Source organism: Cyprinus carpio, chromosome B4 (genome assembly GCF_018340385.1).
Source record: "Cyprinus carpio isolate SPL01 chromosome B4, ASM1834038v1, whole genome shotgun sequence".
NCBI classification, from domain to species: domain Eukaryota; kingdom Metazoa; phylum Chordata; class Actinopteri; order Cypriniformes; family Cyprinidae; genus Cyprinus; species Cyprinus carpio.
Window position 1 is genome coordinate 1,902,233 of NC_056600.1, and position 116,847 is coordinate 2,019,079.

The window sequence follows — 116,847 nt, forward strand, 5'->3', positions numbered from 1 at the left end:
TTTTAAAATATAAATATTTTGTAATAACAATATACACTACTGGTCAGTAATTTGGGGTCAGTAATTTTTTTTTCTTTCTTTTTTTTTAAATAAAATCAATACTTTTATTCAACAAGGATGTGTTAAAAATTGATAAAAAGTGATAGTAAAGAAAATATATTATTAGAATATATATTATAATTTCTTTTTTATTTTGAATAAATGCAGTTCTTTTTAACCTTTTATTCATCAAATATATTAGACAGCAGAACTGTTTCCAACACTCATAATAAATCTGAATATTAGAATGATTTCTAAATGATCATGTGATAGACTGGATGTTACATGTGACACTGAAGGCTGGAGTAATGATGCTGAAAATTCAGCTTTGCATCACAGGAATAAATTATTTTTTTTAAGTATATTCAAATAGAAAACTATTATTTTAAGTTGTAATAATATTTCACAATATTACTGTTTTTTTTCTGTATTTTTGATCAAATAAATGCAGGCTTGATGAGCAGAAGAGACTTCTTTCAAAAACATTAAAAATAGTAATGTTTCCAAACTTTTGACCTGTACTGTATTTATATGTATATATACGTGTGTGTATACTATTTGTAATTTGTCTCAAGAGGATCAACCACCTATATTTACCAAGCATGCTAATATTAAAAGCTGCACCTCAATCGAAGATTAACAAGGCTTCCTAGTTTTTAATCGCTCTAAAACAATGAATCATTTGCGGTCACCTTGTCACCCAACCATTTCCTTCGCAAAGACCACTTTCGGTCCAACCGTGTATGTGCGTGAAGTTACAAAATCATCAAGTGCACATGCTGAAAAGATTTATGTTCTGTTAAGTCACTGTGTGTAACTACCTTACTGAAAGTGAAAATGAATCATTACCTGTGAGTGGACGGATGTACACAGAGCTGTTTAAATATGAGACGTGTTCACACAGCCGTAGGGCTGATTTGACTTGTGCAGAGTATTTGGAAACCACCAGCTTAGTTAAAACAAGCTATTTTACACCTCGTCATTGGCTTTGAGTGTGTAGTAAAACGTGATAAGGCTCAGATTATCACCCATGGTCTGGTTTGCCCCTAATCTTGTTCTGTTAATGTTAATCACCATTTTTCATTAGCGTTCTTCTTTGAAATTTAAGACTTCGAATATTTTACACACCATTCCATGCCACTGCAGGACAAATCAGTATAGGGGAAAAATTTCAAAAACATTTAAGAGAGATTAGTAATGAATCCAGCGGCACCGAGGAGGTCTGACACTCATCTTTCTGTGGTTTTAAAGACTCAGTGCTGTCCTACAGCCGCGTGTGTTCAAATATAATCATGCTCAGGAAAGAAAAGCGTCATGCCAACTATTTGAGAAAAGTGGCTGAGATCAGAGTGGAACAGCCAGGATATTCCCATCCATAACCGAAGGGGGAAAAGCAGTTTGATTAATGAACAAATCAGGAGTCAGACATGCATGGCGCATTACCGGCACCTCTGCAGAATCATTTCAAGAGGAACCCCAATCTAAAGTCCTGAGCCAGTGACCCGATAAACTAAGAGACCCCAAACAGCATGCTGCAATGCTCACTTCCTTTATTTGATGAGATAAATGTCCATTTTCTTTACAAAATGCAGAATATTCTGTGTATTTTTTTTTTTTTTTCAAGCAATAATCAAGCTATTCATTTCCATAATTTCAAATCAAGAAAAGAGCTAGTTTAGAGCAAAGAGCCTTAAAATTACTCTTCCAAGAGAACTGGTTTAATTAGTGCATAACAACTTAATACATGTTGGCTTTTTTTACAAAAACTTAACAATAGTCCTTCTTTAATGCTCAAGGGTTGCTCTTTCATAACTCTGGACTTTACATTTTAAGTAGCATGATTTTGTCAGATGTTTCTTCCATAATTCCTTAGAAGATATTGTTGACATACAGTACAAGAACAGAGCTATAAAGTAACTGTGGATGGCATTGCTGTTTGATTCCATATTAAAATCTCTGACTTTCTGGTATCTCTACAACCTCTGTGTATTTTGTGGGGTTCACAGTGAGCCGTGTGAAGTGTCCCTCAGTATGTCACCCCGTTGTAAATGATGAATGACGGAGCAGGAGCGGGGAAATCTGCCCACAAGCTCCACACCGCAGACCAAAATGACAGAGGTCCTAACATGCCTCAGTGTCAGGAAAGAAGACTTATGGCTTGGCCATGGGTTATAAATATAGCATGAAGGGAATCACTTAGACTCATGGCTCTCTTAAAGTCAGAACTATATTTGGAAAGGTATGTGTGCTCTTTTAGAACGACTCTCCTGAAATAGACAGAGGAAGTGAACCTTTACGCAGCTGGAAAGATGTGATGGAGGGTGTACGAAGCTCACTAGACCTCTAAAATCGTAATAGAGGATATAACGCAGGAAAAGCCACTGGCGGTTGCTTTAAGACGGTGTGAAGTACCCACAGATTGAATTCTTTGTGATGGTTAATAAGTCATCCAACAACCGTTATACAAGTTCTGATATTAACTAACCAACTCATAAGTAGCAGTCTGTTTTGAAAAGGTGTAGTTTTGCGAATTCCTAAACACATGTTGGAACTAAACGATAAAAATGACACACGATCCCTTTCGTTCCACTTCCTAGATCCCTATGACGTTAATCAGAGAACTGCAAACACAAATTTGTCCCTTTATCCAGTAAACATGAGTCGTAGTTACGTACAACAAGGTTGGATATTAGAGTATGGCTGGTATTAAATAACAACATTGCTGTATAACATGCCATGTTCTGTTTATCGTACATCTTCATAGTCACTTAAAAGTACAGTGGCATTTTAATATCTTGGAGACTGGAGACATAACGACATTCCATTAAGTGAATATAGTGTGGATATTTTTATGGGAAATTCTGTGGAGCGAATGTTTCGGTGCACTGGATTGAGCCACGCAGAACTATAATGCATTATTTTGCTGATGCAGTGACATGTCTACCTGTGCACCAGGTGTGTTCCTCTCATGTCATACTGTAGTAGCCTCTGTAGCTGTGAATGCATGGATGTGTGTGGCATCTGTGAAGGCGCCTCGCTCTGGTTCCGCAGTGATCTGGATTTGGCTTTACTTCTGACTGCCTCCCCTAACTATTGGCCTAATTAATCACTTGCAAGATATATTACACAACGAGCAGGAGGAGAGGGAGCGCAGACATTGACACACTTGTTCATTTGTCCTGTTCTTAGCTTCGCCAAAAATATAAAACCTTGCGCTTCTGAGACGAGGGTCCTGAGAAAAGCCTCCGCGTGACTGCTGCCATCACCCACCTGGGGCCCTTTGGTTGGCACCCACCAGTAATTGGCAATTACTGCGCTTAAAATTAAAGCAAACAAGAATAATTGGCAGGCATTGCACTAGGTAGAACAAGACAGGGAGTCTGTGTGAGAGAGAGAGACCTCCCTAAAAATGAGAATCAGAGGAACCGAGCCAAAGGCAGTAAGACTTGTGGCCGTCTCAGCGGTTCTGTGGCCTCGCTGTCTGCAGTCATTTCCACTTAAAATCAAATATAAAGTGTACAACCATAGCAACTGCAACACAACTAAAGAAATCTCTTGACAGTTAAGCAGTTATTTGAAAACTAGGACGGATTAATTAGTCAAAACACAGAGCATTTGTACAGAAAAATCTGCATTTAATGCTACTGGTGTATCCAGTACAGAACATAATAAAAAACATACCAGTATATTATTTATGCATTATATAATATGTATATTTAGCATAATTTGCTGGGTACTGTATCCCACAATGCAGTAGGAGACAGTTTACCCAAAAGGAAAACCACTGTTTACTCATTAAGATGGTGTTGTAAAATGTCTAAGCTGGTTGATTTGGACCCCATGGACTTTTCTTGTATTTGCAAAAACAGCTGAAACACACTTCAAAATGTCTTATTTTGTGTTTCACAGAAGAAAACCATACGGGTTTGGAACAACATAAAGGTGAACAGTGTTGGGGTAAGTTTTAAAAGTAATGCATTTCAATATTGCATTATTCTATAAAAAGGTAACTAATTGCGTTACTTACAGTAGTTACTTTTATGGAAAGTAATGCATTACATTACTTTTGTGTTACTATTATTACCTGGGTTGGGCTTGATTAATTGTTTTTTTAATAACAACAACAACAACAACAACAACAAAAAAAGTTATATTTCACCAAAACTGAAATGAAAAAGCCTCATGCTGAAGGAAGTTTCTCTGCAGCTCACTCCCAGTTTCATTCAACATGAGGACAGGAGAGACATAGAGAAAATATGTATCTGGTGCTATTATTTGATATTTGTGACCCTGGACCACAAAACCAGTCTTAAGTGTAAATTTTTCGAAATTGAGATCTATACATCATCTGAAAGCTGAATAAATAATCTTTCCATTGATGCATTGTTAGGATCAGACAATATTTGTCCGAGATACAACTATTTGAAAATCTGGAATCTGAGGGTGCAAAAAAATCTAAATATTGAAAAAAACCTCTAAAGTTGTCCAAATGAAGATCTTAGCAATGCATATTACTAATCAAAAATTAAGTTTTGATATATTTACGGTAGGAAATTGACAAAATATCTTCATGGAACATGATCTTTACTTAATATCCTAATGATTTTTGGCATAAAAGAAAAATCGATAATTTTGACCCATACAATGTTTTTTAGGCTATTGCTACAAATATAGCTGTGCTACTTAAGACTGGTTTTGTGCTCCAGGGACACAGTTAGTTGTGAATTTAGCGGTCTATAAAGTTATGTGTTACTTGAAAATTGTCAGCATTTTTGAGTTTTTGAGTTTGAATAATATCTGTGATATTTATTTATTTATTTTGCTTTTTGGTGGATTCAAAATGCAAAATAACCATTTTATTTCTGAAATAATTGCCCACCAGTTGCTGAATTAAGCCTAAGGTGCATAGAGAAGTCATGATTTAGAATATTACATTTTATACATTTACATTGCACACAGTTCCACATAATTTGTAAAATGTATATATATATATATATATATATATATATATATGTACAATTGTATACATTGTACACTGCACTGTAAGGAGTGCACTATTATTACTGTAACTTCAAGCGAGGAACATGTGGTCTATTGTTCTGTCTCTGTCTGATAAAATCATAACTCATACACTTTATCAGCCAATAAAGTTGAGCTCGAGGACACTTGAGCTGACTGTGACACCAGGCCAGAATGTTACGGGAAAACCATCACTTGATTATCATGAATTACACATCGGAGACTGTTGGGAATTGTAGCAAAAGACAATCTGTTTGGTCACATCCAGAGCTGGAACCAGCATGCATGTAACATGCAAACACAATCATATATGCACACAGTTCTAGCCATTCAGAAAGCGACAGGCTCTCTGTGTGGTCTAGAGTGTGTTTTCAGTAAAATCACATTTACACAGAGCAACAGGAACTCACTTGAGTCACCGATTGGTGTCAGAATGTGCGTACAGTAACTGGTAGAGACGCTGCAGTTAAGGAGATGGGTTAGACGAGTAAAATGAAGCTTATTTTTAGAGGAGCTTCAGGGTGGTACCGCTCAGCAGGATTCCTGTAGGATGACTGACTAATAACCCACATCAGACTCGGTGCCACAGACACAACTCAACCCACGGCGTAGACCGTGCAGCCGTGTTTACAGAGATGAAGAGAGAACGGTCTTCTCCAGCAGTGACAACACTCGGTGCTGGAATTCCCCGGCATACCACAGCCTGACCACAGTCTTACGGCCTGCACATCGACACACAGACCATGAACATGCGTGTGCTGAACGCTCGTCTAGCCTTCTGTACCACAGACGGGGTCATTAATGCTAATCCAATCCAAAAAACTTTCTCACTGTCTCCGGTCTGTTTGTGTAAACAAGCGTCACACCTATACAGGCAAGCTGTGTGGTTTCAATAACGTGTAGGAGAAGCCGTTAAAATCGGTCCACCCGAGCTATTCCCTTTTGGTGGCCTTTATGAGGGCGCTAAAGAACTAACAAAGCTCTAACAGAGCGATGTTTGCAGTATCTGTCTCCGAGCCAGAGCTTGATGATCAGTCCGAGCAGTTCAGCTCAGGTTTACACTTTAACGGATGCCTACGTACTTTGGAGGAAGGCTTCAGATTTACTATGAATGTGTTATTTATTCCCTTTTCCCTTTTTTTTGTTAAATCTGTGGGTGTGGGTATTTTTCTTTGCTCCGTGAGGCATCTTCTTTTGCAAGGTTTGAGAAACTTAAGCCTACCGCAGAGCTCACGGAGAAAAACATTGATGTGTTCGCATGAAAACAAGCTTAAGTGGGTCTCTGGTTCATTTTGGATCGCATGTAATCAAGTTATGTAATCATATTACTTTTTCAAGTAACTAGTGAATTAACACATTACTTTTAAATCTACTTTTTTAAATATGTAACGCAAGTTAGTTTGTTTTACCGTTTATTGACTGACGCCTCTCCTGTGCCCGTGTTGAGAGAAACTGGGAGGCATGAGGCTTAGCTATTTCACTTTTGGTGTGAATTGGCCTTTACCGTTGCCAAAAAAAAATAACTTTTTGCCCAGGTGACAAAAAGTAACACAAAAGTAACGTAATGCATTACATTCCATAAAAAATACACTCTTAGAAATAAAGGTGCTTCAAAAGTTTCTTCAAGCGATGCCATATTTTTGATTCCACAAAGAAGCATTCAGTCAAAGGTTCTTTAGAGAACCATCCCTTTCTTACCTTTTTAGAATCTGATGAACCTTCTTTCACCACAAAGAAGCTTCTTTGAAACAGAAAGGTTCTTCAGATCTTAAAGGTTCTTTATGGAACAATTTAGACAAAAAGTTTCTTCTATGGCATCGTGAAGCACCTTTATTTTTAAGAGTGTAACTCTGTAATGCAATTAGCTCCTTTTTTTATAAAGTAACATAATATTGTAATGCATTACTTTTAAAAGTAACTTTCCCCATGCAACACTGACTGGAAGATACTCCACTTTCTTCCCTAATCACAAAGAAAGAAAGGGTTATTTATATTAAGAAAATCTGAGTTTCTTGAATGTGTCTGCAAATTCCACCTCATTCTTCTTGTAGTGACCTTCATAATCACACATGACATCATCCTTCGTCATTTCCTGACTATAAACAATCTCAGGAAGAACACCAGACAAAAATCTGCACGCAGTCATTAGCTACTGATCGTACAACCCTTCCCTTTATGCTCTGCTTCATTGCCTTTGCATTGAATTACGCTTTCAGAGTCAGCGACGATAAACAGATGGACGAAGATCTGAGGATTCAGTGGTTCCTTTTACAGAGCTAACAGAGTGTGGAGCTTCTTTCCATGCTGGAGAAATGAATGCACATCCTCACAGACAGGAATTCCAGGTAGCACTATTGTGCACTATTATCTTAGTCTTAGCGTCCATGTGTACAGAATGATTGTTAGCGTTTCTACAGGATGCCTGCTGGGCCTTGAACTTTCCAAACATTCCTCAGCTCACCTTCAGATCATTTCCGCTCGTACTGGCTTCAGACGGAACTTCTAAAGCATTAATGCTCTTTACAAGCACCGTTAACGGCTTCTTCTGCTCCCGCCTGCTGTTCAGGAGGAAATACACAGCAGAGAGAGACAAAATGACAAAGCTTTCTCACAAATCCAGGTGTTCTCCTGCAACCGAGCTGCTTCTTAAAGTTAAAATTAACATTTTTTGAAATAGCAGTTTGGATGTTTGCTTGGACTATATGAATTAGCTTTCAGCTATTTAGAAAAAAAAATCCATTCTGAAAAATTCCACAGATTTCCCTCCAAAATGGACATGGAAACTGGCCTGCAAATTCTGTTTAGACATGCACATCATTTACATCACAAATGTGTTCCAGCAATTCTTAATTCAAACTCCAAACTGGACTCAGCGACGATCCCGGTGAAATAAAATCATTATTTCCACGTATAAATGTCCCTGCATTTCCCTTTCGTCCATGGAACTGATTTGTCTTTGAAAACAATGAGCTCACATCGGCTGGCTTCTGTGCTGATGAAGAGGTGCAGGAAACTGTGCCAGTGAGCTTCTGCACACAGAGGTGCTTCTCAAAGAAAGATTTGTGTACAGAACTTCATTACAAATCCCATGATTTCATCTTTAGGGTCGGCTATCAGGTTGCTTAACTCTTTTTTTCCCTTCTGAAGCAACCAGCTGGCATACAGCACTCATTTTCTGTGACTCAAGATTATCTGAATAGATTTGTGTGCATTTTTTTGCTGGAATCATTCTGTGGCATCAGCAATAGATTATTGTGCATTCGTGCATATTGTGCATTATTGTGCATATGCTTACAGTGCCTCATGGGAAAAGGGAAAGATTAAAACAACTAGAGACAGAAAGAACTCAGTGATTGGAGGACAAATGCAGTGAAATATGTTATGAAGTATTTAAGGAGGACTTCATCTGTCTATGAATTATGACCACGATTCCACAGGCATATCCTTTCCACAAACAGCTACTGCTGCAATTGCTTGTTGAATTTTCTTCTCTTCATTTTTCTGGTTAAACCCAAAACAATTTGTACTACAAAATAGATGTGGGTGTGTACAGGCTTCCATTTTATGAGACTGGAGTCATTAGTCTGCATTGTTTTGTCTTCGGAGGTTTATGTATTTCATTTCAGTCTCTCTGTAGGCAGCATTTGGCCATTTTATGCTTGCTTTCTCTTAATGTACTTCAATAAAGTACATGCTACTAACAAAAAACTAACTAACGGGCCAAGATCTATGGAAGCCCATTTCCACCACAGAATTTGTATTTTTTTTTTTTAAGTAATTTTTTCTCGCATTTCTGACTTTTTTTCTCAGAATTGCATGATAAATGTGAGTTATAAAGTAGAAAATGGTCTTTTCCCCCTCAGAATTGGACTTTATTAAAAAATAAATAAATAAATAAAATGGCAAAAAAACTGTCAAAATTGCGAGATATAAACTTGCAATTGAGAAAAAAAAATGTCAGAACTGTGAGAAAAAAAGTTGCGATTACCTTTATTTTACCCTTTTATTTTATATTCAGTGGCGAAAACAGGGTTCCATGAACATCTTCATCTTCTATGTAAATATAAGATTATGAAATTCACTTACAGTAAACAGAGAAGTTTTACATGGCACAGAAATGCATATTTATTTGGGTGAAAACATCAAATATATTAATGAACAGATAATTTACTGTCAACAAAACGAATAAAACTTAAAATAAATAAATACTGTATATATATATATATATATATATATATATATATATATATATATATATATATATATATATATATATATATATAAAAAAGAAAGTCGTACAAGTTTGGACCGACATGAGGGTGAGTAAATGATGACACAATGCTTGATTTTGACTAAACTATCCCTTAAAGTTAGTAACATTGCTACTTTTAGTGACTCTCCAACACTGAATTGGTAGTGTGATCGGAATTAGAATCTAGACCACGGTAAAATATGTCTTTGACGTCAGTGTAGTAAACTATAAAAAGAAAAAAATGTTGAATGAAAAACATATTATGCTGTCCAGCTTAACCAGTGACCACTAAAGAGTCCCTTTGCTTGCTGGTGAAATCCCAGGCCAAAGCCGTTTAGTAAAGAGACAGAAAGTGAGAGAAAGTAGCTTGTAGTGAAGTGCGTCACCTTGTGGGCCGGGCCACACCCTTCTGTAGGGATGGTTGCATCATCACAGTTTACTGCATCATCAAAGCGGTGCGTCTCCACTCAGTAGCATAAGCGTGGGAGTATCCACAGTATGAATGAAGAAAACAAGCACCATCCGCAGTCATATCATCAGAACAAAGCCCCGGTGGCCACAAACACAGCTTTACCTTCCATATTTACACTAGGGCCAGCAGTTTACGCATGTTTTAGTCTAAGGAGAAAAATACATGGTGTGTATTTGGGTCGCTGGATTTTATATTTCGCAACCGATGCACAGCTTGTGACTTTTTTGCAGTAGCAAAACAAACCATGTGTTTCCGTAACATACGAACAGACATCAGTCTCCAGCAGCTAAAATGCATTTGGGACTCGCAACCGGAATTGAATAACGAGAGAAATGCAGTCAGTACGGATCAGTCGATGGAAAGTCTGCAGTTTTTGGGTGGTGCCGGTTGCACGGTGGCTCCAGCAGAGCTGGCGCTGGTCTCCTTTCATAAGTCCCGTTACTCCCAATATCACTGCAGCCAATTTCCATGTATCCCTCTGGAATCACAACTGCTAAAGTGCCTCCGCTTCTCTCTGTAAATGTAGACCTGTTTTTTTGGGGTCCTACATCAAAGGGTTTTGCAATATCAAAGTGTTACGGCATGCTCTTTAGACCCGTTCCAACAGTTTTTCAGTAAACGAGTGTTATCCGGCAAGCAGTACAGATTGCTCTCTACAGTGTTGGGAAAAGTTACTCTTAATGCATTACGATATTGTGTAACTCTGTATAAAACTCTGAAATTAAAAGCACTACATTTTTATGTAAAGTGGTGCATTATGTTACTTTTACATTACTTTTTGTACACCTTGGCTGGGCTTGTTTATTTGTTTTTTAATAACAAAAAACTCACAAGTTATATATTTGGCAACTGTTAGGGTCCTTTCACACCAAAAAGCCTCATGCTGAAGGAAGTGCATTTGCATGTCACTCTCAGTTTCTCTCAACACAGACACAGCAGAGCTGTCTGTCAATAAATGGGAAAACAAAGCAACTTGCATTACTTATTTGAAAAAGTAACCTTTGTTGTAAATTTACTTAAAAAAGGTAACTCATGCCAATAAACATCTCGTCATGGTTAACGTGGACGTCTCCGGGGGCTGATCAAACACAGTAGAGAGGGGTACAACTCAATAAAGCTGCTCTAGAACCAGCCTGTTCTTTTATTTGTTGTCTCAATTTGTTTTGGGGCTGCTTCACCATGTCTTCTGGTTGGCCTCAGCAGGGCTGTTAACACACAGCACATTTTACATGCTGCCATTAAAAGCCGCACTCTTTAAATCCCAGGCTTATTTTTAGCTTGTCTCTGTTCTGGGAAGAAGAAAAAAAAACAGGGAAAGTGGTTTGAATGCAGACTGGAGTTCATCTCCTCCAACCGTCCCGCGCCAGCTTAAATAACGCCTGTAAAAGCTCCGACTGAATCATACAAATTTGAGACATTTGGTGTCTGAAAAAGGCTGTTTGATAGAGTGCTTTTCGGTTAACGTTTCTAATGCCTGTAAGAACATGCAAGCAGCAAATACTCAATGAATCATGTTGACGTCAGAACAACGCTGTGCTAATATCCTGCTAACCCTACAACAGCACATATTATTCCAACATCACTCCGTGGGAGGTCAATCAAAGCCATTACGACATTACATGACACACATGTAGAGCATTATAAGATTGAGCTTTGTCAAGTGTTTTCTGTGTCATAATGAAAAGCAGAATTAAAGAGAAATGACAGACGAAGCCCATTGATGTCAGTTTGGTTGGTGTGAAAGCAGTTCTTCAGAGTTCTTCTTAAAAGGTGGTCTGGGGTATAATTTGTGTAAACTCTATAGGCCTATATCGTAAGTCTTAGGACAAAAGCTTCATGTGATGTAAATACAAATGTATTAATGATGCTTTGAAAGACAAATATAGTAAATACACCGTGCATATGAAAATTATTTACTTTCTTAGAGGTTATTGTTTTGTAACTCTGAACCACAGAGACTTTTTGACAGTGTTCAACAGAAAAAATATACTGTTTCATGCCAAAGTGAAGAAAAAAATATACAGTTTGGTCACAGGTATTAAACAAAACAATCATTTGTGTAGAACAATGGTAAAAAAACACGCCTAATTTAAAGTGCTTGTGATTCACTGCTGTGGAGCAACAGAACATGGAAAAGGAGGTGAACACTTTTATCGGCACTGTATTTTAGAGCTGATTTATAGCTGCTCGACCCTGGGGCTGAGCTGGAGTCGGTTACGGTACTATTAACTGAGGAAACTAAATAAAACTCTGCAGTTGTTTCCAGTAGTGAATTCATTTGGCTGAGCTCAGATCAATCTGTGAATAAGATAAACTAAACATATAACCCAGCTATGCTGTGAGCTCCGCACTTCAAGGCCCGCTCATCTATGGAAGCCTGCTTCTGCCACAATAAAAAATAAAAGAAACTTTTTTTCTTGCAATTGCGAGTTTATATCTCGTAATTCAGAATTTGTTCTCGCAATTTCAAGTTTATGTCTTGCAATTCTGACTTCTGTCGCCAAATTCTGAATTCTGAAATAGAGATTGCAAGTTAGAAAAATCCCAATTCTTTTAACTTATAAAGTCCAAGTTTATATCCAATAATTCAGACTTTATTTCTCAGAATTGCAAGCTTAAATCTTGCAATTCTAACTTTTTTCTTGCAATTGAGAAAAAAGTCAGAATTGTGATGTAAACTTTAAATTGCGAGAAAAAAAGTCAGAATCGAGAAAAAAAATTGCAATTATTTTTATTCAAAGTGGCATAAATGGGCTTCCACAGAATTTGTGCAATATTTGTGCATTGTGACAATAGATGTGTTTTTGTTCCTGTCCATTTTTGTAATATCTGTTCTTTAATTTGTCACTGTTCACTGACTTAATGAACTGTAAAATGTTCTGTAAGGCATATTTGATGGACAACAGTTGAAGGTTTGAAATATTTACACACACTATAATGTGTCTATTTCGCATATCTCAACATTTTTCAGGAAATAATGTATTGAACTACTTCCTAATACACAATAATACAAATGGCTCTAGTCGCTACTAGTTACAGTGGCCATAACAATCCCGAAAGAACAATATAATAATAGTTAATATTGTATTTTGCCATTTGCAATAGGTTATTAAGGGTGGCTGGCCATTATACTTTAAGAAGAGGCATCAGTATATATACAGTAGTCCACCTAAGTCTCTGCACAGATTTCTCATTTCTGAGAAACACTATCTTAAATCAGAAAAGCCAGGGGACAAGGAGCACGGGAGCCCGTTTGAAACCAGGAGAAGTTTTGGCCGCCCGCTGCTCTAGAAATTGAGAGGAAAGGATTACGAGATTAGTACTAACAGGATGCAGTAAATTCTCATTATGCTATTTGGAGAGAAAAGGGCAGAAAATGTCAGACAGCTCTTGAGTAGTCAAGAGAGAATACCAAATATTTACACACACACACACGCCAACACACACACAAACACTGTTGGACAGGCAAGCATAGAATATGTCAGGCCATTCTGGAGGGGCGTTTTTTGGGAAAGTGTATGTGAAAGCTGCAGTGTTGGGGCTTTGGTCTTCAAGTGCATGAGAGAGAAACTCATCTGGATTTGGCCTGCATTGGGAAGAAGTAAAGTTTTAGTGCACTTTAAAAAATATGCATGCTGTACCTGAAGGATACAGAAAAATGACTTATAAAATGCTTTTTTTTTTTTCAAAACAGTTTGCATGAATGCCGTTTACTGTTTGCTTATAATAATTGACAACCTCTTAGACTCTTAACAATCAATCTTTTCCACAAAGACATTTTAAAACAATTTACAGCCACAGAGAGTCACAACAAGGAAGCTTGTAGCTGCAGCCGAGGATCTCTTTCACCACACGGAGGATGGTATTGTCATTAAAACAGTACTTGAGCCTGCCTTCTCAAACTGAAATATCTCACAGGTGGATCTTCAAGCACTTTAAACTCTCTCTCTTAATTCTTTTGTCAGGCATCTCATCGGGCTCACAGTCAGCACGGATCCCGGCGGCTTCATTAAGGCAAATCAGCTGTTCTTGAAGCCACGGCAGCTGCATGCATTTTCCTTCAAATACGCCTTGCGCATGCCCAACGTGCTACTGCATCTAGTGGCTTGATAGATATACCATAATCCTTGTAAAATGATATGAGATGGAAAGTTTTCCGAAATTTGCGCTCCAAACGAAATCAAGAAAATGTCAAAAAAATAGCCGTTGCGTAAATCACCTCCTCCCCTGAAAAACGAATGCGACTCGCTGGAGAGAATTTACAGTAGGAAACATCAGGGAAACTAATATCTGGCTGTCAAACAGATTTAACATTCAAAAACAAAACATCAATTGTCCACTGAAAGTAGAGACGGCTTTCTTTCTGGATTTCCATGGACGTGGACTAACCGGACGGCCGCTGACCGCTGGACTTTGGACCCGGTTGGCCTTTAGAGCGCTGAGGCTTTCACCAGATCTTCAGCTGAAAACTACACTGTCAGAAAGAAATGAGCAAAAATTGTACCTTTAGGAGTCCAACAGCTTGACACTGGGGCAGTGCCCTTACTGGGACACTTTTGTACTGTCTTTAGTCATAAAGGGTTCATAATAGTACCATTAGAGTACATACTACCAGTGTTGGGGGTAACGTGAGTTACGTAATCAGATTACTTTTTCAAGTAACTAGTAAAGTAATGCATTACTTTTAAATTTACAGCAAAATATCTGAGATACTTTTTCAAGTATGTAGCACAAGTAAGCCCAGCCCAGCTAACAAAAAGTAATGCATTATGTGTTACAAAGTAACACAATTAGTTATTTTTTTATGGAGTGACGCAATATTGCAATGCATTACTTTAAAAGTAACTTTCCCCAACACTGCTTAAGTGCACATATTATACTCTAAGGTACTGTTATGAATCCTTTAGTCGTAAAGAAGGTACAAAGGCGTCCCTTTGAGGCAGTGACAAGCTCTCGTACCCCATTTTTGCACAGTCTAGAGTTGGTCTACAGAAAGGTTCCCCAGTTTGTTTTAAAAGCAGTTTTACCATGTAAGGCATATGCATGGTCTTCATTTTTCAGGCTGAACACAAATACCAGAGAGAAAAAATGCTGAAGCACATCACACAAACACTGATCAGCTACACAGCTTTCAGGAAACGGCAAGAAAGCAGATCTTAACGGCAGTCGTGGTAGTTTTACAGTGACCACACAGACTGCAAAAGCACACTGAATCAAATATATACAGACAGAGAGCCGTATGAGGGGGGCGTGCATATATTTCGCTCGCATTGCTGAATGGATTTATTTCCTTGGCCTGACTTCTATGATTCAGCAGACAGAAATGTGGCATTTCAACAGCTACACACATACACCTTTTCATATTAACCTGCTGGTAAAGACATTGCGCCGTTAGAAGTGCTCTTAATGTTTTCTATGAACTGCTTCCAGAGGGTAAAATAATCATGCCATCACATGTTCACATTAAAGTGCACTTAAAGAAGTAGAGCAAAACCAGATTTGCCTTATTGAGCTCAGAGAGGTCTCTGATGGAGAGTTATCCTTTAGCATTGCCATTTATCTCAAAGGCTATTGCTCGTCCGGACCAAGCAAGAGTCTGAAATCTTTGCTCATGCTGCTCAGGTGTGAGAATTGTTAGGTAGAGATGAAAAAGACGACCAGACTCTTTTCCCTCCTGTTTGTGTGTGGCAGAAGTCATCGTTTGAAGATGGTAATCGAATACAAGGCAGAATGTGTTCGTTTATGCCAGTCCAGTCAATCCCATCAGTCTCATTCCAGTGTAAAGAAGAATAAAGCCCTGCACTGTGGTGGTAACCGTTTCTTAACTGTTGGGGAAACGCTTCATCAATGCCGCAGCAATTAAAGTTCTTCCATATGGAAAGGCCGTTTAGCTAATTAAATAAGCTGAGTGAGTGAGTGGTTGAGTGCATCAAGGTTTATATGACCTCTTGGCTTCTGAGCCGGAGAGGTTTTTCTGCAATGCAGCCAAAGAAAGCCAACGACAACCAGTCGGCTTTTGACTTGAATGACAACACAAACCCAAGCAAGAACAACACTCGCCGGGTCAGCGACTGCTAGGAAAACATTGACTCCATGCAAGCGATTTTTCAGCTCCTCAAGGGATGCTGGGATACAGGAGACGGCTCTGAAAGCCAGAGTCACAGCAGGAACCTGCGGCTCTCTTCAGGAGTCTTTACCGGGCTCTCAAACGCACAGACGTGTCCATGTCTCCTCATTACTATCTTCTCACTCACTCACTCGTCCATTTGCTGACATTTATTCCAGGTCTTTCTCACTGCACCCAGTCAGCAAGGCATGTTGTTTAAAAATAATATTTCTTACTTGTGTATAATGTAGAGTAAATACTCAGCTTCAGCTAATAGCTTCTTTGCACTGCAAAAAGTCCTTATTCAAATTATGGAATGCGAATGTGATAGAGACCCGAAACGGTCACAAGGAGCATCGTAAATATGGGAGTGAAGTATGGGAGTTTCAAAAAAATGTGTTTATTTGGAGCAAATGTGCAAAAAGGCTGATGAAATTCAGTCTAAAACTAGAACAATTAGGTACTAAAACAGTACCAATTCCCTTCTAAACAAATGAGGCCATTTAAAATACACATCTTTCCCACTGTTACAAACTGTAATGTACCGTTTTTTATATAATAAAACTCTTGCCTTATACTATGATTAATATATGATAATTAAGAAGAAGAGTTAAATAGGTAAATGCAACAGAAGGATGGATAAAACAAAACCTATTTGCACAAACATTTCCAAAAATTTGCTAAAATGAGCGTTTCCCCAAATCTTTGCGTTTCTTAATGCCACGCCCACTCAGCTAAAACAGGAAAGATAAACAAGCAATTAAATGCACATCTTTCCTGCGCTTACAAATTGGAATGTATCATTTAAAATAATAATAATAATAATAATAAACTCTTTTCTTACAATTTGATGAATGCATGAGAATTAAGAACAAGAATTACAAAAAAAGAAAAAGAAAAAACACACTGGATAAAACCAAACCTATTTACACAAACATTTCCAAAAATAAGCTAAACTGGGTGCTTCCCCACAAATTTGTTTCTTAATGCCACTCCCATAAACCAGCAAGCCCCACGTACATATTATAAAATTAACAGAAGCAGTAAGAACACAGTAAAACTGTGATGGAAGACAAATGAAAGGTCATTGATTTCAAGAAATGTTTCAAAAGCTGCACTTCGTGGTCTTTTTTTCTCCCTCAGTCTCATACCACACATAAAATGGATATTTTTAGCAGGGGCGGATTTAGTGAATTGGGGGCCCCAGGCAAATATAGGAATGGGGCCCTATACATTTGCAAACATTTACCTAGATCAACCCTCGAGGTCCTTTTTTGTCGTGATGCTTGCTGCTGCACAATGGTGCCACATTGTTGTGTCCAATGTTTCTACATTTTTTATGTACATGTTCTAATGGGATTCTTTAATTTACATTTATTCATTTAGCCGATACTTTTATTATTTCATGTTGTAGACCACGAAATAGCAATTGATTTACCGTTTTTTTTTTAGTTTTAACATAAAACAAAATAAATTATAAAATGATAAACCTCACGACTGAAACTTTATATTTCTGGGATGAGTCAGAAGTATAAATTATTATATTATTTAAAACAGATTTATGTGAGTGAATATTCGCATTGGTCTGAACAAAAACTGCAGACTGGATTATTGAAAATGCACATTCATTCTCTGCCAGTAGGAGGTGCTTTTGGAGTCAGAAATATAGTGATTTCCCCGGTAACAGCTCTAAACAAAACAGCTCAGCTCATAAATGGTACTTTATCAGGTAAAATGAAAATGTGAGTTACCAGCATAAGCCTACATTTTATTTTAGTCATTTTAACTTGCTGTCAATCAATTAAAATATATAATCACGATTAATGGCATGATTGTCATGAGTTAACTTGTGAATAATCGCAACTTAATCGCACATTTTTATCTGTTCTAAATGTACCTTAAATGAATATTTCCCCCATGGTTTCACAGACAAGGCTTAAGCTAGTCCCAGACTAAAATGCATGTTTGAGGTGTCTCAACTGAAAATATCTTGCTCTGACATATCTTAAAACGCATTGTTCTGTGTCAATATGCACACCTGTAACACTTTCTTTTAAGGCATTTTTGTAAAATTTGCTTAAATATCTTAAGTCCTGGCTTAAGATAAGCCCTGTTTGTGAAACCGGGCCTTCAAGTTTTTAATCCAATCAACATGGGCATGGACAAATATAGATGCTTTATGCAATATGTGTTTATTATTAGTGAAACCATAGTTAACAGAGCATGAAGAGTAGACATGTTTCATAGGTCATAGATGTTTTTCAAAGAACTTGTTCATGTCTATTAGACACATGAAAAAAAAAAAAAAAAAAAAAAAACAGAAATACTAGCTTCCTATTACTTCTCTTTCTTTGCACTGAGCCCTTTACACAAACCTGTTTGCATTTTCGCACGACAGGGCAGCTCACTTCTTCTGAACATGCAAAATGTACATTTATTATTTATTATTACATTTGTTTGCCTCTCTGTGCCACACACTGTATTTTGATGCAGCAAAATCCTCAAAACTGTTTTCATTGATACATTTGACTTTGTTGTCAGACAACCGGATGAATATGAAATAGTGACTGAAACGCGACCCATTAAGACTAACCAGCTCTCCCTTCCGAGAAGTTAATCTGCACAAAAAATGATTACATTTTATAATGTGATTTATAATCCTGCCGTCGTCTGATAAAAATCAAATAGGCTACAGAATAGCTTGAAGACAATAGCTGTGCTGTGATTTCAGCTATACTTATATGTAAAATTAGAGAAGCAACATATCAGTTTTAACTGAAAGCGCAGCTCCTTTCAGCCGCGCGCTGAACGCAGAGAGAGAAGTGTGCGCGCGCTTGGAAAGAGGGACCTCGCGCTCGTGCGGCAGTCAGCTTTAGATGCATAAAATTTTATTTTGCTACAAGCTGGATACACAAGAAGCACGTTCAACTCGGACGCGCAGACGATTGTCGTGCATAAACACCGTAAACAGCAACCGTTCGCGTGTCCGCGCTTAATGCGCATCTCCTATATGAAAAGCATTAGGGGGCCCTTGGCTTTTGGGGGCCCAAGGCAGTCGCCTACCTTTGCCTAATGGGTAAGTCCGCCCCTGATTTTTAGATTCAATACCAGCAAATGTACTCATGTTGTTAGTGGTTTGTGCAGTTGGCTACTGGATTGCACCGGTCTGCCGCAAGTTTTCTCCTCACCACGGGCCAGCAGTGTCTTGGACTGAGTTATTTTGTGCTGTAACCGTTGTGTTTGTAATGTTTGAGGTCCAATTGTTGTCCTTGCTTTATATCATAGCTTCACTTTATGTGACCCTGGAGCACAAAACCAGTCATAAAGGTAAATTTTTTAAAATTGAGATGTATACATATATACACCATTGATGTATTTGTTAGGATAGGACAATATTTGGCGGAGATACAACTATTATAAAGGGGTCATATGATGCAGTTTCTCTTTGGAGTGTTACAAGCTCTTGGTGAATAAAGAAGATCTGTGAAGTTGCAAAGACTAAAGTCTCAAATCCAAAGAGATATTCTTTATAAAAGTTGAGACTTGTCCACGCCCCCCGAAACGGCTTGTTCTAACACACCCCACATCTCTACGTCAGTATGTGGGAAGATTTGTATAACGCTGCATAGATGTTCACGCAAAGAAAGAAGGCGTACCTTTTATTCTCGTTGTAGTATTGTTGTTGCCGCCACTGCCATGTCGTATAGACGCTGTGTGTTTCACTGTGAAAGAGAAACTACTTTGTTTGGCCTTCCAAAAGAGGACCATATCCGCTTCATCATGCCTTGCGTAATATTTCCGTCTCACGCATGAGGCATTCGGCCAATCACAACGCGCTGGATAGCTGGCCAATCACAGCACACCTTGCTTTTCAGAGAGATAAGCATTGTAAAAATCGACACGTTTCAGAAGGCGGGGCATAGAGGAGAAACAATAATGTACAGTATGTGGAAAATAATGTGTTTCTTAACCGCATAAACACATTTCATTACACCAAATACACAAAATAATGTTCTTTTTAGCAACGTCATATGACCCCTTTAAAATCTGGAATCTGAGGGAGCAAAAAAATCTAAATATTGAGAAAATCATCTTTAAAGTTGTTCAAATGAAGTTCTTAGCAATGCATATTACTAATCAAAAATTAAGTTTTGATATATTTACGGTAGAAAATTTACAAAATATCTTCACGGAACATGATCTTTACTTAATATCCTAATGATTTTTGGCACAAAAGAAAAATCTATAATTTTGACCCATACAATGTATTGTTGGCTATTGCTACAAATATACCTGTGCTACTGATGACTGCTTTTGTGCTCCAGGCTCACATATAATCTCATGTGAGTCTTTTTACTAATATTGGTCAACAATACAAATCATTTCTAATACATCAATGAAGAAAATGATTAAGTGCACCTTTAACATTTCAAGGCAGGTAATAAAGGTCAGCCACAGGCGAGAGTGAATGTTGAATCAGGATTTGCGGTGGGATCTGTCTCCTGGCGTTCATCGATCTGCAGCGGTTTCTCCTTACAACAGCCTCAACTGCAGCCATTATGGATGGAGGACTTGTTGAATAATGAATCATATTTTCCATGGTGGGGACCGGTCTGCTGTTCTGACCACAGAGATGGTGGATGAAGCTTCAGGTATCCAGCAGCACTGTTCTCATCAGGAGACGTCTGACGGGCCCTTCAGAGCCGCGGGCACCTAACAGGATTCCTCTGACTGTCTTTTATTGTGCACTCGAGTAACTCCAACCTTTCCCGAGGAGCTAAACTGTTTTCAAGAAGACAAGGTAAAGTTCTATATGTGACAGCTATTTGAAAATCTGGAATCTGATGGTGCAAAAAAAATCTAAATATTGAGAAAATCATCTTTAAAGTTGTCCAAATAAAGATCTTAGCAATGTATAATACTAATCAAAAATGAAGGTTTGATATTTTTACAGTAGGAAATTTACCAAATATCTTCATAAAACATGATCTTTACTTAATATCCTAATGATTTTTGCCAAAAAAAAAAAAAATCTATAATTTTGTCCCATACAGTATTTGGTTGGCTATTGCTACAAATTAACAAATTATATTTTAAGAATTATTATATTATAAGAAAACTCTATTGCAGTCTTTCTACTTCAAAATGTAATGCCACTTGCCATTTTTTGGGGGGTGGGGTATTCACTAGCAATTTCTAAGTGAAAATTGCTTCAATATAAATCGTACACCAACTTTTTTTCCGTCTAGGTTTGCTTTGGACACTAGCCGTGATGTAGTAAACCGACCTCGTTCACTTAAACAGAGAAAATCCATATTAGTCAGAAGTGTGAAAAACTGACATGTATGTGCATAAATGTTGTCTTTACTTTCCCTGTCGCAAACACAGTTATTACTGAATAAAAACATTGTTCACGTTTACCACTGTATATACAACATCAATATAAGGTTGAACCCTAACAAGCTACATTAACAAATACAAAGAGGGCTATTAATCGCCCACGGCTCTGCTCTCGGGAGCTCTGTGGGACGCAGACACCGCCCCTGGTTAACCAAACTTTCCAGCGGCCACACTGACTAAACCACAGGCCTAGAGGAGTGACCCCATGATGCTGTGCGTAAAACTGTCACACTGACTTTAACTCGCCCACAAGACTCTCCTTCGCCCTCAGTGGCAATGGAGACTAATGCTGTGTGAAGTCTCCGCTGAATTTTGTTAAACACCCTGTTGATGTGATTTCTTAGAAGTTTTTGGGCTACTTTAAATTGTAAACAAAATTGGACCCTACTGACATTCATTATAATTCAATATATATATATATATATATATATATATATATAAAAATATAGAAATTAAGGTATCTGTAGTTCAACCCCCACCCCCAAAACAAAACAAAACAAAACAAAAAACAAAAATAAACAAAAACAAATATACTTTTAAATATATGTAAAGTGAATATATACAAAATTGGTTAAAAGAGATTTGCTAAAATATATTTACATTAATATATTTTCTACTAATATATTTTTGTCCATTTTTTAAAAATACATTTTCAAAATAGAAACATATATTTTAAAAGCAATTGAAAATGTGTTTCGCCGTCTATATATTTTCAATCCAAGAAAATATACAAACAATCCAAGAAAATGTATGTATTAAAATGTAATGTATTAAAAAAAAACATTAATGAAATCATTGTAATATAATATAATATAATATAATATAATATAATATAATATAATATAATATAATATAATATAATATAATATAATATAATATAAATCTAGTTTTTATGTCTACTGGCTATTCCATCCACATTTGCATTTAGACTAAATGTAGGCTATTGTAAGATTGAAAAAATATTTCAAAATACATTTTAGTTTATATGAAGGTTGAAAGTAAATATATTTTCAGTTTCAACAATACATTATTATTTTAACTTCATTGTTTGCAACATAAATTTAAAATATATTTTGGCTGTAAAAATTATTGTTTTTTAATTAATTATTATTGTTATTATTTTTATTTAGGGTTTTTTTTTTTTTTTTTTTTTTTTTTTGCCATATGGGCATGAAGAACCTTTAACATCCATGGAACCTATCAATTGCACAGAAGGAAAAAGGTTGTTCACACAAATTAAAATGCTTCTTTTAAGAACTGATCACTGAAAGGTTCTTTTTGGAACCCAAAATAGCTCTTCTATGACATTGCTGCAAAAACCCTATTTTGGAACCTTTATTTTTTAAAGTGTTGCTGCAGTTCTTGCACTTCACATTTGTTTGCAGCCTCTCTCTCTCTCTCTCTCTCTCTCTTTCTCTCTCTCTCTCTCCCTCTCTCTCTCTCTCTCTCTCTCTCTCTCTCTCTGCCCCACTGGAGTGATTTTACTGCTCTGCACTGTGTCCCTCTCCATAAGGGCCCACACAGTCACAGCGAATGACACTTTTACACTCTCATTGGCCAAAAAGAACAAGACACAGTACTACACTAAGCTTTCCTTTTTGGGGGAGGTAGCGGCGTGCAAAAAAGAGACGAGCGTAGACTTTTTTAATTGAAAAGTGCATGCATTTTTCTGAGGTGGACAAGCGTTTTGAGGAATTTGCAGACATTTATTTGACATGTCACATCATGCGGTCCCTCTGTTTGAACTCACTGCCATTTCCACACTGCACTTATTCATTTGTGAAATAATTGCTACGACCTTCAAGGGTTTTCTTTGGCCCACCTGGAAATATGTTGTTTTTTCACCTGATCTTGGTTCTAATTAACAAGCCTGTAAGGGCTTTGCAAGCTTTTTTTTTTTTTTGTACGACATACTTATTTAATAGAGTTCTGTCATAATGGCTCCGTGTGAGGTTTGGTGCTCTGTCCTGTGTATGTGTGTGTTGTGATGAGGAGTTTCTGTGTGTTAGCCATCACAGAACGCTCCGGTTCACCCCCTAAAGTAAAGATGAATATGTTATCCGTGATTTCTATTTTTGGCGTTGAAAAAATAACTACACAAAAGGCTATTTACAGTACACACAGTATTTGGTTTAAGTTTGTTTAGACTCTGTGTGCTTCCAGCCAAAGTGCAGAGTACACGAATGCATGACTGCGGCAGACAGATGCATGTGTTCAGCTCACCGGCTCTGTTTATTTACCCCTCAGCTGTTTTAAATGGACAGTATTCAGCACAGAGAGGCTGCAGAAGGGTGAATCTCACCTGAATCAAGACTGTCCAGGTCATACTTTACACCAAAGTTAAAGTAAAAAAAATAAAAACAACAATACATTTTAATAATATAATTATAACATTTGCATAAAGAGATGAAGCCTTTTTAGGACCATTGTTGGCATCAATGTATCTAGACATATATAAACTTTATGTAATTGTATAATATACATATATTTTATTATATAATTGTTTTAAATTATTTTTACTGAAAGTCAAAAGAAAAAACAATAATAAATTTCAATAATAAATTACTACAATTTGCATAAAGAGAATGAAGCCTGTTTTTAGGATAAATTTGTATTCAATTATTTTCTTTATTGTAATGCAGTGTTGACAAGAAATATATATGTATTTGAATAATAATTGTTTCTTATTTAAAATAGTTTTTTTCTTTTAAGTAATGCAGTATTACAGTTATGATATATATATATATATATATATATATATATATATATATATATATATATATATACATACACACACACACACACACACACACACACAATTTTTCAATTAAATGTTAAAATCAGTGCAGTACATTACCATACCTTGTATTTGGAAACTGTGACTAACTGTCATCAGTATATTGCAATTTAAACAAATCTTAATGGTGCTTAAAAAGGCTCCACTGGCACAAATTACCGTCTGGACTTTTCTTTTGGATTTGAGCTGAAATGTAATCTGAAAGTGTTCTTGACAGGTTTGATGAGATTCATCCATGACCTCTGACCCCAGCGAGTACAAGCTGGATTGTGAGAGCTGGCGTGAACGGCAGGAGTCGAGCAGAGATGCCATAAAGCATACAAAGCATAAAGCAAGAGAGTAGACACTGCAGATAGATTATCCGACCCATGATTCCCATAAAGCTGAGCCCAGTGACTGCAGACGGCCGTCTCCGAGCTGGAGGAATGGGTTAGGACTGCCAGTAGACGTCAATGTAAAAACGACCCAATTGGAGGTCATATAATGTGAGCTTTGTCCATTAAACCCTGGCCTCATAAATACTTCCATGTCCACACGTTGTGAAAAACACTCAATGGAGTCTAGACAAAAGGCAATCAGTGCAGTCGGAGCCTGATCCGCACTAATGGAATCTCCATAGAGAACAGCTGTGCCCTGCACACTTAAACAACGTCTGTGCCATGCACTTATGGTCCATCTGATGGAAATTAAAAGCACAATATCTTCATTTGTCTCTCTGACACAGCAATGAGAAAAAAAGACATTTCAGTAAATTTGAATGATTCACATACCCTCACATTGTTTCAAACCTGTATGGCTTCCGGTCCTTGATTCTGATTGGCTGAGCTGCATTCAAAGCTATTGTAAATTACTCTACAAAGTAACATTCACCTTTGTTTACGTTTGTGTGTTGCTTGGCAACCACATTTTTGGAACCACAACTGTTTCTGAGGAACTACATTGTTTGGTGGAAGAATACGGTTTTTATTAATATCATTACACTTTATTTGCTCTGTTTTATTTTGTGGAACCTTACTAAATATATGGAATAACCCTCTTATAAAAGCAATAATCCCCATGAAGCTGTGGTTTACAGTGAATTGATAACAGCTGAGGGGGTTTTAGTCACTTTGTGTCATGCCTAACAACGCCCCGTAGCTGTTGTAAGTTCACTGTAAACCACGACTTCACGGGGGTTATTGCTTTAATAACAGCACAGAGGAACGATTTCATTGGATTCTCTTTCAGAGCGATTTTTTTTTACAGGTGATTACTAATTAAAACATTCACTTGAGCTCTATTTAAAGTAACAGATGGCAAAACTGATGCATTTGCTTTATAATAAACAGAAGGTTATAGTGCACTGATATAGATGCTAATGTAGTTGTCATTAAAGTTACCATTTTTTGTGTGTGAATGGCCTTTTCTCTAATTTGTGGAATATTGCACAACATTTTTAACAGAATATTCACGCATCTCATTTTCATACATGACAATCGTCCTTATCCACCCTATTTTTCAATGCATACTGTATATTAAGACTTGATTCATATATTTATAAATGCAAATAGCATTATTTAGTATATTTGTCTTGTTTTCCAGTAGAAATATCTAAACATTCTTAACTCAAGATACAAGTAAAATGACAGACAAAAGATATTAAGTCTTATTTTCTGAAAAACATTATGCATAAAACAAGAACTGTTCTGCCAATGTGCTCAGAAAGATAAAGTTGGTTCAAATAGAAAGCAAGATTATTTTTCTGACCCCTCTGTCAGATATTTGTTCTTGTTTTAAGCATAAACCCTCTTCATTTTGATAGATTTTTCAGAAAACAAGACTTAATGTCTTAAGTCATTTGGTTGATGTTTGTACTGGAAAAATGCTGAGTAAGAAAATATTTTTTTACAGTGTGTAAATAAACATGACATGTCAAGACTGAAAACACACAAATGAGATTTGACAGCTTTAGTGTAGTGTAAGATAAACTCAAAACACAAAACTATCATTTAGAAGACTTTTATGTGGTCAGCAATCTCACACGTCTCCTTTATAGTATAAGACACCAAAGTCACATTCTTTAGTATTTCCCATCAGATTTTAAACTGACCCGATTCAATTGTTGGTATTTATTTCTTCCACAGAATTTTAGGAGACACATCTGAGACAAACTTGATATCTGACACCATGAAATAGCAACCGCTAAGACATAAAATGCACAACTGGCCACAGTAAAGGTGAGTGTGTGCATGACGTAATGGGAAAGTTTCCAGCATTAGGGTGTGTGTGCGCTTGTGTGCGCTTGTGTGCTCGTGCTCAGGTGTGTTTAATGATGTCAGAGCAGGTGTGGCATGTGCTGAGATACGGCTCATTTCCACCGCATTCATCAGTCATGCACATTCACAGAGAGAGAGAGACGCCACAGAGGGTCTTTCAGTGGCGCAGGGCATAGCAAGGTAAACACGGTGAAGAGTGTAAACATCTTTCAGCTGTAATTGCTGGTCTACCACTCAGACCTCACACAAGCACACACACACAAACATGGGCACAAACGCTCTGTGTGTGGTTTGCGTGTTGTACGCAGCATAATCCATTAACAGATACACACACACCTGCTGCCAGCTGCTGAGTGGGCAATACGTGGGCAATCTGTACCTGTTTGTGTGTGTGTGTGTGTGTGTGTGTGTGTGGTCAGAATCTGAACAGCTTGTGATTAAGCCGTCAGTGCTGATGAGCACAGGGTCAAAATAAGACTGAATTCCTTCAGTGTGAAAACCCACCAAACTCCTGCATTTCCCAAAATAGTTTCTTCGTTTCACTATTAAAAGTAAAGGTGCTTCAAAAGGTTCTTCAAGCGATGCCATAGAAGAACCATTTTTGGTTCCACAAAGAAGCATTCAGTCAAAGGTTCTTTAAAGAAGCATCTCTTTCTTACCTTTTTGTAATCTGAAGAACCTTTCGTCACAAAGAAGCTTTTGTGAAACAGAAAGGTTCTTCAGATCTTAAAGGTTTTTTATGAAACCATTTAGACAAAAAAGGTTCTTCTATGGCATCGTGAAGCACCTTTATTTTTTTAAGCGTGTACCAGAAATGCATTACAAGTAACGCAAGTTATGTGCTGTAATCAGATTACTTTTCCCAAGTCTCTGTGAAAAATCCAACTCTAAAGGTAAAGAAGTAGCCTGAATAAAGATGTTTTTAGTAGGAGAAGTCAGTTGAATTTTTTTGTGTGAACTGAACAAAAATACTCTAAACATGTTTTGTTTACCATACTTAGATACTCAAGTATTTGCTCACAGCATATCCAAACGTTCTCCCAACTTTTCAAATTGAGTCATCCGAACAAACTATTTTACACTGAACAACATTGCAAGCATGCATTCCAGCTTGAAAACATTTTATGTTAATTAGTATTAATTTACCCTGCTGATGTCATGTGAATCAGAGTTAATATTTTTACTGATTTAAAATGTATTGTTCCTCACCATGCTTGAGAATCGTGTGCTCAGGTATGTGTATCACATTGCAACTTGTTTAATACATATGTCTATCAACATAAATGTTTGCCTTTAGATTTAAGAGGCAAATACTACCCATATTATGTAGAAGGCTTTGAAAGTAAACATAAATCTAAAAGAAAGAGGACTGTTAAAAAGATTTGCATTGCTAAATGCTAAAAACTCTTTGGTTGCTCTGAAGTATTTTTTAACACTCAGTAGACTGACTTTTATTCATTAGATGAACTAAAGTTTTTGAGTTGTCGGTTGCTATTGAGTTAACTTAACAAGTTGTGTGTGATAGGTTGCCTTTTTTAAATGTTATATTCAGTGTCGAGAACAGGTTTCCTTATGTTCTAAACTGTGTCAGTTTTACTGGTCAGTGAAAAGTCTGCAGCAGATTCAGCTTGGTTTTAGCGCATGATGGAGGGGAAATACTTTAACTGTATCCAATCAAACACTCTGGCCAATCCAATTATGTAGTTACGGAGACAGCTCAGGTGCGGCTCTCAGCCCTGGTGTAAGCCGGAGAAAATAAACCAGCTCCTGCTTTGTGGTTTCCATGTGCGCACGAGGAAGAGGAGCCCCACGCTCTTGCTGCAAGCAGAAAAATGGTTGAGAAGATCACAAGAAAACCCTCCGTCAATAAACAGCAGAGACCAGGCCACAGAAACAACCCCCAGAGGCCATGAACAGATCCGTTCACCAAAGCCACGGGCCTCCGTCTCACCTGGAGCTTTCTGAAGCTTTTAGAAAAGCGGCCCCCATATATGCTATAATATGAAATAAAGCCACGCTCTCAGAGAGTTCTCCAAGGTTGTCCACGTCTAGCTCGGTAGATCTGCGTCAGAAATGGGTTTATGCCCGAGATCAGATCTGGGCGGTTTTCCAGAAACAAATGAAGACCTTGGCTAAAAGATTGAGTTGCTGCTTACAAAGCCTTTCTAGTTATCACTAAATTATGTCCAGTCCTCCTGCGAAAACAGCCAGACCTTGTCCAGATTGTCAAATCATCTCACTGAAGGAGTTTTGAAAGCCACAATTATTACCAGCAGGTGTCTTGCCTATTGTGAAATCTAAATGAACCATTATTTACTTTATTAATACTTACGGTATGGTTGTTCTTCATAATCTTTCACCAAAGTGTACTAACCTCAGAAAGGACTTCTCTATTCAGCTCACGCCAATTACTGACAACAATTCCTCACGACAGAGTGACTAAACACCAAAATAAATAAAAAAACACAATTGCAAAAACCAATACAGAATACAAGCTTTAGGATATAGTAGACTAGATGTTCTTTAGGGTGAAATTGATCTTAAAAATGAGAGCGCTATAGACATTAACATCGAACATTTTAGTAAAATATATTAGGCTAATGATGCAACTTTTCAAAACTTTTTGCACAACTGTAAAATGCAATAGATTTGCAAATGAAAAACAAACTGAAACATACATGTAGATGCGCTGGAGGGTGAATTTGACTCTAAAAATAGGATGACAATCCTTTATCTTATTCCTGGTCAAAAATGACCAGCCTTAAAAATTGCTTGTAAATCTCTCATCATGTGATATTATCACCAAATCTGGCAAACTGAATCCTAATCTTGGTTTTAATCTTTTAATCAACTTGGCATACATTTTAATTCTTTTTGAAATTCATTGATCTTACAGTACATCAGAAATGATCTGAGCTTACGCACCTTAGTTTTTGCATTATTTATGGATAATTTTGCCAATAAAAAAAAATTGCATGAGAAAAAAGGTGCACGAGGCCTGAGATCAGTAAGTTCCAAAAAGAAACACAAAACTTGTGCTAGTTGAAAGAAAACGAGGTGACAAAAAGACAGAATCCTAGATTTGGTGATAATATAGCATAACGAGAAATTTGGAATAAATGCCTGGTCATTTTTGATCAGCAACACCACAAGTGTAACACGGTGGGGGAAAAATCCCCCAAAAAAGTACAAAAAATCATCCAGTTTTTAGGGGGAAGTAGTGAGCAGAGTCAGTAAGTTTTAGTTCATTTTGATAACATTAACTGGCATTTTTGGAAAAAATCCAATTCTTTCCAGGTAAGAAATACCAGAACACAACACGAGGGTTAATTTCAGTAAAATATCTCAATCAAATACATTTCATTTATACATTTATTGTTCTCAAAGTCATACAAAAAAGACACTTCAGACAGTCTCAAGAGCTTCAGAAGTTTGAATCATTGCTACGCAATGCTCATGACATCTGCTTTAATCACAGAACAATCCCCATATTCTATGAAGATCCATGACTTCTTTCTTAAGGAAATGTAGGTTACTCTAAAGCACAAACAGATTTTTTGGGAAGCGGAGAGCCTGTAATGGTGTCTAGATGAGCTCGCTGGTAGGCGGCTCTGGGTAAACAGCTCTGTCTGGCCTGGGTGAGACTGAGCAGTGTTGCCCTCGCTCAGCACTCGTTTAGCTAATTAAAGCAGTGCCCGTCTGCCAGCAGGACAAACAGTATCAGCCTGTACTGCGCAGGAGAGACTTCACAAGGTGCTTGAGAACATCACTGGCTGGATGTGGAGTGTGTGTTGTAGTGTGCGTGATATGCCAGGAATATCGAGATTATACGTGGTTTGCAACAGAACGAAGCTTGGTTCATTGTAAGTGGATAAGACTGTGGGTGCATCCCTATTTGTGTACTTTTACACTATTCTGTGCCATTTTGTAGACTCGTATCATGTTTAATTGAAAAATGACCATATAAAATTCATGCAGTAGATGGTGGAGTACATAGTGCATAGTATAAATGCATCAAATGTGTATAGTGCATCATTTAGGACACAACTTCACTCTTAAAAATAAAGGTTTAGAACCATTTTGGTTCTCCAATAATTGCATCCTGATTAAAGAATGTTTAGATATTTGTACTGGAAGACATTTATTTTATTATTTATTTATTTATTTACTTGCAGTGTAGAGGATATCCAGGTGCATTTAAGGTATATAGGGTACATCAGAAGTATGTAGGTGTCTTTAGGAGTGTGTAGAGCACAATAGAAGTATATACTGTAGGGTGAAATGAAAAATGTGTAGAATTCATCTGGAAATGTTTGAACAGGAGATCGGTCCAGGATAAGGTCGGTTGCCATTGCGATGCTTTTCAGGTCTTGTATCCCAATCTGTTTGTGTGGACTGTTTTCTAGAACTTCAAGAGAAAGTCTCACAGTTATAGGCTTTCAGTTCGAACACTTGGAAAACTTTTTAGGTTAAAGGTTGTGAAGGTGTGTAATCGCTCTTCTCTCACCGAGGGAAAAGCGTTGTGTCCTTTCTCTGTTATCTGTCACTGGCAAAGATTCTTTCATTTCCTCTCAAAAGTCTCCGTTTACACAGCAGCAGGAACAAATAAATCTTTCGGAGAGCGCATACACCAAAAGCACATTTTAAAACACTAACATTTATTTCTAAAAGTTATAATTTATCCTCAAAAATACACGGCCGGTCCAAAAACATCAGAGAATTCAAATTAATTCGGTGCTCCAAAAGTAATGTTCTCTGTCCAGTGTAGATCCGCTCTGCCAGGCGTAAAAGAAAAAGCTGATTACAAGAAAGCCTGGAATGAGAGCGTTTTTGCTTTTGTTGCCAATAGCATTTCCTCAGTTAATGGATCTGTATGCACATCCAATGTGGGGACAAAGTACATGCTAATTTATTATTATTGCATGGCGAAATTATATTTAGTCTCAGAACATCCCCAAGAAAATGATTTGTTTTAGTAAATGCCCCTTTGCTGCTGTGCTATTAAGAGCAATCTCTGGGGCGTTTTAATCTAAAACAATTACACAATGTAATGATCTTTATGAATGCTGGGAAGTGCTTGGCCTGACTCTGCACATGATTTTCAGCACATCATCATCCCGGGGTTGATTTTGGACGCCGCTCACTTCTATCGCAGTTCGTGCTTGCGCTTTCGCTGATTTACGTGGATGTCTGGAGTGGAGCGAAACCTAAACAATGGTTGACGCTTCAATAATGTTGACTCAGAGAGTAACCCAAGCATGAGATAAATATACCAGCTGGATGAGTTCATTATGTTTAATTTCTGTGTAGAGAAAGGTGAAATTTACCAGGTGAGAGAAAAGCAGCATCATTGTCTCAGAGAGAGAAACTGAATTATAGGATCAAGATAATGTCTGAGAACTACACGCAGAGCATTTCGCTGGTTTACAGTAGATGGCTGTGGGAAAACAGTCATTTTCAGGCAAAGACGTGGGAACGAAACGCTGGCAGAATCTGAGGCAACGTCGTTCAGAAGCCTGAAGTGTTGAAAGCTGGAAACGACAGTGGTTTGGACGTTTGTTTGAATAAGATAAAGCCATCTTAACTGTAGACAGATTGTCTGCTGTGAATATCAATGCACGACCTTTAGGTGTTTCTCATAGTAGTTATTAAATCTTGGCTTATAACTTGTCCTGCACTATTTGTGCATTGCACATGAATGATGCCTCTTGTTTTACGGCCTTTTGTACTGTTTAGGGAACAGTATCTTCATCATCACGTGTGCAACGCTCTAATAGCATGGCGATGAGTTTTGCACGGGCAAGTACCACTTAAATGGTCATTTTCAACACAAAAAGCTTCTAAGATCAAGAGCTTGCAAAGTCAAAGGTGAAATACGAGGACAGGTGAAGAAAAGTCAATCCGTGGCTAAAAAAGCAATAGTGATCACAACTGATGTAGTGAAACGCTGATACTCTGAAAAGTATGAAGGCGCTGGGCCATTTAGTGCTTTGAAAACAAATAAAGAACTGTAAAACCAATCCTGGTTATGAGACTGGAAGCCAAAGCTAGTGTAATGTGCTTGCTCTGACTGGCTTTTGTTAATAACCTGGCTGCAGTTTCGCACAAGCTGCACTCTGTCTGTTTTTTCGGGCAGTTACATAAAAAGTGCATTACAGAAGTCAAAGTGAGAAAAGACAAAGGCATATGTCTGCTTTTTTTGCATGTTGCACTGGGTCTGTTGCAGAAGTTTCCCTTCTAGAGGAAGGTTTTTGAGAAATGACGACAAGAAATTATATTTTTCCCCTTTTTTCCCTTTTATTTAGTCTATATCTGTTACATGGAATAAGGCGGCAAGCAATGCCAAGATCATAGGTTCGATTCCCAAAGAATGCATGACCTGATAAAATGCAATGCAAGAGGATAAAAGCGTCTGCCAAATGCATAAATATAAATGAAAATGTGTTACCTTTGCTATAGAAATCCAGAGGGATGTCCTGTGATATGCTTTAATTTAAATTGTACTTTGACGAATCATTATGGGTTTTTATGACCCTTGCATTAATTGTGAGACTGCATAGAAAATCTGAGACAAAGTATAGATTGCAATACAATGACCAAACATGTATAAATACTGTCAGACCGTCAAACAGACCAATTGAAAGTAATTCTAGGCCTCCTAAAAGACCCCAAAATATTCTTATTTGTAATTGAATAAGTGTTTGATTTATAAATATGACAGTGTACCAAGTGCTCTGTTCATTTTAACTTAGCATGTCAAAGGAATAAGACATGACCTGTGAGTGGTGAGCGTCAGTGCGTTTTAGATGCATGCAAGTGCATGAATACAGATTCAGTCACATTCAAATATTCCTGGAAATCCTGCGGACGGAGAGCTTCACTCCGCTGCACGATGAGGAGTGCCGAGTTGGATGCTCTCGGAGGGACTGGAAGCGATATCCAGGAGAGAAGTCAGTGGCATGGATCATTTCTCTCTCTGCTAATGATCTTGACAAGTGACTTGCTCATTTGTTTTCTGCCTTGTCTTTGGATTTGAAACTGCTGGTGGAAAAGTGAAGGCTGAACTCTGAATTGGCTAGATGTACAGTAGCTGGACAGCTTGCGTTTTTCCAGGGTTTAGTGCGAACAGAAGCAGTGTTCTCAGGGTAGCACAAGGGCCTTGCTATGATTTTGAAAGAAAAATGCATCAAAAGTTTCATTTAAAATAATGAGTAGAAATCCTTTTCATCTACAGTGTACATGCAAACACTTCCAGCTATGCAACTTTGATTTCATGCTTTGCATTTGTTTCACTGTATCTGGCAACACAAGTTGCAATCTCAGCTTTAAGAGAAGCATTAGCTCACATTCACTTACGACTTCTCTTTCAGGGCACCTTCTGTCAAAACAGAGAAACAGTTTGAAGATCTTGCTGAGCAGGTGAGTTCAATTTGATGTTTATAGGAGCTGCTTGAATTACATATCTTGTTTAATTTGAACGGTTAAATGAAACTCGTGAACCACTAACACAACGTGCTTACAAAGCCTTTCGAGTTCCTGGCCTTGTGCATGATTATAAATGGATTTAAAAAGGTTAAATTCCTGTTTAAAGCTTATGATTGGACTTGGGTTTGCTGACGTCGGTTTTTTTCACTGTAAACTGATGTCTGAAAGTCAAAACTTTAAAGTGATAGTTCACCCAAAAATAAAAATTAGCTGGTAATTTACCCTCAGGCCATCTGAGATGTATGTGACATTGTTCTTGAGTAGAACAGTAAAGATGATTTTTAGCTGAAAGCGTGGTCCTTGACGATTCATGCAATGCAAGTCAATGGGTACCGGCACTTTGAAAGTAAAAAAAGCACATGCAGAGCCTCAGGCAAACGGTCCGGAGTGACGTCTGTAGACAATATCTCTGTTTGCCTTGAACTTTCAGTGTCATAACTTTGCAGATATTGTTTATGCTCAAACAGCAACATTACACACTATTAAAAAAGTGAAATCACTATCAACCACCCCTTTACGGGTAAACTATTCCTTTAAGCATCATTTTAGTTGCAGAAAACATTCTGACGCTGGCTAAATTACGCTTGACCGCAGACACTGAGGTTTGAGTTACTGTAGACTAATGGCTTCATTGTTTTGAAGGCACTTGGGCAAATTGATATGTGATTCTTGATGCCTTATAAACTGTATGGAAGCCTTCATTATGGGTACAAGTAACGCTTTCAGCATGTTAATTTGTGCAGAACTGGTAATTAAAGAATGTTAAAAAATAATAAACTTGTGAAATTAGATTTTAAATGTATTTGTTTGCTTTGCAGACACATCAGCGCAGTAAAAAACCCAAAGTGGCGAGGGAGAGGTTGACTGAAGTTGTATTTTATGGCACTTTTTTTCTGCGTGTTTTATGATGTGGTTTTCTCAGGGCCATGTTTCCTCCACACAGCCACTCAAACGGAGGCAAAAATAATGAGTACAACTGCACATCGAGTGGGTAACACGGAGAAAAAACCCCAGCACAATTAGGTGAATTAAGTTGGGCTGCGTTCTGTTCAAGCTGAGTCTGATTTCCTCCATTAAGTCGAGCAGGGGAAGCACTTTATAGAGCAGCACCGTCCCAGTGAATATCCCTGGCGTCAAAATAGCTGCCCTGTCGCCTAGCGCACAACTCTATTTAAACAACTTGATTAAGCTGAAATAAGCGCCCCACCCGAGAGGCAGTGAGTTATTCCTGCAAAGAACAGACGGCTTTACACCCCGCTGGCAAAGAAAACCCCTGAACGCCACTCTGCTTTACGCTGGACTTTTCTCGAGTTTTAGTGCTCACATCAGTAATTGTCATAAAAACTAGAAAGAGACTGCTGATGTGTTTCTGAATTCTGTTTGATAGTCTGTTTTTTATTTGTTTGTTTTTCAGGGTGAATAGAAGACAGAAGAGAATCAAGTCACTGTTATAATTTTGATTCATATTTGTAGTTTGTAATGTCTGTTTTCATTTTAATCAAAGTTTTAGTATTTTTTTTATATATATGTACATATATTTGAAAATTTGAACATACTGTAAGTTTTTATCTCAGTTTTAGTTATTTTAGCACATCAAATTGAACTGAGAAAAATCGCATTGTCTCTCTTTCTTCACTTGCAAAGAAATTACGTTTTTTGAGGAAAACGTTCCAGAATTTTTCTCCATATAATGGACTTCAAAGGTAGCCAACGATTTGAATGTCCAAAATTGTATTCCTCTACACGATCCCAGCTGAGGAATAAAGGTCTTTTAAAGTGAAACGATGGGCCATTTTCTGAAAAAAATGTATATTTATCCACTTTATGGCTGGGATCGTGTAGAGCTCTTTGAAGCTGCATTGAAACTGTATTTTGGACGTTCAAATCATTGGCTACCATTGAAGTCCACTATATGGAGAAAAACCCTGGAACGTTTTCCTCATAAAACTTAATTTCTTTGCGACTGAAGAAAGAAAGACATGAACATCTTGGATGACACGGGTTGCCAGATATGTGACATCTGTTTCAGCGGCGCTGGTTCCAGCGAATGACAAATTAAAGACGATGAAGAAATATAAAACTAGTCATTTAAAGTTGTTGATTTGTATAGAAGCATTATGTTTTAGGTTTATTGTAATATATGCGTATATCTATTAATATTTAAGTGTTTTGAAAGTGTAGCAAGACGATTCAATTATATAATTTGCGGTGCTTCGTGCGAGCGGGTGGAGCTTAGTGTTCATTGCAACTCTCTGATTGGTGGATTTCTGCACAGCATTATGGGTAATGTAGTTTTTCTTTGAGTGACTTCTTCAGTGCTTATAAATGTAATAGCACTATGTCCATAGTACAAATTGTACCGGACAAAATATGTCCCAAATCCAGTCTCCACACCCCTCCCCCCAAACCCCTAACCTCAAGTAATAGTGATGCATGACTTAGCAAACTCCACTAATAATTAATATGAAGTGGCTGCTCTGTGTGTGTGTGGGAGAGACAGGCAGTCTGTTGACACTGGGCGTCTCCGCGGAAAAACAGATCGTCTTGCTGACGCTTCGTCAGACCATCAGCGCCCCCCACCCTCCCTCCATCCGCTGCAATTGAACGCAGCTGTGTGTGTCTGATATCTGTTCAGAGAGCATGTGTGTGTGCTGAAGAGACCCTCAAAGACTGCAGTACACACTACATCACACACTCTGCTGCATTATGCCGTCATTGTGATGTGGAGTGGGTGTATTTTATTTGGCACCAGACGTTTTAAATTTCCCAGTCAACACAACAAATAACAAACGACACACAACAAATGAAAGCAGCTTCTCTGAATCACACTGTGATACTTGGTACAATTATTATATTATAGTAAGGGATTAAATTATTATGTTTTATTATATTACAGTAATTATATTAAGGGACAATTCTTAATCATTATGAAAATAAATTTGCAATGATAAAAACATCTCAATTATGGAAATAAAATGAGCAATCTATTAACTTCTAAATACAATATTATAAAATACTATACAATTATAAAAAAATATTTTTTATATTATTAAACCTGTTAATAGTATCTATCTAGCAGGCTCTATTAAAATAAAATATATTAAATAAATTAAATTATATTATATTATATTATATTATATTATATTAATATGCAATTAATTGTAATTTAATTTAGAATAATTATTATATCATGTAATTAATTCAATAAAAAAATTATAATGGAAATTAAGGTGACATTTGGGTAATTTGTGATTAAAAGTAGTTAAAGAATTTTATACACTACACTACAGACTCACACCTGACCCTGAATGAATCCATATTTCGTCTGTACCAGAGAGAGGGAGAAAGTTGATATATTAATATGTTTTTCCTCTGCGGTGTCATAAAAATGAAATCTATTGGTTTCAAACCATCACCACAGTCATGACACCCAAACAAACACAAACACACACACACACTCAAAACAAATACCCCCCCACACACACATAAATAAACACACCCACACACAGTCATTTTTACTGAAAACATGAGCCATAAACTGTGAAAATGTGAACATGAAGTCATTTCAAAAATCATTTGACAATACCAATTATGGAAATAAAGAATGGAAGTACTTTTTAACTTCTTGTTCATTTCCACTCTTTATTATGTATTTTCAATGTCACAATATTGTCTAAAGTCAATAGGGGGATTTTTCCTCAGCAAATATTGATATACAATTCAATTGTGACTCATATTGTGCAATTAATAATAATAATAAAAAAGTTATGTTAGTGGAATTTTAATTGAAATTTGGCTTATTTGAAATAATAAATAAATAAATAAATAAATAAATAAATAAATAAATATTACATTACATTACATTACATTACATTACATTAATAAGTATTTTCTAGAAATTAATTAATTCATTATTTAGAACCCAACAATTAAAAAAAAAATTCAGTCACACTTTTATTGTTGGAATTTCTTCCAAAAATTGTCTTGCAAAACACCTTTTCAGTTAAATACAGTTACAGTTCAATTAAACACCAATAACACTAAGAACAGATATAATAAATACATAACTGGCAGTAATGCATCAAAGTAAAAATGTCCCTTTTTTCTGATAAGCATGAGGCCTACTTCGCCCCCAAATCTGATTTAATAATTTATCTGTATATGTATAACATAAAAAAGACAATGTTATTTTTTTATACAAATTATTTCTGTATTTAGTTTTGGGATGGTATGACCTAGACATGTCTGGATGAGATTCCCCCTGATATTCTTGGTTGTTATAGAGGGCAGACGTCTGAAAGAGACGGCAGATGATGTGTTTCCAGTGTTAGAATCAGTGTGAGCCACAAGAGCCCACATTTATCCACACAGCTTTCAGCACGGCTCCCAAACATGTATAAGCGTCCCGTTTTTAGCCCGTGGCTCCCCCGCGCCGGTCCATCAGAGGTCTGAGCCGGGTCCAAACGCGTGCCCATGACATCAGCGCGGGATCCCGCCCTCGTCAGCGCGCTTACAGTAGAGCAGGCTGACAGAGCTGCAGCCTGTGTGTGTTGGCAGAGCGCTGGGCGTTTGTGGTGATGGCTGAGGTTTAGTGTAATCACGGCCTGCAGCATTAGACAGACACACAGACAGAGCGAGAGAGACAGATGAGAGTGGGGTACGCTTTGACACTCTAAGGGCTGCGTGACCCTCATGAGTCCATGCTGAAATCCATATAGTGCAATCGTAAAGTTTGCATCTATTGTATTTTTTTTTTTTTTGACAACTGCCTAATTTAGCTAATTTGATGATGCATTTACATGTGTGCATGAATTTAATAGATAAAATCTCAATAATATCAAAAATATCAATAAAATGTATATTTATATATATATATATATATATATATATATATATATATATATATATATATATATATATATATATATATATTGCATTTACATGTGTGCATGAATTTAATAGAATCATCATAATAGAAGGGTGATTAAACTGACTTGGCATTACCTGTGCATTAAACGGTTTTAATGCATACCTGCCAGCCAATCAGAATCAAGTATTCAGATAGCCCATGATATAAATCATTATTTATATATATATATATATATATATATATATATATATATATATACATATATATATATATATATATATATATATATATATATATATATATTCATTTTGATTGTGTATAAACCAAGATTTAATTTACATGTAATTATTTTTTTATTTGTTTTTTGATGCATTATTACTTAGACATGACATAAAATTATATCAAAATAAGAAAAGCAGTCAAACGCAGTAAAAGTTTTGGTTTTGAGTGGACAACTCATATCATGAAATCTGAATTAGGCATAAAATAATGCCGTGCATGTGAGAACGGGCTAAGAATTGACAATCTGGCTCAGATTCAGGCAGGAATCATGTGTTTGGGGAGTTTTTCTGCTGATTAAGTGGAAATTCAAGAGTGATTCTGATTCTCTAAAGCAAAATGCACATATTTAGTGAGAAAGGGTGACGCGCTCCAGCAGAATCAGACACTGCTTTAGGAATCAGCAGCCCAGAATTAGTACTGGATTTCATTCAGAACCTATGATGCAGGGCGGTGTGAATACAATTACACATTAAAGCACATGAATGATTGTATTGTGTATCAGGTACACAGACTTCACTCGCTGTTTCTCCTGATGTGAATACAGGCCGCTGCACTGAGACGCTCCGTCCAATAGAAGCTGGAAATTAGTCTCAGGTGTCGAGTATGTCCAAACGCATGTCTGCACGCTGCTGTTAGAGGCCATTTTTCACCTCATTTATTCTAATAGATGTGACAGATGAACTTTTGGAGGCCAGTTAGTGGAAGAGATCCTGTTCTCTCAGCATAAAATGATTAATGGAAGTTTGTGCCCTGAGAAGAAGACTTTTATGTACTTCATTGAGTATCTGATTCACACTTCTCTCTTGTGTTTCATAACTAGTTCACATAACTAAAATATTAACGATACAGAGCAACGATATCGTTAGAATCACTTTATTTCCCCAGCTGATGAATTATAAAAACTTTGAGCCAATCAGAATCTACTGATTCGAATTTAATAAGCTCGAGCATTTAAAACAAAAAAACTGCAGCGTGCGCTTATAATAAACATAACACAATAGTTATAGTTAGTTCTTGGTCAACGGGCTTTAAATCTAGTTATTTTCCAAAGATTACACACATTTTTCTAAACTGAATAAAAAATAAGTATGGACTATTAAAACGTACTCAAACTACACTGAAATTTTTCAAATATATATATATATTGTTGCTTGAAATGAAATGTGAAATACAATTTGAAAAACTTAAACTTGTCTAGTTGCCAAAGTGATTTTTTTTAATTTTCATTTATAACCCATAAAATAACCCAAACTAAAACTAGAATTGAAATACCGTCTGAAATGCTTGGGCTTTTACGTCTGTATTTGCGTAAAGTGTGTTTCTAGCGCTACAGGTCCAGCTCAAAGTCTCTGTGGATTTGTTGTGACCCATGATCACTTCTATTGAATTAAGTCAGTTTAAATGCCACGGACCCAAATTTAACATTTTTTGTCATAAAGAATTGCGGAGGCGTGAGTGACTCATCTTGATAAAGGCTTTACTCTATTTCAGACAGATGTGACATTTACAGCTCACTCCTCTCCTCGGGAGCGACGGGGGGAAAGATGGCATGCGTCAGTGATGGCGGTGGAAACGCTGGCCAGAGAAAGACTCAGAGCTGTGAAACAGCGACCACAGCAGCCACACGCACACACACACACACACACACAAACACAGCACTGTTCCCTGTCATTACAGCATTATCCAGCACAGTCTGTCTGGCCTGTGCACCTACAGAGCATCTACATGCTAACATCTCGGCCTACGTCTCGAAGAAAGAGGAAAATCTTATTGCTCAGAGGGTTTTCTTTTATACATCTGCACTGTAAAAAAAGAATTGTTTCAAATTAAAATAATTTGTTACCAAACTGACTAAAAATTGTACGTTTAGTCAACTAAAATATCCAAGTTGTCACTTAACATTAAGTAACGTAGAATTTCAAGTTGACTAAGCTTAACTTTTTTTAGTAGTAAAAGTTTTTTTTTTTTTTTTTTTTTTTACAGTGTGGGTTATATTTCACAAACCTGTTCTTCCTAAAGCTGAGTTTTTATCTAACAACTCCCCTTTTTTGGCAATGCAAAGAAAAAAAATAGAACTGTCATAAAAAAACAAAGAAAAGAAAAGCAAGAAAAAAACTCAGAATTATGAGATAGGCAATTCCAAACTCAGGGAATTATGAGAATAAACTGGCAATTTTATAAAAAAAGAATTATGAGATATAAAAAGTCACAAAGTTTGAGAAAAAAGTTTATGAGAAAAAACAAGTCATAAAGTCAGAATTTTTATCAGAGTTCAATGTAAAGTTAAAAGTTGCGATATGTAAAGTAAGAGTTGTGAGATATAAAGCCAGAATCGCATTATTTAAACTCAGAATTGCGAGATATAAAGATATAAAGCCAGAATCGCATTATTTAAACTCAGAATTGCGAGATATAAAGTCAGAATTGTGTTATTTACACTGTAAATATATTGTGCCCGTTTTACTCTATAAAATTGAGGTAACTATTTGCATCAGCTTTTTAAGTATTTTGAACTCATTTTATTCTTGTTTGTTCTGTTAGACTTTACATGTTTCCAACTTTAACTCTTAAGTAATGGCAACTCAATTTTTTTAAGTTTACAAACTATAGTTTTAAGTTCATCAAACATAAACCTTGTTGTTCTTAAAGTAATATTTACCAATTTATCCTTATAAGCCACATTTTTTATTATAAAAATGTATTCGTTCTGTATTTAAATATTTCTAAATTTTTCTACAATAATGTAATGAAACAGTAAACAGGCATCCCAAAACAAAACATTTATTCACTTTACAATGTTACAACAATGCAGTGCAGACTATCATAATATAAAGTCAAAAATCATGAATACGTTTTAGATTTTTGTAGCCATGTAATGACACGTTCTGCACCAACACGTTCTCATACCGTTAATCTCATTCTGCTTTCATACAGAGCACATTACTGCTAATTTATTTGTAATGTTATAGTAATTTACAGTAATTTACCGTTAAAGACTGCATGTGTGAAAGCAGCTATTGAATAATTTGTCAAAGCAATTGGTACAAATAATTCAGCTCAGATAATTCGATGAACTCATATTGAGATATCTGACGTTTGTTTTTAGACTTTTAATCTGAGAACAGTACAAAACTTTGTTGAGATCTCTCCTGCGGTCATTTTCTCAGGAGAAACATCTCTTTCAGCATCACTTTCTCTCTATTTAATCCTCGTTTCTGTTTATAGGCAATAAGTGAGATATTTAGGAGGCCTCATTTGTGAGTTTTCTTTCCTGTGGGAAGCTTCATGCAAAACATTTTAAAAGTGGGCCACACAGAGAGCGTCTCATCACTGTGTTCTGGAACTAAACCACGTCATTGTTCTGTTTTCCTCCCACGAAGCTCTGGAAAGCTCACAGTGAAGAACGAGGCCTGTGACATTTTCAGCGAATGCATTAATAATCCCGCAGTTCTGCCAGATCAGTTAAAGTCATTTTCTCAATTTGTTCATTTTCTGAAAATTATGTGGGTGCCACTTTGTATTTTTTGCTGTCCAATACAGTTGTCAATATAAAAAAAAATAATAATATCTGCCATTGTGGTCAGAAAAATACATTTAATTCAAAGGGAAAACAAGTTTGGCAATATAAATATAACATAAATATATAAATATTGTTCTGCCAAAAACTCACAAAACAACCTAATACCTGATGAAATGAAAAACATTTTTAAACCAACATACGTTTATCATTTCACAAATCTTTTCCACAAATAATGATGGGTGATTTAACATACTGTATGCAAGTATACACATATACTTACACAAGCTCAGTTTTGTGCATTTTTATATTCAAGAAGAGATATATTGGTGTAAATGTCTGTTTACAACATCGTATTTTCTTTTCCAGGTCATCTACTGCCATTGCAAAGCAACAGTTTAAAGAGGATCTTGGTAAGTGAGTTAAAGTCAATATGTGTATAACAAATTGCAGAAATAATAACACATCTGCTTTAATGTCAGAAATACATTGAATTATATTACACCATCAAGTAATGAGGTTTGTTACTACCAAGTCAGCATAAATGAAAATTCACCTTTTTTTTTTGCATGTTATTGTGAAACAATTCATAATGCATGTTTAATTTTTTTAAACATGCATAATTTTTTAATGAAAACAGACTCCGCCGCTGTAGTCTAGTGTTCATCTGCCTCTGCTTTTGAGTGCCATGCCCACATTTCAACATCCAGTCATCATCAGTCTTTGCATAGAAGCAGGTGCCGCTCTACATGTTTTCTTTTTCGTGTGTAGTTCCCAACACCAGAAACAGAGATCTGCCGTGGCTCTGCGTTCGCATATTTAAGATTTGAGTTTTAAGTAAAATTTTAAGTATCTTAAGCCTTAGAATAAAGGGTTTGCTCAAATCTCTAAACTTTAACAATCACAATGCATTCAAGTCCGTTTTGACCTGGAAAAGACCTAAAAAGATTCTAGAAAATTGATAGTTTTTAGTAAGGGAATTAAACTTTCTTATTTTTTTTTAAACAAAAAATACACATAATTTATATATATATATATATATATAAAAACATACATAACATTTAAAACTCAGGTATGTATGGACAATTATACTTATATTTTACAATAATCTTTTAACAGATATAACCATTTAAAACATCCGTGACATTTTAAACTCAGGTATGTATGGATGATTATATGTCAAAAATACTTTTTGTAAAATTATCTGAGACAAAAAAATATATTTAGCTGTTTCCCCAGATCTCACACACTTTTGGGACTGAATTTTATTGATGAACATAAATGTGATTGCCAATTGATGAACCATTGTGGCAAGAATCATGCACATAAAATTAAAATTTAACCTTTAAGAACAAAAAAAATATTCATACTCTCACAAATTAATATTAATATGCAATTTTAATTGTTGTTGAGCAATCATGAGTTATAAATTCAAAGTAATTTATTCAAATAGATTTATTCCAGTGAGGTTAATACTGGTAAGGTTATATGTTAATTGCATACAATAAACTGTTCAAATAAAATTTCTCATACATATGTATATGTACATACATATATATCATGTATATAATAAGTATAATATATATAAAATAGCAATTCTTCCTGATAATAGCACACAGATTTTGAATGCATATGATGGCTAATATAAGCAATAGTGATGCTTGACTTGGCAAACAAAACGAGCTCTTCAAGCGATATTTACAGTGTTTGTGAAATTCATGCTGACATGCGGCAAACAATGCACAATAAATGCACTATTACATTATCCATGAGACGAGCCAGAGACGAGCAGTATGGAGAGAGAGAAAGTGTTGCTGAATGCCTGGCTCTACATGAGAAGCTCAGTCCTGGATGGCTTTCCGCTGTCGACTCGCTTCCACACACAAATCAGACACATCTCGCCGCTATTAATAGCAAGAGCGAACATTGAACATTAATTAATTACAGGCATCAGCGTATGCGTGTAAGACAGCTCCATGCGTGGAGGTTTAGAAGCGCTGCAGACTGTATCTGGGTCGAGTGGAAAGGACTGCAGATTCAGGAGGGATTTGAGATTCTTGGAAGTGGTTGCAAACCATGAAATTTCAAAATAAGATTTGTTCCTGTACGTTTGGCTGCAAGAAGGGTTTTTCTACAGAAAAATTAAAGGGGTAGTTCACAGAAAAATGAACATTCTGTCATTAGTTATTCATCTTCATGCCATTCCAGGCCTGTTTGACTTTTTTAATGTGGAACATAAAAAACACTCAGAAGAAAGTTCACGGAGTGCATTTACATGCAAAGTAAGTATGCTGTAAACAAGTGCCATAAAATAAGTCCATTTGACTCCTGTTATACTAGCATGTCTTTATACGCCAAAATGTAGGTCTTTATTCACTTAAAATCTCATGCATCAAATTCAGTGATTATATTTGGTGCTGTTAACATCATTGTATCATGTCTATATGATGATGGTCATTGAGGCCCCAATGTTGTTTTGGACCCCATGACCTTAGATAGCTAAAAAGCTTAAACCGTCAAATATACTTTTAACACCACTATTTTTCCACTAGACTGTTATTTGTTTTTTATTACAGCGATTAAAGTACATCTAAAGTGACAACTTCCTCTTTGTAGTGGGCGAGAAGTAATCAGGAGCATCTTGGGCTAATTCAATTAGCACAGACTGGTCTTAATTACGGCCCTTCAAAGAGGCTTCTTATTGTCGTTCGCTAAAATGCGTTCCATATCTGTCTATTTCAGCTCTGTCTCCACAACAAACTGTGAATGCACACATGTGGAAGCATTTTAACTGTACGCTTCGGCTCAATGCTGCTGTAATAAAGCAGAGAGTCTGTTAAATGTGCAACATATTGCATCTTCCTTCAGCTATTTGCAACGCTTTGATGCGCAATATCAAATCTCGCTAATTAATTTTTCCAGTCCAGTGTTACTTTGCATGTGTTATACGTTTATGAAAGAGTTTTCCTGGAGTTTTTTGGAGTTTTCCAATGGAATCTTCAAATTACATTGCCTTTCAAAAATTTGTGTTAGGTAAGATTTTTAATGTTTTTAAAGAGGTTTCTTGTACTCATCAAGATTTGTGATCACAAATACAGAAAAAGCTGTAATATTGTGAAATATTATTGCAATTTAAAATAACAGGTTTGTATTTTGACATCCTATAAAATATAATTTATTTTTGTGATGCGCAGCTGTATTTTCAGCATCATTTCTGATTATTATCAATGTTGAAAACAGTTGTGCTGCTTCATATTTTTTTGGAACATGTGAACATTTTTCAGAATTCTTTGATAAATAAAAATTTATTATGCACAGCATTTATTTAAAACATTAAAGATTTCTATCACTGCTAAATAAAAGTATTATTTTATAAAAAAAAAAAAAAAAAAAAAGAAAGAAAAAAGAAAAAATGAACCGACCCCAAACCTTCGAACATCGGGTTTTTTTTTCTGTTTCTGGGAAAAATGGGAATTAATGTGGTGTTAAAGGAACAGTTCACCCCAAAATTAAAATTCCTGTCATTATTTTGAAAATGTTTTTGCAATACAATGAAAGTCAATGGGGTCCAATGTTGTTTGTACCTTAAATCTGTGAATATTTGTTGAGATTTTTGTCTTTGTCGGTCTAAAAGAGAGTCTGCTTGACTTTCTCATGCCAGCCAACAGGAAAACGAACTCATTCACTTTCCCTGCGAGTGTTTGATTATTAAAGTATCCATCGTTTCTGTTGGACTTGAGAGCAGAGGAACATGTGATGGAAGGCCCTGGACTGACCCATTAACATCCATCTTCTTTTTCGTGCCTTCAAAGAGACGGATGTGTTTGAAGCGAGATGCCTGCTATGGGTATAAAATACCTGCCTTCCACAGAAACCACAGCCATTTACCTCCGAAGAGGAAAAAGGGCTGAGGAATTCAGCTGACCTCCGGGTCAGAATCGCTCTTAAGTGTTTCGTCTGGAAAGAAAGTGGAACAGCGCTGTATGTACATACATACAAAATCCTACCGTCCCGGCCAGGTGGATGTATTTCCAGTCACATCCTGAGGAAGAAGCAGGTATGAAAGTTTCAGATCAAAGTGTGAAGTGTTTGAGAAGTGTTTCGCTGGCACTCGAGACGGACCACACAGCACCAGCACTGCACCTCACGAAATCTCCTGATTCGGGCCATGCCTGCTCCTTCAACAGTCCAAATGTACTTGTTACAATAACTTTGAGTCCTGAACATATCATAATAACAGAGTCCCGTGCCAGAAATAGTTCACCCAAAAATCAATCACAATTCTTGGCCCTGTCAAACTCCAACAAAAAACGAAAGCACAGCAACAATCAGACTTGTGCACAAAATCCATACAGTAGTATTAATGATTTATTTGATTTATCGATCATTGTTTGCGAGTTTTCATAATTCATTTGCACTTTTGAAAACCCATGCTTTAATACAAAAGAAGCTATTTTGAAGAATATTGGTAACCAAACAGTTGCCGGTGGCCATTGACTTCCATGTTTTGTTTTGTTTTTCCATGCTGCAGAAGTCTGTGTCTACCGTCAACTGTTTGTTTCTCTGCAGTTGCATCTTCAGATGAGAGAAACTCTTTGCATGGTCTCAGCAAATGCAACCAAATTATGTAGAACTGCTTGTCCTCTGGATGTCTGATCCATTTAGCAGTGAAAGGCAGAATCCTAGAATCCAAGTTTTGGTTTCCCAGAACCAATTAGTTTATAGATTAACCATAATAGAGCATGTTCTGTTTAAGTTCTCATAATCACAAACTGTAGGACCTTAAAAGCTAGTTCATAGAACATTAAGAATTTGTTCGAAAACAACAAAACAAAACAAGAACCATGTGCAAACCTTAGGGGGACATTCCATGTTTGTACGTTCTCATTGGGTTGTCATGAAAAACCTCCCATGCACATTCTAGGAAGGTTAGATTATGATCATAAAAATAAAACCTAAAAATAACATTTAGGCAATGTTCTGTATGTGTTCTTTTTAGGTTGCCTCCTTGCAATGTTCCTTAATGGTTACAAACAATAGAGCCTTTACAGAACATTCCTAGAACATTATAAATTCTGAGCCTAGAGCACAAAAGCAGTCATCAGTAGCACAGGTATATTTGTAGCAATAGCCAACAATACATTGTATGGGTCAAAATTATACATTTTACTTTTATGCCAAAAATCATTAGGATATTAAGTAAAGATCATGTTCCATGAAGATATTTTGTAAATTTCATACCTTAAATATATCAAAACATAATTTTTGATTAGTAATATGCATTGCTAAGAACTTCATTTGAACAACTTTAAAGGTGATTTTCTTAGAATTTTGATTTTTTTTTTTTTTGCACCCTCAGATTCCAGATTTTCAAATAGTTTTATCTCAGACAAATATTGTCCTCCTAACAAACCATACATCAATGGAGAGATTATTTATTCAGCTTTCAGATGATGTATGAATCTCAATTTCAGAAAATTGACCCATATGACTGGTTTTGTGGTCCAAGGTCACAATTGTTTACCAAAAAACCCAAAACCAAACTCATCTGGGACGGGATTCATCTGTGTGATGCTTATATGATTAGTTGCAATGGTAACTCTTTATAACAAGTTCCCATTAATTAATCCATGATTATTCTTTGTTAACATTAGTTAAAGGGATAGTTCACACAAAAATGACTATTCTGTCATCATTTACTCATATTTTGAAGAATGTAGGTAACCAAACTGTTAATGGAAGCCATTGACTTTGTCATTGGAAGTTAATGGCTACCATCAACCTTTCTGATTACACGCATTCTTCGAAATACCTTCTGTAATTCAAGAAATTCATACAGGTTTGGAACAACTTAAAGGTGAGTAAATTCATTTTCGGGTGAAATTTCCCTTTAATAACAATACAAAAATTAAATTACATTTCATTTCAGTTCAAGTCAATAAAATAAAAACAAAAGATACTAGATTTTATTTTAAAATGAAATTGACATGATGCTTTAAAAGTCTTTTTCATTATTAGTTCAAGTAAACTAATGCATTTAACTAATGTTTTCAAATTGCATTTTATTATAAGCATGTGGCATTCATTTTGACATTATCAGAGGTCAAAGCAGACCCTTCCCAAGTGCATGCTTCATGGGCAGGACAAACTGCAACGTGAACCCGACTTAATGCAGATCAAATTCCGGTTATTCAAAACTATAAAGACCCCTAACCCACAAGTAAACAAACACTTGGTATCAATGCCACAAATCACTCATGAACTCCTGCGGTGAAGCGCATACAATCTGCCCGCAACAACACCACGGATAATCTTCATTTCAGTCCAGACAGACTATGTCCAGACCCTAATACTGTAATCGTCTGGTGTTTTTAGTGTTTGCGGTGCCCTTCCCAGTCAGCGAGGGAACGCTAGCGGGTCATATACACACGGCACGGGCCAGCGGCTGCGAGAAGGATCCAGCGCAGTAAAGCCCAAACCACCAGCAGCGTCCGCAACTAAACATAGCACAACCTCAGCTCAGACGAGCCCGCTCGCTCTCTCTCAGATTAGCTGTGACGCTAAACACACAGCAGTGGGCTGAAAACTTGAGTCACACACTCACTCGCATTCCTCCACACGAGGGCCCGACTTAATTATCACGGAGACAATCAAGGCTGCTGTGTCTCCTCGGCTGTTTTCACATTTGGCTTTTTTAAAATTATAATATTAATGTATAAAAATATAAAAGTTTAAGCTAGTGAAAAAACAGTGTTGGGTATCGCCATGTGCACTAGTGACGCGACGGGGCAAGTTTTCTGGGAAAGTATGTGCATGAAAGTGTGTGTGTGATTTATTTTTTTCCCAACCGGTGTGAATCACACACACACACAAAAAAAAACAATACTGTGAAAAACAAATAGCATGTGATTTTCTTGAGTTACTTTGGCATACAGTTGGATATAAAACCCCACAACCCACACTTTATGTGTGTGTGTGTGTGTGTGTTGAGGCATCGTCTAATTTCATATGCAGCATGTCTTGTGTGTGTGAGGCGGTAATGTTGACTACTCAGTGATGTCAGAAGCAGCCCTGAAGCTTGTATATATATATATATTGAATGTTCCTGTCCTTCACAAGCAGCAGAGGAGCTCAGCGAGTCCAAACTTGAGGCTCAGCATCTCTCTCTCACCTGCCATCAGGACAAACTCAAGACCAGTCTCAGGACAATAAACCCAAAGATTTTGAGCAGCAGAAGAAATATCCTTATGGATTGTTAAGGCAACTTTGTGGACTGCCATCTGAATCACTACAGTGAGTATTTTTCTTATCTTTTACTTTTAATGCAGTGTTTGTGAAATATTGATTTTAGTTGGTAGTTGTCTGTTTCTCCAGATGAATGTCTTATTGCTGAGAAACTTGAAGTTCTCACAGTTTATCTGCTTTACTTTGTAGTATCTTAATTAGTTACTGAATCAAATTCACCAACAAGTCATTTAGGATCACGTAAGGCACAAACTTTTTTACTTTTCTGACTGCAGTTTTATCTTGTTCAAGTATCAATTTGGTCTCAGTTGATTAGTTTTGTTTCTGAGGAACTCACAAATCAATCAAAAGTTCATTTACCAACAAGAAGAAATGCTGCATAACAACTGCATGTTTGACTTTTCACACTGCGGTTAGGTCTCAATGAAGTGTCAGCTAAGCCTCAGTTGATTTATTTTGTGAACAGACATAAATTTTGTTTGAGATGAGAACAGACACAAACGAGTCAATCATTAATTCACCAACAAGTCATTTTAGGATCACATCAGGTAACAATAACTACTTAATATAAGTGGACTTTTCACTTTTTACACAGTTTGATCTCCTTTAAGTTTCAACTTTATCACAGTTGATTTATTTTAGGAGAAATAAGAACAGACACAAATGAGTCAATAGTTATAATATAGTAAGAGTATAAAAAGGTGGATCACTGGCTCTGTGTGCATTTTAATGAGAAACGTTTGAGTTCATATTGAGTTTTGCATCTTGGCAAATCTGAGCACAGTTTGAGACACTGTTGAGATTTCCTCTGCAACTCTTATGTGAGATTACTCACTTTCTCAGGAGAAACATCTGAGACGCAGGAGACTCAAGCAAATGCCTCATTGCTGTTGAGGAGAAACGACTGAGATATTAAAGAGATCTCTTAAGTGAATGTTTTCACAGACTTTCACAGATTTCTGATGAAGCACGTGTGAATCCTAATGAAGTTCAGTGAAAGCTTCTCTCTGTACTGTGCGCCAGTCTATGGCTTGGAAAAGACAGTATGTTGTTATTGTGTGTTTGAGATGGGTTGCGATAGAGATGACAGTAAATCAGCGCAGTGTTGATCCTCACTGTCTGAGAGCAGATCAGATCAGATTGGATCTTGATGAAGAGGTTCAGCTGACAGTGAAGTCATTTGTTGAAGCTCTCTGGATCTGCATGTGCTGGCAGATGTGTTTAAGTGAGTGCGGTGTCAATGCAACACATTATTTTGCAATAACAGAATTCAGTTCTCATATGAAGAACCATATCAAGCTTTATAGAAAATAAAAATATATCCTTAATATTTCAGATGTTTTTCTTGAGATTAAATGCAAAACCAATTTGCAGGCCTTTTTACATTTGTCCATTTATTAAAATCTTATGATTCTCAGATGTGTCTCCTCAAGCATTTCACAAGAGATCTCAGCAGTGTCTTAGACTTTGCTCAGGTTTACCATGATTTGATATCAAAAGTCATATCCATATTCTTCCTCTATATCAATGTGGTCTATCTACATCAAATCTATATCAATATATATCAATATTAATATAATGAAATGATATAATATATATATGTGTGTGTGTGTGTGTGTGTATTTTATTTAAATGACCTCAAAAATTAAAAAAAAAAAAAAAAAAAAAATATATATATATATATGTGTGTGTGTGTGTGTGTGTATTTTATTTGTTGTCATTACCAACACATTAAATGCATAAAACCTTTAATTATGTCAAGGTTCCCAAACTAGGGATTTAGCTTTATTTACATTTCAGACTTCAGACTGTAATATCATCTTGACTCGTCTGTCATGTGCATTCATAATCATATTCAGATCAAGTATCTTCATTAAAGTATCAGAGCAGGGTCTCTCTGACTCTGAGCTTTAATTCTCTATAATCTCAAGAAACAAACTCTGCTTATAATTACTACATGGAAAAAAAAAGATGCATTAATGTGACAAAAAAGGGTTTTCAGTGTGACGTTCTGTTCTGCGCGAGTCTGAATCGTAAAGTAAATGGTGTGATATAATACTTTATGACTTCTGGAGAGAAACTGAGCGAAGTCCACGGAAAAGCTGCCAAGATGCTTCACGCTGCCGAATGTGACTTTATTCTGGGATGAAGAACAACGGGTGGATATTTTCTGTTTTAACCCGTAAAACCCGTCCCACGCCAGCTCTCTGAGCTTTAATACTTAGTTTGATTAATCGGTTGAAACTTAAAGGGACAGTTCACCCAAAAACGAAAATTCTGTCATTTACTTGCCCTCAAAAACCTCCAAACATTTACTTACAACTATCAAACACAAAACAAAAAATAGAAAATGTTTTAAAGAAGGTTGGTGAGCAAATGGTACCCACTGACTTCCATAGTGTGGAAAAAAGTATTATGTAAGTCAATGGCTGCCGTCAACCAACAGGAATAGATCACCCAAAAATGAAAATTCTGTCACTTACTTGCCCCCAAATTGTTCCAAACCTGTATTCATTTCTATCATCTGTTAAACACAAAAGAAGATATCTTTAACGGTACCCATTGACTTCCATATTATGTAGAAAAGTACCATGGAAGTCAATGGCTACCGTCAACCTACATTCTTCAAAATATATTTTGTGTGTGTGTGTTCCGCAGAAGAAAGCCAGGCATACAGGTTTGGAACAATTTGATGGGGAGTAAATATAGACAAAATTTTCATTTTTGGGTGAACTGTCCCTTTAAGACCAGCATCTATGAGCCATGTGTTGAATTATAACAATGTCATGCACATTAGACCAATTAATTGTTTAGAATAAGATGCATTGAGATTTAGAATTTTGAAAGACTTTTAAACATCTGGAAACATTTTCACGGACAGATTCTGTGAAGTCTGTAAATATAAATGTCAGTAATCGCCGTATTCTCGTTTCGCTCCCATACTAGTGTTTAACAGACAATATAGAATCCGATACAGTCGTTCCAATAAAACGTCCTTGGATTCGTAGAGAGATTAGACGATGTGAGAGAGAGGGAGAGAGGGAGGGAAAAAAGCAGTAAGATTAAAAGTGAACATTTGTTTTGTGTATGCCGCTCGCTGCCAAAAGCCAGTAATTTTGGATGAATCTAAAACAGCTTTCCTGGCGCTGTCCCCACTTCACGCCTCCTGCCAGGAAAGACTTTTTTCACCTGTTTATGTGCAGGTAAAGTATACTCTACAGAGTGCCCCCGAATGAGGTCTTTTTTTCCAACTCAACACGAAAGCCTTATATAAGTGTGTGTGTGTGTGTGTGTCGGTGGACCACAGGGGCTGAAACAGGTAGAAAAGATCTGTGTGACTGCATGTAAAGAGCAACTTCTGACATGCCTGTAAAATACGAGACTCTGCATGCTATTCCACACTAACCAGTGACAGACGCACACCTCATCAGACAGTCATAATTCAGTTGTTTTGTAAATAGGACGACTTTTATATTGTTTGCTTCAAAGAGAAAACCGGACTGCCTTGAGCTAAATGACGTGAGAAGTTTGGTCAAAATCTGTTGCGTTTGCCAGCATTATTAAACACAAACACATTTGTGTGCAGTGCTTTTTTGTTTGTTTGTTTTTGCAAAACACATCTGAAGCAAATTTTTTAATTTAAAAGTAAATCTTCCTACATAACATTTAGTCTATCTGCATCCTGTAATCGGATGTATTTCTGAGCGAACATCTAAGAGAAATAAAAAAGTAGGGCAGGACTTGATCTCATCTGTTGAGAGTTGATTGGCGCATGGAAAAGTGGGTGTGGCCGGAGGGGCGGAGACAGATGACATCGCCAAACAAGGAAAGTCCTTTCAGAGGCAGAGCATGTTTGTTTGATAATGATTATGAAGACAAACTTTTTATTATATATTGTGGGCTGATGAATCACTGAGAATGAGGCTATAAAAATGTATTAAGTAAATAGAAGCGGTTTGGATTTCATTTTGAGCTGAGAATCAGGTATCCAGCCAGTGAGTGATGCTCACCATAACAGACAGTAATTTTGTTATTTTGTAAACAGGTGGAGCTTTAAAATATTCCACAGATCTTCAAAGAGAAAATCTACTCACTGCCTTCCGCTGAATGATGTTCTGTCAAAAATCTGAAATCATTCATAAACACGTGATGCACTGTGACTGCCTTTTTTTAAGCAAACAAACATAATTTTTATTGTCTTCTAAATGCATGAACTCACTTAAAGTCAACATAAATTTTAAATCACTGTTTTTTCCAACCAGTCATACAGAGACAAGATATTTTCACTTGCTTGTCTTGAAAAAGGTGGTTGCTCACAAGTGGTTTCATGGGACTATAGACCCAGCTAACAAAAATATGTTCTAAGAATGTTTTACTAACGTTCACATGTAGTTATAAAAACATTATCCTGAATGTTCTCTGAACATTTAAAACAACCAGTGTTTAAAAGTCTTTTCTTGGTTACATATTCCATTCTGTTCAAACATTATTGGAATGTTTGAATGTTGCCTGAACATTCCGAAACAAGAAGTTACATTTCAAAAATGTTACACAAACTAATGTATCAACAGTGTTTCTATGCTAACATTTTGAGTACATTATTAAAGACAGGATAACTTTAACGTGACCGGAAGAACTTTTTCATAACTTTAAGAGAACGTTTTGAGAACATTCCCTGTTAGCTTGGAAACTCTTTTGCTTATTAGTCGCTTTCACATTTACTGCGTCCCAAATGGTGCACTATGTACTTATACGCTATGTACTTATGTACTCAACCATATAGTGTATGAATTATATAAGGTTATTTTGTCATTAATAATCAGAGTCTGTTAGCCATTTTACCTCTGCCGAATATATTTGGGCTTCAAAATACAAAAAGCCCAATGGAAAAATCCAATTGGGATTTTGTTGTTCCGAGCTGGCCCACAAAAAAAAAAAACGGCATCACTGCAGTGCTCTATTTGTTCTGAACACTTGTGAGTGAATTAATGGTTAATTAGCAAGAGGATGTGAGAATTGTGTTTGATTGAATTAATGAGATAATGAGTGACTACAGGATAGAGAGAGACAGAGACGAGAAGAGGCTCGTTCTGGATGAGTAACACACCGAACACATCATGGGAGGAATTCCTTGAATTCTGTGAGTCTGTGGGCGGGACGAACACTAATGTAAAAGACAGCTGTGAAAATCAATTAATCTGCAGAGAAGCTGTAATGAGTCACCCTTCTGGGAAAGAGGACGTCCGATGAGTGCAGATGTGACAGGCGGATGGACCTTTGATTTAACACCTAAAAACTGCCAGCGTCCACAGACGAAAATAGCACGCCAATTAATTTAGAGTGATATTAATAAATACAGACCTCTTTTAACCATTATCCCAAAAGTAATCTTTTGCATTCATCTACTCAACCTCATGTCATTCTAAACCCATTTGGCCAAAAATGAATGAAAAAATTATCACAATTTGTGATAGACGTGAAAGAAGCAATGCCATTTGGTGTCAAACTTAACGTGATGTGTCTTGATTTGCAAAGTTTGAAGATCACACATGAATCAGTGTTATTTTACTCTTTTATAGTTTGTTAATATTTTTGATTAGAATTTAATCTTATATTTTTGTTTTGACTTTAATTTTAGTTAAAATTATTTTGTTGTGTTTTTGTCATTTTTAGTTGTTTATGTTTTTGTTTACATATGTCTATATAGCATTTATTTATTCTAATATATATTTAGATAGTTTGTCATTTAAATTAAAATAAACAAAAATGAGACAAGTTGCCTTTGCTGAAATAAAATAAGTTAAAAATAAATTTTTAATTATTTATTTATTTATATAGATTTTTTTTATTACATTTAAAAAAAAAAATTAAAAACCTTTTTATTGTTTTTTTTAAATATTTTTTTATTTCATGTAATGATTTTTTAATGGTTTTAGTTTAGTTTTAGTTTACAAATGACATTTGACAGTGTAAAATATACTGTTGGAGGAAGTCCATAATCATATTGTATCTATAATGTTATTAAACGTATGGAAATTATCCCAATCCTGCATCAGCATTAGAACTCAATGCTCCTGGATTATTGCTGCTTCTTTTATGAGCTTCTCATATTAGACGTTACTAATTAAACTAGGAAGAGAGAATAACAGTAAATGGTTGATGGTAGCCATTGACTTCCATAAGAATATCTTCTTATGTGTTCACCAGAAGATAGAAACTCACACAGGTTTGGATTTTGGGTCATTTTTGGCTGAGCTCTCGCTTTGGTCTTCCTCAGCTAACCTGTTAAACTTGAGAACTCTGAATGGAAAATACAGTGAAGAAGTCACTGAAGGAGTCGAGAGGTTCATGTGTTTCTGATCTGGGCTGCCGGGGGCCAAAATATCCACCGTCACACATTTAAAATTTTATAAAAAATGGAAAGTTACGTGCAAAAAAGAATGTGCTGCTCCAGAAATCTGCTGACTGACAGGCGCTAACGGCCGGCCAAAGCAAGAGATCAGGGAGGGAGGAAAACGTCTTTGCTTACGAGAGCTACGTGTTTCTGAAATCTGGCACCGAAAGGCCAACAATAGCCTTCAGTCAGTGTTCAACACACACACACACACACCTGCACCAGATGTCAAACTACATCACCTGAGGAGGTTTACAGCACACACAACTTCACAAAATGTCAGCTAACTGACTCTCAAAAGAAAAGCACAAACCTAGAGGATAAAGTTATTGCTCAGACTAATTGTTTATCAGTAGAATCATTTAATATTGTTAAGAGGAAAAAAATTCGGACTAAACAGAAAAAAGTTTTGGTGTAGGATTTCTTTAAAACAATTTGCACTCAGAAATTGCTAGTAAATTTCACCAATATTTTCACAAGCAACACTGAAATTTTGCAGTTTGTAAGACTGAAAAAGTATTTTCTTTTAAAACACACTCCGACAATATTTATTTTATTTACAAATAATATATATATTGCTCAATGACTGATGTTTCAGTGATTTTTAGTGGATATAAGTTTGAAACAAGTACTTTTTTTTAACTTGTTTTATTTTCATTAAACATTCAAATCACATCAATTTCATCAAAATAAACAAAAAACAGTAAAAACATTAAAAATGAAAAATAAAAAATATAAAATAATACTGCTGTCTTTATGTGAAAATATTGTAAAATGTAATTTATTCCTGTGATCAAAGTTGAATTTTCAGCATCATTACTGCAGCACGAACCTTCAGAATTCATTCATCAATCAGTCGTTTGAGATTATGCTGGTGTTTATGAAGTAAAACATATTTTGAGAATAACATCCGTAAATCTTTTTTTGATTTTATGTTGACTTAAAAATAATTGCCCCTTGCTTTGATATGTTAACTACTGATGAGAACTTATGAGTGAAGTATGTGCATGTGATTTGGATTTACTCACTTTTTAGAACTTTTTAATCTGAGAAAATGGCCTGAATTGAAACTTTTCTAGTGCTTTGCTGCCACTGTCTTGCCACATCTGTCTCTCTCTCTCATGTAAACAGAAGAGTTGACTCCTTATATACGGGCAGAGTCTTTGTTAGGACTCCCACCTCCCCTCTCCTCCCACTTCTCTCTCTCTCTCTCTCTCTCTCTCTCTCTCTCTCTCTCTCTCTCTCTCTCTCACCTCCCCTGAATAGCGCAGTTCTGAAACTTTCCCATCACAGTGTTGGTGGGTTCATCTGACTCCTCTATAACAGAGCGGAGTCAGTCAGTGCGGGACAGACCACCTGGAAAACACACACTCGCTCACCTCACGCTGGATTCACGTTTGCTGTGGTCTGCTTACTTCAGACAAGATCATCTCAGAGAAAGTGAAGGACGTAATGCTGAGGGACGCGTTCACCTGGACCGACCGCAGCGCTCATTGATTTGTTTGTTTGTGTTTGATCGCAGCTTGGAAACTTTGAGGAGACTTGCGCTCTGTCTGACAGGACAGAAGAGACGGAGACACAGGCATCATTGTGAGTACATTTCTCTCCTGTTGCTCATCATGGGCTTTTGTTGTGGCTCAGAGGACTTGCTGGAATTGGGCTTTTCTCTCCAACATATTGAACTGGTTTAAGTTCTTCTTCAGCATGCGGTGGGAGAAAATACTCCTCATGTAAAGTCTTACAAATAAAGCTTCTTTACTGGCATTGATGGGTCCATGAAGAGCATTCATGAAGCATTTGGAGCATTTGCATTGCACAAAATGTTCTTTATAGAAGAAAAAGGATATTAAAATTAATTGTAAAAATTGTTTTTATACCCTTCTGGTGCTCTTTGGTCATCTTTTGACCAAAAGATTTTATGTTTTTTTTTTTTTTATTGTTTGGAATATTGGTTTTTGGCACTTGCTATGTGAACAAATACACAAAAGTCATATACATGATTCGAAAAAGGTTAAATGGTCCTGAAAAAATTACTTCACAGTCAAAAATGACCGCATTGGAAATTAAACAAATTTCTTCTAGTGGAATCGTTTGGTACTGCGCCCAGACTAAATCTCAATGAAAGCTTGTTTTTTGAGATATCAGTTTTAAATTTGGAACACAACTTGTTTAGATTCATGGCTTTTGTTTTTTCACAGGTTTTGGGAAATATATAGTTCACATTAATTTTGAAAATGGTATTTTTGCGCATTTTTCATAATGAACTACTATAACTTTTTTCCACTTTTTTTTTTTTTTTACTTTTTCCACCTTAGCAATAACTGCCGAGTGTCTTCATTTAAAAGAGACCAAACGTAAGCCTGTGCTCCAAAGCATTCAAGATTTACGACTGTTTAAGTTGGAACTTTACTTTTCAGGTCTTTGCTCAAAAAGTGGTTAACAGGTAATAAAGAAACTATCATTTTTGACCACCATGTGAGGAGCACCAGAGAGTTAAGAACTGTTCACTGAAAGGTTCTTTAGGGAACCAGACAGAAATGGCTCATCTGTAACAGAAACTTTTATTTTTAGGAGTATATTTAGTCATTTAAAGGCTGCACTGTATGATTGAACAATTTCACCTACATCTTCACAAGAGTGAGTTAAATGACACTTTAGAGAAGTGAACAGAACATGCACATCAGAATACCTTTAGATGTGTGTAATGTGTGTGTGTGTGTGTTTGCTCAGGTCCAGTGAGGATGAGGACGTTGTGCTCTAGACGGGTTCTGCAGCAGTGGTTCTTTGCTCTCTTCTTACTGTGTTCTCCTGTTCCGCACCACGGCAGGCCCGTCGATGCCCTCAGCAGCCGAATGTAAGTGTCTGTGCTGATTTTTGGGGCTTAATCACCAACATGTTTTGCTAAAACATAAATGTTAGAGTTAGTGATTTGAACAGACCTCTAACTCTGAGTGTTAAACTTGAGAAAGCAGTTCATCTGCACTGTTCGTGTAAAAGACACGTGTCTTTTTGAAGAGAAGTCAAGTCACTTTTACTTATATGGCATTTTATACAATACACTGTTTCAAAGCACCTTTGCAGTAATAAGCAGGAAAATAACTGGTAATGTTGCCAAATCAATCAGTTATGAAACAAATTCAGTTTCTAAGACAATAGTGTCATTATTCAACACTTACTCAACTTTAGTTCAATGTTGATTCAGTTTAGTTCAATAACTGATTCAGTTTAGTAAAATCCATCAGTTATGAAACAAATTCAATTTCAAAAGACAAGTGTTATTATTTAACTCAGATTTTGTGTGGTTTCAGTTCAGTTCAGTGACAGTGTTGTTACCATGTACTTCAGTTATGAAACAAATTTAATTTCAGATAAGTTTTTAGATAAGTGTTGATTCAGTACGGTTCAATAACAGCGTCAGTCTTGCAAAATTCACCAATAATGAAATAAAATCAATTTCAGAAAACAACTGTGTCATTATTCAGCACAGTTCATTTCAATGACAATTTAATTAAGTTCAATAACAGTGTCAATGTAGTAAAATGTATCACTTATGAAACATTCATTTCTGCAATGGGTATAGCAGCTCTACAAAAGTCATAATTCAGTTCAATTATTCCCAGCGTTGATTCAGTTCGGCTAAAAAACTGTCAGTGTTGTACAATTAATCAATTATGAAACTAATTCAAGAGCAGAATAGTATCGTTATTCAATTCAGTTTTGTTCAATGTTAATGTTATGAAACAAATTAAATTTCAGAAGACAATAATATCATTCTTCAATTCAATTTAGTTCAAAGTTGATTCCGTTCACTTCATAATTCAATAATAGTGCTAATTGATCAAACGTCTGATTTTTGCCTGGTGGTTGATAAAGCAGATAAAAATGCAACTGAATTAGTTACTGATCCAAGCTTATCTAGAGACTAGATTCTCACAGGATGGACTCTTTTCATGCCAACTAAGAAACAACCGCCCGTTGCATTGCATTGCACGCGTGCATGTTCTGAAATGAATGTATAAATCTAGTGATTGTTGTTGTGTGTGTGGTGTTTGGCTGTAACGCGCTGGAAAATGCTCCGGTTTGTCGATCGTGCTGGGAGGTGTTTTGATAGTCTGCGCCCACCTGCGTGTTTGCTCAGGGGTTGAGGGCGAGCGGGACGCGGGGCTCTAGGGAAGACGCTCGGCGGGCCACCTGCTGCACGCACAGAGATGCTTTTGTGACAGACGCTGTCCTCTGATAGCGAGGCACGAGAGAGAGGCGTAGAGCGAGAGAGAGACTGCTGATGCAAAGTTCGGCCGCAGCCCAAGTCAAACGGGCCTCTCCCGCTGGAGTATATTATGCCGAGCCGAGCAAACGCGCTTTTATGTCCTGTGAACCCCTCAGCAGGGCCCAGAATGCAAAACATGCTTCCACAGAGCTTTGGAAAGCCGCGCTCCCCCGCTGTCTGCGATCCGCCTGCGCCTGCCAGGACCTCCCTAACTTCATATCGGCTTTTAATGATGTGAGCGTGTGGGTTTGTGAGACATCGTTCGCTGGTTGTTGTGCAGATTGTGCCAGAGACTCACACACTTTGCTTTGATCTACATGCAGTGACGTTTTGTGCATGTTTGTGTGGGTTTACTTTAAAAACATTAGCTATATACACATAAAAAATGTTTAATAATTGCAATGTCCCTGCATCAGCTAAAATGAATACATTTAAATGCAAATCCAAAAAGCTTTTATTTGGAGTTAAATTAGTTGCTTTATATAAATGCAATAAACACTTTTAGACCTTTAGGGTGATTTGAGACACTAATGCAATGACTGGGACGTTTTTATGCACATTATAGCATGTTTTATGGGTTTCCTTCAGAAATATTTGCTATATGCACATAAAAAGAAAAATAAAGTAAATAATGTTTTAATAATGCAATGCAATTGCAATGTCACTGATTCAAATGTGCATAAAAGCATTAGGTAAATGAAAAAATTAAAATTAAAATTAAAATATAAATACAAAAAGCTTTTGTTTGTAGAGTTAAATTAGTTGCTTTATATAAATGCAACCTGCACTTTGGTTTTGATCCTGTATAGGGTGATTTGAGAAACAAATGCAATGGCTGTCATGTTTTGTGCACATTATAGCATGTTTTTTTTTTTTTTTTTTTTTTAGATTTACATTAGAAACGGTTGCTTTGTGCACATAAAAGTATTCAAAAAGAATAAAGCAAATAGTGCTTTAACAGTGCATTGCAATTGCAATGTCCATGATTTGCAAGTCACTCTGGATAAAGTGCTAAGGATTTCATTTAAAGTTAAATGATTTGCTTTATAAAGTGCAATATAAGTCTGTTGTTTGTCTTTATTTAGTTATCTAGGTAAATGTATATTAGTATATAGTAAGTTGTTTTAAATAATAGGGAGATTTTAAAGGTCTGGAAGACCGCAGCCACACACCAAAGAATAGATGATGAATTAGTTATTAAAACTATTATTCACTTCATTTAACCGTTGCTGTATAAAAGTAGATGAAGTGTGTGATTGCTACTGTAATTAATCAAAAACACACCTTTTTGCCACCAGTTTTAAAAACACAAGATGATTTCTGATCCATAAGCAAGTAAATGTCAATGAGTTAGTGAGCATAACAGGGTTAGGCCTTAAGTTCGGTGCGATCTGATGATGTTTTGGCCTGTCGCTCTGATTAAACCTCTCTTAGGATGAGCTGCGCTTTGTTCGAAGGGCAAAGTATCGTATAAAATCCAGCCGGTGGCCAAACAACACAAGTTCCTCTTTCAGCAGCGCTCACTTTAGCGCTTTGATCGCAGTGATCTCACGGCACATCAGAAAGGGCGTTCACCCTTTATAACTAGCTAATGCTGACAAGTCCATCTGCCGTCCAGGACAATGCCTCCTACTGGAGTTTGACTTGAACCCGAGCCAGCTGCGCCTGCGAAGATGAAACGCACGGAGCCGGAGATCTTTCAGACCGCATGCATCGCGGATGAGGGTGAAAGCAGGTCTCGCTCTCTCTCTCTTGGACTGTTTTTTTAATTAAAGCAGCACAAAGCAGCAATTATCTTCAGGTATGCTAAAAAGGAACAGCTGGATGGATGCCACACTAAGAGTTTTCTCTCCCGCTCCTCGTTTAGTGTTTAAAGTCAACTAAAACGAGTACAAGAGAAAACAAAAGAGCTTTTGAACATTCATGAAACATAAATTTTATATAAACCTCAAAACATGTTCACTAGCCAAACTGTATTGAGCAAAACAGATAAACGGATTGACAAGTAGAGGATAGATAGATAGATAGATAGATAGATAGATAGATAGATAGATAGATAGATAGATATGGTGTGAGCGTCTGTGCCGAGCCGAGTTTGTCTGCAGACGCTCAGAATCTGGCGTTTGGGCTTTCATGGGAAAGGTTTGCTCTCTCAGGACATTCCTCGCTCGTAAATCTGTCCCAGTACATTAAGAAAATAATAAGAGGTGACAGAGAAGAGGAGAACACAAGCTGCCAGGAGGCACAGTGTTATTTAGGAGCCACCGGAGAGGAATAAAGCCACTTTCCAAAGAAAGGAAAACTCATCGTTCCATGGCCTGGCAAGCAGTGATCTCACGGATCGGTTTAATCAGCCTGGAGACAAGGGCTGTTTGTGTGCGGCGGGTTCAGATGCTCCAGAAGATGAAGAACAGAGCATCGTTTATCTGTTAGAACAGACACACAATCACCTGAGCTTCAGACTGGAGATGCAGGTGATGGAGGTGGATTTCTGCCAGGACACTCATGGAAATGCGTTTTTGGTTATTTTTATTCGTGCTCCTAGGCATCAAGGCTGCAACTAAAAACTATAATGATAATCAACTAATCTGTCAATTATCAAAAATGCAATTTTATTTCTAGCACCTACAGTTTATCATTTATTTTTAGCACCTATCAGTTATTTTCTCTTATTGTGAAAATCAAATCAATTAAAATAGTATTATTGGTTATCATTGCCAACTGTTTTCATTATCAGTGTTTTTATTAGTTATAGCAGCTGTAGTCATCATTCAAGAGTGAACATCTTTAGTAAAACCCACAGATGAATGACATGCTGTTCACAGATTTGCTGTGTTAAGTGTGTCCTGATGTGACCAGGCTTTGATGCCCTCTGCTGCACCCTTGTGTTCACGCCGGCGTGTGCGTTTGAACCCGAGCCACTGCTGGATATTTTCAAACAGCACTGAATTATGCTTTACTTTGGCTGTGAGATATGTGTAATTGTTTCAAGACATTTGGACGGAGCTGAGCACTCAAAAGTGCACACGGTAGCAGAGCGCCGTGCGGCTGACAGGACGGACCTCCGTATGATTAAAGCCGAGACACAATGGCACCATTAATTTGAGTGCTTAAGCTGCCTGTTTCATCAGCTCAACCTGTGATTATTGGCTGTTGCTGCTTTCGGATCGTGTCAGTTTTGATGTACTATGTTTAAAAGTGGAGGCGCGTCAGAAGGAGCTTCACATCAGCACTCTTGCTGGTTTGTTTGGGTTTGATGCAGGGTCTGGAAACGGGCACCAGAGAGGTGTTGGATGAGGGCCAGACCTTCTCAAACCCCCTGGATTTAACTAAAAACACATTGAACGGGGGCCACGGTACAGACACTGATCACAAACTGGATTTAGGTTAAAGGCACTGTGTGTGTGTGTGTGTGTGTGTGTGTGTGTGTGTGTGTGCAGAGCTAATAAGATTGCAGCAAACAGAATGAATTCTAGAAGAGACACACTCATTGATCTGTGCAACTGAGGCAACTGTGACATACACACAATCATACCAACCACAGTTAGTGACGCTGAGGTCACGGGTTCAAACGCACTGAACATGTGCACTACATTGAGTTCAAGCCTGACTGCATGAAATCACTTTATTATTGTGATCCTGATCAGTTTACAGTAAAAAGAGCTAAAAATCCTTATTTTACGATAAATGTACTTGATTAACAAAATTTTACAAGCTATTAAGAACTGATTCAGTAAAATATATCTTGTATATAAATGTATTTTTCTCCTTTACTGTCAAATGATTATTTTTTAATTGTTAGGCACTAAATCTTATAACTAAAAGAAAAATGAAACACAATTTGCCATTTTTAATTTGAAAAATACACTTATATGCAATATGTAAACTTATATGCATTTGTGTGTATATATATATTTTTTGATTATTTAATTTTGATTATTTTATTTCTCTCCCTTTTTTTACATTTTATTCTATTGCTTATTTACTTTATAAGTCAACTAAAATGTATTTTATATATTTAATTTTTATAATATTTAATATAATATTATATATTTATTTATTTTTCATTATTATAGTTTATTATAATTATTACTTATTATATATAATTTTTTTAAGTGAACTGGAATGTATTTTTTATTAATGTGTGTGTGTATATATATATATATGTGTGTATTTTTATTATATATTTTTTATTTTTATTATTATATTTAGGATTTTTATTTAATTGGGATTTTATTATTAACCCATTTTACTAATTTTACTACATTGTAATTTGACAAATTTCTGCGAGAAACAGGATTTTTATTTAATTGGGAATTGACTGGATTGTGAAAATGTGGGCATTGAAATTTAAAACTGAGCATGACATCAACCAAAACTAAAGCTTGTATGTATTGCAAAAACTGATCATTTTATTTGAATGGAGCAGTGTCTTCGAGTTGTCAAATGCAATTCTGAACCCAACTGTTTGTCTGTTTCAGGAGGCGTTCAGTGACTCACGCTCAGCTGATGCATGATAAGGGCCGGACGCTGCAGGACATGAAGAGGCGCATGTGGCTGCAGGAGCTGCTGGATGAAGTTCACACGGCCGAGATCCGGGACGTCCCGCAGCCCAGAGGAGGCATGGCCAGCAGCGGAGGGGGCGGCGGCCTCACGGTTGCCATGCCGATGGGAGTGGGTGTGTCCATAGGAACGGGAACCGCCCACCCCAAACCCGCCGGAGGCACCAAGAACCTGCCGATCAGCTTCCGTCTGGAGGACGAGGAGGGAACCAACCTCCCGCAGGAAACCAACAAGTCCCAAACCTACAAGGAGAGCACGCTGAAGGCCATCGGCAAGAGGAAGAAGAAAGGCCGCGCGGGGAAGAGGAGGGAGGGGGAGAAGAGGAAGAGGAGGACTCGATCGCTGCAGGAGTTCACCAGCGCTTTCCCCCTGGACCAGCACTAAAACACTGTCAGTCTTTGACAACGGTAAATCCTTTCAAACTACTCGCCATCAAAACACTAACAAAACTAAGCTAGCATTTAGAAATTAAAACTCACTTTTGTCTTGGAACTTACTTTTAGTGTATTTTATGTGAATTTGTATTTTTCTTAAATTGCATGTTTTCATTCTGAGATAATACGATTTAAATTTGAGATAAATGCTTTGAGATATTTGAGGTATACTTTGAAAACATTGTTTATTATATTAAAGCATATAGATTTACATGAAATACATTTAATAAAACTAAATATTAAAAAATAAACAGCAGTATTCAACAAAATATTTAACTTACTATAAAAAAAAATTGTGTTTTTTGACAAATCTTATGAATTCATTGCAGGGTATTTATAGTTGACTGAAACTGTAACTTAAAAAAATATATATACTTAAAATTTAAATAAAAAAAGATTTAACTTCAAATATTTTGTTTAATTACTTGAAATACTTTACGAAAACTTAATCAACTAAAACTAATAAATAAAATTATTAAAACCGATATCATTTCTTTAAACTAATATAAAAAAGACTTCACAACAAAATTACTAAAACCTTCAAATTAAATTAGAACACAGAAAATATACAAAAACTCTAATTAAAAATATTAACAAAACCTATAATACTATATCAAATAAATTAAAAATAAAATAAAATAGCATTGACTAAAACAAAAAAAATATTTTCATTACAGTAATGAACTGAAATAAATTAAATAAATATGCATTATTAACATTTCTAATTTAGTATTATTTGAAGTACCAAAAAAAGTAGAACTAAAAGACTAAAATCAATTATTAAAACAATAATAAAAATATATAGACATTATAAAAAAACCTAATAAAAATGAGGAAACTACACAACAAAATTACTAAAACCTTAACTTAAAAACTAAAAATGAAAACAGAAAACAAAACAATTTAATCTAATTCAAAATATTAACAAAACCTATAATACTATATCAAATAAATAAAAGACTAAAAAAATATTTTCATTACAATAAACATGAACTGAAATAAAATAAAATAAATATACATTTCTAGTTTAGTATTATTTGAAATACTAAAAAAAGTAGAAATAAAAAACTAAAACGGGGGAAAATAGCAAAAACCTTTTATTAACAACCAATAGTCTAGACATTATTTTGAATACTAAAAAAAGGAGAAATAAAAAACTAAAACCAATTACTAAAAAAGTAATCTAATTCAAAATATTAACTAAAAATGAGGAAACTACACAACAAAATTACTAAATAAACCTTCAACTAAAATACTAAAAATGAAAACAGAAAAAAAAAGTAATCTAATTCAAAATATTAACAAAACCTATAATACTATATCAAATAAATTCAAAATAAAATTAAATAGCATTGACTAAAAAAAAAAAAAAATTCATAACAAAAAAAAAAAACTAAAACAAAAAAAAAATAAAAATACAAAAAACAATAAAAATACAACATTAACAATTTAATATTATTTAAAGTACTAAAAAAAGTAAAACAAAAAACTAAAATCAATTAATAAAACAATAATAAAAAAAAAACAAGTAAAAATGAAAAAACTAAACAAAAACAATAAAAATGTAAACAGAAAACAAAAAAATTAAATCTAATTCAAAATATTAACAAAACCTATAATACTATATCAAATAAATTAAAAATAAAATAGCATTGACAAAATTCAAATAAAAAATAATAGCATTGACAAAAAAAAAAAAAATTTCATTACTTGGAATAAAATAAACATAAACTGAAATAAAATAAAATAAATATACATTATTAACATTTCTAATTTAGTATTATTTAAAGTACTAAAAAAAGTAAAACAAAAAACTAAAATCAATTAATAAAACAATAATAACTTTAAAAAAAAAACTAATAAAAGTGAGGAAACTACACAACAAATGTGACTACTTAACTGCTTAAAATGCAGCAAAATTAATTAATTCAAATATTAACAAAACTAACCGTATATCCGTGATACTTAAGCTGCAAGAGATCTTTAAATCAATGCCGTTTTCTTTTTTCTCTTTCAGATCCGTGAGGACATTTGAAATGTTCATCTAAAAGACGTTTTCTTTTTTCTCTTTCAGATCCGTGAGGACATTTGAAATGTTCATCTAAAAGAGAGAGGAAAATATTTATTGTCTGTAAATATTCTCAATGCACCTGAACAATGACAAAGACAACTAACGATACTGCTAAAGCATTATTACAGCTCCACGGAGCCACACATTTGGATCCTTGTGAATACTTTGCTTTGTTTCTTTTTCGTCTTCCTTTTTATTCATTTTTTAGGACTATGCCTCTATTACGGTGTCAGAATTCCTGTAATTTATTTTGTTTGAATGGTGTATTTATTTTGTAAAAGGTATCAAGGTGCTGCTGACCTTCTATATTTTTGTACCATAATGCACTTTAGATATATAAATATAGAAATATATACAAGTCATTTTGTTAATGGACGTATTTTGTGGTTGAGTTGAATGAAGAAGACTATAGTCACGCTTGTGTTTGCCCACATTCTGATTCAATGTGTGTTCAACAGCTTTGGCATCCATGTTTCTGTGACTCTGTTCCAAAACCTAGTGAGTTGCCTAACTAGACGGCATCTGAAGGGAGCATAGATTCATTCACAATTCATCATTTTGGCCAAAGACGAGAGCAGCTTTGCTTGTGCCCTTCACAGATTATACAATCACAGAATGCATTATGAAAGGCTTGCTGAAAACAATCATCAACATTCAGAAACATATTCAAGGCCTAAAATTAAGATTTGAATTGCATGCAAACTCATGAATTTGTGATATGCATATTTGTCAGTCATACACAAATGAAAATCATGGCATCATTTATTATTAATTTTTGTATTTATTTGATGCTGTTACAGACATCTGACCTGTTTCATTTATGTAAGACTGACAAACATGTATCACATTAAATAGTTTAATAGTTTATTAAAATTGTATATATATAGTAAGATATAGTAGGCTTATGTATTTTTTTATTAAGATGATGGATTAAATACAATGCTTGTTTCATCCATGGGATTTAAAAAAAAAAGGTAATTATGATTTTAATATCATGATTTTAATCTCAAAAAAATTATCTTGCAATTAGTTTTTTTTTAAAGAATTGCATGAACAAAATCTGAATAATTGTGATTATGTGGTGAAAAAAAAACAGAAATGTGGTGAAAAAAAAAAAAAAAAACAGAATTGCAAGATTTAAACTCAAAATCAAAAATAAAAAAAAATATCAGAAGTTCTCTTTTTTTAATCAAAATTACAAGTTTATGACTCACAATTCTAAATTAAATCTTGCAATTAAGAACAATCTCCGAATTGTAAGATAAAAGTCACAGTTACCTTTTTAATTTTTTTATCCCGTGGCAGAAACAAGCTTCCACAGAATTAAAAGAACTGTCTATTTAAATATATTTCATGCAACAAGTACCCAATATTTGTACATATTTTAGCATGTCCTGTGCACTTCACTGTTTTGTGGTGCACAGAGTTTCTGTTTAAATTAGGATGCTGCTCAGTAGGTTTTGGAGCCGAGCTTTTGTATATGTGTTTATTTTGGGTTTCTTTGCTGCTGACCTGAATGAGCCCCACATCATCATCCTCATCATCCTCGCATCAGCCTCGAGGGCCTCCCTTCAAATCCGCAGAAGCATCTGTACACGACCAGCACACGTTATAGAAGAACTCTTGTTGTTTTGCACTGAGAGAGAGAAAAAACCCTGAATGAATTAAACATCTGACCGTTTCCTGCAGTGTGTGGGATATTTGATTGTGTGTGTGTGTGTGTGTGTGTGTGTGTGTGTGTGTGTGTGTGTGTGTGTGTGTGTGTGTGCGAACAATGAAAGCTCTAGCCGGGCGTTTGGCTCTCTTTCGTTCACTTGCGTCTGATGTTGCTCCCGTGCAGACAGGAAAACCATTCCACAGGGAAGCTCGCTCAAAAATGTGTGGAAAAATCTTCTGGAAATCAGGCTGTAATGAATGGACACCGTTTGAACTGCAGTCCATCCGCTCGCCCATTGAGTTTCAGAGTTGTGTTGAAATACAATCACTGATTAAGGCCAAAAGCACTTTGTGCGAGCACGCGAACACTTGGCGGTCAGCTTAAACGCACTTATGTGTGTTCTTGAGCTGCTGTGGCGGCAGCAAACCTCAGTCCTCAAGGGGGCGATAGAGTTTCCTGCAAATGTTTGTACCCTTAAACCAGGTGTATTATTTTTCAGGTAGCTCCTATAAACATGTCAACAGCTTCACTTTAACTTACTTGCTCACCAAGATTGTCTTCAGACTGTTGCTCTGCCGTGACAGTAGCTGATCTGAAAGAAAACTGACAGTAAAAGTCACTTTAATGCTTTCCATATCATTACTGAGAATTCAGTGCATGAAGTTGTGTATATTGTTTCAGACTATATTTCAGGCCTAGGTCACAAAACAAAAGTTTCACCAAATGGAATTACAAAAAAATGTTACATTAAAATATTATTAAATAAATACACATATTTTTATGCTTTACAAATGCATGGAAGCCCACAAAAACCATGCATTTGTCTCCGGCCTTTCTTAAGTTTATATGCATTAGAAATATATCATATTTAATTAATTTATATTATAATGTTTCATTTATTTATAATATTAAATTGATGTATTTATATGGAAGCCCACAAAAGCCATGCATTTGTAGACATTTTCAAGTGATATGCATAAAAAATATATTTTATTTTATACAACACTTTATCAAAAACAACACGATTCCATAATAGCCACGCATCTGTATCTGGCTTTCCTCAAGGTAAATTCATTAGAAATATATTAGATTTTTGTTACATACTGAAGCCCAAAAAGGTCATGCATTTAGCATTTCTTGAATTCATATGCATTAGAAAAAAATTTATTTTCTACATACATATTTATTTGTTTCTAAACATATGGAAGCCCAAAAACCCATGCATATGTCTCTATAACTACTGTCAAGTTAAATGCATTAAACATATTTTGTACATCTATTTTCAAACACATGAAAGCTTCAAAAAAATCATGCATTTGTCTTTAGTTTTTATGCATATAGGGTTTGCTAGAAAATCCAGAGCACCATTGCCCAAATCCGTCTCTCTCCAAGACACCAAAACCCAGAGCATCAACATTCAACTTTTCCATGGCAGAGGGGGGTCTTTGGCACTCAGCATGCTGGGAATTAATTCAATTTCTCTGACATTTATTTGTTTGCCTTTGATGAAAGTCACATAAGCAGCTTACAGCAGTTAATGAAGGCTGAGATCAGCCGTTCGGATGGAGCTTCGCACTGCTGGGATTTACTCGCTTTTCCCACTTTCCAGCAGCTCTCATCTCACACAACTTTTACAGGCTACAAGAACTATTTGCTCATTTTGGGATCATTTCAGGATAACATACCAGCAGATTTTCCCCCTCGAAGGCTCCATACACACATCAGTGCATCAGTGGATTAGGATCAAGTCAGTAAAGTGACCCCCCTCAGATCTGATGAGTTTAAAGTGATGTAAGAGCGCTGGGAACGCGGTACGGTGAGACCACACACACACACACACTAGACCCAATGACATTTATAATAAATCACACATCAGCTGCAAAAAATCAATCTGACGATCATATTAAAGCTCCAGATGATTCACTGTTGCATCAGCAAAATAGTAAATGTAGGCCTTTGCTAAAGTCTCCTACTTTTCATGTTCCTCCTGCAAAAAAGACCCCAATCTCACGTTTCTCCTCTAGTTTCAAAAGAGATCTCAGCAATGTCTCATGATGCTCAGACCAGATTCGGCAGAATAACTACAGTTTGCAGATCTCAACTCAAACATTTCTCATCAAACTGTTCAACGACCAAATGATCTAAACTGGTTTACATCATTTGGCATATTTTGCCAAATGACATATTTTGGCATATTTTGCCTATTATTAACTCAATAGTGTCTATCTAACTTTAATTTAGTTTACCATAAAGAGTTTTAGTTGCGGTACCTCACATTCGATTTAAAGACGTTTGAATCAATCTCATAGTAGCTTCAGAAAATCATCCAGACTATCACATCAAAGCTTGAGATCCTTCACTGTGTTGCATCAGCAAAATAAAAATGGAGAGTAAACTGAGGCCTTTGCTAAAGTCTCCGTTTAAACATTTCTCCTGAGAAAAACACTGCAGTGATTTCAAGTTCATCTTCTTTTAGTTTCGAAAGAGATCTCAACAATGTTTCAGGAGGCTCAGACCAGAATAAACTATGCCAGAATAACTGAAGTTTGCGATCAAAAGTCTTAAAAGTCAAACATTTCTCATCAAATTGACCAAACGAGCAAATACTGAGACGTGTATTCTAAAGCTCTATACTCTTACAGTATGTTGACTCTTAGAGTCTTTAATCTTTCTTTAATTTGGTTTTAGTTTTAATGAAATTAGTTTTACTTGCAGCTCCTCACGTTCTATTCAAAGACATTGGCATCAGTATATCAGAAAACCAGCTCTGGACCCTCCGTCCGTTGACTACTCTAAATCAATCGTTATTTTTAATTTTAGGAAAAACATCTGATTCATAATATAAGTCTCATTTCCTCTGGATCTGTTTTAGATGTCTGGTATTTTGTTTCATTGAACACAAAGCTTTCTCAAAGATTTCAGCTAAAACACTCGTAGGTGTGACATCACCTGCCAAAGTCGAGTACTTTTGAGTCTGGCTTGCGTTTCGGCGCCTTTCGGTACACCACAAGCCAAAACAAAAATGCAGTTCGGCACAGACATCCTGGAAAATCACAAAGCGTCCTCAGAATCCATCGGTCATGTCTGTCTTTTGAGCGTTTTCCAGTACACAAATCCTGCGCATGACTAAACGTACTCAGGCCTAGAACTCAATGAAGGAGCTGAGCTGATTTCAAAGGCTGTCGGCTGTATTTCAGACTAATAATCAGCTGTTGTAACCGGCGGGTCAGAGACAACACACAGGCCTCGGACGGACAGAGCTGGCAGGACTTCTGTGGAGGAAAGCAGGATAAATAATCAGCAGGGAATGAAAGCCCACCTGTAAAACACTATCAGCGTGTGGGAACGAGACAGAGAGAGAATACACCGCAATGGTGGAAAGTTTGAGCGTTTCTTTGATATTCTGCAAGATGGTCAAACACACTTGAACTCTAGAGTCTAGAGTATAAAGAACGGACGTGCTTCTCTCGAGTCTTCCATGCTTGTTATTTAATTGACCTAATTACCGCGCAAACCAACGGCCGATTTTCAAATTCAAACGAGTAATTTTAACGGCCGCGCTGGCTGCGGGTTTGGCGGGAAGAAGAAACCATGAAACCATGACTCAGTACCGAAGCTTTAGCGTTGTCAGAGCAAACTGGATTGAACAATTACCTCAACCAGCAGGGAAATCAATCAGGCCGCAAGCGTGGGAAACATCATGAAACATTATTGGTTCAGAGGATTTCCCGCCTCTGTACCTGCGCGCCACGATCCTTTGAGGCGGGAAGCGTAGCGCCTCAGACAGAAATGAAGTAGTGTGAGCCGATTGCTTTTCAACACGGTTCCGATGAAAAAGCTTTCCGTTTAAATAAACACGCACGGGTTTATGCCGACAGAGAAGGGGGAAATGGGATTTGGCTCACAGCACCGTGTTTTAAAGCTCGGCTTCGAATCTTTTACAAACAAAGAGAGCCGAGTGTGATTTTCAGAGCAGTTCAAACAGAAGGAAACGAGCTGCACCCCTCTGGCTTTCCCTGAGTTTTTATGTATTATAGATGGTTATAGTCTGATTGTTGCATTAATTTAATATGAGGAAAATACCACCCAACTCTAATCTGGGGGCTGTGTGAAAATGTAAATAATAAAAATGATTTAATTAACAAAAAAACAAACAAACAAAAAAATAATTGGCCTGAAGTAGATGTGATATCATTTAGTCAATTTCTATGAATCCTAAACGTTGACTAAATTATCTTTAATAATAATCTTCAATCATTATATTATGAAAAGTGCTGCTGAAGTGGAGAATAATCGCAGTCTTTGAAGATAGACGAACAGATGCAGTAAAGACGAAGTGTATTAAAAACACTTAAAAGTGTATTTTGGACGTTTTCTTCCACTAGTCTGAAAGAAAGACGTTATGAGCAAAATCTCCTCTCATTAGTTTGTGAACAGAGCCCTCTAGTGAAAAGATATATAAATATATACAACAGTTTTACTCTGATTTTCTGTTAAACAAATATTTATTAGATTGTATGAATGTATAAGTGAATGTGTATGTACCTTTCAAAAAAAAAATTTTTGATAGCTAAATAACATTTTTATTTCTTTTGTACATACATTTGTAGCCTAACTGTGTAATTTTTTCATAATCGTTTGGTGGGGGGAAAGAGATTTAGTTCTAAAACATTTTTACTGCACTAAACATTTTCTTTGGGGTTAGTCTGTAGTCGTTATATAACGCTTTATATAAAAATAATACGTCCTCCTCAGTTGCATAGCCTACGTAAAGCGTGCGTGATGCGAGCGCGTCTACGTGCTGAAGTTCTTCCTGTTCTCGTGCCCCGCACATCCGGTCGGCCCGACACGCCGCTGCTGGATCTGTTACATGCGCACTGAGTCGCTTGAGCTGGGCGGCTGATGATGGAGCGGTAAAGTTCACGGTAAGGTGCGGTAAACTTTACCTTATCCATACATTTACACGGTCGCGGCGTGTTTTATTAATTTATATGAAAGTTCCGCGCGAGGCTTTTGTCTTGATAGCGCGCGCGGCGGCGTCATCATCATCATCATCATCATGATTACATTCACAACAATCTTATCCGCCAATTAAGCCGATAACTCACTTAACCACCCACGTGTGTTAGTTAACAATAATCACGGCCGTCGCTTTTGTATTTCGGTTGCTGTACGACGCAGGTTTGTCGTTATTTCAGCGTGTTTTTCTCAGTCTGTCACGCCACGTTCTCTGAGGTTCGGTACGCGCGTGACACGCTTGTCGGTTAGCAGCGCGAGCGCGCAAGTCGGTTATTTTGATAATACGAGAACGTAATCGCGAGTTAAGCGAATATCCGAGCTAAATATAATTTTGTGGTACAAATGGAATAGTGTTTTGGGGTTAGTGGGTCATGTGAAGTTGGTAAAGCTCACTATTGCATCAGAAAAAGTACTGTTACAGAGGCGCTGTCAGGTGATAATAGATTACTATAGCATTTACACTTACAGAATACTCTAGAACTGCATGTCAAAACACTATAGTACCACGTCCTTAAAGCGTTATGATGCCATACCAGGATATTTTGTCGCTTGTGTTCGTGTGCACACAGTGAAAGAGAGAAAGAGCGAGTCAGTCGTGCTGAAAGAGTGATGATTCAGCATGTGTGTGTTTGTTTGGTCACAATTATTAGTTGCTCTGATGACGTCATTTCACTTTCTAAAGCGCTTATTGGTGTTGAATTGCATTGTAATCAAACATCCCTTTGTTTTAATTCATTCTGAGTGATGATGTCTGAAGGTGTCTTTACACAGATGAGTTAAGGCTGCTTAAAATTAAGTGTGAAGATGTAAAATAATGCTGGTTTTCACTCTGCTTGAGCCCAGTATCAAATTATACAGTTGTAATTGCTGTTTAAATGCATTTATGCTACTTCTGAGCAGATTATTTTCTGACATTCACATGGATGTGTGACCTGAAACAGCCATGTTTATCTCATCATACTGTGATATTTTTATATTATTTTGTAATATAGCATCACACAAGACTATGTAAAGTTGAATCATTTTTGTTTACGTTTTTGCACTGTCAAATTCAAACATGGAATTAGTTAATAAAGTTAATAAACATACTTTTTGTGTTCCACCTTTGCAGTTTCAGTTAATGCAACAAACGTGATTAATGTAGTTAATAAACAATATGTCTTTCCAGTGTGATCTCTCAACCACATTACCACAAATGAACTATTTTTATATTGACAGATTATTAAGACCTTTTTGATCAGATTGTTATATTGACAGATTATTAAGACCTTTTTGATCAGAATGTCAGACTGTTTACTTGTTGTATTAACAGTTGCAAACTTGCTCATTGCTAATGCTCTTAATCTTATTTACTACGGCTGTCAAACAATTAATCGCATCTAAAATAAAAGTTTTTGTTTACATTGTATATGTATGTATGCTATGTTTATTTATTATGTATATATATAAATACACACATGCATGTCTATATTTCAGAAATTTTTTGTTTGCATATTAAATTTATTTATTTAGAATATAAATATCAGGTACTTTTTTGTATGCAATTAATCACGATTAATCGTAATATATATATACTGTATGTGTGTATTTATATATACATAATAAATATACACAGAACACACGCATATTTTTTGCAAACAAACTTTTATTTTGTATGCATTTAATCACGATTAATTGTTTGACAGCACTATTATTTACTTGGTCATTAAATGTTTTATAGTCATTAAATTGTACTCTGTTTATTAATATTATGTTAGCCATCGGTCATCCTGCTCTCTAGTTTATCAGTGGAGCACTTTTTTTTCCTACATTATTATGTTGTTGTGTGTACTGTAAGATATAAAAGTCTGACTCATGTTTATGTGGATGCCTGTGTCTCTCTCTCTCAGATGTGTGTGTCCTGTTTGGAGATTTGGGATAAACTGATCGAGGACAGCAGCTAACCCACGTATGGCCTGCGAGTCGGCGTTACCTGCCATCATGGACGAGCAGGCCCTCATGGGACTGAACCCCAACGCCGATGCCTGCTACAGGCAGAGGGTGAGCGCAAAACACTACATCAGATCTTTCAGTGAACATATACACACTTGAATCGTTTATTTACTCACAGATGTCTGCAGAATTCAGTTTCGGTCCCTGGCATGTTTTGCATGACTAATACTCTGAATGCATCGTAAATAATACAATTTTACTCAAATTCGCTGTGTTTTTTTTTTTTCAGGCGCTTGCATATTTTGAGCAGTTGAAAGAGTCTCTGGATGGATGGGAGGTGTGCGCTCAAGCCCTGGCTAAAGGGGTTTACAGGTAAGATGGACTGCATGCTGCAGGATACTACAGTGTTTCACATAATAACATTTTAATTAATACGATGCATTTGTGTTTCTCTGTCAGTGACGATCATGTAAAGTTCTTCTGCTTTCAAGTCTTGGAGCATCAGATCAAATTCAGGTATCACTGAATCTTTGTATTCATATAAACTCTTTATCATCAGCTGATAAAATGCATCGTAAAACCTTGAATGCAGTGCAAGTCGCTTTGGATAAAAGCATCTGCCAAATACAGTACAGGTCAAAAGTTTGGAAACATTACTATTCTTAATGTTTTTGAAAGAAGTCTCTTCTGCTCATCAAGCCTGCATTTATTTGATCAAAAATACAGAAAAAACTGTAATATTGTGAAATATTATTACAACTTAAAATAATAGTTTTCTATTTGAATATACTTAAAAAAAAAAAATTTATTCCTGTGATGCAAAGCTGAATTTTCAGCATCATTACTCCAGCCTTCAGTGTCACATGTAACATCCAGTCTATCACATGATCATTTAGAAATCATTCTAATATTCTGATTTATTATGAGTGTTGGAAACAGTTCTGCTGTCTAATATATTTGATGAATAAAAGGTTAAAAAGAACTGCATTTATTCAAAATAAAAAAAAAATTCTAATAATATATATATTCTAATATATTTTCTTTTTATCTAATATATATCACTTTTTATCAATTTAACACATCCTTGCTGAATAAAAGTATTGATTTTATTTAAAAAAAAAAAGAAAGAAAAAAAAAAATTACTGACCCCAAATTACTGACCAGTAGTGTATATTGTTATTAAAAAATATTTATATTTAAAACAAATAGCTTCTTTTTTTTTTTTTTTTTTTTACTTTTTATTCATCAAAGTATCCTAAAAAAGTATCACGTTCTGAAAAAATATTAAGCAGCAGAACTGTTTCCAACTTTGATAATGAATCATCATATTAGAATAATTACTAAAGGATCATGTGATAACGATCCTAAACATTCAGCTTTGCATCACAGAAATAAATGATAATTTAAAGTATAATAAACTCAAAAACAATTATTTTAAATTGTAATAATATATCACAATATTACATTTTTTTCTGTATTTTTTGATCAAATAAAATGCAGGCTTGATGATACAAAATGAAATATAATAAAAACATAAAAAAAATAAATGTATACAAACATTAAACAAAAAAAGAAAATAAAGTGATATTTTGAATAAATATTACAAGGTGCAAAAAAAAGCAACATGCACAGATGAATTGTTTATAAAAAGATCTATAAAATGCATTTAGAAAAATATAAAGTGCATTTTAATTTCAAGCCCACTTTAAACCTGGAAAGCAAAGAGAAGGATGTGTATTTAAAGGGAGACTGTGTCAGTCACATATTAAACATTAATATAGAATTAATCATGTAACTAATTAGACTTGGCTCTGAAATTGATAGCTCCTGGTCTGATTTTGCTCTGGGTTTGTTTTTATTAAAGTTTCCCTATAATGTCAATGTATCCACCATATTTTTAACCTAGAAGCAGGTGAGGCCATTTGTAACGTGAATTGAGTGGATAGAGTTTCATGCAGTTTTTAAAATTGTATAAATGCTGTGTTTTGCAGACACGGGTCACTCACCGCAGCTCAACAGCAGCTGATCCGAGACACCCTGATGAAATGGTTGCAGGCTCAGGTTAGTATTGTTTACCGTTTCATTGATATTCATGTTGAATGATGAAAAATCCGGTTGAATCATTTGAACTATGTTTTTCGTTCATGTACTTGCATTTTTGTTTAGTTGATGAACGTGCATCCAGAAAAGCCCTTCATCAGGAACAAGGCGGCGCAGGTTCTGGCCCTGACGTTTGTGATGGAGTATCTGACGTTATGGCCCAAGTTCTTCTTCGACATCCTCAATCTGGTGGGACTGAATCCGAACGGTGTGGACATTTACCTACGCACGCTGATGGCTATCGACGCTGAGGTGGTTGATCGGGACATCCTGCACAGCCCTGAGGTAAAACCAGGCCCAACTCGAGGCGAAATCTGTTTTCTGCTCCCGTAATGCCATTAAAACGACTCTCTCTCTCTCGGTCCGATCTCAGGAGACACGCAGAAACACTCTGATTAAGGACAGCATGCGCGGGCAGTGCATCCCGGCGCTGGTCGAGTCCTGGTTCCAGATCCTTCAGACGTACCAGCACACCCACAGCGAGCTGACCTGCCAGTGTCTGGAGGTGGTGGGCGCATACGTGTCCTGGATCGACCTCAACCTCATCGCCAACGACAGGTCAGAGCAGCTCTGATGCAGGTCATACACATGTGTCCCTGCAGCACAAAAGCAGTCATAAGTAGCACAGGTATATTTGTAGCTATAGCTAGTGCTGGGCGGTTTGACCAAAAATGTATATCGCGTTTTTTTCTAAATTATGCCGGTTTCCCGGTTTATGACGGGTTTTTTTTTTTTTTTTTCATGCATAATCAGGTGTACAATGTATTTTCTGCTGGTTGATATTCCAAGACGTGCTTTTAGCCCGACAGCACTTGCATAAAATGGTTGTTTGGTCGACGTCGGATTTTTGGAAACCAAAAACCCTCCAAACAACAGACCAGGCCTCTCTTTTTGGACAAGTTCTTCTGTGTGTCATGTTCTACTAGTTCTGCAGCATCCACCTTCCCTGTAACGCCTGTTTCACACATACTCCTTCTGCAGTCCGCTACTGATCCGCGGCTGTTTCGTCCACAAACACAACATTTGTTCATTGTTGTTTGATTTCATATCATGTAAAAACACACACACACACACACACACACATATATATATCTGTATATATATATATATATATATATATATATATATATATATATATATATATATATTAATAATTTTTTTTTTTTTTTTTTTTTCTCAGCATTGTGAGTCTTTTATCACAGAACAGTAACATATAGACATTAATTAGACCTGTTTAAACTCAATAAATATAAACAAACGCAGTATTCATGCATTTTACTTCTAGGTTTGTATAATAAGCTGCTCAAGCAAGCGGCAAAAACATTTAAACACAATAATTAGCCTACTTTTCTTGTTAAAATATTTCAAATTAAAACACCACAGACAGAAACAGTCTCGTGCCTTTTGCATTTAAATCTTTATCACAAGCAATCCCACGGGTCTTAATGAACTTTGTTTTTCTGCCTTCATAAAAGTGAATATATATATTGTTTTCCTTGTTTATCTAAAGTTGCTCTTTTTCTTGTTTTAAACCTAGTCAAAAAAAAACCATGTGTTGCGTGTGAAACAGCTTTAATTAGTATACATTTATTGTGAAATGACTGGATTTTCGTGTAAATCCATGTTCATTTTTCCTGCGAACAATGCGCTTTCACAATTCAGCGCCTGCAGCACAGCAAAGATAGACTCGGTACATAACGTTCGCTGCACTGCTGCAGACGCACCGCTGCTGGAACGCACTGACAGACCGCAACCGCGTGCAGAACGCTGGAATCCGTTAACATGGGTGCGTAAAAAAAATGCGCAACGCATACGCACTGCAGACGGAGTATGTGTGAAACAGGCGTTATAACGTAACACCAGAGAACTACTGTGTTTACCGCTGTCGCTGCTTAGAAGTGCAACATTGTAAAGGGTCCGTCTGAAACAGTGTGCCGCGGCGCAGCATAACGTTCCGAACATTGAGTAATTAAATACATTGGTATGGCGGTATATTAAAAATGAATATCGTAACGAAAATATACACCGGTTTTCGGTGTAAACCGGTATACCGCCCAGCACTAGCTATAGCCAACAATGGGTCAAAATGATTCCAGGGTCACACGTGTGACTCAGACTGACCTTCCTTGAGCCTCACGTCTGTTTATGTGACCGCTGTGTGTGTGTTTGTGTAGGTTTGTGAATCTGTTGCTCAGCCAGATGTCCATGGAGGAGCTGCGTGAGGAGGCGTGCGATTGTCTGTTTGAGATCGTCAATAAGGGCATGGATCCTGTTGACAAAACCAAGCTGGTGGAGTCTCTGTGTCAGGTGCTGCAGTCCGCGGGGTTCTTCAATATCGAGCAGGTGTGTGAATACATGATTGTTCTGGAAAGTGCTCATCAAACCCTTTCAGGAACTTGTTTTATTCTGTTGGTGCATTTAAAACGGTTTTTTAACCATGTTAATCTAATGTAGTCTTATCATGTAACATCTTACTTTTACTTTTGAAAAACTAAACCTGACTCTCTTGCCATGAATCTAGCAATAGAAACTGGCATGGCAATATTATAATGATATTCTTACTTTTATAGTTATACTAGACAGGTCAAAAACAGTGGCAATTTGGCCTATGAAAACTATACATGCCAGAAATGTTCAGTATTTTAATTTAAGAATGAATCATTCTAGAAAGAGTGGGGTGATTTTGTTGGGGATTGTATTTGCACAGAAAATAATAGTATTTTTTAAATCTAGAAAAATTTATTTGCAATAGGGCTGTCAAAATGGCTGAAAAACTAAGGTTTCGTATTTAAATATTATCAATAATCAAATTATATTAAAATTTAAAAGACATAATTTAAAACTTTCGGTTTCTCTCCTGATGACGGCGCATCGAGAAAAATATTACTAATGCACATTCCTTCAAAGCAATAAAATAACACGACTGTCTTTGAAAAAAATTGCATAATGTTTATAAACCATATTTAATTAAGTTGCTTAAACAATTAGAAACAAAACAGCATCATAGCATCATAGGTATGTAAGTATAGCTTACAGATGACCGAAAACCGATCACAAGTAGTACTTTTCATTTAAAATCACGAGATGCAGTGGGATGGGGAAAATCTGCCATAAAGTCTCGAGACATGTCTCTTAAAAATTGAACTTGCACTAATTTTACATGGCTTTCTGAAAATGCGTCTCTCTTGTGCGAGACGCGAGTGCAGCAGTGATAGATGGTGATAAATACACGTTCTGTGTGAATGGCTTGATTCCAGTTTTGATGTAAACAACATCGTCTCCGCTTTGATGGTCTCATTTTTCACAATATTTTAAATGAAGAACGTAGCAGCGCCGCATCTAGATAGGCTTAAAAAAAAAAAAAAAAAAAACGTTTAAATGCGATGACCCCTACATCGTCAGCGCATCTTGTGTGCCACTGATAAGACTGCCTGACGCACACCTACAATTCGAATGCAGTGTTTTTAAATATTCAAAATTTAAAAAAAAACAAATATATATACAAAAATCAAAAATACATATTTGCAAACCATCTTTTATAAAAACAAAAATATTTCTAGTATTACTGAATTTTTGTATGCCACGATCTCACGGTTTCTTGACCAATTCAGTATCACTATAAAATAATAATAATTATTCTTACTATGGTTTTATTGTAAACAAAATAAGAAAAATATTGTAATGAGACAATTATGCTATAAAATAAAAAGTCAAGTATATACCGTATTTTTCAGACTATAAGTCGCACCTAAGTATAATTCGCATCAGTCCAAAAATACGTCATGACGAGGAAAAAAAACATATATAAGTCGCACTGGACTATAAGTCGCATTTATTTAGAACCAAGAGAAAACATTACCGTCTACAGCCGTGAGAGGGCGCTCTATGCTGCTCAGTGCTCCTGTAACCTATCAGATCGGCTGCATATTTTACAGTTTGTAATCTGCAGAATAGGATTTTCTTTTGGGGGGCATTTTGTTTGCATTCAGTCTTTCTCAGTTGTCTTTAAGTTAATATTTCAGTTAACAGTTTACAGTTGTTTTCAGTTAATGTTTTCAGGGATATGCTACAGGAGCACTGAGCAGCATAGAGCGCCCTCTCGCAGCTGTAGACGATAATGTTTTCTCTTGGTTAATTTCTCTTGGTTCATGTCAAATTAATTTTGATAAATAAGTCGCACCTGACTATAAGTCGCAGGACCAGCCAAACTATGAAAAAAAGTGCGACTTATAGTCCGGAAAATTCGGTAATAGAATTATTTGTTTAGTACAACTATAGTCACATTATTAATATTTACACCTTAATTTAAAAAAGTAATTTTTTTTTTTTTTTTTTTTTTTTATGTTAAACCATCAAGCTGTTATTTTTTGCAGGTTGCCGGGAGTGATGCTCTTCACTTTGAAACCCCATATAGTTGCCCTTATATTTGTTTTATTATGGCTGCACTAAGCCGTATAGTGATATCGATTTTGCTATATCTCAAGTTGCATGTTAATCACTTTTAAGACTGTTTTCTCTCCTGTCACGTCCATCAGGAGGAGGATGTGGATTTTCTGGCTAAGTTCTCTCGGTTGGTTAACGGGATGGGTCAGTCTCTGGTGCTGAGCTGGACTAAACTCAGTAAGATGGGCGATGTCAAGGTTTCGGCCGAAGCGTTGCGTGCGGTGGAGGCGAAGGTTCCCCTGATGCTGCAGCTGCTCATTCACGAAGATGACGATATTTCAGCCAACATCGTGGGCTTCTGTTATGACTACCTGCATGTTCTCAAACAGGTACACATGCTAAACTCTCTTCTTGAGACTGACAGATGATCTACCCATGATGCTCCTCTTTAACATGCTGTGTTGGTGTTTTTCAGCTTCCAGCTCTTAATGAGCAGCAGAAAACAAACGTGGAGGTACGACAGCATCACAGGCTCATATCTCAGCTGCATGAGTGTAAATTACTGCTGTTGTTTATGATTGTTGTTGTCTTGCTAATAGGCGATCATGCTGGCTGTGATGAACAAACTCAAGTACGATGACGAGTATAACTTTGAAAATGAGGTCAGTGTGGAAAGCGTGGTCTGTTTTTTTTTTTTTTTTTTTGTGCTTTGGCAGTATACATGTATAGTGTTTGTTTGTGCCAACGAAGTGTTTAACTGTGTAATAATATAAAATACTTTTTTTTTTTGTTATTATTATTGCAATTATTATGATGTTATGAGCCATAATGATATATAAACAATTAAAATTCTTACTAAATAAAAAATTATTAAATAACAAAATAAGAAATGTTACAATTGTAACATTTCACCTTAAAAAAAAAAAGGAGCTATTTAAGAAAAATTATTATAAAAAATTCTGTAAAATTATATGATTTAATGAAATTGTTTAATTATATTGTATTTAATTATAATAAAAATTTAATATTTATGGTCGTCTTAAAATCTTAAACCATCTAACTTTTATTTTGATGGAAGAAATGAGCAGAAACTAAACTAAACTAAAAGTCTTTAAGTCTTTCTTGACTGCAGCATTTTATTAGTGTCCTGCTTTAAATTATATTAGGTAATGTTTTTTCTCAGAAATTACTTAAATTGCATAATTTTTTTTTTCAATGGTTTATCCTGCCAAAATATCACAATCTTTATCAAATATCAAATTAAAAGATTGCTTTTAATTATTATTTTTTTTTTTTATGTAACAAATAGTTATAAAATGCAATTCATTTGATTATTATTATTTAGACTATTTAAAATTTTATTACTTTTGAATTTGCCATGAATATAGCCTTCAATGTGGATATGGAAATATCAAATATCATATAAAATGCTTTAATTATTTAGTATAATAAAAAGCTTGACAGAAACTGCATGAAGGACTTAAAAAGTCTGTTTTGTTAATTTGAACTTCTCATTTAAAGTATAAGAAGATGGGGTTGACACACATTGCATTCCCAAATTCATGATAAAGCGACTTCTGAAACTCACAACCCGTCTGTTTAATTTTACAATCGCACTAATCCATATTGTGATTTCGGTTTTGTGATAAATTGTTCAGCCTGGATCTAAATCACAGTGTTTGTTTCTCTCAGGGCGAGGATGAGGCCATGTTTGTCGAATACAGGAAGCAGTTAAAGATGTTGCTGGACCGACTGGCTCAAGTAACACCTTACCCCCTGCTCTAATCAAACCACAGATTCACCAACTACACCAAACAATAATACACAAAATACCATGTACTCCTTGTTCTTCTGAAACGAGGGTTTGACGCTCTAGTGTTAAGTAGTGTTGTCAAAAGACCCGGTACTTCGGTACCAAGTCGGTACTAAAAAAATGAAAATGTCACGGTACCAGGTTTCTGTAAGTACCGAGGACCCGGTCAACCCGGTTCTTGACCCATACAGCGCTATGATTTCCGCGAAGCAGAAAACGCGGACGGAATCTCAAAATCCAGTCATGAAAATGAAACTTACATTTTAATACGGACAGTCACGGAATTTGTCAAAGTTAGCATAAATTAATCAAATCAAATCTCCATATGGACCAGTTTCTGTAAATGTTCTGCGCGTCTCTGTGTGAATGAATGAATGAATGAATGTCAGAGACGTGCGGTTTTGTTTAACGTGAAGCGCGTGACGCTTGCAATAATTTCAGCATCTGCCGTCTCAATGAGGACATAAATACATAAACAACATCACCAGAACTGTTCTGAGTCACTTCACAAGCATTTTACCGTTTCATTTGAGTAAAACCAGAGTCAATTTAAAGGTATTCACTGCAACCCAGGGTTTCCCACACATTGATTTATTACAATATCAAAACTGACCGCCACAAATAGATTTTGACTTCATTGAATAAACATATGAGCACTGCACGTTTCAAAATCAAAAACCGATGCGGGTGTTTTTATATCACTGTATTTCAGAAGGAAACCGACTGTATTTAGAACATTTTCGATTTCATTTTCATTTTGCATGTAATGCTTGATGAGGCAGCGTTTGTGAGCTCAGCGCTGCTTTGCAGCCGTTACCGGAGAATCCTGTATCTCTCCCGCTCTTAAAGCGCCTCCTGCTGGCAGAAAACGAATTTGCATATATATATATATATATATATATATAATAGAGTGCAAGGAACCTGTCAAAATAAAAGTTCATTTTTACATAAAGGCATTGTGCTAGAAATATACTATTATTTAGTAGAATGTATGTGATACTGCTACCACTGTTGAGAAAAAATTAATAAAACTTTATTTTATAAAGAAATAAATCACACAATTTCTTCCATGTTTTAATTTTAATAGCAAATCCCCTTTATTTAACAAAAATTAAATGTGTTTAAATTTCATTAATTAAAAGACAAATTAAATTTGGGTTAAACTTGTTCACTGTTTTTCATAATTATATTACTTGTAGAAGGTTTTTTTTTTTTTTTTTTTTTTTAATACAGTTGTAAATAAGCATAAAGAATGGCATTGGTTTTATTTTTAGTGATAAAAAGTTTTTTTTTTTTTTTTTTTTTTTTTTTTTTTTTTATTAGCATATTTTTGTGTTTTGCTTTGGTACCGAAATTGGTACCGAGAACCGTGGATTTTCACTGCTATCGGTACCGAATACTGAAATTTTGGTACCGTGACAACACTAGTGTTAAGCACTCGTAGACTCGGCATGTAATGCATATTTAACACATCATAAACTTGAAAGCCCATCTAAAGACATGATTTCTGTGCGTGCATGTACAGGAACTGGCAGACGGTGCAGTTCATGGAGGTGGAGGTGGCCATCAGGCTGCTGTATATGCTGGGTGAAGCTCTTCCTGCGTCTCATGGAGCGCATTTCTCTGGAGACACCACGAAAACCAGCACGCTGCAGTCCATGATGAGGACGGTGAGACTGACATTCGTCATTTCTCTCTAAAGCTTCCTGATTGAAAAGACAGTTTGAATAAATCAGTCTCTGCACAAAATAACATGATGTTGTGAATGTGTTTGTGTAGCTGGTCTCCTGCGGCGTGAGCGAGTATCAGCATTCCTCTGTGACCCTGGAGTTCTTCGAGACCGCCGTCCGTTACGACAACATCACACTCCTAGAGCCTTCATCACATTCCTAATCCTGTTCCTTTGACTGTTTTGCCCTGCAGCGAGGTTGGTTTTGTGTCACGCATAGTTTGAGATGTGAGAATGATGCGATCAGATTCAGTTTGACCCATTAAAGCGGTGTTTTTGTTTGGTTTAGATGGCGTTTTTAGACCATCGTGGTCTGAGGCACAGCAGTCCGAAGGTGCGCAGTCGAGTGGCTTATCTGTTCTCACGCTTCATCAAAACCCTGCAGTGAGTTACTCTACACACACACACACACACACACACACACACACACACACACACACACACACACACACATTAGGTGAAAGGATCAGTTTATATTAGCTATTAGCAATCTCTCTATTTATTTTTAGATGCCCCTTATTCATCGTTTTTTATACAGAGCTAGTAAAACATATACAGAAAATTTCACATAACTAACATTACAATTTGTTAAAATTAGATTTCAGAATGTATTTAGTAACAAAAAAACTGTTCATTTTAAATATTTGTTTAATAGCCATCATTTTATTAAGTACTATGAATGAATACTAATGCCTCTATTAAATGTTTAAAAAAAAAAAAAATCTGAATAGTAATTATAGCCATTTAACATTACAGTACAATAGAAACCCTCACTTTTAACATTCAATAGACCTGAACTGCAAGTTATCAGATTGTTTTTATTTATTTATTAACAGTTACAGAACATAAAAAAACCTTTTAGTTTAAGTAATTTATTTATCATATTAATTTTTGCATGTTAATTTTTTACATATTAAACAGTTATTAATTAGCAGATATTTAACTATTTTATTTTATTTTAATGTTCTGCATTTGTTAATAAATGAATACAAATAATCCGATAACTTGCACTTTATGTCTGTTATATATATATATATATATATATATATTTATATATATAACTTTTAATTATTTATAATAGTTTTTATAACTTTTTATGCATTTCTCCTCTTCTCTAGCTTGTCTAATAAACCTGGCATTATGCATTACAAATATTATTTAACGTAAGCTTTTACAGTGCATTCAGTGTATGCATTCGATCAGTTCATGCACTGATAATTATGCTGTTTTCTTGCTTATTTTCACAGTAAACACATGAATGCATTCATCGAGGACATACTCAGCAGAATACAGGACCTGTTAGAGCTCGCTCCACCGGTAACAGCTCATAACACTCGTATGAAGCAGCATGTAAATCAGCCCTAAACAGCTGCGTGATCGCTCCTCTCTCTTCGTGTGTCCAGGAGAACGGCTTCCCGGCGCTGCTGAGCAGTGATGATCAGCTGTTCATGTTTGAGACGGCCGGCGTGCTGATCGTGAACGGAGAGAGTCCGGCCGAGCGCAAGCAGGCTCTGATGCGCAGCCTCCTGACGCCGCTGATGGAGGCGTTTCGCATGCTGCTCGCAAAACTGCCGCAGGAGGCCGGCGACGAGAGACAGGCGGTGCTGGCCGATTGTCTGAGTCACGCTGTGGGATTCGCCAGGTAAACACAACACTCACAGCCTGACGATTAAGTAGATGCTGTGTTGACTTGAATCAATCTTTTAAAGTGACAAACCACCAAAGGTTAATAAGCTAAATATTTTAACCTAGTTAATTAATCATAGTGCATTAAGACAGTTGTTTGTATTACAAATGTTATATTTAAATATGCAAATAAAACCCCAATTAATGCACTAATTTTCATGTATTCGCAGAAGTACAGAATACATACAGAAATAAGAACATTGGATAAATCCAAGTTTAAAACTTGTTTAATTTTGTGGACATTAGGTTTTTTACAGAGGAGGTTTTGTATTTTTTTTTTAAACTTTTCATAGATAAAAGTAGGAATAAAACTGTAAAGTTTGATGTATGTGAGTGTAGAGGACACTTTAAAGGCATTTAAAGTTGCGTATTGTTTCTGAAATCTATAAACACAAATAGATAAAGTGAACAAACACATAAATGTGTATTTTAGATGTTTTCTTTCCACTAGCCTGAATGTTATTGGAAGCAAAAATGACCAAAATATTAAAATTGGCCAGTGACTAAAACATGGTTATTATAGTTAAATAGTATAAAATAAATGTCAACTAAAATAAAATATTAAAAACCTACATTTAAAAATACAAAATATTAAAAAAATTTCCAAAACAAATTTAATTACTTAATTTAAATTAAACTTCAAAAATTAAAATAAATATGATTTAAAAAAGCATAAAAAAAAAATAAACTTGATTTATTAAAATAACTATAACCTAAAACTGGAAAAAAAATTATTTTTAAAGACATTTTAAAAATATATGTATATATAATAATTAACAAAAATGACAAAAACACAACAAAATTAGTAAAACTTTAACTACAATTAACATGAAAGCAGAAAATACAAAAAAAAAAAAAAAAAAAAAAAAGTGACTCAATGATAGTAAAACACTGTCCTGAAAAAAACAATGGTGTCTTGCCTGTTATTCGTGACCCTGGAGCACAAAACCAGTCTTAAGTGAAACTGAGATTTATACATCATCTGAAAGCTGAATAAATAAGCTTTCCATTGATGTATGGTTTGTTAGGAGCTATTTGAAAATCTGGAATCTGAGAGTCAAAAAAAAAAAAATACTGAGAAAATCATCTTTAAAGTTGTCCAAATGAATTCTTAGCAATGCATATCACTAATCAAAAATTAAGTTTTGATATATTTACGGTTGGAAATTTACAAAATATCTTCATGGAACATGATCTTTACTTAATATCCTAATGATTTTTGGCATAAAAGAAAAATAATTTTGACCCATACAGTGTTTTTTTGGCTATTGCTACAAATATACCCCAGCGACTTATGACTGCTTTTGTGCTCCAGGGACACATTTGCTCTCACATGAGTGAGCGCAACTTAAGAAAGCTTGACCAAATGAAGAAATTCTAATCATTGCATGGTGTATGTTCCTCTTGTTCAGTCGCACCAGCAAGGTGTTCAGTAACAAGCAGACGGTGAAGCAGTGCGGCTGCTCTGAAGTGTATCTGGACTGTCTGCAGACCTTCCTGCCGGCGCTCAGCTGTCCCGTCCAGCGAGGGCCCCTGCGCAGCGCCGTGCGCTCCTTCCTCCACCGCATGATCATCTGTCTGGAGGAGGAGGTGCTGCCCTTCATTCCAGCCGCGTCGCAGCACATGCTGAAGGACTGCGAGCCCAGAGACCTGCAGGAGTTCATCCCCCTCGTCAGTCAGATCACCGCCAAGTTTAAGGTACAGGGCTGCACGGTTAATCAGAATAAACAATTTACAGTAAATGCTGCTCCACACAAACACAAGTTTGGGTCCGCTGACAGTGCATTTGGAAATGCAAAATCTGTAATAGTGCGTATCAACAAAAGAGAAGTTTAAGGCCTCCCTATGGTTTTCCGTCCAGAGTTAGATGATTGAAAGTGAAGAAATCAAGACAACCATAAATATTATGGTTGGTTTTCTAATTTTACAGTTTTTACAGTAAATACATTTTTTTTACAGTGTGAAATATAATTTAAATATAATTATTATATATTTTTTACAGTGAAATATTCAAAAAGTAGCAACTCTCATTTTATTTAATAATACATTACAATTTTATAATTACAGTATTATATAATATTTAACTGTTAATTTTTATTTTATGGCGAAATATTCAAATAGTACAGTTTTTTTTTTTAGTTCTTTTTTTTTAGTAGAAATAAATTATAATATATAACATTATGTAGTTTTTAACTGTCATGTAATTATTTATTGTTGTTATTTTATGTCCGTATTGATATATAATGACACAATTTTGTCCAAATTGTGCAGCCCCACAAAAAAGCTTAGCAAACCTGTATTTTTTTTTTTTAATCACAATTTTTAGTAGAAAAATCACAAGGTGTTTTTATTATTTATTTATTTTTTTTCTCTCCAAATCATGCAATCGTACTTTCGCGGACATTTAACTCTGTTAGTGCTACAAGATGGTTTGCATTTGTACATTTAGCAGTGGTTCGTGAAATAAATTCATATATGAATATAAGTTTAATAATAATACAGTTCATGTCATGATCAGGGATCCTATGCAGTATGGAAAAAAGAAAGAAAAGTATGGAAAAATATTTGTTTCCAGACTTTTGCCGCCCAAAAAAAATTTTATAATAAAAAATGAAGAATTTCATATAAATTAATTTATTGTACAAGAAGTGAGATTTAATGGCAGCTGTTTCGTGATTCTTTAGTTATTGTCAAATATGCACTTTTTGATTATGCAGAACGCAGGTTATAAGCATTGTGGCTTTCTTCTTTCAGTATTCATAGCATCGTATTACATAGCCTCAAGGACCTTTGCAAAAATAAAACACATGCAGGCGAGAAACCATTAAACTTAGCACATAGGACGATGCACACGGAGCCACCAATTGTGACATCAGCCCATGTCTTGTCCTCCACAAAGTATGCATTAAAGAGACATAATGCATTGAAATATTGCATACTGCCCTAATGAAAGACCAATTTTAAACTTTTTACAGTACCAGTCTTTTTTTTTATAGACCCTTGAACTTGGCAGATTTTGTCAATTTCTGCACCACCACAAAGGATGTGTTAAATTGGACATTATGCCTTGATATTAGAGGCAATAGAATAAGAAAAGCCTAATTTTGAGCAAGTAGATCTGTTAATTCATGTGCAGCCATGCTTTCATTTTATTAATAATGATGCACAAAGGAAATAGAAATTTTAAATCAAAACCATAAAAAAAATTCCCATGCGCATGTGAGTATTTTCTCGAGACCACAAAAACGTCTCTTGTGTGCATGTAAAAGTCTATTGTATTTTTTATTTTAGGGACTTCGCTAGGTTGTCGCTACGAGAAAATCAATTAAAAAACCCTGAGAAATTAATATTTACAGATGACTGTACTGTATACCAAATATAAAGCTGAAAATAATACTCTCTGAATATACAACAGCACGAATGAACAGGGCTAAACCTAGTACCACTGATGCATGGCGATGTTTTTCTACCAAAAATTTGGATTATATGAAGGAATGACTATAAAAAGTTTTTTTTTTTTTTTTTTTTTTTTTTCAGATTGTAAAATATTGATATGTCTGTTGTTTCCCATTTCTTGTTTTGTTTGTTTGAATTGATGTTGTTTTGTTGAATCAAAAATTTAAAAAAAATAATACTCTATTAACCATTTATGTTAAAATAGGGTCAGAAAATGGAAATTTTGAGTATGGGAAAGTATGACATTTTAAAATGGAAAATGGGTGGGAACCCTGAATAATTCCTATGGACTCTCCATCTCTCCCAGAACCAGGTGTCTCCTTTCCTCCAGGAGATCTTCATGCCTCTCGTGATGGCCATATTCGAGGTGTTGTCTCGTCCAGCGGAGGAGAACGATCAGACGGCCGCGTTAGAGAAGCAGATGTTGAGAAGAAGCTACTTCAGTTTCATTCAGACCATCGCCAGCAGCGGCATGAACGAGGTCATGGCCAGTCAGGGTGAGCGCTGTCCCGATCAGAAACACAACACACCTCTGTGTCTGAAAACCTGAACTGACTTCATGCTTCTGTTCGGCAGGAGCTGAGAACATCGAGCGGGTGCTGTTCACCATCATCCAGGGAGCGGTGGATTTCCCAGACCCCATCGCCCAGAAAACCTGCTTCATTATCCTCTCCAGACTGGTGGAGCTCTGGGGTACGAACACACTTCAGGCACCGCAGACTCACCAGCATCTTGAAATCTTACAAATCTTTTTGTTAATTGAAATAAAGTTGGAATAAAATATAATATTAGGTTACAAATTAGAAAACAACTACCTGAAATAAATTAAAAATTAAAAACTCAAAAAAACCAAAAAAACAAAATAAAAAAAAAAAAATCAAAAAATAAAAAAAAAAAAAAAAAACTAAAAAAACTAATAAAACAAATAAGTAATAGAAAAAATAACAAAATAACACTTTTAACATGTTATGCTTTTAATAAGGGTGGTTATCATTAAAACTATTAAAATATTTTATTAACTGAAATAATATAAATATTAGGTGAAAAGTTCAAATAAACTGGCAACTAAAGGAAATAAAGATTAAAAAAAAAAAAAAATTACTAACTGGAAATAAGTTTAAATTAAACCTGACTAATAATCCAAAAACAAAAGCACAAAATTATTAAAAATTAAACAAATGAAAAATTAAAATGGAAAAGCGAATGCAAAATATTAATAAAAATTATAATATATAACACTGAATTTACACTGCTTTTAACTTGTTATTCTTCAAAATGGGTTGTTATCATAAAACTATTAAAATAATTGTTGTAAAATAAAACGCAAAATAAAATAAATAAAGCTTTAATTAAAATAATTTAAACCTAAATAATATCCTTAAGGAGAAAACTAACAGAACTGATAAAAGTACATAAAATTGTTACAAACTGAACAAATTAAAATAAAAATGGAAAAAAAGTGAATTTATAAACATTTAATAACTATAATAGTATATAATAATACTTATATAACACTGCTTTTAACATGCTGTCTCTCTCTCTCTCAGGTGGAAAAGACGGTTTGGTGGGATTTCCGGATTTCATCTATAAGCATATCGTCCCAGCATGCTTCATGGCCCCTCTGAAACCAACCTTTGACCTTTCAGATGCCCAGACTGTTCTGGTACGTCAGTCAAGGCTTTCATAAACCGCTTTCACTAAATGTCCGACGGTGGTTTGTAATGATTTGCTGTTGTGTTCCAGACGCTGTCCGAGTGCACGCTGACACTGCACATGATTCATCTCAAGAGAGTGAGTCTGAAATCACCTCAGCTGATCGTCTAATTCAGACCAAAACAGTTAGGGATGACATGAGTTAATAGAGTATGAATCTGACCGCAGGCTGTTGTAATGCTGTTCACACAGGGGCCGGAGTGTATTCAGTTTCTTCAGGAGTATCTGCCGTCACTGCAGGTCTCTGCTGAAATCACGCAGGTAACTGACACACACCTGCTTCCATCAGGATCAGCGACAGCATTCAAGCATTTCATTAAAACTATTGACAGATACACACAAATACAATGGTCTTTACTAAAACATGTCAAAATAGACATTCAGTTTAACTTCAGGAGATTGTAACAAATATTAGTATTGTACAGTAGAATGTACTTGTCAGAGTGATAATGATTTTTTTTTTTGTTACTTGATTAACAGTTTTAATAAAAGGAATTAAATTTAAATTTGGTTGAAATTAAAAAGATTAAATTGATGTGTTACGCCTTCATTTGATTAACACCATTTTTGATGATAAATTTGTGTTTAAAAAATATTTTAAAAAATAAATTAATTAAAACAACACAATAGAATAAAAAAATGCTAATAAATGATTAAAGTTTTAAGAATTAATAACATTTCATGAAAAAAAAACTAAAAACTAAAAACATTTCATGAAACAAAAAATTAAAACTAAAAATTTTAAATAGCCCTAAAAATTATTATTATTTTTTTTAAAACATTCAATATTTTTGATTTACTTTATTTAATGTATCAATTAAAATTGAATCAAGAAAAATTAAAAAGAAAAAAAATTAATTTTAAAAATTTCATACAGCCTTAAAAATTTAAGGGTTTTTTTTTTTCTTGTTACAAAAGTTTAATTTATCCATTAAATTGGAAAACTTAAAAGAGAAAAAAAAAACTGAATTTAGGAAAAACAGAAAAATAAAATTTGGTAAAAATAAAAATGTTATAAGGCCGTATACAGAAAAATAACCCTAAATTTTTGCACCTACTCTAGTCCTTAAAACATTACAACACAATCGCATCAGATTTAAACATTAAACTAATTTTTTTATCTATATTCAGTATTTTTTTCATCTATCTATTTGAGCGTGCTGAATCTTCGTCTTCTAGAAGGAAGTACAGACTGATCTAGACTGCAGTACTGTAGATGACGAGTCAGTATTGAACTGTTTTTCTCTTCAGGAACTCTGTCAAGTGCTTCAGCAGCCGGATGTTAAGGTTCTGAAAAACTACATGAAGGTATTTCACGAGCCTTCATGTTGTCTTCATGTACCACGGAGTGTTAGGTTTTATGGCTGTTTTAACACACTTCTGTTGTGTGTGTGTGTGTGCAGGTTTTCTTCCAGCAGGCCAAACTTTAAAACTGGAACCGTCAAGCGGAGCCTCTTACAGACCACCACAACGACAGAGCTTAGCATAGGAGCTACTTTTGCACTTAAAGAAGCGTAACCACACCCTTCCTGTCTGCGGGACACGGACCCCCAACAGGAGTCACGTGGGGATTGGCTGTCATGTGATGTGACCACGCCCCCACACCGACCTTGGCCCAATCAGAGTTGTGCTCTCCATGGAGGTTTAGACACCCAGACTGGAGGCGACGTCTGCGATTGGACGAGACGTCACACTGTAGGTGGGGTTTGTGAGGGTGGGCGGGGCTTCAATCCTAGACAGAAATAAAAGACATAAAATCTTAAACACAACAAATACAACAAAATATAAAAAAAAAACTAAAAAATACAAAAAATACAAAAAAGAATCTAGAATGAATTTAATGGAATGTTTATTTTTTTGTGTGTGTGTGCTAGAAATCTGGATTTTTCTCAAATTTCAGCGTAAGAAGGGCCGGTTTAAGAATATTTAATTGCTATTTTTTTTTTTTTTTTACTTGCATAAATGAAGCATAGGTTTTAGTTTGATGTGATGAGGTTAACAAACGGAAGTGCTCTTGATGTGGACTCAACCCGGCAAATTGTTTCCTTTTTGAATCAAAAATGTCTCTTTTTTTTTTTTTTGAACCGCTAAATCGTTAGCAGTCTCCTCTAATTTTCCAAATCATATGGCATTCCCATCAAAGCTGTACTGTAACTCGTAGCGTTTCCCAACACTAAACGTTTATCCGCTCCATCACAGTCTCAGATTCAGTCGTCTAATGCCTTTGAAGCCCATTTGAAATATGCAATGTAACGTTACGAACTGTGAAAATACTACGAGGTGGTTTGATCCTTGGATCTGCCGTGGGAATGCTTTGCTTGAGTTGTGCTGCTAGCAGTTCTTTTGTTTGGAAATCTACTTTGTGTAAAGTTTAAACTCTCATCAGAGGGACATCTCGTTATGGCTGACATAATGACATTGTTGACAATCTGTGTTGTGATTTTTGGAGACGCTGCACATGTATTAACCCTTTCAGCCCTGGATCCCACTTCAGACAGAAGCGCCCTAAACGTTTCTTGGGTCTCAACATCACATTGGCTTTAATCATGATCGGGGAACAAAGGCTTATCCCAAAACAAACTGGACGAAGCACTTTTTCATAAGCTGACATGTAACTTCTAACGTGAGAATGAGTGTTAAAGATTGTTTCTCTGTCATTACCCATGAGACTTTGCTTCAGACGTCCTGTGATTTGCCCAACACAGACCTGTTAAGCTCCGGTCCTGCTCGTCAGACACACTGTGTTTATGCCAAAAAAAAAAAAAAGAGAGGAGAGAGAGAGACACGAAAGGTAGACTGTGTAAACTTGATTTATTTTTGATATGCTGGGACATGCCCTCTCACTCCCTTTTGTGGATCTTTTGTCATGACCAATAAAGTATTTACTAATCTCCGTCTGATCTCTAGCTGGAGGTTTATTTGAAGTGGCTGCGTTCTTGTACTTGTGCAGATTCAGGAGAACAAGCATATTATATATGCATAATAATATGCACAGTACACACATATATTATGTAATCAAACTTATTTTGGATGCAATTAATTATTTTACTTTTATGTGCTTTTGTCACTTGTATTAGTTTTTTTTTTCTTTAGAGTGCAGTTTAGGTTTTAGTTTTTTCCAGTTAGTAGTTTAAGTTGCATCATCATTCAAATATTCACAAAACATATTTCATGCATTACAGTTTTTGTCAAACGCTGCCATGTTTCTGATAGCTTAACCATATCCGGAGTGGACATCAGGTGAACCGATGGAGCGCTGCGGAACAGATACAAGTGAGAAAACAGGAAGAAGCAACATGATGCGTTTCCTGTGACCATAAATCTGATCGTTTAACTCACGTGTACGATTCCTATTTGCTTCATAGCAGGCAAGAAACCACCAAACCCTGTCAAAATTGTGTTTTTCACTAACCTTGTCTCACATTTTAAATGCAATTTAAATAGTTACCATTTCAATCAGCTCAATGTGATTCAAAACTGATTTCCGATGGGTTTATTAAAAAAAAAATATATATATATATATATATAGGCTGCACTGGTAATCATATAATAATGAAATATTAATCTTTAAAAGTCATTTATTTTAAATATTAGTGTTTAGGTTTTGTTTAATTTTATTGCCGTTTTTATTTATTTCCAGTGTGTCATTTTAGTTCGACCTAAACTTAACATTTGAAAAATTACTGCACGCTTTTACAATTACAGAAAGAGCAGCTGTAATCTATTGTATATCCAGATGAAAACAATTTTTTAAGGACACTTCTTTGGTTTTATTTGTAAACCAAACTGCATCCTAGTCTTAAATTTATCATTTGTTTTACTTCATTCAAATGAATGACTTTTCTAAAAGGAAAGTTTTCAAACAGCCTTTTAAGCTTATTTAGAAAAAGTATTAAAGCCCATAAAGAACTGTCTCTGCTAAATGAATTTAAAAATATGCTTCAGGTGCTCTTTTAATTATTATTTTTTTATTATTATTTAGTTTTTTATTTTATTAAAATCATCTCAATTTGTACTTACAAAGTATGTAAATATATGAAAAAATATAGAAAACATAGAAAACACCTGAAGACCAAAGCATTTCATTCAGATTAAACTACATTTAATATTAAAATCACAATAATCTGATGTACAAACACATTACAGATGAATAAAACAGCCAACGTTAATAATCAGCACAGAGATGCAATAAAGTACTGTACTACTAAGTGTGAGATATTGTTGACAGAGAAAATTAACAGACATATATCCAAGAGTTGTAAATATAAAGATGCATATATATAAAAATTAGTCTAATACACTGATCTATAATAGAGAATCTGTCATATATAGATCAGTGGTCTAATTATAAAATAATAGTTTTTATTATTTAAACGGATGAAAATCTACACTTTCAATAATGCATCTAAATAAATGCTCAGTAAATAAATTGCATTTTATCGGCAGTCTTCCGATAGTCGTCTAGTTGCTTTATATATTAGCAATTCCTAAAATACAATGCATATGTATTATTTGATTGTCAAATAATAAGCAATAAAACTTAATGTCTGGAAGGATTTGGAGTTCTATATTAATAGAAAAATGGAGTGCATGATAGAAATGTCTATATTTGATGTGCTCTTTATATACAGTAAAGAACAACATATTATACATTTGTTTATTTTATTAGGAAGATACCATATACATAAGAAGAAGGGGGCTCAATGTAGACTAAATGTTTCACATTTTATAAATGACTCTAAATTATATGTAAATCTCTTGGATTCAAAACAAAAACAAAAAAGCACTGAAATGTTATTTTCTTCCTTACTTTTTTTTCTTCTCTTTTCTTTTTTATCTGCCAGCTAATCTTAATTTGGTGTTTCATATGAATATATAATACAGCTTGTTCTTGTGGCACTGAATTAATAAAGCATTAATGGTAATAATAATAATAATAATAATAAAACGTAATGACGTAATCGCGGGACTTTTATTTTGAAAACCCCGCTCAGCTGTTTTGTTCGACCGCGGAGTTTTCTGGCTTCACTGCGCGACTTTGACGTACGTGAAAGGTACGTTTATTTTTGTTCCTGTTTTTTTAAATGTAAACACATTCACCTGTTTCATTCGCAGTGGCCTTATAACACTGGACTAAATGCAATAATTGACGCTGAGATACTGCTTTATAGCTCGGCTGTTAAGTAAAGGTAAATTGTTATCAAAGATGTTGTTTGCGTGACGTCACATGATGCGCCGACAGCGAAACGAAAGTGAATGTGAGCGCGGATCTGCTTTGCTTCAGTGCAGAATGAAGCTCAGGGTGAGAATCAACAAACAGAGCAGCAGACTGGAGCTGGACGGACCGGAACCGACGCTGTCCGAGCTCAGAGCCCGGGTCAGAGACGAGCTGCTGCCTCGCTGCGGACTGCGGTGAGTTTGAGAAGCTCCTGTCTGCTTCTCTTGGGTGTGTGTGTGTGTGTGTGTGTGTGTTAGGTTTGGGCTTTCTGATCAGTGTCATGTTCTAACCACTAACATACTCAACCCTACTCACATTCTTTTCAATTCTTTTCACAAATTGCTTTAAAATTCTTAAAAAAAAGCAAAATAATAATAAAATCAAAAAAAAAAAAAAAAAAGCAAGCCCTGTCCAGATTTAAAAGTAACTCAAATGTAACATAACGCATCACCTTCCAGAAAAAGTAACTTAGAAACTTAATTAGTTACTTTTTTAGGGAGTAGATATTGAGAATATTGTAATGCATTACTTTTAAAGTAACTCCCCCACACTGGTTTTGAATGCATGTGATGCTAGTTACTGTAATATCTGGTATTTTTAGGATTTTGGATATGGGTTTGATTGGATCTGTACAGCTCTCGTGTGTCTGTCTCTCTCTGCACAGGTCTGATGTGGACTTCAGTCTGTCTCTGAACGGAAAGGAGGTTCTGTTGGACACGGGACAGACGCTCTCTTCGTGTGGGGTTGTTTCTGGTGATATGATCACTGTGGTTTTGCCTGAGCAGGTACAGACTGTCCCAGAAGCCCCGAGCGGAGCAGGAGCCGCAGCCGCGTCTAGTGAGGAGGTGAGCTCACTTTAATTAATTAGACATACTTTTTCATAATAAATGTGCATTAAATTACTAAACACAGAACCCAGAAAAAATTTACGTAGGCAACACAGAATTTCTGCAACAATAAAATGTGTTTTATATTTCACTGTTATTGTTCAAATGCATAATATTAATGTATTAATACATTGTTAAAGTTTTATGAATTCAGTTGAATGCATCATTTTTGATCATTTAAATGTTATTAAAAAGTTAAAACAGGAATCACAGAATTTGGGGGAAAAACAAAACAGATTTCGTACGGCCCTGAAACTGTACTGCTAGCATTATTTTATAATCGACACTGAAATGACAAAGAACGAAATGAAAACTGAACCTGAAACGTTTGTGTGGTGTTGTGTTGTGTGTGGGATGTACAAAGAAGCTGATGCTGTGAGTCAGCATGTTTGTGTGTGTGTGTGTGTGTGTGTGTTTCCTCAAAGCAACCATTGCTGTTTGTCTGTGTGTGTGTGTGTGAGAGAGAGAGAGAGAGAGAGAGAGAATGTCCTCAAAGCAGCCTGTGTGTGTATGTAAGTGTGCGTGTGTGTGTGTGTGTGTATGTAAGTGTGCGTGTGTGTGTGTATGTAAGTGTGCGTGTGTGTGTGTGTGTGTAAGTGTGTCTGTGTTTGTGTGTGAGAGAGAGAGTTCTCAAAGCAGCCTGTGTGTGTGTGTGTGTGTGTGCCTCAAATCAGCCTTTGTGTGTGTAAGTATGCGTTTTTTGCTACTACTCAAAAAAGCCGCCTTTATGTATTCTTGTATAGACTAATGGATGGAGGATGAGGGCGGTGGCGGTGGATCGGACAGCAGCCGTTTGATCGAACATGAGGTGGAGGAGACGGAAGAGGAAGAAGGGATTCTGGGATGGAGGAGTGGATGGAGGATGAGGAGGGTGTGTCTGCGGTGGATCGGACAGCAGCGGTGTGAGGGATTCTGGGATGGAGGAGTGGATGGAGGATGAGGAGGGTGTGTCTCCGCCGCTGCTGTGCTGTGAGACGGAGGATGGAGTGGTTCCTCACGCTCTGGAGCGACTGCTGGACTCGTCCAGCTGCAGAAACCCGTCCGACTGTCTGATGCTGACGGTGCATCTGCTGCTGCTGGAGACCGGCTTCCTGCCGCAGGTCATGACCTCTGCTGACCCCTCACACGCTGTCTGAACCCCAGCACATCCAGTTAGAGTGGATGACAGTAAATATCCAAACGATGACACACTTTTGAGCATAACTTTAATATTATTGGTTGTTCTCTCTCTCTCTAGGGTTGTAATGTGAACTCAGGAGAGATGCCGATTGGCTGGCGGGCTGCAGGGGGCGTGTACAGACTTCAGTATGCCCACCCACTTCTGGAGAACAGCCTGGTGTCGGTGGTCGCCGTGCCGATGGGCCGAACGCTGGTCATTAATGGTGCGTTCATCTGCTTATGGCAGCTGTTATTAATCTTCCTTCATTTGATTGGATTATTTGTTTGTTTATTTGTTGTGAAACAGCTGTTCTTAAGATGGACAAGACTTTGGAGAATCCACGCAAGCTGGTGCTGAAACCAGATGATTATGTGACTGCTGACTGGGCAGGTGATTTTATATACACTGTATATATTACATTTTATATTTATATTTCTAAGCAGTTCAGTAGGAATGAACTGTATTATTAGCTACATTACCACAGAAAATAATATGATGAAATGCAAGTAGTGACAGATATTTTCTTCCGTATTGTGATTAATAAAAACTATGTAAACATATTTAAAAAAAAAAAAACAACAACACACACAACAAAATAGCTAAACTTGAGCTAATATTAAAGTGAAAACTGAAAATCTATTTTAAAATATTAACAAAAATTATAATCGTATATCAATGTTACTCATGTAAACACAACTTATATTAATAGTTATATTAATAAAAAATAAAATTCTAAAAACTTTATAACATATTTACTGTCTGGTTGTGGATGAGAAGATTCCATCCCATGAATTATTATTATTATTATTATTATTAATAATAATTTTTAAAAATAAAAAAAAAAAAAAAATAATAAAAAAATCAAAAAAAAAACAAACAAAACTAAAAAAAAAAAAATAAAAGAAAAAAGAAAAAAAATAATAAAAAAAAAACACACATGAATAAACAAAAAATAAATAAATAAAAAAAATAAAAAAAACTAAAAACTATATAGACATTTTTAAAAAAAAATTTTATTTTTAAATTACTAAAACTAACTAAAATTAAAGAAAAAAATTAAAAAAAAAAAACCAAAATATTAAATAGTGCTGTCAAATGATTAATCCATATTAATCACATCCAAAATAAATGCTTTTTTATGTACTGTCAAATGATTAATCCATATTAATCACATCCAAAATAAATGCTTTTTTATGTAATATATGTGTGTGAACTGTTTATTTATTATGTATATATAAATACACACAAGGTATATATTTTAAAAATATTTACATGTATATATTTATATAATTTATATTATATGTGAATATATTTAACATACCAATATAAAATTTGTCTTAAATATGCACACACATGCCTGTATGTATATTTATATTATTGCTGTTAAACAATTAATCGCAATTAATCACATCCAAAATAAGTTTTTGTTTACATAATGTGTGTATACTGTGTATATTTATTATGTATATATAAATACAAACACATGCATGTATATATTTAAGAAAAATGGTATGTTTATATATTAAATATATATTATATATATGTAAGAATATGAATGAATAAATGTATAAACTTGTAAATATTTTCAAAATATATACTGTATGTGTGTGTATTTACTATTTATATATACATAATAAATATACACAGTACATACACATATATAATGTAAACTAAACTTTTATTTTGGATGTGATTAATCCTTTGACAGCACTAATAGTACATCAGTGATAGTAAGTAAACAACTTTTATATTTTGGGCAAACTGTATTATTTATTCTTTTGTTATTTTCTATAGTACTTGTGCTGTTGTTGTTAATCGGAGCATCTCAGCAGGTTTGGTGTGTGTCTGCAGGTGGCTGCGCAGGCGTGGTCTACACAGACCTGCGCAGACTGTCTCGTCTCTTTAAAGATCAGCTGGTGTATCCGCTCATGGCCGCCGCCAGACAGGGTGATTATTACACTTCCTCTCTCAGTGCTAATGCCACACGCAGTGTTTAATGAGTGTGTGTGTGTGTGTGTGTATGTGTGTGCAGCGCTGGGTCTGCCGGCTCTCTTCGGTCTGGCTGTTCTTCCTCCTGAGCTGCTGTTGCGTGTGTTGCGGCTGCTGGACGTCGTCTCTCTCGTCTCGCTGTCGGCCGTGTGCCGAGACCTGAACGTCGCTACCCATGATCCTTCACTCTGGAGACACCTGCTGCACAGAGACTTCAGGGGTAACACACACACACACACACACACACACTCTCACCCGCAGACAGACACTCAACAGCACAGACACACACACTCCCGGCACACACACACACAAACCCCACACTCACACACACACGCACACACACACACGACCCAGACACACTCACAACACAGACACACACCACCACACATCACAGACACACACTCACATGACAAGCATTTTGTGATTAGTGTCATGATGTTAGTGTTGTGTTTCTTGCAGTGTGTCCCTTCCTGCAGGAATCACACCGAGAACACTGACTGTAAGGAGGTGAGCCAACACGGCTCTGATTCATGTTTATTAAAACAACCCTCTACTGAGTCATTGCTGACACTCGTATAACACTTAAGAACTAAGAATTAATAGAGAGATTGTTTTAAATATTACAATCTGCAATATTTGTATTAATCAGAAACATTCATTAATGTAACCAGAACTGAAGGGAAATTAATGGCAGTCAGTCATTTGCTTTAACACATTTATTTTGCAAAAAGATTTTTCAATATAAAAATGATTAATACTTGCATTTTTTGAGTGTCTCTCTGTTTTTTTTATACATTGATTTCTCACGCACATAGCTGAGACATCTGTCATTATATTCCATTTTTAACATGGAAAACTTACAATTAATGTAATTTGTATAAGAATCAGAAGTTACTCTACACATGATAATTTACCAATGTTATTATTTATCTACTAATATTTAAACTGTTGTCAATTACAATGTTATACGTCAAGATACAGAATTACAATATTATTAAATAGTTTCAACCATTACATAATAATAATATAATAATTATATGTAGTATTTGAAATAATTATAACGAAAAGATATAAACTGTTGTACTGTACTGTAAAATCACTTAAATGTTTTATTACGTTATTTAAATGAAACTGATAATACCAAAAAATATGATCATGTTGCTAGAGTAAAAACTGTAGCAATGATTAAATAATTTTTAACAAATTTATGACAATATTCAATTTAGGCAATTTATATTTAACTTTTTTGCTATACAACATGAAATTATTAATACTTGTATTTATACATAATTTTATATACATATATTATATATACCTCATATATATGCTATACTATATATATCTATATTATATATATATAAATTATCATTGAATTTTTTTTTTCTCGCCACATTCTAATTTATTTAATGATAATAAACACACAGATAAATAGATAATACATCAATGATTTTTATATACTGTCACCATTTATAAAAATAGCATATGAAATATAATGAATTTTTAATTAATAAATTAATCAAAAAAAAATATAAAAAAAATTATTATTAATAAAAAAAAAAAATACAAAACAAAACAAAAATTAAAAAATAATAATTTTTGATAACTAAATGAATTTCAGGTTATTGCCAAACTAAATTGAATATTATATTTGTAATTGTATTACTTATTTTACACAATTCTAAACTCCTAACCTGTGCTGTTTTTAGTCCGCACTTTACAAAAAGCAGTACACACGCATAGGAAGCAGACTCATGATCGCCTGAAAACATATGCCGATTTTTTCCCGCCTCACGTGCCTCCGATTTCCCGCTGCAACGTTCCGTCCCGTGAGTCGTGTGTTGTCTTCCTTTTTCCTCTCTATCCTCCCCGGCATCATCGGAAGGAGTGACGCACCAGTTTTATAAACAGGCCCTATAATCATCCTGCCCCTCCCACGCTTTATTAGACGTTTTAATTGGCCCGCATCCCGGTCATTCCTGCCAGGATTATGGGCGTTTCCCATTTGGCCGACGGAGCATGAAGTATCCGTTTTTTAGGAAGTCCTCACAAAAATAGCTGACCTGTCCAGATTCCATTTAGGTTTTCATTTTGAATAACACTTTAGTAAAGCAATGCTCATCTATCTACAAACAGAGCCAGTCCCAGTTTTTTTGATTGTGTTTTGAATTTTTTTCAAACGCCTTTTTTATAAAATTGAGGAGTAGTCTTCATAAAGAATTAAAACTGTCTTCCCCTGCGAATTCCTTTTATTTAAAGAAACCCGAATATTCATGTACATAGTAAAATTAGGATTATAATTCACCCCCAAAAACATATTCAATTACAGATGATGCTTTTTAGCAATTTGAAGATGTGTTTATTTAGACATAATATACATACATATCAATAAATATAGTTTCAGAATGATCTTTTAACTGTGTGTTGTAAGTTTTTCATTGCTTTGAATTAAACACACAGATTTTTAGTCTTGCATTTTTAATGTAACCATTATCATGCTCAAATGTTCTTTATTTAATATTACAAATTAATGGTTGCATTTACAAAATTTTTATTATTGATGAGCAACAAGACAAACATACCATTCAAATTGGAGTTGTAAATGAATAAAAGGTTATAGGCCAACTTTATTACATTTTGTAATGATTTTTGTAATAATTGGATTACTGTTTTTTTTTTTTCACTTTACAAAGAAGTATAAGCATAGTTATTGAAATTTGAGACTGTCAAATGCCGCTCTTTTTATAGTTTAGATAAAATAATATAAGCCCGTAATATCTCCCTTTAGGTTCTATCCTAGTTACAAATTCATCGTTGACTTAAAATCAGGGCGCCCGTCACAAAGCCCCGCCCATCTTTTTAACATGACCCCGCTCAGGAAAATACTCTCCATTGTTTTTTATTTCCGCGGACATGGCCTGGGGAAGTCCGATTGGTCGACGTCCTGAAAGTTTCCAGATAACATTTAAATAATTTTTATTATTTAAAAATGTTTGATTGCTCTCATTATTATTATTCATATTGTGAATGATATACGCAAAACATTACAGATGATTTGCTATTTGTGTTTAAGATATTTCATACACGTACAGAATAAATTGTCCGGCATTCATGCATCATGTTTTATTTCATATTTAAAATGTTAATTTAACCAACAGCAACATATTTTCAAATTAGTTAAATTGTTATAACTTTATATTAGATATTTGATATTTGTGTAATTGACTGTAAAATCCAGAATATTTAAAATTATTGAAAATTATGGACAAATATTAATTTTTACTCATTTATTTTACAGTATACCACTGTAAAGTTTACAACAGTATATATTTCAGCCTTCTTATTAGTTAAAAATTGATTGCTATTCATAGCATTATTAATAATAATTTGATGATCATTTGATTATTAGAGTATATTGAGCATTCCTCCTTTTTTTATTGAAACAATAATTAATATTTGATAATATTTGACAGAAGTTATTTTTTTTTTTTATTTTTTAACCACTAAACAATTAAGATTTAAACAGAAATTATATAGATTGATCATCTTATGAATTTAGATTTTTTTTTTCAGTAATTATCAAATATTATTTTTCTATTTTACAGTTACAATTGTATTTTACAACACCATATGTACATTTTTTCAGCAATATTTTTATTTTTAGGCATGACATGTGATGAATTATTTTGCTGCAGTGTCTCTCTGGATCAGTGAGTGTTAGTGTCGACGGCATCAGTGTTGCTCCACACAGGTTTGCGTTTCTCCAGGAACGCCCGGATGCCCTCCTGACCGTCCCGCAGGGTCAGGTTCTCCAGCATGGCGGCGGCAGCAGAGGCGTAGGCTGCGTCCCGGCCCAGAGTCACCTGTCTGTGAAACACGGCCTTCCCCAGAGCCACCACGGGCCGACTGCTCTCACACACCCTCCGGGCCACGGCCAGCGTCTCCTGCTCCAGCTGCTCCTCCGGCACCACCTTACTGACCAGCCCATGCAGCAGAGCGTCCTGAGCCGAGACCGGACGGCCCGTCAGCAGCATCAGCATTGCAACCTGGACACAGGGCACAGACTGCACTCGAGGGGACATGACCACACTTTCTCCTACATTTACATTTACATTTGTGACCCTGGACCACAAAACCTGTCATAATCAGATTTAATACATGATTCATACACCAATAATAAACAAGCTTCCCAGTGATGTGTGCTTTGTTATGATAGGACAATATTTGGCTGAGATGCAACTTGAATCTGAGGGAGCAAAAAAAATCTAAATATTGAGAAAATCATCTTTAAAGTTGTTCAAATGAATTCTTAGCAATGCATATTACTAATCACAATTTAAGTTTTGATTTATTTACGGTGGAACATGATCTTTACTTAATATCCTAATGATTTTTTGCAGTTTTAAATTTTTATACAAATTTTATAAAATTGCAATTTACAACAATGACATTTTTTAATTAGCTAAAATATTAATAATAAGTCTTCTGTGGTTTGATCATTTGAAAATATTATAACTATTATCAAACATAATTTTTTTTTACAGTACAATTATTTAATTTTATAATTATTTTATACTTCTACTGCTACTAATTATTAGTAAATGCTCTGATATTATTTAATAACATTATACTTTTTATCTTAAACTGTATAACTGTAATTGACAACAGGAGATAAATTAATAACATTACTAATTATCATTATATTTTTATAATATTATAATGATCAAATATACAGTTTTGTATTTTTCACTAATGGATTTTTTATTTTATAGTTAAATTTAAAAATAGTATATAAAAAATAGTTGATAATATATTTTTTATTTAATGTTACAAATGTAATTTACAACAGTAATATATTTCAGTCTTCTTTATTATAATTAGTTCAAATAATAAAAAAAATATTTATTACTATTATAATAATAATTATAATTGTTGTTATTAATAATAATATTAGTATTATCATTAATGTTGCATTAAATTATTGAAATATACACTTCAAATCTCAGCAGGTACTACAAGTTAGTATCTTTCTTTAGATCCGTGTCTAAATGTTAGTGAAGGTTATGAGCATCCCCCCCCTCTCTCTCTCTCGTCCTCTCCTCTCTCTCCTCCGTCTCCTCTCTCTCTCCTCCCATCTCTCTGTCTCTCTCTCTCATCTGTCCCTCTTCTCTCTCTCATCTCGCTCCCTCTCTCCTCAAAAAGTCTCAACATCTCTCCTCCTCTCGCCTCTCTCTCTCTCTCACTCCTCTCGCCCTCTCTCTCTCTGTCTCTCTCTCTCTCTCTGTCTCTCTCTCTCTCATATATAATTAATCTGGCTGTGTTGTGACACACAGAGGAGTGAGCTGACCTTTCTAGGCACCGCTCGTCCTAAAGCCACTCCAGGTGTGGAGCAGAACAGGCCCACGTTGACTCCAGGTGTGGCAAAAGTGGATTTATCCGTCGCTATAGCGATATCACAGCTGGCCACTAACTGGCATCCCGCCGCTGTGGCAACACCGTTCACCATAGCGATGACCGGCACTGGGATGTCCTGGATCAGGGTCATGACCTTTGAGAAAGAGCACAGTTTATTCCACTGCATTCACACACACACACACACACACACTCCTGTTCTTATGAATGGGAAGTAATATATCGGAATAGCCCCGCCTTCTAAATGAAAGAGCCAATCGCTGATTGGTAAAGTCATTGCATCACCGCAGCAGGCTTCAGAAGACCTCTGACCTCTGAGCAGGTCTGGAACACCCTGCTGTGATAGTCGCGGCCCCGAGCGGCCGTCAGCTCCTTCAGGTCGTGACCCGCGGAGAACACGGGGCCCCGCGCTGCAGAGACACACACACACACACACACACACACAGTTACTGCGGCCGCCGGGGTCTAGCCCATCTTCCTCCAGAGGAACGTGAATGTTTGCCTGATATGATGATGACACGCAGATCGTCTGAGAGCGAGTCTGTCCGCAGGTTTTCTCTCAGAGACTCCAGCATGGGCAGAGACAGAGCGTTCCTCTTCTCAGGGTTATTCAGGACGATCCTCCTGCACACACACACACACACACACACACACCTTTACTTTACAGTACAATTGCAATTTACAATACTAATGTATTATTGTAGTCACTTTACATTTTTTAAGCATAATAATTATTGAATAACTAATAATATCTGAATAATAATAAAATAATTTAAAATAATAACTTAAAACAATAAAAAAAATTAATTTAAAATAATACATTAAATTTAGTTAAAATAATACTACTTTGTCTTATTTGATAACATTTTAGCTATTTTATATAATAATAATTCATTATTTAAAATCAAATATTAATATTTAATTTTATAGTCAAATTTAAATGTATTCATAATTTTATTTAAATAATAAAATAAATAAATAATAATAATTGGATAACTAATAATAGTTGAAAAAAAATTCTGATTTTTACAAAATTTAAAAAAAAAAATTTTGCAGTAATTTAAAACACATATATTAGTCTTCGTTTTATAACAACAACAACAACAACAATATTAAATAATATATTAGATTTTTTTTTTTACTTTTAATTTGTCAGGACAGACTAAATAATGATTCACAAACTGAGACTGAAGTGCGTGCTAGACATGTACCTGATGAAATATAATATAAAGTGCGCATCATAACTAGAAAAAAATGCATATTCACAACAATAACAGTTCGACACGACTAATACACGTTTTGTCAATTGTTGTGTAGTGTACTGTTTTCTGTATAAACAATGGCATTTGCTTTAGCACTTAACTTTAAGACAGAACTAATTCTGATTTAAGTGTTCAAATAATGTTAGGGTCACAGTAATGAATTCGACGGTGGCTTGTTTGGGGTCAGAGGTCACGCGAGCACCTGATTCCGTCCTGCTGTTCTCTGAGGGTCAGAGATGAAGAAGCAGCGCTCATCTTCCTCCTCAAGATCCTCCAAGACGCCCCGCTGCACTTCAGAAGGTACGACGCTTTGTACAATCCGCCTGAAATCATATTTGATTACTGCTGAAATGAGTACAGTATAGTAGACAGCTGCACCACCGGATATGCGGAAGTATATTCAAAATAAAAGTCTTTTTGTTTTTTAATTGCGAAACAGTGAATGCTCGCAAACGCAAACACACCGCGGATGAAAGAGCAACGATTATAATAATCAACACAGCTAAATAAAGCAATGTAATAGTAATTAAATAACTAATAAAGATGTCGGGGGTGGAATTTATATATAGTAGAAATGTCTGTTAAAAATAAATTTTGATGTAATTCACACAGTAAACCAAAATATATATAAACAAATAAAAAATAAAATTAACAAATAAAAAAAATAATAAGTAAATAAAAGGAGCAAAAAGTTTTCTTCAAAGACGCAATTATAAACAGCTTCTCACCCAAACCCACAATTTATTACAGATGTAAAATATATTTATAATAAACGAAATGGGTGATTTGACACTTTTTTCTTGATTTGACACTTTTTTCAAATACTATATAAAATAATAAAAAATAAATGTAAAATATATTTATAATAAACGAAATGGGTGATTTGACACTTTTTTCTGTTTTTTTTTTTAATGGTAAATACTATATAAATTAATGAAAAATAAGGTTTTCCTCTGACTAGAAATAAAGACGTAGAGATAATTAACATCAGTACAGTTCAAACTGTTTGGTTAAGTTTATTTGACTCGCTTTAAAAAAACTAACAAAGCAGGAGATAAAACAACGATAGAGAATTATAGAGTCAGTAGGACTTTTATTATATTTTTTATTTGGTTTATCGGTCTAAAATTCTTCTAAAAAAAAATGTTAAATATTTTGTTAAATAATTTTGAATCGCTGCATAATAATTTAACTTAAAGGTTTTCTCTGTCTAAAATGAAAGATGCAGAAATAAACACCAGCGGTGTAATTCTCACAATTCACCACAGGAGGGCGCTCAGCTATAACAATATATTTCTGCTGAAGAAAAGGGCGGTTTTCCAGATGATTTATTGTTGCACAGGGTCGGAATTAATTTATTAAATAATATGAAATAAATTCAAAGTAATTTAGTGCGAGGTTTTCCTCTGATTCGTTTTAAATCTGTAGAAATAAATCGTTTTAATGTAATTCACACAATGCACCACAGGAGGGCGAAGAAACTCGAATTATAAATGTATATTACAGATGTACAAAAATATATTTTTAGTAAGTTAAAGGGGTAATTTTACATTCCTCTCATGGTAATTGACAATTTATTAAATATTATAAGTCAATGCAAAATAAATTTAATGCATTTATTGTTTTCCCATACCTAGAATAAAAGCTACAAATAATTAACAGCAGTGTAATTCATACAGTTCACAACAGGAGTTTGATTTGATTCGCCTTTCAAAAATGTAATATTTGTTAAATAAAAAAGAATAATAATAATAATATATTTTGTCGATGCACAGTATAATCAATAATTTATTAAATATTCTTGAAAAAAAAAATATTTAACATAAAGTTGCATCGGTGTAATTCACACAACTCACCACAAGAAGGCGCACAGATATACAGGTGCTGGTCATATAATTAGAATATCATCAAAAAGTTGATTTCACTAATTCCATTCAAAAAGTGAAACTTGTATATTATATTCATTCATTACACACAGACTGATATATTTCAAATGTTTATTTCTTTTCATTTTCATGATTACAACTGACAACTAAAGAAAATCCCAAATTCTCTTTCTCCGACTTCTAAAATACTCCAGACACAGGCTGAGTCCACAACTCTTTTATTAATATTGATAACCCCCTCAGCAGCAGATGTCTCCTGCTGAACGCTGCAGGATCTGATCCAGGACTCCACAGACGGACACCTGCACCTTTGACCGTTCGCACCAATATAAACCAGTCGTTTTCTCACACACACACACACACACACACTCTGGTGTCTCCTCACATCTGTGCCGGAATCACCCCTGCTTCTCCTGACACACAGCAAGCAGAGATACTCCACAAAATCATAAATAAAAAAAAATAAAACAAAAACCAAAACAAAAAAAAATCACCGCATTCAAAGATGACTGTGCTCACTTTCTTTATGCTAATCTAAAGCAATGCTCAATCTCATAAAAACTGTATCAACATTTTAACTTTATGCAGAAGTGTCAAGCAATGTCTTTCTGCTCACCAACGAAATAACGCTCAACCAAAAGAAAATAAAAACAAGTGTTTCTAATCACGATGATGAAGTTTATTTCAACACTGGGCAGGAACATTCATAAAAAGTTATAAAACAATGTGTTTCTAATCAATCGTGACGAAGTTTATTTTCAACACTGTAAATCACAAACAGTATAAGCCCTTGGTTTTGAGAATGTGATGAATAACAGACAGCATCTTTTTGTGCTTCAGTGTGGTATGCTCTTAATGTTGTATTTCGTTATTGTTTGTTTGGGCTGTTTGATATTGCTAAAGGATATTTCTCTTGTGTATTGTGTATTTGTGCTGTGGTATCAGTTAATGTTTCGTAATGTTCTCTTGATAAGGATTCTTGTGTATTGTGGGTAATTATAGAACACACTGTGTCGTGGATGTGCAGTATTTACGAAAAATCTCCCCCCTACTCTGGTTTTACAACCAATAAAGGGGGCGCGGCCGTGGATGCTGCGGCTTTTTAGAGGATATCTGTAATTACTTTTAAAATAATCAGCACATATCAAAATAAACATATTCTTAATAATGACTATCATCTGTAATTAAAATAATGATTAACACTCACAAATAACAATAAATTCATTCAAACAGTTCCTCACATTTTTAAAGCTCTTATCACTGACTAAACTAGTGTTTTCACGTTAAGCTACAACTCCACAAAACATTTTAAATATATGTTACCTGATTACATTATTATTCTTTGAGACATGTTTGTTTCAACACATCCGTGTGTGAGAGACTTGTGTTCTTACAGGAAGCTGTTGTGAGATGAGTTTCTGCTTCCTGTCTCTGAGGACGAAGCTGTTGTGAGATGAGTTTCTGCTGTGAGGCAGGGGTTTCTGCTTCAGAGCTGCGGGAGGGTCCCGGAGAAGCAGGGAGTGACCTCTGACCTGACGGAAGCTCTCTCGGAGACCGGTTCTCTGCTGGTCATGCTTCCATCAGAGTGATCAGAGCCGTGTGTGAAACAAAAAAGGTGTGAAGGGAGTTTGTGTAGTCAGTTCATGTGGAGTCATCTGATCTCAGGTCAGACGGTTTGCTGTTAGTTTCTGATCAGCGTTTAATGCTCCAGTAAGACGAGTCGAGATTTTCTCCTGTGCTAAGCTGCGGCTGAGCTGTAAGTTTTAATAAACCCACACGTGTTGAAATAAATGAGGTTTCTATGTGAACGTCAGTAATGTGAAGCATGTCGTGTTGTTAATGGTTGAGCTGTGTGTGATTCCGGCACGGATCTGGAGATATTAATGTTGTGTGTGTGTGTGTGTGGAAAAATGACTGGTTTATTATGGTGCGAACGGTTCAAAGTGCAGGTGTCCGTCTGTGGAGTCCTGGATCAGATCCTGCAGCGTTCAGCAGGAGACGTCTGCTGCTGGGGGGGTTTATTAATATAATAAAAGAGTTGTGGACTCAGCCTGTGTTGTGGAGTATTTTAGAAGTCAGAGTCACAGCTCACCACCGGTGCTGCTGGATCTGGTGTGTGGAGCCCCAGAGGGAGCGTCTGGATCTTCACGTCTGTGCTTCTCTCGTCTCTGATCCGCTCTGCGGCTTGTCACAGCTCACGACCGGACGACCGTCACGCAACCGCGCTTCTGTGACCAGGCTGGGGTTCGTACCCAGGCTCCTTCCGTTCAGGGAGGATCACTCAGACCACTGAGCCACTGGCACTTCCACACTGAACACTCTTTTTTTTGGACTTTTGTCTTTTTATTTTCTTCTTTAAAGACTAGTGAAACTAAAGATTTTTTCTAGCTCAATACAGGATTTGAACCTGGAACTCCCAGATCATGAACTGATGCTCAGACCACTGGGCCACAGGATCTTCTATGTTTGTTCAGCTCTGTTTTGGAGTGAAACTAAACTATTTTTCCAGCGTGAGCGTGAGGCTTGAACCAGCGGCGCCTACATGAAGACCAGCTGTTCAGACCACTGAGCCACAGGCTTGTCTGTGTGCACTGCTCATCTTTTTCTGTCTTATTCAGTCAAAAACCCTTTTCCACTGAAAGAGAGATTTGAAGAACTGATGTTCAGACCTCGAGTCACTGGTGCTTCGCTGACTCACTCTTCAGCTGAGTTTTTCTCATTCGTGCAAAAACATCGTAACAAGAGCGAGGTTTGAACTCAGATGTTCCAGATGAAGAAGAGAGACGCAGACCTCTGAGCCACTGGTGTCTCTTCATCCAGCTGAGTTTCTGGAGGAGTTTATCTCAAACTCAAACACAGAAAGCACACAAAGCCCCCCCGACGCCGTCACAACACCTCAAATCCTAACAAGCCAAATCTAATATTTATCATTCGACTAGTTACTAGTTATAGCTAGTGAAGAGAGTGAAGCTCTTCTCATCTGATGTTTGAGGAGTCTTAAAGCTCTTTTATTGTTCTGGGACGAATCACAGTCACTGTTTCTGACTCGTGTCATGAGAGGATCCTCAGTTTAGCTGATCAGAGTCTTAAATGAGCTGATTAATGATTTACTCCTTCAAGAATCACTCAGAGACACACCAGAAGATCTCATGAACCAGAGAGACTTTACTGACACTCGTATGACGATATATTTGACTTTAATGAACGTAACACAACTTTCATTAAACACAAAAACACACACATTTTAGAACAACAAGAAAATTTTAAAAAATCATACATAAAAAGCACAAATTCCTGCAGTTTAGGACAACATGACATTTATGAGTCCTCAGAGATAAAATAGTTATAAAATTGATACATGCAACAACAATGAAGCTCGTGTTCATGAAAAAATACAAATATTATACACCCTCTCAAACTTCATTTGTCAGATATACATCTGAAGTAATATATTGAATGTGAAATATTGAATGAAATAAATTCATTGAGAAGATGGTTTTTATTTGTGCACTCAGAATAAAAGCAGCATGTACATTTGAACTGATGTTGACTGAAACAGTTAAAAACATTAACAGCTTCTCAAACACGATCATCTTTAATGAAGAACTGCACAATCAGACAAAATAAAAGAGAAAAACCAGGTTTATTCACTCTTTGAAATGTATTGTTGTGTGTGACACTGCAACACGTGAACTAAAACAAGCATTTCAGGTCAAAAGAATCAGAAATATTAATATAAATATCATTTTAGGCCGAAGCAGAGCTTCTCGTGCTAACAGGTTTCATCAGCATGGCAGCAGAGAGATGAGTCTTCATGTCTGAAATGACAAACATTATCATATTGAGATGTGTTCAAGTCACGTGACTGTATGAACTGATTTTATAATGTTCCTTAAACAATTTCAACACCAAAAATGAGCCTAGTTTCAAGCTGAACAGCTATAGATGTCATTTTCTTCTTTAGAGATATATTCTAATTATATCTGTGCGCCTTCTTGTGGTGAGATTTGTGAATTACACCGCTGCAACTTCATGTTAAATATTTTTAATTATTGAATAAATTATTATACCGTGCGTCGACAAAATGTATTTCACACAAATATTAAAAATTTTAAAAGCCAAAATAAAATGACCTTACACTGCTGTTAATTATTTATACATCTTTAATTCTGGTCATGGGAAAACCATAGGGGAAAACATTAAATGCATTAAAATAGTTTGCATTTATTTAATATTTAATAAATTGTCAGTTACCCCGAGAAGCATGTAAAATTACCCCTTTAATTTACTAATATATTTTACATCTGTAATATAGAACACACAGACTAAAATTATATAAAAGGATATAAAAGACAAAATGCATATGCGTGTCATATTTGATAAATCTGGCTCGAACTGTGTGAAATAATGAGAATAGGAAGGAAAAAACAGCTCAGCTTCATCCATATAATCAAACTCAGATGCTTTAACAAGCTTTTCAAAGGCTTTTTTTTTACATGCTGACAGAATTAGAAATAGAAAATAGAAATAGATAGAATTCTTTTTTTTATAATAAATGTTTTATGACAATGACCTCCTACTTTAATATTTCAGTGTGGTAATTCATGCTAAACTTGGATTTGGTGTCAAGTATAAATTATATATGTAAGCTTTTCTGAAAAATAAAAATCAATTAAAAAGGATTAGTACATTTTGTTTTTCAAAATCAAATCTCTGTATGGTTTCTTTTAATTTGCTGTAGTGCAAAATGTAATTTATTCATTTTAATTTATTATTTTGGGGTAAAAAGACTTGTATATGAGATTCACACTAATAAAATTCTGATATCAACACTTTATGATTAATGTCTGACTAACAGTAATAGAAGGCACCTGCCACAAGAGGGCGCGACAGAATAGCGCTGACGATGACACAAAAACACAAAATGTTCCTAAATATTTCAGTAATTTTAATTCTAAAAGCAGTGAACCCATTTATCAATTATGAATCATTCAGCTGTGTTTACTTAGAGATTAAGGAGGAACGTATGAGACGCGCGCGCCCCTGCAGAACCAGACGAGCGAGATGACGCGCGGCGCGCTCCCGCGGCACAGCGTCTGATTTAAACGCGTTCGCGTCACTTCACTGAGACAGAACTGAGACAGAACTGGAGTGGCGCTCGGTTTATTCGTCTAGCTTGCCCTTCTCAGCTGTTTCACGATGTTTGAGTAAGTTCAACTTTCTTTCCTCTAAAAGTCTTTTATATTTTTCAAACTGTGTTCGGGTGAATCTTGGGAAAACGTGTCCAGGTCGTTATTTCACTACGAATATACACACACACACACGTCGTTGTATTTATTTATTTAACTTACTTATTATTTTCATGACAATGAAGTATACCGTGTACTATTTATTGTACTGATAATTTTTAATAGTGTTTGTCAGGAAAAGAGTCACAATAAAAAAAAAAAAAAAAACAAACAAACGTGAAACCTTAATTATTTTATTTTTTTTAAGTAATTTTTCTTTATAACATAAAATACCTAACTTCGTTTGTTCATGCTTCGTTTGTATTTTCGTTTTATTTATATTGGAATAAATTGCATTATATCAATGTGATCCACAAACCAGATTTTTACACTCGTGTTTCTTTTACTGTATATTATTACACTGAAAAAACATTTATTGTAGAAACAGTTTTCACTCAGAAATTGCTAGTAAATTCCACAATCACAAACAAATGTTTAGTAACACAGATTTGACTTTTTGACTGAAATATTCCAGTAATCGGTTTAGAATTTTTTATTTTACAGCGTACCAATCAATAGTTTAGGGTTTTATTTTTTTCCATCAATATTGTTCAGCCAATATTAGTAAATATATTCCAAGTACGTCATTATTTTTTGCGGTGAATCTCGTCTAATTGTGTTTTTGTCAGATCAGAAGTGCTGTAGTCAGTCCTCAGGAGATCTGTGTGTGATTTTATATATATATATATTATGTTGTTTGTTTCAGGAGCATCATGTGAAACTGGTCAGTCGGGTACGTGGAAATGCTCGGACCATTTCACACGACCCCTGACCTTTACTGCCCGACTCTTTC

At 35.6% G+C, this 116,847-nt stretch overlaps 4 protein-coding genes and 1 long non-coding RNA gene across 7 annotated transcripts; 3 read left to right on the top strand and 2 right to left on the bottom strand.

The window, feature by feature from the left end:
- Nucleotides 1–48,567: 48,567 nt before the first annotated feature.
- Nucleotides 48,568–68,512, top strand: pthlha (parathyroid hormone-like hormone a). Of its 3 annotated transcripts, XM_042721567.1 has the most exons (5): nucleotides 48,568–49,787; nucleotides 57,656–57,723; nucleotides 58,864–58,987; nucleotides 64,882–65,370; nucleotides 67,472–68,512. In XM_042721567.1, exons 3-4 carry the CDS (start codon nucleotides 58,875–58,877, stop codon nucleotides 65,345–65,347), a joined length of 579 nt encoding a protein of 192 aa, XP_042577501.1. In that variant the 5' UTR covers nucleotides 48,568–49,787; nucleotides 57,656–57,723; nucleotides 58,864–58,874; the 3' UTR covers nucleotides 65,348–65,370; nucleotides 67,472–68,512. The 3 variants fall into 3 exon arrangements, with proteins under 3 accessions (XP_042577501.1, XP_018969140.1, XP_042577502.1); XM_019113595.2 differs by lacking the exon at nucleotides 48,568–49,787 and having other exon boundaries at nucleotides 57,411–57,723; XM_042721568.1 differs by lacking the exons at nucleotides 48,568–49,787; nucleotides 67,472–68,512 and adding an exon at nucleotides 67,415–67,449 and having other exon boundaries at nucleotides 57,411–57,723.
- A 475-nt stretch (nucleotides 68,513–68,987) lies between these two features.
- On the bottom strand, nucleotides 68,988–73,273 carry LOC109100103. The gene is made up of 3 exons (XR_006154445.1): nucleotides 72,780–73,273; nucleotides 69,666–69,728; nucleotides 68,988–69,104 (listed from the first exon to the last, which is right to left on the bottom strand). It is a non-coding gene; the product is annotated as an uncharacterized LOC109100103 (long non-coding RNA).
- Nucleotides 73,274–73,894: 621 nt separating this feature from the next.
- On the top strand, nucleotides 73,895–94,507 carry xpot (exportin, tRNA (nuclear export receptor for tRNAs)). Its single transcript, XM_042721570.1, is given in 25 exon segments — nucleotides 73,895–74,050; nucleotides 76,034–76,184; nucleotides 76,366–76,448; nucleotides 76,536–76,592; nucleotides 78,068–78,137; nucleotides 78,243–78,461; nucleotides 78,550–78,734; nucleotides 80,351–80,519; nucleotides 82,712–82,948; nucleotides 83,035–83,073; nucleotides 83,159–83,221; nucleotides 84,252–84,376; nucleotides 85,898–86,042; nucleotides 86,152–86,257; nucleotides 86,377–86,485; nucleotides 87,349–87,418; nucleotides 87,505–87,743; nucleotides 89,200–89,485; nucleotides 91,551–91,740; nucleotides 91,820–91,936; nucleotides 92,791–92,906; nucleotides 92,987–93,034; nucleotides 93,149–93,217; nucleotides 94,208–94,264; nucleotides 94,360–94,507. Coding segments are annotated over 24 exon segments (2,916 nt in total). The 5' UTR covers nucleotides 73,895–74,050; nucleotides 76,034–76,094; the 3' UTR covers nucleotides 94,387–94,507.
- A 3,644-nt stretch (nucleotides 94,508–98,151) lies between these two features.
- fbxo7 (F-box protein 7) lies at nucleotides 98,152–102,720 on the top strand. Its single transcript, XM_042722603.1, has 8 exons — nucleotides 98,152–98,368; nucleotides 98,839–99,023; nucleotides 99,932–100,161; nucleotides 100,299–100,443; nucleotides 100,527–100,610; nucleotides 102,072–102,167; nucleotides 102,253–102,484; nucleotides 102,669–102,720. The coding sequence occupies exons 1-8, from the start codon at nucleotides 98,184–98,186 to the stop codon at nucleotides 102,718–102,720; spliced, it is 1,209 nt and encodes a 402-aa protein (XP_042578537.1). The 5' UTR covers nucleotides 98,152–98,183.
- Nucleotides 102,721–105,846: 3,126 nt separating this feature from the next.
- Nucleotides 105,847–109,289, bottom strand: echdc3 (enoyl CoA hydratase domain containing 3). The gene is made up of 5 exons (XM_042721571.1): nucleotides 109,083–109,289; nucleotides 108,121–108,242; nucleotides 107,931–108,028; nucleotides 107,554–107,754; nucleotides 105,847–106,252 (listed from the first exon to the last, which is right to left on the bottom strand). The coding sequence occupies exons 1-5, from the start codon at nucleotides 109,211–109,213 to the stop codon at nucleotides 105,914–105,916; spliced, it is 891 nt and encodes a 296-aa protein (XP_042577505.1). The 5' UTR covers nucleotides 109,214–109,289; the 3' UTR covers nucleotides 105,847–105,913.
- Between the last annotated feature and the right edge of the window lie 7,558 nt (nucleotides 109,290–116,847).

Bases quoted from the DNA above. Each gene is read 5' to 3' on its own strand.
- echdc3 (XM_042721571.1), bottom strand. From the start codon at position 109,213: ATGATTTCAGGCGGATTGTACAAAGCGTCGTACCTTCTGAAGTGCAGC. The intron at 107,755-107,930 runs GTCAGAGGTCTT...TCTTTCTCAAAG, and splicing joins TGTTCCAGACCTGCTCAGAG to GTCATGACCCTGATCCAGGA. The intron at 106,253-107,553 runs GTCAGCTCACTC...CCCTGTGTCCAG, and splicing joins GACGAGCGGTGCCTAGAAAG to GTTGCAATGCTGATGCTGCT.
- pthlha (XM_042721567.1), top strand. From the start codon at position 58,875: ATGAGGACGTTGTGCTCTAGACGGGTTCTGCAGCAGTGGTTCTTTGCT. The intron at 58,988-64,881 runs GTAAGTGTCTGT...TGTCTGTTTCAG, and splicing joins GATGCCCTCAGCAGCCGAAT to GAGGCGTTCAGTGACTCACG.
- fbxo7 (XM_042722603.1), top strand. From the start codon at position 98,184: ATGATGCGCCGACAGCGAAACGAAAGTGAATGTGAGCGCGGATCTGCT. The intron at 100,162-100,298 runs GTCATGACCTCT...CTCTCTCTCTAG, and splicing joins AGACCGGCTTCCTGCCGCAG to GGTTGTAATGTGAACTCAGG. The intron at 102,168-102,252 runs GTGATTATTACA...ATGTGTGTGCAG, and splicing joins CATGGCCGCCGCCAGACAGG to CGCTGGGTCTGCCGGCTCTC.